This window comes from Choloepus didactylus, chromosome 23 (genome assembly GCF_015220235.1).
Source record: "Choloepus didactylus isolate mChoDid1 chromosome 23, mChoDid1.pri, whole genome shotgun sequence".
NCBI classification, from domain to species: Eukaryota; Metazoa; Chordata; class Mammalia; order Pilosa; family Megalonychidae; genus Choloepus; species Choloepus didactylus.
This window is the reverse complement of record NC_051329.1, coordinates 19,773,709-19,917,887: the sequence shown is the minus strand read 5'-3', so window position 1 is coordinate 19,917,887 and position 144,179 is coordinate 19,773,709. Positions and strand designations below refer to the sequence as shown.

Sequence of the window (144,179 nt, the reverse complement as noted above, 5' to 3'; positions counted from 1 at the left end):
GGTATTTCCCTCTAGTCATTCCAACACACTAAAAACTAAAAAGTGATATCTATATAGAGCATAAGAACAACCTCCAGAGTGACCTCTTGACTCCATTTGAAATCTCTCAGCCACTGGAACCTTATTTTGTTTCACCTTTCTTCCCCCTTTTGGTCAAGAAGATCCTCTCAATCCAGTGCTGGGTCCAGGCTCATCTCCAGGAGTCATTTCCTGCATTGCCAGGGGGATTTACACCCCTGGGTGCCATGTCCCATGCACACCTGCTGATTGGGCTTAGAGAAGGGGCCACATCTGAGCAACAAAGAGGCTCTCTGAGGGGGACTCCTAGGCACAATTATAAGCAGGCTTAGCCTCTCCCTTGCAGCAACTAGCTTCACAAGGGAAAGCCCTCAGATCAAGGGCTCGCCCACTCAGTTGGCAGTCCTCAATGTCTGCAGGAAAATCAGCAATAACCCAGGTGGGGAAGTCCAACATTTCCACATTTCTCCCAAGTTCCTCAGGGGGCCCTGCAAATACACTTTTACTCTCTGCCCATATCACTCTGGGATATATCAGGATTTCACCGCAGCCTGTTGATCGTACAAATTAAATTATCTAGTGTGCTACAGAAAATATAGATCCTTCACCAAATAAACATCTCCCTTGGTCTCATAGAAAAGTTGTAGTTTTAAAACCCAGTCAGTAACGTCCTTTACCCTTGGCCCAATTTGTCTTAAGTCTTAACCAGATCCTCTTCGTTCATACCTCTAATTGAAGTCTGAATTCTTTTTCAGTTCTTTCAACAGTTGATATATGGGGTAGTACTGACATTGATAGCTGCCAAGCTCTAGCTCCAAGTCTCAGATGTCATACAGATCTACCCAAAGTTCCAGAGACCAACCAGGTTACACACAAGGAGTTCAGCATCTCAGGATTTAGAGAAAACCATTACAATTCAGGAAAAGATGTGACTGCTGTAAGAGCTTATCCTCTGATAAGCTGTGCCCTAACATTCGTTCTCAGAGTTTACAGATTATCATTAGTCCATATTATGAAGCATTATAATGTTTGTCCTCTCGTTTCTGGCATGCTTCACTCAAAATGCTGTACTCAAGATTCACTGACTTAGTTGCGTGTCTCACAGCTTCATTCCTTCTTATAGCCACTCAATATTCTATTGGATGCATACACCACAGTTCACCATTCTGTTCATCAATGTATCTTAGGCCACCTCCATCCACTGCAAATAGTGAATACCGCTGCCATATATACTGGTGCATAAATGTCCATTTATGTCCCTGCTCTCCGATCTGAAGGCATTATCTTGTCACTGTGTTTCTTCTAGTTTACGTTTCATTTATCAAGTGATTTCCCCTGTTGTTTTTTTTCCCTTTTTTAAATTTTTTTCTGAGCTCGGACCCTCAAATTTTAAGGTTTCCTTATCTGGTTTATGGCACACTTTTGTATCTTGTTTCATATTCTTAATGCTTTTACCTTATGTTTGAAAATGTTCATTACAGTATATACAACAGAGCAAGATAAAAAGCATTAATTTATTTGTAATGGTGTTATGCTACACTTATTCCTTTTTCCTCTATTTATTACTGTATGAGAATTGGCATGAATATTTTTCCTATACATCATTTTATATGAAATTTTTTCTTGGTATTGTAGATGGTTGAAAGACTTGCCTTCACAGTAATAACAATGAATGTGAATGGATTAAACTCCCCAATCAAAAGAAAAAGCACTCCCACTCCTGGTATATATCCACGTGGCCTGAATGAGGCATGAATGCTATGTCCACCAGAGGCCTGTAAAGACCCATTCACAGCAGTGTCGTTCGGAGGACCCCCTCCTGGGAAACAATACACTATATAAAATGAAAAGGATAAACTTATTGTGCTATATCCTTACAGTGCTATATACTTACATGACATTCCAAATAACAAACTTTTGATTCTCCCACAGGAATGCACTGGTGAAAACACAGTAATTGTTTTCTTAACTGCTCAGTGAACAGTCAGCCTTTGACAGATCTCCAGGATCTGCCTCTCCAGTAACAATTGCTAAATTTTTGCATATCCTTCAAGATTCATTAATTGAACATTATTTTAGCATTGACACTGCACCACCATTTTCTAAGGGCTTTCCCTGTATTTTCTCATTTATTCTTCATTTATATGTTACTATTCGGAGGAAGCACCAGGGAGTGAAGTTCTCTGCTTTATTCCAAGTGTTGCCTAAAAATGGGGAATGTGAACTGTGTTCATAACAGAGTCTTTTGAATGGTACTCCTCCAATGGAAGAAGATATAAGAAACATTTTTCTTACATGTTTCCTAATCCTTCTTCATTGTTCTTCCAAGTGCATTCAAAAGTATGACGTGTTTTCTACTGTTGTTCTTCTCAATCTATATTCTTATTTTTCTATCAAACTGGGGCTATTAAAAATTCTACCTTTAGGACATGAGAGTACGATCTGTTTCCCAGCCCCTTACGCAAAAACTCTCCTCATTTGGGTAAGCAGATAATATGGCATCATTTATATTAGGTAGTTATGTACCTCATCAACATCCTATATGATTTATTAGCTGAAAATTGGGGGTGAATCAGCAGTGATGGACATTTGTAGGGCAGCATCCCATTACCACGAAGGGTACTGTATTTGTTTTCTAGAACTGCCATATGAAGTATCAAAATCTTGGCCACTTAAAAAATAACATAAAGAAAAATATCCAGAAATGTATTCTCTTAGAGTTCTGGAGCTTAGGGGACTGAAGTCAAGATGTCACAAGTCCAGACTCTCTCTGAAGGCTCTAGGGGAAGCGTTTTCCTTTGACTTTCCCTAGCTTCTGGGGGGGAATGGCAATCTTTGGTGACCCATGGCTTGTAGCTGCATGAGTCCAGTTTCTGTCTCCACCTTCACATGGCCTTCTCCCCTTTGGGTTTCTTTCTGTGTCCCTTCTGTTTTTATAAGGAACAGCAGTTATATGAGATTAGGGAACCTGGGAATCAAACACCTATTTCTCCATTAGTGAGCTGTTCTAGCTAAGAAAAGGTTTTATATTTCTGGAGAGGTCTAATTTTATTTCCTTTCCCCTACTGAGTTTCTGAAAACTTCATTATGAATGTTTTGATTTTTTCCATGATTTTTCCTCGTTATTGTTGTTTCCTTCTTCAAATTCAGTCAAAGGGATGGAACTTTGTGAGAAACACTTATTGAGTCATGTTTTATAAGAAAATTGTTTTTCAGTTGTTTCTGGCATTATTTGATAATTACCCATTTAATAAATGCTTAAATCTTGCTTTCAGTCATCCTGGAGCCTACTTTACAGGACCAAACCCTGATAAAATATCGGTCACGTTCATTCTTCTTCTCTCTCTGCTAAACAGTCCCCTCCCAACTACCTCTCCGTTTCCCCATGCGTTGCTGGTTGGAATATAAAATGGAGATATCCCTTCACAGCCCTGGAACCAACAGCTTCCTTGAGGGAATTCGGGATTCAGCGGGCTTGTGACAGCATCCACTCTTCCTACAAGGAAGCCTATGCTGTGCACAATCTAAGGCAAGGGCGCCGCACGGAAGTGCCAGGAGTCCTCCCCCAATCCCACAGACTCTTGTGAGCACTGCAGACAGGAACTGTGGGGCATTTTAGCTGGAAGGTGAGACGTGCTGCTCTGCAGCCCCAGAGAACTCCACCCACAGACCCAGGAATGGCTGGGACCACTGTGTCCTGGAGCGGACTACCTGCCAAACTGTGCAAGGTATGCCCCCCAACCCACAGGGCTGGCAGTCTCCAGTGCACATGGAAAACTGATGCAGTGATTGGACTTCAACATGGCTTGCACCCCCTTCTCAGTGCAGAGATGAAGTTGGGGGTGAACTGGCTTGAGGGGAAGAGATGGTTCAAGAGTGCCATCTGCTAGTAGGTCATGGAAAAGTGCACTCCAACAAGCTGTAGCTCTGCCAAATTATAGATTAATGTTCAAATAATCCTGCATATCCTAAAAGAACCCTATCAAGATAACCAAATGCCAAGAGGCCAAAAACAACATAAAATTATAAAGCATATGAAGAAACCAGAAGATACGGATAACCCAAATATCCAAATTTAAAAGCCAGGAGAGACACAGAACTTGGAGCAATTAATCAAAGAAGTACACGCAAACTTCAATATCATGGCTCAGGATATAAAGGACATGAAGAAGACCCCAGAAGAGCATAAAGAAGAATTTGCAAGAGTAAATTGAAAAAAAAAATAGCAGATCCTATGGAAATAAAAGATACTGTTGATCAAATTTAAAATATTCTTGAGGGACATAACAGCAGATCTGAAGAGGTAGAGGAATGAATTAGAGACCGCGAAGACAGGACAATGGAATACAAAAGCACAAAAGAATGAATGGTGAAAAAATAAAAAAATATGAAATGGATCTCAGGGAAATGATGAACAACATGAAGTGCAGAAACATAGGAATCATTGGTATTCCCGAAGGTGAAGAGAAAAGGGCTAGGAAGAGAATTCGAAGACATTGTTGGGGAAAACTTTCCAACCCTTCTGAAAGACATAAATATGCAAATCAAAGATGCCCAATGAACTCCAAATAGAATAAATCCAAATACACCAAACGGTCAGAAGGAGTGGTAGGAATCTGTGATTGAACAAAGCATTTATTTTCATACCATTTGTTGAGTGTTTCATGTTCCCTGGGATGTCTTTAGCTACAAAGCCAAGGACTGTCTTCCCTCCTCTCCTCAGCATCTAACTCGATGCTTGTTAAATACCCACCTCCATATTACTCTCATCTCTTGTCCAAGACAAGCAAAGCTTCATGAGTAATCCAGGAACAACATCCTCAATGTACTATTACTTTGTGTCTTCCAAGCTCCCCATGAGGGCCTATTGGAGAGCTCTTGAGTGCCAGCACAGTGGAGAAGACTCCATCTTTACTCCAAGGTATGGTCACTTTTGCCTGAGAGAACCATTGCTTTCTTGGATTCCTTCTTTATCAATCCAATTCAGATATAAAAATATGAATATGCACATTATGTTGAGGAAATGTACACATTCTTGGAGGGACAGAGTTAAGTGGACATCTATTACTGGCTGATCCCTCTTTAAAGAGGGCAATCACAAATTGTACCATCACATTATACACTATATGGCAGGAGGTCTTTCCTCAGCAGCAATATTTTCTCCTTGGATGAGAGATGCATTATCCAGGACAGGTTCATGCCTGTTCCAGAGGTGTCTCCTCACATGCTTTTGGATTTCCTTGACAGCTCTTCCCCATTCTGTATTCTAAAGTCACCTGGAGGACAAAAGCCTTCTGCTAGCACTGTACAGTAAATTCTGATCCTTATTTTCTTCTCTGTAAATGCAGTTAGCCCCAAGAGCAAGCAGCAACGGTAGGTATTCTGGAATCACACATAGAAAAAGTGAACTGAGGAAATATCAAGATGATAAGAAAGGTGGGTCTTCCATGTTGGTTTAATCTAAAGAGACCCCTGATTCATATTCCTGCTTGGAATGAAGATTTGGGTATGGTGAAGGAAATGGCTATTCCAGGTAAGAACAAGAGTTGTGTTCCTTGAGTAGTTGGGTTCTCTTTAGGTGGCATGGGTTTATGAGCATATGAGTGATGTGTGTTTATGTGTATGTTTGTGATGTGATTCTCAGTACATATATTGAGAAACAATATATACATGATTCTCAATGTGCATTTGTGAGACTGTCTGTGTGTTTTCCTAGATTTCATTCACACTAAACAGCACAACAGCACAACTAAACAGCACAACTGCTAGTGCCAGCTTTCTGTGTAAACAATTCCATGATCATTTCTTCATGGATGTATCTTTATGTTAATATTACCAAATTATATAACTAAATAAGTGTGGTTTATGGTATGTCAAGAATAACTCAATAAACCTGTAAAATATCCCATCACTACTGTGCTGGTTTGAAGCTATTCTGTACCCCAGAAAAGGCCATGTTCTTTTAATCCATTTATGTGGGTGCAGAGCTGTTGTGGGTGGGACCTTTGTTTAGGTTATTTCAAGTTGAGATGTGACCCACCCCATTCAAGGTGGGTCTTAACCCTTTTACTGGAGTCCTTTATAAGAGGATAAAAGATAGAAAAAGCAGAGAGAGCTTAGAGAGAAAAAGCCCCAGAGAAGCTAAGAGAGGACCCACAGAGGAAGCCCTTGGAACTAGAAGCTGAAAGCCAAGAAACTGGGAGCAAAGGACCAGCAGATGCCGACCATGTGCCTTCCTATGTGACAGAGGTGTTCCAGATGCCAGCAGCCAGCCTTCAGAGTCCAGGTATCATCCTACTGATGCCTTAATTGGCACATTTTCATAGCCTAAGAACTTTAAATTGTAAGTTAATAAATTCCCAATGTAAAACCCAATCAATTTCTGGTATATTGCATTCTGGCAGCTTTAACAAACTGAAACAACCACCAGAAAAAACATTCATACGGTTCTACATGGATAAAAATGTGTTATAGGATCCCTCTTACTAGGATATCATAATAAGTCTTGGTAATCTCACTTCTATGTCAACCTTTACTTGATGCCTCATGGCATTTTCATAAGTCATGGTAAACATATCTGTTTATTAACATATGAGACAGTGGAGGATCGAGAAGGTGAATGAGATTTTTTGAACAGCACATCTACCAAATACAGACCCAGGCGCTTGAGATATTAGGTGCTTTGATCCCTAATCCCCTGCATTTTTTTTTTTCATGCCTCTTCTGCCTGGCAGTGTCTCTAACCCTCAAATATTAATTCAGCAATATTTGTGGTTGCAATTCTTGTTTCTGAGCACCAAACAGCCAGGGCCTCTGTAGCACATTCTAGTTGTAGCAATTTTCAAAATCCCAACAGCCATTTCAGCAGGTACATGTGGTAAGGGCAATGCTTAGAAAAATATTTCCATCAGCACCTGGGTAGGTGCTCGCAATGGGTCTGTTCACCGAACTCATTTAACAAAGAGTGTCCATAACAGTCAGAATTCCAGGGTCATAACAGTGGGGGCGAGTAGTGTAATGTTCCAGCTAAATGAGGGAGTGAGAAATTTAGAGGGGCTTCTTTCAACTCCTTTCTCATTTGCAAACTGTCTGCAATGTCGTATTGAAGGCCTCTGCCTCCACAGAGCCCAGGGAAGGTCTTGGAATCCAGGGGGAAAAGCTGGGTTTTCCTTTGACAGCCAACATGGCCTCAAGTGCAGAAGAGAGGGATGGGTGTGCCACTCTCTCCAATGATGTTCCTACAGATGTTTCCACTCCAAAAGATTGGCTTGCAGATCGGAGGTATGACTCCATCAGCAGTGATGATGACAATCCAGGTAGGAAACAATTCTCAGGGATGGATCCAATGGACCAATTCCCCAGGAGTAGTCAAGGTATACCCACTGCCTTGGAGACTGTAGAAGGGGGAGTGAAATCGGAAAGCAAAGGAATTATTTATGGAGGTCTGCTTCATTCTTTTCATATTTTAAGAACATAATAGAAAAAGGTATGATGACCATGGGTTTTGTGTGTGCTGTGTTTGAGATCATCTTTTCTCGACTTGCCATTTAAGTTTAGCAGCCCGCAGATAAGCTCTTTCATGCCTTTTCTGCTGCCAAACATCAAACCTCCAGTTTTCTGAAAACTGGTTAGCATCCCATTAGACTCAATACAAGGGATTGTGGTTTGGCTTTTGGTGCTGAACTATGATGGAGGGAGTCTGGTGGGACACAATCTCTCCCAGGCTCTTACCTGAATTTGGGATGAAGTTCTTCTAGTAAGTGCAACAATATGGTTGAGAAGTAGAGCCTCTTCCTGTGTACTTACAGGTCTGGTTGCACTTCATTCACGTTGTATCCTTTCTGTAGACTCTTGATTTAAATTCAGCTCGGGGAGGATGTGTTAAAGAACATTTGCTCTGGTCTTAGAACACACATACCTGTGACCTTGAGATGTGTAGCTGAAACACATTCTTGAACTCACTTCTATTTTTCATTTCCAACCCAAATCCAAAATTCTTAATTAGGAATTAAACCCAAATTTCCATACATTTGAAGAAGGTTTGATTCCAGCTACCCCTCAAAAGCTCCCCAAACTTGGCAAGTTTAATTGAGGACTCATGGGAAAGGACTGCCAGCTTGCTTCACATACTGGCTCTCAGAGGCCACCTGATCCTGTGTCCTGGAATTGACCAGGTCCAGGTCAGAGCCTCTGGGCAGTAGGGCCAGGGCATCCCTCCTGCTCTCTGAAATCAGTGCTATAGCCAGACAGCTAAGTCCAGCCCCCACACTCCAGTCATGCCCCTCCCTGAACCTTTCCTTGGGCTTGTCTAAGCACGCATCCATCCCAGTACTTCAAAGTCTTGATGAAAACCTAGAAGGTTCCATTTATTTAAGTGGCCACACCTTCTGCACAACCATATTGTCTCACTTGCAGGGTAAAGGATAATGGAACCATTCTTTTACCTCTAATCTCACGTTCATCCTCTCTAAAGGACAAGGAAACCTGTGGGGATGTTGAGAGGATGACATTTCTGCTGCATGCCTAAGGTCATACCAGGCACACAGCAATCACTTGATTTGTGGGGTTGGTAGGCACTCTCTTCCACTGGACCCGATTCAAACTCAGGCCTCTGAGAGCTGCTCCTTGAGGTTGAATTGGTATTTGACTCATCTACTGATTGGAGAGGGTGGTAGCATACCCTTGATCATTCTTCCAATGTTCTTGCATGAGAGAACAATGTGACTGGTGGAGACTGATGAGAAGAAAGCAAATCGGCAGTAATTAGGAGAGAGAAGAGGCAGGGAGGTAGTAAGGGAGGGAAAATGGGAAAGATGTCAACATCATGCTTAGCAAGCCATGGAGAGAGTGAATGTCTTCTTAGGGGACAAGGAGGACACAGGCATTCTTCCCTAAAATTATCATATGTGAGGACTGGAGCAGGGACCCTGGAGATCCTAGACCAACCTCATACAGCAAAGGTGAAGAGATAAAGACCCAAGGAAAGAAACAGAGTGATGATGACAGAATTGGGTCCCAGGATCAGGTCACTTTCTGACAATGAACAACAGGAGCTTGAACTCTCCCCTCAACCGTAACTTTCCCCTTTCCTTTTGCAAGACCGTCCCATCACAGCTACTGCCTGAATGTGGGACATTCAGAAGCATTCTTCACAGATTCAAGGTTCAGATAGAGAGGATGGCAATCTGCATATAATTTATTTCCTCTGCCATTTTTTAATCTGTCAGTTTCTTATTTGTAACCTTCTCTTTGTGCTCTTCTCTATTCCCCTCTTTTAGTGATTCTCATCTTGAAGGACCTGGCCTCCTCCAAGAAATTGAGGTCATGGGAACGTAATGTTTTAAAAACATTTCTTGACCTTCCTTACCTACATTTTATAACACTGCCCGATTTCCAAATCTACTATGCACCTGAATCAACTCATGTAACCCTGAATGGCCCAGGCAGGGAGTCAGGCTGGAAGTCAGAATCCTTGGGCCACACCATGTGGAGAGGGGCACCTATGCAATTGGTTCTGGGCCAGGCTCTCCCTTATCAGGTGTGTCCCTGCACATGGTGGCTCCGGACATGCAAATTTGTTCTCTTTCCTACAGTTCTTCACACTGTTTCAGGAAAAGGAGTCTCCCCTATAAATAATCCATTAATGGAAGGAAACCAGATTGTAAAAAGTGATGAAAACAAGGAAGAGGAAATATGAGTGTGGTGTGAGTAGGATGAAGAGGGGAAGGGAATCAAGTTCACATGCATTCCATTGCTTCCTAACTTTCTTTTTGGCATGTAAAGAAATTGAGTGTGACTGAGGCGCTCACTGGACTGTCTGCAATTGTGTATGAACAAGGAGGTGGAGACAAAAACTGGTTGATCAAAATAAGGTTAGGCAAGTGAAGGATGTCCTAAAAACATCTCCTCAGGGCCCAGAAATCCATTCCATAAACCCCTAAGATTGCTCAGCCACACCCTCCAATGGCTCCTTAATTCGGAGGAGAGGGCTCTGGCCCTCTTCAAGACCAAAGTTTGCCCTCTCAATCCACTTCAGGTCAACAAATACCCTCCCCTCTTTATTACTAGGCATGGCAAACAGTGATGTGACCTCAAGTGGCCCCAACTGAGGTCTCCTGCAGAAAAGGTGTGTTAGACTTAGTTTGCCAGGCCTGCTTTAACCAATACCAGTGACTAGCTGGCTTAAACAAATGAACTGATTGTCTCACAGTTTGGTAAGTCAGAAGTCCAAAGTCATAGTGCTGGCTTGACTGTGCTTTCTGTGAAGGTGGTGACAGCTTACCAGCAATCCAAAATGCAACTTCCTCCTCCATCACCTTGTCATCTGCCTACTTCTGTCTCCTGCTCCTGCCCATGAATTTGTCTAACCCTCTCTCTGTAAGGATGAATTTGTCTAACCTTCCCTCTCTTTGTAAGGATGAATTTGTCTAACCTTCCCTCTCTTTGTAAGGATTCCAGTCATACCAGATTAAGGCCCACCATGCTTCTGGTTGGCCTCACATTCACTGATACGATCTTTGATGATCCTATTCATAGATGTTCATGTACATTGTAGCGGAGGTTAGGATGAGAACATTAATTTATGGGGACTCGACTCAATCCATAATAAGGACAGTGGCACTCTGGGTTCCCTCCCATGCAAGTAGGGTAGCTACTGTGGCCCTGTTTTCTATCTCAGTGGGACCTTAGGAGGCCTGACTCTCAGCTGTCCAAGCCCTGAGCCTCTGTGGAACCCTATCCGGGTGTTTGCTGGAGAATTCAAACACACACAAAACCTGAAGGAAATTTCAAAGCACAGCTCACTTGGGATGAGCGAAATGGGTAGGATTACAAGTTACTTACGTTCCCGTATTTTGTAATATCTTAACTAATAAAAATAACATTATATTTTTAAGGCGTGTCTTTGGTAATACTTACATGTTGGAATATACTAATGTAAAAAAATTCATGTTTGAGGAGGGTGGGGCTGAGAAGAAGGTGGTCTCCCCAATGTGTGAATATGTTGGAGCACTCAATCCCAACATTTGGAGATAAAAGGGCTGCCATGTAAGCCTTTGGAAAGGGTTGGTCTCCCACTCTCTCAAGTCCCAAGGATAAAACGTCATTCCAGAAATGACTCTTAGACTTTGAAATCTAATGGAGTTTACCCTGCAGGTTTTAGGAACTGTTTTGGTCCCTTAAATCCTGCTTTCCTTATTGTTTCTCTTTACGGCAATGGGAATGTTTATCCTATGAATGTCCCTCCTTTGCATACTGGAAGCAGATAACTTGTTCTAAGTTTCATGGATCCACAGGTCAGAGGGGAATTTTGCTTTAGGACAAACCACGCCTGTAATTGACTTTGATGGAATCTTGTTCTTACCTATTGTTACTGAAAAGATTTAAGCTTCTGTGATACTGTGATGGAATATCTTGTATATGGAAAGATGATGTCATTTTGGGGTCCAGGGGGTGGAACATGGCAGTTTGGATGTACTACATCTCCCAAAACACCATTATCTTTGATGCAATCTTGTGGGGACAGGCTTATTAGTGTTGATTAGGTTGAAACCTATTGGTTCAGTGTTTCCATGGAGATGTGACTCAATCAACTATGGGTGAGGCCTTTCATCAGATTATTTCCATGGAGGTTTTGCCCCACCCATTCAGGGTGGGTCTTTATTGGATCACTGTAGTACTTTAAAAAGAGCCACACACTAAACCTGCTTATAATTGTGACTAAGAGTCTTCCCCTGAGTGCCTCTTTGTTGCTCAGATGTGGCCCTCTCTCTCTAACTAAGCCACCTTGACAGGTGATCTCACTGCCCTCCCCACTACATGGGACCTGACTCCCAGGGGTGTAAATCTCCCTAGCAATGCAGGATACGACTCCTGGGGATGAATCTGGACCTGGCATCGTGGGATTGAGTACATTTTCTTGACCAAAAGGAGGATACAAAATGAAACAAAATAAAGCTTCAGTGACAGAGATTTCAAATGGAGTCAAGAGGTCACTCTGGTGGGCATTCTTAGGCACTACATAGATAACACTTTTTAGGTTCTAATGTATTGGAATAACTAGAAATAAATAGCTGAAACTACCAAACTCCAACCCAGAAGCCTTGACTCTTGAAGGCGATTATGTAACAATGTAGATTACAAGGGGTGACAGGGCAATTGTGAAAATCTTGTGGATTGCACTCCCTTTATACTGTGTATAGATGGATGAGTAGGAAAATGGGGACAAAAACTAAATGAAAAATGGGGAGTATGGGGGGGGAGTGATTTGAGTGTTCTTTTTTATTTTTATTTTTTATTCTTATTCTGATTCTTTCTGGTATAGGAAAATGTTCAAAAATAGATTGGAGTGATAAATGCACAAATATAAGATGGTACTGTGAACAATTGACTGTACACCATGGATGACTGTATGGTATGTGAATATATCTCAATAAAACTGAATTAAAAAAAATAGATTGGGGTGATGAATGTACAACTACATGATGGTACTGTGAACAGCTGATTGTACACCATGGATGACTGTATGGTAAGTGAATGTATCTCAATAAAACTGAATTTTAAAAAAAAAGCCACACAGGCCCAGACGCAGAGCAGCTGTGAGTGACATCTTGGAGAGCAACTGAAAGTGACATTTTGAAGAGGAGCAGCTGAGAGGACAAAATGCCCCAAGAGCAACATTTTGGAGAATGCCATTTTGAAATGCAACCTGGGAGCATGCAGACACCAGCCATGTGCCTTCCCAGCTAACAGAGGTTTTCCTGACACCAATGGCCTTTCTCCAGCGAAGGTACCCTTTCTTGTTGCCTTACTTGGACATTGTATGGCCTTAAGACTGTAACTTTGTAACCAAATAAACCCCCTTTATAAAAGTCAATCCATTTCCGGTGTCTTGCAAAAGGGCAGCATTAGCAAACCAGAACAGTATCACAGCATAACTTTTTTTAAAAATGAAAACTACAGCTCTGGTATTTGTTTTAGGATGAAAATGTTAACGAGGGAGGAAAAAGGAAGAGCTCCAGGAATCTTTTATTTTTTTAATGTGAAGATGTCATGACTGGACTCTGTTGAGGGTAAGGATGGAGAAGGCAGGGTTATCACTTCCGTGCCTGTTCCTTGAGAGCTGCTGCTCCTCACATGGCCCATGTATGTGGGACTCTTGCCTTTTCTTCCTTGAGTCCTAGAGCCCACCCACTCCTCTGCATCAGAGACACTCTTCAGGGGTCAGTCACCTGGAGATTGCCCAGCCTAGCAAACAGGTTAAATCCCTTCAGTTGGAAATTCATTCACGTTCTTTGTTATAGACAACAACCCTACACAGACAGTAGCAATAGGAATTCAGTACTCTCTGGATCTGGCTCCTGGGGATATCAGGGACCCAAGATCACCTCTTCAGGGTATGAGGTACCTTCTGGGTCCTGCAACCCACCCCATCAAAACCCTTCCTCCATCCATCTCTGTGCTTCCCTGTGAGTCCAGATTCTGTGTTTGTGTTCTAGATCCCACCACTGACAGCTGCAAAGACCTTGAGCTGGAAGCTTCAGTCCTAGCCTCAGAGGAGCTGGAGATCATGCTCCTCAGTGTTCATTCCCTTCTACCCCTTCCAGAATGAGCCAATTTAGTGACAGTTTAGTTGTTAGTATGGAAGATTTAGAGTGAGTTTTAGAAGTAGGTTTTATTCGTAATGTTAGAAATTATTATATTAAACAATACTTATACTGTAATAGTTGTGTTTAATATTTATCAAATAAACAAATAAATACATAGAAAAGCATCCAAAACAAAGTTGGAGGTACATGAATTATAAGATTTGGTTTCCTTTCTTGGTCTCCCTTTTTAAGTATGCAACAACACTTAAAAATAGGCAAAACAGTTGAATATTTCACCAAAGAAGATACAGGCTAGCTATTAAAGGCACAAAAAGATGTTCAATATCGTTCATCATTACGGAAATACAAATTAAAATCTGTGATTGAGTTACCACAACACACTAGAATGGCTATAATCAAAATAGATATTACCAATTGATGATGAAGGTGTAGATAACTGGAACCTGGATACATTTCTGGTCAGAACGCAAAATGAATGGTGCAGCCACTCTGGAAAACTGTTTCTCTGTTCCTAAAAAACTTACTTATAAACTTACCATATTCCCCGCCAAATGCACTCTATCCAAGAGATATGAAACTGTATGTCCACACAATGAGTTGTATCGGGATGTTCATAGCAGTCATATTCATAGCAGCCAAAATTGGAAAAAAAATTCAAATGTCTATCAACTGGTGAATGGATAAGAAGAGGCAGTAAATAGAATACTACTCCACAATAGTTAGGAACAGATTACTGTTACATAATGCAACATGGGTGAATCTCAAAAACATACTAAGTACAAGAAACCATACATAAAAGACAACACATTGTACGATTCTATTTACATATAATATCTTGAATATCCAACTCCATAGACACAGAATACAGATCCATGATTGCTTAGGCCTGGAAGTGGGAGCAAGAATTGACTTCAAACTGCTACTGGCGGGAGCAACTATATGCTAACAAACTAGACAACTTAGATGAAATGGACAACTTCCTAGAAAAGCATAAATAACCAACATTAACTCAAGAAGAAATAGATGACCTCAACAAACCAATCACAAGTAAAGAGATTGAGTCAGTCATCAAAAAGCTCCCAAAAAGGAAAAGCCCAGGACCAGATGGTTTCACAAGTGAATTCTACCAAGCATTCAAGAATGAATTAGTACCAATCCTGCTCAATCTCTTCAAAAAAATTGAAGAAGAGGGAAACCTACCTAACTCTTTCTATGAAGCCATCATCACCCTAATACCAAAACCAGGCAAAGATACTACAAAAAAAGAAAATTATAGACCAATTTCTTTAATGAATATAGATGCAAAAATCCTCAACAAAATACTCGCAAATCGAATCCAGCAGCACATTAAAAGAATTATACACCATGACCAGGTGGGATTTATTCCAGGTATGCAAGGCTGGTTCAACACAAGAAAATCAATTAATGTAATACACCACATCAATAAATCAAAGCAGAAGAACCACATGATCATCTCGATTGATGCAGAAAAGGCATTTGACAAAATTCAACATCCTTTCCTGATGAAAACACTTCAAAGGATAGGAATAGAAGGGAACTTTTTCAATATGATAAAGGCAATATATGAAAAACCCACAGCTAACATCACACTCAATGGGGAGAGACTGAAAGCTTTTCCTCTAAGATCAGGAACAAGACAGGGATGCCCACTATCACCATTGCTATTCAACATTGTGCTGGAAGTTCTAGCTAGAGCAATTAGGCAAGAAAAAGAAATAAAAGGCATCCAAATTGGAGAGGAAGAAGTAAAACTTTCACTATTTGCAGATGACATGATTCTATATGTAGGAAATCCAGAAAAATCTACAGCAAAGCTACTAGAACTAGTCAATGAATACAGCAAAGTAGCAGGCTACAAGATCAACACGCAAAAATCTGTAGTGTTCCTATACACAAGTAATGTGCAACAAGAGGAGGAAATCAAGAAAAAAATCCCATTTACAATAGCAACCAAAAGAATCAAGTATTTAGGAATAAACTTAACCAAGGACACAAAAGACCTTTACATAGAAAACTATAAGAAACTGCTAAAAGAAATTGAACAAGACCTGAAAAAATGGAAGAACATACCATGTTCATGGATTGGAAGATTAAATATAGTTAAGATGGCAATTTTACCTAAACTGATTTACAGATTCAATGCAATACCAATTCAAATCCCAACAACTTACTTTACAGAAATAGAAAAACCAATAACTAAATTTATTTGGAAGGGCAAGGTGCCCCGAATAGCCAAAAATGTCTTGAGAAAGAGGAGTGAAGTGGGAGGTCTCACACTACCTGACTTTGAAGCATATTACAAAGCTACAGTGCTCAAAACAGCATGGTACTGGCATAAGGACAGATATACTGATCAATGGAATCAAACTGAGTGTTCAGAAGTAGACCCTCACATCTATGGACAACTGATCTTTGATAAGGCAGTGAAGCCGAAGCAACTGGGAAAGAGCAGCCTGTTCAATAAATGGTGTTTGGAGAATTGGATATCCATTTCCAAAAGAATGAAAGAGGATGTCCATCTCACACCTTATACCAAAATTAACTCAAAGTGGATCAAAGACCTAAACATTAGCACCAAGACCATAAAACTCTTAGAAGAAAATGTAGGGCAATATCTTAAAGATCTTGTGAAAGGAGGTGGTTTCTTAGACCTCACACCCAAGGCACGAGCAACCAAAGAAGAAATAGACAAATGGGATTTCCTCAAAATTAAACACTTTTGTACATCAAAGGACTTTGTCAGAAAAGTAAAAAGGCAACCTACACAATGGGAGATGATATTTGGAAACCACATATCAGATAAGGGTTTAATATCCCAAATATATAAAGGAATCCTGCATCTCAGTAACAGAAAGACAAACAATCCAATTTAAAAATGGGCAAAAGACATGAACAGACATTTTTCTGAAGAGGAAATACAAATGGCTCAAAAGCATATGAAAAAATGCTCAACTTCACTGGCTATTAAGGAAATGCAAATCAAAACCACAATGAGATATCACCTCACACCTACCAGAATGGCCATTATCCAAAAAACAGAAAATGACAAGTGCTGGAGAGGATGGGGAGAAAGAGGCACACTTATTCATTGTTGGTGGGAATGTAGAATGGTGCAACCACTCTGGAAGACAGTATGGAGGTTCCTCAGGAAGCTAAATATAGATTTGCCATATGACCCAGCTATTCCATTGCTGGGTATATACTCAGAGGAACTGAAACTTAAGACACAAACAGACATTTGTAAACCAATGTTTATTGCAGCATTATTCACAATTGCCAAGAGATGGAAACAGCCCAAATGTCCATCAAAGGATGAGTGGATAAACAAACTGTGGTATATAAACATGATGGAATATTATGCAGCTGTAAGACAGAACAAAGACATGGATCATGTAATAATGTGCATGAACCTTGAGGACATTATGTTGAGTGAAGTTAGCCAGAAACAAAAGGACAGATTCTGTATGGTCTCACTAATATGAAAAGACATTAATGAACAAACTTTGGGAGTTAAAAGCTGACAACACAGGCGACCAGGAGATAGAAAGAGGGCAGAGATCAGCCATTTGATGCTGAAGGTCTACAGAATGTTTAGGATTGATTGCATAGATCCAGAAATAGATAGGATAATACTGTGTGATGGTAGCACGGTATTGTAAGTACACTGAACAAAGATGTCTGTGAGTAAAGCTGAAAGAGGTGGGATAGGAGAATGTATGACACCAGAGGTAAAGACAGATGATAAAAACTGGGACTGTACAACGTGGCAAAAACTGGAGTGGCCAATGACTGTTACTAAATATACAAATAGAAAAATGTTTTTGCATGTGGGAAAGCAAATGAATGTTAACCATGTAGAAATTTGAAAAAGGGATGGTATTCAGGAAAAAAACATAATCAAAGCAAACTGGAGTCTATGGTCAACAGTAACATTGTAATATACCTCCATTAAATGTAACAAAGGCAATATGCCAATGCTAAATGTATATGAGAAGGGGATATAGGGGAGTAATATGGGATTCTTGGTAGTGGTGTTATTTGCTGTCCTTAGTAGTATATTGTATTGTATGACATGTTATTTTTCTTTTTATCATTTTTTCTTATTGCTAAAAAAAAAAACAATTTTTCTTTTAGTAATCAGTATGTTCAAATGCTGATTGTGGTGATAAATGTACAACTTTATGATGATACCGTGAACAACTGATTGTACACTGTGGATAAATGTATGGTATGTGAATATAACTCCATAAAATTGTAGGAAAATATATATAGGAGTAAAAGTGTTGGAGAAAACATGGTGAGAGGGATGATGCCTCACCAATATGGACTAACTACAATGTGTAAACTCAGAATTGAATCTTAGAACATAGCCTAACGTGGACACAATAATTGTAATAGTCCCTAGACTGTAAGCTCTTACAGCAGTTAACTCTATCCCTGAATTGCAAGGTCTATCTCTAAACTTTGAGATACTGATCCCCTAGCGTATGTTGTCACAAACATTGGAACTGGTGGTTTGATGTGCTGAGCCTTCGAGCATGGGACTTGCCCTTATGAAGCTCATTACCACAAAGGAGAGTCTGAAGTTGTATGTAATGGTGCCTAAGAGTCTCCCCCTGAGTGCCTCTTTGTTGCTCAGATGTGGCCCTCTCTCTCTCTAACTGAGCCATCTCGACAGGTGAACTCGCTGCTCTCCCCCCTACGTGGGACCCAACTCTCAGGGGTGTAAATCTCCCTGGCAACACAGAGTATGACTCCCGCGGATGAATGTGGACCCGGCATCGTGGGACTGAGAGTATCTTCTAGACCAAAAGGGGGATGCAAAATGAGACAAAATGGTTTCAGTGGCTGAGAGATTCCAAATGGAGTCAAGAGGTCACTCTGGTGGACATTCTTATGCACTATATAGATAACACCTCTGAGGCTTTAATGTATTGGAATAGCTAGAAGTAAATACCTGAAACTACCAAACTCCAACCCAGCAGTCTGGACTCCTGAAGACAATTATATAATAATGTAGATTACAAGGGGTGACAGTGTGATTGTGAAGACCTTGTGGATCACACCCCCTTTATCTAGTGTATGGATGAGTGGAGGAATGGGTATAAAAACTAAAGGACAAATGGGGTGGGACGGGGGGACGATTTGGGTGTTTTTTTTCACTTTTATTTTTTATTCTTGCTCTGGTTCTTTCTGATGTAAGGAAAATGTTCAGAGATAGATTGTGGTGATGAACGCATAACTATGTTATCATACTGTGGACAGTGGATTGTATATCATGGATGATTGTATGGTGTGTGAATGTATTTCAATAAAACTGAATTTAATTAAAAAAAAAAAAAAAAACTGCTACTGGGGAACTTGTTGGCCTGATACAAATGTCCAAGAATTGGATTGCACTGATACACAACTTTTGAATTTACTAAACATCACTGAATTTTGTACTGAGAATGGGTGAATTTTATGTTGTGTAAACTATATCTCAATAAAGCTCTCAAAAATCACCAGTAATAGGTAGAGGGTTGGGAGTTATGGTAAAACAAAATTGGCAATATATTGGTAACTGCTGAAGTTGGATGATGGGAAATGTTAGTTCATAACATGATACTCTCCACTTTAGTATATATTTGAAATTTCTCAAAAATCTTTTTAAAGGAGGCTGTGCTAGGTATTCTGTAGTTTGAAAAAAAAGTGCAGGATACAAGGCTAGATTTGCTCTCTGGCAAATGACAAATTTTTTAGGAAGGACTGGATTCATACAAAATAATTCTAGCATAAGGTAGAAAAGTCAAGTGAAAGGACTTTGGAAAGAGAAAGAATGGAGAATGAGAAAAGCATTCATGGAGGAGACGGCATTTGATTCCCTCTTAGTGAGACCATGTCCTTAATGTCAGCTTGGGGTGGAGGTTGATGTGGAAGGACAGAGGCAAAAGTAGAAGGGAGACTAGTTAGGAGACTATTACAGTAATTCAGGCAAGATATGATGGAGGTTCAGGACCAGAGTGGTTGCAGTAGCAATGGTGAGAAGGGTTCCGACACTTTAGTTTGGATGCTGTACGTGGGATGAGAGAGACTCACTGCAGGATGACTGCAAGGCTTCTGTCCTGACTGAAAGATGGATTTGCTAGGAACAGAGATGCAAAGAATGCAGGTGGGTACTTTCGGGCAGGAAGGTCGGGAGTTCAGCTTTGAAAATGTTAAGACTGAATTGTCTGTTTGAAAGCTACATGGAGATGGTGAATGAGATTGTGGAACCTGGGGTGGAGCTGTGGGCTGAGAGAGCAATTTTCAGAGCTGACAGTGTTTGAAGGCATTTAAAGCCTTCATACTGCATGACAGCACCAAGGATGTGTGTGTATACATATAAAGAGAAGAGGACCAAGAATTGTGCCCTGGGATCCTCCAACATGGAGAGGTCACAGACACCGGAGCCACCTGCAAAGGGACAGAGAGGGAGTGGCTAAGGAGGTAGAAGGGAACCAGGAAAGTAGGTGCCCTGGAAGCCAGTGAAGAGGGAGTGTCAAAGAGAGAGTGAACCACTGAATCAATGCTCCCAACTGCACAGGGAGAGGCCTGAGACTTGACCACAGTACTGAACCCCAAGGAGGTCATTGGGAGCTTTACAAGAGCACTTTCAGTGGAATTGGGAAGTTAAAGCCTAATTTGCCTGAGTTTAAGGGACAATGTGATGAGATGAATTAGAGCCGACATACACAGACAGCTCTTTGAGAACTTTTACTGTTAAATGGGTAACAGGGAATTGAGGTGATAGCTAGAGTGAAAGGAAAGGACATTCCCTTTATCCAGTGTACGGACAGATGAGTAAGAATATGAAATCGATAAATAAATAAATAATAGGGGGGGATAAGGGGTATGGGATTGTTGGATGTTCTTTTTAATTTTTATTCTTATTATTTTTTGGGTTAATGAAAATGTTCAAAAACTGACTGTGGTGATGAATGCACAACTATATAATGATACCAAGAACCCCTGATTGTATACTGTGGATGATTATCTGGTATGTCAATATATCTCAATAAAATTGCATTTTTAAAAAAAGGTCCCAATGACAGTAAGTTTACACCTACAGGAATAAATTAGCTTTAAGAATATGATTTTCTGGGTCCATCCACCTTCAAACCATCACAGAGAAATTAAGACATTTTCAGATAAACAGAAGTTGAGAGAATTCATTAACCACAGACCTGATCTACAAATGCTAGATGGAGTCCTACTGGGAATCCTTTAGGCTGGAAAGAAAGGACACTAGACAGTAACTAGAAGCCATAAGAAGAAATATAGAACACTGGCAAAGGTAACTTCATAGGTTAATATAAAAGTCAGTATTATATGTATTTTTGGTTTGTAATGCCTCTTTTTTTCCTATGTGATTTAAAAGGCAAATGCAAAAATCAGTAATTATAAATCTATGTAAATGGGCACATGATGTATAAAAGGGGGAGTGTGTATACTATAGGAGCAGAATGTTTATATACTATTCAAACCAAGCTGCTATTATTCAACTAGATTATTTTAAGTATAAGATGCTAAATTCAATCTCCAAGGTAACCAGTAAAAAGATAATTAAAACATCTATAGAAAAGGAAAGGAGAAGTTGAAATGCCACATAACAAAAAAATCAACTATTTTTTAAAACGTAATAATAGAGGAATTGAGAAACAAAAAATACATGACATACAGGTAACAAACAGCTAAACAGCAGAAGAATATCCTTCCTTAGTAAATTACTTTATATGGGACTTGATTAAACTCTCCAATTAAAAGGTAGGGATTGGCAGAATGGATAAAAAGAGCATCATCAATATTCTGTCTACAAGAGACTCACTTTAGATACAAAGACACAAAGTAGAGCCTATATTTTCCCCGGGGAAAAATGAACAACAAACACAGTAAGTAGATACTCCAATATATTAGAAGGTGGTAATGCTATGCAGGCAAAAACAGTATTTGGGCAATTGATGGTGGTAGCAAGCAGCTTCCATCTCAATTTAAACAGGATAGACAGGGTAGGCCTGTTTGGAAGATGGGATATGAGCAAATGCTTGAAGGATGTGATAGAGCCATGGAAATATCTGAGTGCAGAGAATTCTGGGCACAGGAGTAGCTACATGCAAAGCCACAGGATGCCTGGTGTCTTCAGAATAATTAGAACGCTCTTGTAACTGGAATGGAGACAGCAATTGGGGGTGCAGGAGATGAGAAAAGAGGGCAACTTGGGACACACATTGTGGACATCCTTGTATTCCAGTATAAGAACTTTGGATTTTACTGTAACTTGGGAATGGATGTGGGATTTTCTGACTTAGGTTTTAACAGAAGCATTCTGACTGATGGATAAGAAGACTGCACTGCCAAGCAAGTTAGTAAGCACACTTATTAGGAAGCTATTGCAGTAGTCCAGGCGAGATTTGATGGTAGCTTAGACAGAGTGGTAACAGTGGAGGGAAGTAAGGTGGTCAGGTTTTACAAATATTTGAAGTAGTTGTTGCTGGACTGAATGTGAGGTAAGAATATGAAAGAGAGGAAGAGGAATCAATGGATTTGTTAGGCTAGGTAAGAGAAAGATTTTGCTATCAGGCATATTTGATATACAAAACCAGATTCTTAAGGGAGATTATAGAGACTCAGATTTATCTAAAACAAAAATGATAAATTCATCTCCACCAAAATGTAAAACTAATGATCTACCAAAGACCATTAACATCATGGGAAAACAAACCACAGACAGGAAAAATATTTGCAAACCTCGTATATGATGAAGAATTGATATCTGAAATACATGTATGTATATAACATATAGAACTCAACAGTAAAAAAAAATCCAATTAGAAAATAGGCAAAATATATACACAAACATTTCACCAAAACAGACAGATGGATGAGAGATAAGTACATGAAGAGATGTTCGCTATCATTAAACATCCAGGAAATGCAAATTAGACCACTATAAGATATAAAACAAGTAAAATAAAAAATAATGACAATACCCAAAACTGGTGAGAATGCAGAGAAACTGATTGAGGGAATGTAAAATGGTACAGTCTTTCTGGATACTAGTTGGCAGTTTCTTATAAATCTAATATACACTTACCATACAACCCTGCTGGTTAATCACTTAGAAATGAAAACTTAATGACCAAAAACATCAGTTTGTTCTTTGAAAAGATTAACCAAACTGATAAAACTCTAGATAGGCTAACCAAACATAAAATATAGAAGATACAAATTACCAAAATCAGGAACGGAAGAGGGGTCATCAACACTGGTCCACGGACATTAAAGATAATGCCCCAAAATTTCATAACTTAGATGAAATGACCCAATTCCATAAGAGACACAAACTATCAAAACTCACAAAAGAACAAATAGATAACAAAAATAGCCCTATAGCCATTAAAATTTTGAATCAATAATTAATAACATTCCAAAAAAGCACCAAGTTCAGAAGGTTTTACTGGTAAATTCTACCAAACATTTAAGGAAGAAATGATACCAATTCTCCACAGTCTCTTTCAGAAAATAGAGGGAACACTTTACAACTCATTCTATTAGGCTAACATTATTCTAATATCAAAACCACAAAAAGATATTACAAGAAAGGAAAATTATGCACCAATATATCTCATGAATGTAAATCCAAAATTTTGTCCCATTGGTTGGGAATGTCCAGCTGAGAAGGAACCTTCTGGGAGGCAAGATTCACATAACAGGCCATACTTCAAACTTCTGTCGAGATCCCGCCCCATAATCTTTAGTATTATTAATGTATATTTCAGGAAAAAGTAATATGTTCATTTTAATAAAAAAGAAATCAAATGTTGAAATAGGTGCACAATTCAAGGTGAGCCTCTCTCCTCCAGCCCCTGTTCCCTCAGTTCTACCCCCTCCCAGACATCCACTTTTCTATTTCTTCCATCTCCTGCATGGACAGGCCATCCAAGCACAAGTATGTATGTCTGTGTGCGATTGTACAGCCTATTTTTTGTACATTATTAATTTTTTAACTTATTCCATCACTAAATTAAACTTCTTTGAGAAGTTTCCATGTTAGACCTAATAAGCATGACCATACAACATAAAGTCCATACCAGGATACACTTGAGTGAAAGGGGCTGACACTGAAAGGCAGAACAACAAACATGAACCAGGACTGCCCTGGTCAAAGGGGAACATACAGGGATCCTGGAGCTAATCAATCCTTTTTCCATGGACTGGATTACAATACAGCTGTTAAAATACAGCTGTATTGTAATCCAGTCCATGGAAAAATGATAATTTATTCAATAGTGATCTGGAGTTCCCTTTGGGGTCCACTGCAGACAAACCCACTGCGACCCACGCCAGTGTGAAACACGAGGAGGTTCAGCACATTAAAGGATAAGAAACTCAGCAGAAGGGTCTGTTCCCTCCTGAGTGCACACGGCTAAAACCTACCAAACATCCCTAGGGCGCACAGAGCTCACCGCGGCCTAGCGTCTGAGGAGCCGCAACCATCACTAAAGTCCTGGCTGCAACTGGCAGTGAGGCGCCAAAGGCCAATGAAGGTCCAACGGCCGGTGAGGCTCCAACCGCCAGTGAGGACACAACCGCCAGCGATGCTCAACTGCCAATGCCTCCAACCAGGAACTGAGCATCATGGGAGTGAGAAGTAGGCAGTTTCCGGCCCCACCCACACGTAGGCACCGCCCCCAAACCCTCGTGCCCTACCAGAACCTCATGGCTGGGTAGCCCCGCCCACTTCCTGAAGGGGCGGCCCTTCTCCTATCCTAAGACGCAGACTCCCAGCGCCATCTCTAGTGGAACCCAGGAATGCAGGTTGGCCACCGAGGAAGGCGATGCCTGAGCACAGGAACCACCTACCTGACAACTTACTGACACATCCAAAGGGAGGGGCCTCCGAGCCACGCCCACTGCCCCACAAAACCTTAGGCCAGGTTCTCAAAGCTCTGGCCACTAATCCTCCAGGCCCTGGGGAATTTGAATATTTGGGGATTGAATTATAAAATAGGAAGTTGAAACTCTAAAGACAAATTTTCCTGATATTGAAATTTTTATAAGAGGTTGCAGAAATAGAATTTTACCCTACACAGGAACACTTTCAACCCTGTACTCTAAAACTCAATGTAACTGAGAACCAAGTTCACATCTCTGAGTGGGAACAATAAAAACAATCCTACAAAGAGCCCAGTGCAGTCCTCACGTGGCCCAGAAAGCCCTGTCAGTCACAACCAGAGGAGGAGGGACCCAAAGAGACATTTCCAGCCTAAGCTGTGAAAACCCTGAACTGCATCTTGGTGCCCACCACCCACTTCTCAAAGTCACCCTTTAATGAGGACTTGAAAGTCTAGGAGCGTTTTACAGAAACCTGGGAAAGCAACTCTAGAGTTACTTAATATCTATTGGCAGCAACTAAGTAAATCCACATTAGTCCTGCTATTAATCAATCTAAAGCAACACAGATGAGAATCTTGGCATATTTCTCCAGACTGGATGTGCTTAAACCATTTGTTAATGTAAAACTTTTACAAAATTTAAGATATAACTAGAGAATGGAGAACCAAACAATTCAGCACTTAATTTATAAGTGAGGCTTTCATCCTGATTGCAGGGATAGGTGCTCTGCAGAATTGTTGAGTGCTTCTTTTAAATTAATAAATTCTTTTAGTTGCAGCGATTCAATGTTGACCTATTGCATATGGCAGTTCATTCTAGGGGTAGAGCCCGGAGAAGCTGGTGAAATACATGCATGTTTAACATCCATCAATAATATCTCCTACTATAACTTCCTTGTGGCCAGAGACCAGAAAATAGGGTGGAAAATTCTACTATACTAGGGCTATAAACTGTATAGGCTGTACAAACTTCCCTTCAACTCCCTTCCCAAGAGGACCAAACAGTTGCGGTGTGAACCCACTTGGAGTCCTTTATGCACGGCAGTGGTGGGAGCCATTGGCAAACGTTTGCTGCTGAATCCAAAGGTTGGGGCTTCAGAAAGCGGTTGGAGGGTGGGAAGCTGGTCACCAGAGTAATTTTAGTCACTCCCACCCCCACTTCTTTCTTCCAGAACAATTTCCGAATTGTTCCCCATTTGACTCCTGAATGTTAAACAAACAAACAAACAACAAAAAACCCCACAAAGCCCTCATTGCAAGAATACAACCTATAGAACCCATGGCACAATCCTTCCTTACACCTAGTCCAGGCATTTGGGATTGTGTGGTGGCTCTGTACAAGACTTGGGGGAGATCTGGATCCCACCTTCAAGGTAACAGTGGAGAGGACACATAAGACACTGTCCTTAGAATGTGTCAATCTCATTCATCTCCGAATTCTCTGATCCTTGCCTAGAGCCCAGTACACAGTAGGCTCTCAATCAATAGCAACTGCTCTGGCTGGTGGGACAGTGTGTGGTTATGTCTCCAGCACTGGACGGAGGGAAACCTGGGTGGAATCCCAGCTCGCCCACTTATGTGCTGAGTGACTCAGCAGGTTACACCATCTCTCTGAGACTCACTTCCCTCAGAGATGTGTTGCTATCACAGTGTCTTGTGGGGATTAAAGGAGCTAATCCCTGAACAGAGCCTGAAGCACACTAAATGCTCAGCGAGTTCCAGCTGCTGGAATTAATATCACTGCCATGATGGGACGGAGCCCTGGTGAACACTCTGGTCTCCTTTCCACCTGCTGCAGAATGAGAAGGACTGACCAGATCATTTCTGTCTTCCACACTACGATCCTAGGAATTAGAAATGGTGGTTTTCTAAGGTGGGCACAGATCATCCCCTAGTGGAGAAGAAGGAAAATTGATTAAATGTCTAAGTGAATTTTGAAAGAGAAAGTGTTTAATAGCTGGCAAAAGGGTTTGGAGAGATGCCAAGAAGTTGACGTCAGAGTACTGGGACTCCCCAACAGGTGAGGTCAGACAAAGACCCCTTAACAGTAACCAGGACTCCCATGTGCCTGAACCTCCACAAGCTAATGGAGTAGGAGGCCCCTCCCTTCACCCCAGGCCCCCCGGGTGAAGGGTCTCTGGGTCCTGTCTCTGGGCTCAGAGGCACATCTTTTGTGTTCTGCTCCATCTGCTTCTGTGTCTAGCAAAGGACTCTGCCTTCCACTGTCCCCAGACACCCAGGGCTCAGGACGCCAGGGCAGTAGTGGGCTCCGTGCCGGCTTGGCCAAAGTGTCCCCTTGGCTCTGAGCCATTTAACAGCATCCAGACCCACATGTCCCCCTGACATCAAGTCTGCAGGAGGCCCTCAAAGTTTTCAGGCCCTAATTTCTGGATGTTTAAATGTTCCCTTCTTTAGAAAAAGGTTCTTTGTTGATGTGATCCCATTAAGGATTTGTGATGAGGTGATTATCCTGGATTATCTAACTGAGTCCTAATGCCCAGGCACCTTTGAGTGCACCTATATGAGAGAGGCAGAGGAGATGTGCCACAGAAACACAGAAGGGAAGAAGATGTGATGACAGAGCACAGGGAGATTTGAAGATGCTGGCCCTTAAATTCAGAGCAATGCAGACACAAGCCAAGGAATGTCAGCAGCCACCAGAAGGTTGAAGAGACAAGGAACAGATCCTCTTCTAGAGCCTCAGGGGGAGCACAGCCTGCCAACACCCTGAACATGGTCCAAAGAAAGTGATTTCAGATTCCTAGCTCCTGACTGTGCAAGAATATGTTTTTGTTGTTTTAAGTCACCAAGCTTTTGCTAATTTGTTAAAGCAGCCATAAGAAACCAAATCAAGGGCCTGCTCTTTCTGGTTCTGCCCCTGTCTGTCCCAATCAGGTGGCTCAGCAGGACAGGTACCATGTCCCCCTGTCTCCTCTTTTCCATACTCCTGCATCTCCTCATGCCCTGGGTCACAAGCTCTCCTCCCTCTTCCTTCTTCCAAAAGAATTCAGAGAAAAACAGCCCTTTCCCTCTATTGGTCTACAATAGAGATTCTTATAGAACCACCTCATAGCATTGTGAGGGTTTAGTGAGAGAAGATGTGTAAAGCACAGAGAAGAGTCACAGGCACATAATAAGTGCTCAAGAAATGGAAGCTATTGTCACCACCACCATCACTATCACCATCATGAAAGCATTTGTCACCACCACCATCATCATCACTCATCATCATGGAAGCTACTGTCAACACCAGCACCACCATCATCATTGATGACAGAAGACAACATTAATGTTACAATGTTGAAAACCTTACTTCAGAAATAAATCAAGTAAAATAGATTAACTTTAATCCAGAGATATTTCCTTGAGAACCTTCTATGGAAGGAATTATGCAAGGCTCATAATGGGGTACATATATATTCATCTACTTTTATACTCATCATTTAGAAGTCATATTAAGGACATAAATAGTTGCAATACTGGTTTCAGATGGGAAATTTATTTCTATGCCTTTATTTAAATTCTGACGAACAAAAATAAATCCTCTTCTCATCAGGAAATACTGTGTAACAAAACTTTCAAGTATATATTTTACTGCTATACTAGTTTAAAAGGACTGAGAGCAGAGAATGGAAGTGATATTTATTGAGTATCTACTATTACCAAGAGCTTATTACACCTAGTCACTCTTCAATCACCACTAAAACCCTATAATGCAGTGATTATTAGTCCCACTGTGGGAGACAGAGGCTCAGAGAGGAGAAATGACTTGTCCAGGGACACACTGTTAGGACACACTGCTAGGGAGAGAGCCAGAACTTAACTCCTGGTCTGTCTGAGTTCTGTCCTCACTTCACCATGCGGCCTCCCTTTCTTAAAAAGAAAATAAATAAAATAATTCACTACTAGTCTGGGGAACCATTTGCAGGAGCAAACCAGGTCCCAGGATTAGAGGAGATTGCATTCCCAGGAAAAGTTTCAAACATCTTGTACACCCCTAGATGGCTTCCTAAGGTGTTGTGTGTGTATCTGTCTCTCTTCATCCATGTCTGTCTCTCCCTCCCTCTTCCTCTCCCTCCTTTCTTCCCTCAACCTCTCTTATCTTTCCCTCCCTCGATTTCTCTTTCTTACAGTATCTCCTTCTCTTTCTCTGCCTGCAGTGCTCTCCCACTTTCTCCCATCCTGCTTCTCTCTATGCTTGTTCCTGTCTCTGCCAACCACCCCCTCCAGTGCCCAACACAGGGGATGCTCCTTCTCACCTCCCCAGTGCACACATCCTTAGTTCAAGTGTCCAGCACAGACAGATCAGACCCGTGAAGGCTAAGTCTAGTCCCTGGGAGAGGCTCCAGTGGGCCCAGTAGGGGTCACTGTAGGACAGCAAATATGGCTACCTGGGTTTGAGGGCTACCTGGCCTGATGTGCAGACTCCCTAGAACCTCCTCCTCCCCCACCACCCTCCAAAGAGCTCTAAGACCTATGAGAGGTGAAGGCAGGTCAGGAACCCAAGATGTACCCAGACCTTGAAGACAGGGCAGGACCCAGATCAGAGGATGAGCCAGACCACCTGGGCTGAGTTTGTTCTCTGTCTGGACTGCTCCCCAACCCCCTAGGCCGGCAGTAGCAAGACCGCAGCTGGGCAATGGAGTGGTTAGCTGGGGAGGTGATCCTCCACAGCCAGACAGCAGGGAGTTCCCATGAGGAAACCCGTCAATGGGCAGCATCTGTTCTCCCCCCACAGAAGTCTGGATGTCAGGGGGGTGCAATGGCAAGAAGCGGGGAAGGGAAAGGAGCCCCTCCCACACCCAAGAATCGCAGTTGGACAGAGCAGGCAGGCAGGGCCCACATTGCATCTGTAGGGTGCCCTTGCGTGGACTCCCTGCCTACCAGCTCAGGGCCCACATCAAAGCCCCCAGTGCACACGGAGACCCAGTGCACTGATTGGTTCCCCACCCAGTTTGGACCCCGCCTTCCACACAGGAAGTCAGAGGAAGACCTACTTGAGAGGCCACCTTCTGGTAGGTTAGAGAAACTCCACTCCAGCAAGCTGTACCTCCACAGCACCATCTACTGTTAGGATTGAGAAACTGAACTACAGCAAGGTATAGCTTTACCAAATTGTATATAAATATTCAAATAATTCTGAATTTCCAAAAATAACCCGATCAAGACAAGCAAATGCCCCAAAGCCAAAAGAAAATTACACAAGCACTTGCAGAATCTAGACGATATGGATAAACCCAAAAAAAAAAAAAACAAATCAAAAAGCCGGAAGAGACACAATATTTGAAGCAATTGGAGAAGTACAAACAAATCTCCAAAACAACTTCAACGACATGGGCTAAAGACATAAAGGAAATCAAGAAGACTCTACAAGAGCATAAAGAAGAATTTGAAATAGTAAATTAAAAAACTAGCAGACCTTATGAAATTAAAACACACTGTGGATCAAATTAAAAATATATTAGGGACACACAATAGCAGATTTGAAGAGCAGAAGAAAGGATAAGTGAACTTGAGGACACAGATATTGAACACGAGCATACAAAAGAACAAATGGGGGAAAAATCAAAGATTTTGAAATGAATCTCAGAGAAATGTGGACAACATGAGGCAAACAAATGTAAGAATCACTGGTGCCCTAGAAGGAGAAGAGAAGGGCAAACGGCTAGGAAGGGTGTTTCAAGACATAGTTGAGGAAAACTTCCCAAACCTACTAAATGACATAAATATGCAAATCAAAATGCCCAATAAATGCCAAATAGAATAAATCCAAAAACCCTACTCTGAGACATATACTGATTAGACTGTTAAATGATGAAGAGAAGGAGAAACTTCTGAAAGCAACAAGAGAGAAGCAATTCACCACATACAAGGGAAACAACATAAGACTAAGTACTGACTACTCAGTGGGCACCATGCAGATGAGAAGGCAGAGGTATGACATATTTAAGATTCTGAAAGAGAAAAATTGCCAGCCAAGAATTCTTTACCAGTGAAACTCTCCTTCAAAATTAAAGAAGAGCTTAAAATTTTCACAGACAAACAAATGCTGAGAGAATTTGTTAACAAGAGACCTGCCCTGCAAGAAATACTAAGGGGAGCTCTACCAGCTTAAAAAAAAAAAAAAAAGAAAGAAAAGAGAGAGAAGTCTGGAAACGAGCACAGAACTGAAGAGTATTAGTAAGGGTAACATAAAGGAAAAAAAGACAGAGTGGGAAAAAAATAGTTCTAACAACTGAAAACCAAAGGATAAGATGGCTGGGTCAATAACTCCCTTCATGGTAATAATTTTGAATGTGAATGGATTAAACCCTCCAATTAAAAGATACAGACTGGTAGAATGGATAAAAAGTATGACCCATTGATATGCTGTTTACAAAAGACTCATCTTAGACCCTTTGACAAAAGGAGACTGAAAGTGAAAGGATGGAAAAAAGTATTCTATGCAAACTGCAAACAAAAGGAAGCTGGGGTAGCTATACTAATATCAGACAAAATAGACTTTAAATGTAAAAATGTCATGCGAAACAAAGAAAGACACTATATATTTTAATAAAAGGGGTAATTCGCCAAGAAGAAATAACAATCATAAATGTTTACGCACCCAATCAAGGAGCTCCAAAATACATGAGACAAACATTGGCTAAACTGAAGAGAGCAATAGATGCATTTACCAAAACAGTGGGAGACTTCAATTCAACACTCTCTTCTATAGATAGAACAATTAGACAGAGGACCAATAAGGAAGTTGAGAACCTAAACTATATGATAAATGAATTAGACTTAATAGAAATATATAGATCATTACATCCCAAAGTGCCAGGATATACACTATTCTCTAGTGCCCATGGAACGTTCTCCAGAATAGATCATATGCTGGGGCACAAAACAAGTCTTAATAAATTTTAAAAGACTGAGATTATTCAAAGCACATTCTTTGACCACAGTGGAATGCAACTAGAAATCAACACCCACCAAAAAACCAGATCATTCGCAAATATATGGAGGTTAAACAACACACTCCTAAACAACCAGTGGGTCAAAGAAGAAATTGCAAGAGAAATTGGCAATTATCTAGAGACAAATGAAAACAAGAATACAACATATCAAAACCTGTGGGATGCAGCAAAGGCGGCGCTGAAAGGGAAATTTATAGCCCTAAATGCATACATGAAAAAGCAAGAAAAAACTAAAACCAAAGACCTATCTGAACAGCTGAAGAGGCTAGAGAATGATCAGCAAACTAACCCTAAAGCAAGTAGGCAAAAAGAAATAAGACTAAAGCAGAAATAAATGAGCTGGAGAACAAAAAAACAATAGAGAGAATAAATAAAACCAAAAGTTGGTTCTTTGAGAAGATCAACAAGATTTACAAACCGTTAGCTAGACTGACAAAGTCAAAAAGAGAGAAGACACAAACAGAACCAGAAATGAGAAGGGGATAATTACTACAGATCCTGAAGAAATAAAAAGAATAAAAAATTTAGAGGATACTATGAACAACTATGCCAACAAGCTAGACAATTTAGAGGAAATGGACAATTTTCCGGAAACACATGAACAACACAGACTGACCAAAGAAGAAATAGAAGACCTCAACAAACCAATCACAAGCAAAGAGATCCAATCAGTCATCAAAAACCTTCCTACAAATAAAAGCCCAGCCAGATGGCTTTACAGGGGAATTTTACCAAACTTTCCAGAAAGAATTGACACCATTCCTGCTCAAACTCTTTCAAAAAATTGAAGAAAAAAGAACAATACCTAATTCATTTCATGAAGGTAATATCACTGTGATACCCAAACCAGATAAAGATACTACAAAAAAGGAAAACTATAGGCCAATCTCCCTAATGAACATAGATGCAAAAATCTTAAACAAAATACTTGCAAATGAAATCCAAAGGCACATTAAAAGAATATCTACACCATGACCAAGTGGGGTTCATTACTGACACGCAAGGGTGGTTCAATATAAGAAAATCAATTAATGTAACTCAACACATTAGCAAATCAAAAGGGAAAAATAAAATGATCATCTCAATAGATGCTGAAAAAGCATCTGACAAAATTCAATACCCCTTTTTGATAAAAACACTTCAAAAGGTAGAAATTGAGGGAACCTTTCTCAATATGATAATGGGCATGTATGAAAAACCCACAGCCAGAATAGCACTCCACAGTGAGAGGATGAAAGCCTTCCCCCTAAGATCAGGAATGAGACAAAAATGCCCACTGTCACCTCTATTATTCAACATGGTACTAGAAGTTCTAGCCAAAGCAATTTCCCAAGACAAAGATAAAAAAGGCATCCAAATTGGAAAGGAAGAAGCAAAAATGTTATTATTTGCAGATGATATGATCTTATATTTGGAAAATCCTGAGAATTTGACCAAAAAGCTACATGAGCTAATAAACAAATTCAGCAGAGCTGCAGGATATAAGATTAATGCACATAAATCAGCAATGTTCCTATACACTAGTAATGACCTAACTGAAGAGGCAATCAAAAAAAAAAAAATTCCATTCACAATAGCAACTAAAAAAAATCAAGTACCTAGGAATAAATTTAACAAAGGACATAAAAGACCTACCCAGAAAATTACCAAATTTTACTAAAAGAAATAAAAAAGGACCTAAATAGGTGGAAAAATATCCTGTTCTCGTACATAGGAAGAATAAACATTGTTAAGATGTCAGTTCTACCCAAACTGATCTACAGATTCAATGCAATTCCAATCAAAATTCCAACAACCTACTTTGTAAACTTTGGAAACCATATATATAATAAGAGACTGATATCCTGCATATATAAAGAAATCCTACAACTCAACTACAGTAGTACAAACAGCCCAATTATAAAATGGGCAAAAGAAATGAAAAGGTATTTTTCCAAAGAGGAAATACAAATGGCTAAAAAACACATGCAAAAATGTTCATCTTCACTAGCTATTAAGGAAATGCAAATCAAAACCACAATGAGATACCATCTCACACCAATAAGAATGGCTGCAATTAAACAGACAGGAAATAATAAATGCTAGAGAGGATGTAGAGAAATTGGAGCTCCTATTCATTGCGATGGAAATGTAAAATTGAACAGCCACTGTGGAAGACAGTTTGGCAGTTCCTCAGAAAATGAGATACTGAATTACCCTACGATCTGGCAATTCCATTTCTCAGTATATACCCAGAAGATTTGAAAGCAGTGACACAATCAGACATTTGTACACCAATGTTCATAGCAGCACTGTTTACAATTGCCAAGAAATGGAAACAATCCAAGTGTCTTTCAACAGATGAGTGGATAAACAAAATGTGGTATATACATACGATAGAATGCTATGCAGCAGTAAGAAAGAACAAGGTTCTGAAACATGCCAACATGGATGAACCTTGAAGATATAATTCTGAGTGGAGTGGGTCAGGCATAGAAGGAGCGATATTATATGTTACCACTTCTGTGAACTCTCTGAACAATGTAAAATCAATGTCTTATAATACAAAATATTGTGGACCTAGTGATGGACAAAAGCTAGTGTGGGGGAATGATAATCTAACATGTTCAGATATGTTAATGATGGTGAATTCAAAGCATGATAATGGATAGGGGTGACAACTGTTTGTTAATGGGATTGTAAGTATCAGTGCTGTATTGAAGGTGAATAGGATTGAAAGGAGTTATTTAAAGGCATGTTTCCTACAGATCAGCACCACAAATATAGACAGGGGCTTGGATGACATACTTCAAAGGTATGACACTAGCACAGAGAATTGACAACAGAAGGGTATATGGGAAAAATCTACATATTGCATACTAGGGACTATAATTAATAGGAATACCATACTAGTACTACACAAATACTAGAGACAAATAATTTAGGGCTGAGAAGAGCTATGAGATGTTTTGGGTCATGAGAATTGTTTAAAATGGAGAGTGATGAGGATTGTATAACTAAGTGATGATAATGTGAGATATGGCTGGATTATCGTGAACATAACATATACCATGTGAACTTAGGAACCCCCAGCTTTGTAAGTCAAGCCCTCGATCTTGAGGCTTGCTTGGGTGAAACTCATGGTTGTAAAGGGGAGGCTAAGCCCACGTATAATTGTGCCTAGGAGTCACCTCCAGAGAACCACTTTTGTTGCTAAAATGTGGACTTTCTCTGAGCTCAACTTTGCAAATAAATTCATCACCCTCCCCACAATGTAGGACAGGATCCCCCAAATGAATGAGTCTTCATGGCAACATGGGACATGGATACCATGAATGAGCCTAACACTGGCATCGAGGTATTGAGAATACCTTTTTGACCAAAAGGGGGAAAAGAAAGGCAACAAAATAAGGTTTCAGTGACTAAGAGAATTCAAATAGAGTTAAGAGGCTGTCCTGTAGGTTATTCCTATGCAAGCTTCACCTAGATATGCCAAATGACCACAGTATAATAAACCCAAGTCAACAGTGGTCCCGAAAACTTTAAAGAATACCTGGATTCCTATCTGAGACTCTACAAAAGTTTCACTCATTACACTTATTCTTCAGAAACTTAAATTCTTCAGAGAACTACTATGCCAGCTAAGTCCCCAAACCCAGAGGCAATATCCTCTTCAGGAACATCTACTAGCTATGTCCCCTTCTCTCATAAACTTGACACCCTTTTTAACATGAACAACTTAGGGTGGTCACTGTCTAGACATCCCTGAAGATTGGGAAAGTGATTAAACTAGAGGAAGGGGTAGCAACAAGATGGAATTTAACAAAGGATTATGAATACTGAATCTTTATATAATTTTCTTTTTCTTAGTTGCTGGGGTATTAGAACAGCTAGAAGGAAAGAATTGAAGTGGTGGACATAGCATCTTTTGAAATTTGTTCTATAGCTACTTGTTAAATTGTAATTTGAAACCTATCACCTTTTTGAATACATCTTATATTTCACAATAAGGGAATAAGTGAAACTATGGTAGTATAACTCATAACAACTTTGGAAATTTCCTATGTAACTATTTGTTAAAGATACTTTGAAAGATATTACCTGGTCACTTCCTAGACTTTACACACAAAGCACAAGCAACAAGAGAAAAAAATAGATAAGTGGGAACTCCTCAAGCTTAGATGTTTCTGTACCTCAAAGGAATTTGTCAAAAAGATAAAGAGGCAGCCAACTCAATGGGAAAAAATTTTTGGAAACCATGTATCTGACAAAAGACTGATATCTTGCATATATAAAGAAATCCTACAACTCAATGACAATAGTATAGACAGCACAATTATAAAATGGGCAAAAGATATGAAAAGACAGTTCTCTGAAAAGGAAATACAAATGGCCAAGAAACGCATGAAAAAATGTTCAGTTTCAATAGCTATTAGAGAGATGCAAATTAAGACCACAATGAGATACCATCTCACACCAATTAGAATGGCTGCCATTAAACAAACAGGAAACTACAAATGCTGGAGAGGATGTGGAGAAATTGGAACTCTTATTGATTGTTGGTGGGACTGTATAATGGTTCACCCACTCTGGAAGTCAGTATGGCAGTCCCTTAGAAAACTAGATATAGAGTTACCCTTTGTTCCAGCGATTGCACTTCTCGGTATATACTTGGAAGATCTGAAAGCAGTGACACGAACAGATATCTGCATGCCAACGTTCATAGCAGCATTATTTACAATTGCCAAGAGATAGAAACAACCCAAATATCCTTCAGCAGATGAGTGGATAAATAAAATGTGGTATATACACATCATGGAACACTACGTGGCAGTAAGAAGGAATGACGTCATGAAACATATGACAACATGGATGAACCTTGAAGACATAATGCTGAGTGAAATAAGCCAGGCACAAAAAGAGAAATATTATATGCTACCACTAATGTGAACACAGAAAAAAGTAAAACGAATGGTTTATAATGTAGAACATAGGGGAACTAGTGATAGAGAGCAATTAAGGAAGGGGGAATGATAATCCAATAAGAACAGATAAGCTATCATGGATAAATTTAATATTCTGGGAATGCCTAGGAATGACTATGGTCTGTTAATTTCTGATGGATATAGTAGGAACAAGTTCACAGAAATGCTGCTATTTTAGGTTACTTTCTTGGGGTAAAGTAGGAACATGTTGGAAGTAAAGTAGTTATCTTAGGTTAGTTGTCTTTTTCTTACTCCCTTGTTACGGTCTGTTTGAAATGTCCTTTTATTGTATGTTTTTTTAAATTTTTTATATAGTTGATTTAAAAAAAAAAAGAGTTAATAAAAAAAAAAAAGAACAAGGAAAAATAATATGCAGAGCCCCATTGAAGAGCTAGTGGAGAATGCAGGGGTATTGGGCTGCCCCACCTCGATGGTTGCTAATGTGCTCACAGACATAGGGGACTGGTGGTTTGATGGGTTGAGCCCTCTACCACAGGACTTGCCCTTGGGAAGACTGTTACTGCAAAGGAGAGTCTAGACCTCCCTATAATTGTGCCTAAGAGCCTCCTCCCGAATGCCTCTTTGTTGCTCAGATGTGGCCCTCTTTCTAGCTAAGCCAACTTGGCAGGTGAAATCACTGCCCACCCCCCTACGAGGGATCAGACATCCAGGGGAGTGAATCTCCCTGGCAACGTGGAATATGACTCTGGGGAGGAATGTAGACCCGGCATCGTGGGATGGAGAACATCTACTTGACCAAAAGGGGGAAGTGAAAGGAAATGAAATAAGCTTCAGTGGCAGAGAGATTCCAAAAGGAGCCGAGAGGTCACTCTGGTGGACACTCTTACACACAATATAGACAACCCTTTTTAGGTTCTAATGAATTGAGGCAGCTGGCGGTAGATACCTGAAACTATCAAACTACAACCCAGAACCCATGAGTCTTGAAGATGATTGTATAAAAATGCAGCTTACAAATGGAGTCGAGAGGTCATTCTGGAGGTTATTCTTATGCATGATATAGCTATTTCTTTTTAGTTTCGAGTGTATTAGGATAGAAGGAAATACCTAAACTGTTGAAATGTAATGTACTAGCTATGATTCTTGATGATGACTGTATAATTATACAGCATTTATGGGGTGACCATTTCATTGTGAAAACCTTGTGACTGACACTCCCTTTATCCAGTGTATGGACACATGAGTAATAAAATAAAGACAAAAACAAATAAATAAATAATGGGGGGGGATAAGGAGTATGGGATGTTTTGGGTGTTCTTTTTTATTTTTTATTTTCTTGTTTTTTTATTTTTTGGAGTAAAGAAACTGTTCTAAAATTGTGGTGATGACTGCACAACTATATGATGATACTGTGTGTCACTGATTGTATTCTTTGGATGGATTATACAGTGTGTGAACATTTCTCAATAAAATTGCATTAAAAAAAATGCAGCTTATGAGGGGTGACAGTGTGATTGGGAAAGCCATATGGACCACACTCCCCTTTGTCTAGTTTATGGATGGATGAGTAGAAAAATGGGGGAAGGAAAAAAACAAACAAACAAACAAAGGCACCCAGTGTTCTTTTTTACTTTAATTGCCCTTTTTCACTTTATTATTCTTGTTAATTTTGGGTGTGTGGTAATGAAGGTGTCAGGGATGATTTGGGGAATAAGTGCACAACAATGTAATGGTACTGTGAACAATCAAATGTACAATTTGTTCCGTATTACTGCATGGTATGTGAATATATCTCAATAAAATGAATTTAAAAAAAAGAGTAGATGAAATGAAGAGAAATGAAACAAAATAAAGTTTCAGAGGCTAAGAGATTTCAAATGGAATTGCAAAGTCATGAGAGGTCATTCTGGAAGTTAGTCTTATGTGTTATATAGATAAGCCTTTTTAGTGTATTGGAATATCTAGAAGGAAATACCTGAAACTGTTGAACTGCAACCCAGTAGCCTTGATTCTTGAAGATGATTGTATAACTATGTAGCTTACACAGTGTGATTGTGTGATTGTGAAAACCTTGTGGCTCATACTCCCTTTATCCAGTGTATGGACAGATGAGTAGAAAAATGGGGACAAAAATTATATGAATAAGGGGTGGCATGGAGGGAATGGGATATTTTGGGTGTTCTTATATTTTTATTTTTTGGAGTAATGAAAATGTTCAAAAATTGATTCTGGTGATGAACACGCAACTGTATGAGGATACTGTGAACAAGTGATTGTACACTGTGGATGACTGTATGGTATGTGAATATATTTCAATAAAACTGAATTAAAAAAAAGAAAGATATTACCTTTTTGTATATATTTTATATTTCACAACAAGGAAATAACTGAAACTGTGGAACTGTAACCTATAATATTACTTGAAATTTGCTCTCTAACTACTTGTTAAATTTCACTTGGAAAGATATCACTTCTATGTAGATGTTATTTTCTACAATAAAAAATGACTTTAAAAAAAAGGAGATCAAGGAAGACAATCAACAACCCTTTGTCCAATTATTTGATAACTTAGATGTAATGGTCCAATTTCTTGTGAGACACAAACTACCAAAATTCACACAAGAACAAACCGATATTCAGGATAGCCCTACAGCTATTACAGTTTTGCCAATAATTAATAACAGTCCAAAAAAATAAGGCACCAGGCCCAGATTGTTTCACTGGCAAATTCTAACAAATATTTAAGAAGAAATGAAACCAATTCTCCACAATCTCTTTCAGAAAACAATCCAGAGGGAACACTTCCTAACTCATTCTATGAGGTCGACATTATCCTAACACTGAAACCAGCTAAGATATTAAAAGAATGGAAAAGTACATCCCAATATGTCTCATAAACATACATCCAAAATCTTGTCCCATCGTCTGGCAATGTCCAGCTGAGTAGGGACCTTCTGGGAGGCAAGACTCATGTAACAGGCCATACTTCAAACTCCTATCAAGACCCCTCCCCATATCTTTATTATTAATGCGTATTTTCTGAAAAGGCAACGCACATTCATATTAATAAAAAAAAACAAATCAAATGTTGAAAAAGGCACACAATTAAAGGGGAGCCTCTCTCCTCCAGCCCCTGTTCCCTCAGTTCTACCCCCTCCCAGACATCCACTTTTCTATTTCTTCCATCTCCTTTATGGACAGGCCATCTCGGCACAAGCATATTATGTTGTGTCTGATTGTACAGCCTGTTTTTTGTGTGTATTTTTTATTCTCTTAAATTATTAAGTTATCCAATCACTAAATTAAACTTTTTTTGAGAAATTTCCATATTAGACCTAATAGGCGTGACCGTATAACATAAAGTCCATACCAGGATACACTTGAGAGTGAAAAGAGGTGACAATAAAAGGTAAGACAACAGGCATACACAAGGACTGCCCTGATCAAAGGGGAATTGCGGTCATCCCGGAGCTAATCAATTCATTTTTAACAGCTGTATGGTAATCCAGTTCACGGAAGTACGATAATTTATTCAGTAGGTGACCTGGAGTTCCCTTCGGGGTCCACTGCAGACAAACACACTAGAGTGGAGAACGCGGGGGTTTTCAGTGTGTTAAAGGATAAGAAACTCAGCAGAAGGGTCTGTTCCCTCCTGAGTGTACAGGACTAAAACCTACCTCAAACATCCCCAGGGCGCAAAGAGCTCACCGCGGCCTGGCCTAGGGTCTGAGGAACCGGAGCCATCGCCAAAGTCCTGGCAGCAACCGCCACCGACACTCCAAGCACCACTGACGGAGGAACTGCCAACGCCTCCAACCAAGAATTGAGCATCATGGGAGTGAGAAGCAGGCAGTTTCCGGCCCCACCCGCACGTAGGCACCGCCCCCAAGCCCTCCTGCCCTACCAGAACCTCACGGCTGGGGTGGCTCCGCCCACTTCCTGGAGGGGAAACTCGTTTCCTACTCCAAGGCGCAGACCCCTAGCGCCCTCTCTGGTCACTCTTAGGAATGCACGTTTCCCGCGGAACAAGGCGGTGCCCAAGCGCACGCCCCACCCACCTGACTTCTGCATCTCTGCAAGCCAGAGATCAAGGCACTGATTCAGTAGACTCTGGAGAATTTGAATATTAGGAGATCGAATTAGTAAGCAGGAAGGCGAAATTCTAAAGACAAATTTTCCTAACTTCAAAATGTTTACAAGAGACAGCAGAGACAGAATTTTGCCCTACACAGGAACACTTTCAGCCCTGTACTCTGTAAAGCCCAAGGTAAATGAGAAACAAGTCCAGGTCTGTGAATGGGTATCGGAAAGAGAATCTTACAAAGAGCCTCAATTCAGTCCTCACGTGATGGGGAAATCACTGTCAATCATACCTGGAGGAGGAGGGGCCCGCGGAGACACTTCCAGTCAGAGCTGTGAAAACCCTGATTTGGTTCCCGCCACCCACTTCTCAAAATCTCCCTTTAATAAGGAGCTGAAAGTCCTAGAACTCCTTAAGGAGCGTTTTACATAAAGCCGGGAAAGTAACTCTAGAGTTACTCAATATCTATTTGCAGCAGCTAGGTGAATCCACGAGTAAGCTGTTATCAAAAGTAAAGCAACACAGTTTACCCTATCCGGTTATAACAATCCAGGTGTAGCCTGGTGCTAAGAACAAAGAGAGTAGCAGGCCCAGGAGCTCTGAGTTAGGACAGGGCAGCTTCTCTCCTGCCATCTCTTCTCTCCTCTCTAGCTCTGTGTCCTTCTCTCCCCTTCACCCCTCTTCTGCTCTGTCATTCTTTTCCTGTCTCTTTATACGTCTCGTCTTTCTCTAAAGATTTGTGTGTGTGTCTTTCTTTCTCTGTGTCTCCCTCCCTCTCTCACTCAGTCCCATTCTCTTCTCCCCCTACTACTCTACCTCCCTGACTTCCTCTCTCCCTCCCCCCCCATGCAGTGCCCTCCCATCCTACTTCTCTCTCTGCTCATTTCTCTCTTTGCCAACTGCCCTCCCCACTGCCAAGCACAGGGGATGCCCCTTCTCACCTCCCCAGTGCACACACCCTTAGTCCAAGTGTTCAGCATAGACAGATCAGATCCATGGAGGCCAAGTCTAGTCCCTGGGAGAGGCTCCAGTGGGCCAAGGTGGGGTCATTGTAGGACAGCAAATACGACTACCTGGGCTTGAGGGCCACCTCTGGGAGGGTAGGGGCCACCCCTGCTCCCTGGCCTGATGTGCAGACCCCCCAGCACCTTTTCCTCCTCCCTACCACACTCCAATGAGCTCTAAGACCTATGAGAGGTGAAGGAATGTCAGGAACCCAAGTCCTGCCCAGGCCTCAAAGCCTGGTTAGGACCCAGATCAGAGTATGGGTTCAAACCCCACTATAGCAACTTACCAGTTGGGTGACCTAGGACAGCATGTTTGTCCTCTCCATACCTCAGTTTCCCCATTTGTAAAATAGGACAGATAACAGGACCTACTCTACAGAGTTGTTCTGAGGATCAAGTATAAATTAATGTATGTGGAAAGTTTAGAACTGGACTGGCACAAAGTAACACCAGTAAACATGTTTGTGATCATCATCATCATCATCATCACCACATAATAAAAGAGGATCACAGCCCAGATAGTCCCTCAAAGGGGCCAGCCAGTGACCTTCAGCCAGAGGTCACCAGGACACACCTGCAGTTGAACAGTTGGGGTTATTGCTCATTGCAGCGTGGGAAAGCATGCACCATGGGGAAATATGGGGAGTCTCCATAAGAAATGAGTCAGACTGGGCTTTAGTTGAGGGACTTAGGAGAGGGTCTAGGGAAGCTCTGGATTGGATACTGTCAGAAACCAGGGACAATTTATGATTGGATATCAGATACTTCGTATATGGGGGAGAATTGACTAGAGCAAGGAGAAAACTGTAATCAGTAAAAACAAAGCAGCAACTCATTTCTACAAAAGGAGGAGACATCTGGTATCCCAAGGGCTGCAAAGGGTCCTTGTCTAGTCTCTCATAGTCATGGGCACTGTGCGACCTTGTCAGCTGTTGATGTTCCGTGAGATTTTGTCTGGATGGAGAACATCATGGTCTGTATGTTAGTGTCAGGTCTGTTTCCCAATGTCAGGGGCTGTTTTTCTTTCTCAGGCCTCATTATTCACACACATTCATTCAGCAAACATTCAACAAGCCCCGACCGGGTGCCAGGCCCTGCAACAGGCACTGGGCACACAGTGGTGAAAAAGACAGATGTGCCCCTGACTCCCGGAGCTCCCAGCCTAGAGGGGAAGCAGTGACAGGAGGAGAGAAAACAGTAGGGGCAGGTGCTGCTGTCTGAAGGTGAGGAAGGGTTCCCTGAAGAAGAACTTTGGAGCAGACAACAGCCACGTGCCTTCCCAGCTAACAGAGGTTTTCCGGACACCATTGGCCATCCTCCAGTGAAGGTATCCTATTGTTGTTGCCTTACTTCAGACACTTTATGGCCTTAAGACTGTACCTGTGTAACCACATAAACCCCCTTTATAAAAGCCAATCCACTTATGGTGTTTTGCAAAACCAAAAGCATTAGCAAACCAAAACACCATCTTTGGCTCATTTATATAATAATCTATAATAAATAAACTTCCAAAATGGAAAGCACCAGGCCCAGATGGTTTCTCAGATGTATTCTACCAAAAATATACAGTAAATAGTCATAAAAACCAGAATATAGGTTACCAAAGGTAGAATGAGGCTAGAGAATGGAGAGTGGTTGCTTAATATGTACAGAATTTTTAACTAGGTTGAACTTAAACATTTGGAAATAGATAAAGGTGACAGTAGCATGTTAGTGGGAGTATAAGTAAGTGCTGAATTGTCTGTGAATGTGGTTGAAAAGGGTTGTTCAGAGTCACGTATGTCACTAGAAGGAAAGCTAGAGGTTAAAGTATGGGAATGTATAAGACAATAAACCTTGTGGTAGACGATGTCTGTGATTAACAGTACAAATATAAATAAGCTCTTTCATGAACCAGAACAAATGTACCACACTTTTACAAAGAGTTAATAGTAGAGTGGTATATGAGAAAAAATGTACCCACTGCAAACCACGGACTATAGTTAACAGTAATATCTTAATATTCTTTCATCAACAGTAACAAATGTTACTACACCAATACTAGGGGTAAACAATGGGGGGGGGATAAGGGATATGGGGTGTGTTGGGCTTTCTTTTTATGTCTATTTTTTTATTCTTCTTTTTGGAGTAATGAAAACATTCTAAAATTGATTGTGGTGATCGCACAACTATATGATGATACTGTAAGCCACTGATTGTATACTTTGGATGGATTGTACAGTGTGTGAATATATCTCAATAAAATTTGCATTAAAAAAAATATATATATATATGGTAGAATGCACGGAGCCCCGAATAGCCAAAACAATCTTGAAAAAAACTAAGCTGGAATACTCACACTTCCTGATTTCAAAACTTACATAATTAAAACAGTGTGGTACTGGCATAAAGATGGAGATTAGAAAAATGAAATGAAATTGAGAGTCCAGAGTTAAATCCACACATCTATGGCCAATTGATTTTCGACAAGGGTGCCAAGTCCATTCAATGGGGAAAGAATAGTCTCTTACACAAATGGTGCTGGGACAACTGGAAATCCACATGCAAAAGAATGAATATGGACCCCTACCTCTCACCATATACACGAATTAATTCAATATGAATAAAAAACCTAAATATAAGAGCTAATATAAGAGCTAACTCTTATAAGAAAAGATAAGAAGTATCTTTAGGACCTTGTAGTAGGCAATGGATTTTTAGATTTTACATCAAAAGCCAAACAACAAAAGAAACTAATAGATAAAATGGACTTCATCAAAATTAAAAACTTTTGTGCATCAAAGGACATTATCAAGAAAGTGAAAAGACAACCTACAGAATGGGAGAAAACATTTGGAAGCCATATATCTGATAAGGGTTTGATATACAGAATATATAAAGAACCCCTACAACTCAACAACAAAAAGAGAAATCACTCAATTAAAATAGTGGGCCAAAGATTTGAATAGACATTTCTCCAAAGAAGATATTCAAATGGCCAAAAGGTATATGAAGAGATGCTCAATTTCATTAGCCACTAGAGAAATGTAAATTAAAAACTACAATGAGATTTCACTTCATACCTACTATTGGCTATCATTTTTAAAAAAAACTAAAAATAACAAGTGTTGATGAGGATGCAGAGAAGTGGGAACCCTCGTATATTACTGGTGGAATGTAAAATAGTGCAGCCACTGGGGAAAACAGTTCAGCGGATCCTCAGAAAATTAATCGTCGAATTACCATATGACCTGGCAATTCCACCCTTAGGTACATACCCCAAAGAAGTGAAAGCAGGGACTCGGATAGTTATTTATAGTCAAGTTCATCATGGCATTATTAACAATAGCCAAAAATGGAAGCAACCCAAGCATCCAACAACAGATGAATGGATAAATAAAATGTGGTATAGCCATACAATGGAATATTATTCAGCCTTAAAAATAAGTGAAAATGCTGGTATATACTACAACATGGATGAGCCTTGAAGACATCCTGCTGAGTGAAATAACCAGACCCCAAACAACAAATATTGTATGATTTCTCTTATATGAAATGCTTAGAATAAACAAATTTATGGAGACAGAAAGCAGAATGGTGCAGGAATGGCAGGAGAAGGAATGAGGAGTTATTGCTAGATGAGTATGGATTTTGGTTTAGGATAATGAAAATAATCTGGAAATAGATAATGAATGTTTTACAGTATTGTCAAGGGACTTAATATCAAAGAATTGTCCACTGAAAATAATTAAAATATTTATGTTATGTATACTTTACCACAATTAAAAATTATTTAACTATTTTTAACATGTATGGAGTAAATGATACCAACTTTCCACAATATCTGACAAAAAATAACAGTAGAGGGACCCACATCCTAACTCATTCTATATGACCAACATTGTTACCCACGACCAAAACCAGATAAAGACTCTACAACAAATGCAACTACAGAGTAAAATGTCTCATAAACATAGCTGCAAAATTCCTCAACAAAATATAAGCAAATCAAACCCAACAATATATAAAATGAACTATATACAACAACTAAGTGGGATTTATTCCAGGTATACAAGGCTGGTTCAATATTCAAAAAATAAGTAGTGTAATCCACCACTCAATTGGCTGAAGAAGAAAAATCATATGATCATACAACTGATACAGAAAAAGCATTTGACAAAATCCAACACACATGCATGATAACAACTTTCAGCAAACTAGAACTAGACAGGCACTTCCTCAGCTTGGTAAACAGCATTTACAAAAAACTACAGTTACAATCATACTTAATAAAAAACAAAGCATGGGCCAATCCGGAGGCGGGGCAAGATGGCAGACTGGTGAGCTGTATGTTTTAGTTACTCCTCCAGGAAAGCAGGTAGAAAGCCAGGAACTGCGTGGACTGGACACCACAGAGCAATCTGACTTTGGGCATACTTCATACAACACTCATGAAAACGTGGAACTGCTGAGATCAGCGAAATCTGTAAGTTTTTGCGGCCAGGGGACCCGCGCCCCTCCCTGCCAGGCTCAGTCCCGGGGGAGGAGGGGCTGTCAGCTCCGGGAAGGAGAAGGGAGAACTGCAGTGGCAGCCCTTATTGGAAACTCATTCTACTGATTCAAACTCCAACCATAGATAGACTGAGACCAGACACCAGAGAATCTGAGAGCAGCCAGCCCAGCAGAGAGGAGACAGGCATAGAAAAAAAACAACACGAAAAACTCCAAAATAAAAGCGGAGGATTTTTGGAGTTCTGGTGAACATAGAAAGGGGAAGGGCCCTGAGGCGCATATGCAAATCCCGAAGAAAAGCTGATCTCTCTGCCCTGTGGACCTTTCCTTAATGGCCCTGGTTGCTTTGTCTCTTAGCATTTCAATAACCCATTAGATCTCTGAGGAGGGCCCGTTTTTTTTTGTTTGTTTGTTTGTTTTGTTTTGTTTTGTTTTTTTAATCCTTTTTTCTTTTTCTAAAACAATTACTCTAAGAAGCCCAATACAGAAAGCTTCAAAGACTTGCTATTTGGGCAGGTCAAGTCAAGAGCAGAACTAGGAGAGCTCTGAGACAAAATGCAATAATCCAGTGGCTGAGAAAATTCACTAAACACCACAACTTCCCAAGAAAAGGGGGGTGTCCACTCACAGCCATCATCCTGGTGGACAGGAAACACTCCTGCCCATTGCCAGCCCCATAGCCCAGAACTGCCCCAGACAACCCAGTGTGACGGAAGTGCTTCAAATAACAGGCACACACCACAAAACTGGGCGTGGACATTAGCCTTCCCTGCAACCTCAGCTGAATGTCCCAGAGTTGGGAAGGTAGAGCAGTGTGAATTAACAAAGCCCCATTCAGCCATCATTTCAGCAGACTGGGAGCCTCCCTACACAGCCCAGCAGCCCAGAACTGCCCTGGGGGGACGGCACTCACCTGTGACATAGCACAGTCATCCCTCGACAGAGGACCCGGGGTGCACGGCCTGGAAGAGGGGCCCACTTGCAAGTCTCAGGAGCCATACGCCAATACCAAGGACTTGTGGGTCAGTGGCAGAGACAAACTGTGGCAGGACTGAACTGAAGGATTAGACTATTGCAGCAGCTTTAAAACTCTAGGATCACCAGGGAGATTTGATTGTTAGAGCCACCCCCTCTCCCTGACTGCCCAGAAACACGCCCCACATACAGGGCAGGCAACACCAACTACACACGCAAGCTTGGTACACCAATTGGACCCCACAAGACTCACTCCCTCACTCACCAAAAAGGCACAGCAGGGGAGAACTGGCTTGTGGAGAACAGGTGGCTCGTGGACGCCACCTGCTGGTTAGTTAGAGAAAGTGTACTCCATGAAGCTGTAGATCTGATAAATTAGAGATAAGGACTTCAATAAGTCTACAAACCCTAAAAGAACCCTATCAAGTTCAGCAAATGCCACGAGGCCAAAAACAACAGAAAATTATAAAGCATATGAAAAAACCAGACGATATGGATAACCCAAGCCCAAGCACCCAAATCAAAAGACCAGAAGAGACACAGCACCTAGAGCAGCTACTCAAAGAACTAAAGATGAACAATGAGACCATAGTACGGGAGATAAAGGAAATCAAGAAGACCCTAGAAGAGCATAAAGAAGACATTGCAAGACTAAATAAAAAAATGGATGATCTTATGGAAATTAAAGAAACTGTTGACCAAATTAAAAAGATTCTGGACACTCATAGTACAAGACTAGAGGAAGTTGAACAACGAATCAGTGACCTCGAAGATGACAGAATGGAAAATGAAAGCATAAAAGAAAGAATGGGGAAAAAAATTGAAAAAATCGAAATGGACCTCAGGGATATGATAGATAATATGAAACGTCCAAATATAAGACTCATTGGTGTTCCAGAAGGGGAAGAAAAGGGTAAAGGTCTAGGAAGAGTATTCAAAGAAATTGTTGGGGAAAACTTCCCAAATCTTCTAAACAACATAAATACACAAATCATAAATGCTCAGCGAACTCCAAATAGAATAAATCCAAATAAACCCACTCCGAGACATATACTGATCACACTATCAAACACAGAAGAGAAGGAACAAGTTCTGAAAGCAGCAAGAGAAAAGCAATTCACCACATACAAAGGAAACAGCATAAGACTAAGTAGTGACTACTCAGCAGCCACCATGGAGGCAAGAAGGCAGTGGCACCATATATTTAAAATTCTGAGTGAGAAAAATTTCCAGCCAAGAATACTTATCCAGCAAAGCTCTCCTTCAAATTTGAGGGAGAGCTTAAATTTTTCACAGACAAACAAATGCTGAGAGAATTTGCTAACAAGAGACCTGCCCTACTGGAGATACTCAAGGGAGCCCTACAGACAGAGAAACAAAGAAAGGACAGAGAGACTTGGAGAAAGGTTCAGTACTAAAGAGATTCGGTATGGGTACAATAAAGGATATTAATAGACAGAGGGGAAAAATATGACAAACATAAACCAAAGGATAAGATGGCTGATTCAAGAAATGCCTTCACGGTTATAACGTTGAATGTAAATGGATTAAACTCCCCAATTAAAAGATACAGATTCGCAGAATGGATCAAAAAAAATGAACCATCAATATGTTGCATACAAGAGACTCATCTTAGACACAGGGACACAAAGAAACTGAAAGTGAAAGGATGGAAAAAAATATTTCATGCAAGCTACAGCCAAAAGAAAGCAGGTGTAGCAATATTAATCTCAGATAAAATAGACTTCAAATGCAGGGATGTTTTGAGAGACAAAGAAGGCCACTACGTACTAATAAAAGGGGCAATTCAGCAAGAAGAAATAACAATCGTAAATGTCTATGCACCCAACCAAGGTGCCACAAAATACATGAGAGAAACACTGGCAAAACTAAAGGAAGCAATTGATGTTTCCACAATAATTGTGGGAGACTTCAACACATCACTCTCTCCTATAGATAGATCAACCAGACAGAAGACCAATAAGGAAATTGAAAACCTAAACAATCTGATAAATGAATTAGATTTAACAGACATATACAGGACATTACATCCCAAATCACCAGGATACACATACTTTTCTAGTGCTCATGGAACTTTCTCCAGAATAGATCATATGCTGGGACATAAAACAAGCCTCAATAAATTTCAAAAGATTGAAATTATTCAAAGCACATTCTCTGACCACAATGGAATACAATTAGAAGTCAATAACCATCAGAGACTTAGAAAATTCACAAATACCTGGAGGTTAAACAACACACTCCTAAACAATCAGTGGGTTAAAGAAGAAATAGCAAGAGAAATTGCTAAATATATAGAGACGAATGAAAATGAGAACACAACATACCAAAACCTATGGGATGCAGCAAAAGCAGTGCTAAGGGGGAAATTTATAGCACTAAACGCATATATTAAAAAGGAAGAAAGAGCCAAAATCAAAGAACTAATGGATCAACTGAAGAAGCTAGAAAATGAACAGCAAACCAATCCTAAACCAAGGACAAGAAAAGAAATAACAAGGATTAAAGCAGAAATAAATGACATAGAGAACAAAAAAACAATAGAGAGGATAAATATCACCAAAAGTTGGTTCTTTGAGAAGATCAACAAGATTGACAAGCCCCTAGCTAGACTGATAAAATCAAAAAGAGAGAAGACCCATATAAACAAAATAATGAATGAAAAAGGTGACATAACTGCAGATCCTGAAGAAATTAAAAAAATTATAAGAGGATACTATGAACAACTGTATGGCAACAAACTGGATAATGTAGAGGAAATGGACAATTTCCTGGAAACATATGAACAACCTAGACTGACCAGAGAAGAAATAGAAGACCTCAACCAACCCATCACAAGCAAAGAGATCCAATCAGTCATCAAAAATCTTCCCACAAATAAATGCCCAGGGCCAGATGGCTTCACAGGGGAATTCTACCAAACTTTCCAGAAAGAACTGACACCAATCTTACTCAAACTCTTTCAAAACATTGAAGAAAATGGAACACTACCTAACTCATTTTATGAAGCTAACATCAATCTAATACCAAAACCAGGCAAAGATGTTACAAAAAAGGAAAACTACCGGCCAATCTCCCTAATGAATATAGATGCAAAAATCCTCAACAAAATACTTGCAAATCGAATCCAAAGACACATTAAAAAAATCATACACCATGACCAAGTGGGGTTCATTCCAGGCATGCAAGGATGGTTCAACATAAGAAAATCAATGTATTACAACATATTAACAAGTCAAAAGGGAAAAATCAATTGATCATCTCAATAGATGCTGAAAAAGCATTTGACAAAATCCAACATCCCTTTTTGATAAAAACACTTCAAAAGGTAGGAATTGAAGGAAACTTCCTCAACATGATAAAGAGCATATATGAAAAACCCACAGCCAGCATAGTACTCAATGGAGAGAGACTGAAAGCCTTCCCTCTAAGATCAGGAACAAGACAAGGATGCCCGCTATCACCACTGTTATTCAACATTGTGCTGGAAGTGCTAGCCAGGGCAATCCGGCAAGACAAAGAAATAAAAGGCATCCAAATTGGAAAAGAAGAAGTAAAACTGTCATTGTTTGCAGATGATATGATCTTATATCTAGAAAACCCTGAGAAATCGACGATACAGCTACTAGAGCTAATAAACAAATTTAGCAAAGTAGCGGGATACAAGGTTAATGCACATAAGTCAGTAATGTTTCTATATGCTAGAAATGAACAAACTGAAGAGACACTCAAGAAAAAGATACCATTTTCAATAGCAACTAAAAAAATCAAGTACCTAGGAATAAACTTAACCAAAGATGTAAAAGACCTATACAAAGAAAACTACATAACTCTACTAAAAGAAATAGAAGGGGACCTTAAAAGATGGAAAAATATTCCATGTTCATGGATAGGAAGACTAAATGTCATTAAGATGTCAATTCTACCCAAACTCATCTACAGATTCAATGCAATCCCAATCAAAATTCCAACAACCTACTTTGCAGACTTGGAAAAGCTAGTTATCAAATTTATTTGGAAAGGGAAGATGCCTCGAATTGCTAAAGACACTCTAAAAAAGAAAAACGAAGTGGGAGGACTTACACTCCCTGACTTTGAAGCTTATTATAAAGCCACAGTTGCCAAAACAGCATGGTACTGGCACAAAGATAGACATATAGATCAATGGAATCGAATTGAGAATTCGGAGATAGACCCTCAGATCTATGGCCGACTGATCTTTGATAAGGCCCCCAAAGTCACTGAACTGAGTCATAATGGTCTTTTCAACAAATGGGGCTGGGAGAGTTGGATATCCATATCCAAAAGAATGAAAGAGGACCCCTACCTCACCCCCTACACAAAAATTAACTCAAAATGGACCAAAGATCTCAATATAAAAGAAAGTACCATAAAACTCCTAGAAGATAATGTAGCAAAACATCTTCAAGACCTTGTATTAGACGGCCACTTCCTAGACTTTACACCCAAAGCACAAGCAACAAAAGAGAAAATAGATAAATCGGAACTCCTCAAGCTTAGAAGTTTCTGCACCTCAAAGGAATTTCTCAAAAAGGTAAAGAGGCAGCCAACTCAATGGGAAAAAATTTTTGGAAACCATGTATCTGACAAAAGACTGATATCTTTCATATATAAAGAAATCCTACAACTCAATGACAATAGTACAGTCGGCCCAATTATAAAATGGGCAAAAGATATGAAAAGACAGTTCTCTGAAGAGGAAATACAAATGGCCAAGAAACACATGAAAAAATGTTCAGCTTCACTAGCTATTAGAGAGATGCAAATTAAGACCACAATGAGATACCATCTAACACCGGTTAGAATGGCTGCCATTAAACAAACAGGAAACTACAAATGCTGGAGGGGATGTGGAGAAATTGGAACTCTTATTCACTGTTGGTGGGACTGTATAATGGTTCAGCCACTCTGGAAGTCAGTCTGGCAGTTCCTTAGAAAACTAGATATAGAGTTACCATTCGACCCAGCGATTGCACTTCTCGGTATATACCCGGAAGATCGGAAAGCAGTGACACGAACAGATATCTGCACGCCAATGTTCATAGCAGCATTATTCACAATTGCCAAGAGATGGAAACAACCCAAATGTCCTTCAACAGATGAGTGGATAAATAAAATGTGGTATATACACACGATGGAATACTACGTGGCAGTAAGAAGGAACGATCTCGTGAAACATATGACAACATGGATGAACCTTGAAGACATAATGCTAAGCGAAATAAGCCAGGCACAAAAAGAGAAATATTATATGCTACCACTAATGTGAACTTTGAAAAATATAAAACAAATGGCTTATAATGTAGAATGTAGGGGAACTAGCAATAGAGAGCAATTAAGGAAGGGGGAACAATAATCCAAGAAGAACAGATAAGCTATTTAACGTTCTGGGGATGCCCAGGAATGACTATGGTCTGTTAATTTCTGATGGATATAGTAGGAACAAGTTCACAGAAATGTTGCTATATTAGGTAACTTTCTTGGGGTAAAGTAGGAACATGTTAGAAGTTAAGCACTTATCTTAGGTTAGTTGTCTTTTTCTTACTCCCTTGTTATGGTCTCTTTAAAATGTTCTTTTATTGTATGTTTGTTTTCTTTTTAACTTTTTTTTCATACAGTTGATTTAAAAAAGAAGGGAAAGTTAAAAAAAAAAAAAAAAAAAAAACAAGGAAAAAAAAAGATGCAGTGCCCCCTTGAGGAGCCTGTGGAGAATGCAGGGGTATTCGCCTACCCCACCTCCATGGTTGCTAACATGACCACAGACATAGGGGACTGGTGGTTTGATGGGTTGAGCCCTCTACCACAGGTTTTACCCTTGGGAAGACGGTTGCTGCAAAGGAGAGGCTAGGCCTCCCTATGGTTGTGCCTAAGAGCCTCCTCCCGAATGCCTCTTTGTTGCTCAGATGTGGCCCTGTCTCTCTAGCTAAGCCAACTTGAAAGGTGAAATCACTGCCCTCCCCCCTACGTGGGATCAGACACCCAGGGGAGTGAATCTCCCTGGCAACGTAGAATATGACTCCCGGGGAGGAATGTAGATCCGGCATCGTGGGACAGAGAACATCTTCTTGACCAAAAGGGGGATGTGAAAGGAAATGAAATAAGCTTCAGTGGCAGAGAGATTCCAAAACGAGCCAAGAGGTCACTCTGGAGGGCACTCTTACGCACACTTTACACAACCCTTTTTAGGTTCTAAAGAATTGGGGTAGCTGGTGGTGGAGACCTGAAACTATCAAACTACAACCCAGAACCCATGAATCTCGAAGACAGTTGTATAAAAATGTAGCTTATGAGGGGTGACAAGGGGATTGGGAAAGCCATAAGGACCAAACTCCACTTTGTCTAGTTTATGGATGGATGAGTAGAAAAATAGGAGAAGGAAACAAACAGACAAAGGTACCCAGTGTTCTTTTTTACTTCAATTGCTCTTTTTCACTCTAATTATTATTCTTGTTATTCTTGTGTGTGTGCTAATGAAGGCATCAGGGATTGATTTGGGTGATGAATGTACAACTATGTAATGGTACTGTGAACAATCGAAAGTACGATTTGTTTTGTATGACTGCGTGGTATATGAATATATCTCAATAAAATGAAGATTTAAAAAAAAAAAAAAAAAAGACATAATGCTGAGCAAAATAAGCCAGGCACAAAAAGAGAGATATTGTATGTTACCACTAATGTGAATTCTGTGAAAAATGTACAATGTTTTATACTGTAGAATGTAGGGGACCTAGAGATACCAATTAGTGGAGGGGGAATGATAATCTAATAAGAACAGATAAACTATGGAGGGTAATCTCAATGTTATGGGAATGCTCAGGAATGATTATGGTTTGTAAACTTTCTTGGATATAGTAAGATCATGTTGGAAGCAATAGAGTTATTTTAGGTTTTTTTTTTCTCTTATTCCTTTGTTTTCTTAGGGGTTGTTAATTTTCTTGGGGTATGGTAGGAACATGTTGGAAGCAATGTAGTTATTTTAGATTATTTGTTTTTCTTACTCCTCTGTTTGGACATGGTTTATTAATTTTCTTGGGGTATGGTAGGAACATATTGGAAGCAAAGTAGTTATTTTAGGTTATTTGTTTTCCTTAATCCATTGCTTTGTTTGAAATGTTGTGGGGTTTTTTTGGTTGTTGTTTGCCTGTTTGTTTTTAATTTTTTGATAAACAAAGTTAAAAAATTGAAAAAAAATCAGTAGAAAAATGGGAGTAAAAACTAAATGACAAATAGGGTGGGATGCGGGGATGGTTTGGGTATTCTCTTTTCAGTTTTATTTTTTATTCTTATTCTGATTCTTTCTGATGTAAGGAAAATGTTCAGAAATAGATTGTGGTGATGAACGCATAACTATATGATCATACTGTGAACAGTTGATTATTGTATACCATGGATGACTGTATGGTTTGTGAATATATTTCAATAAAACTGAATTAAAAAAAAAAAAAAACAAAAAAAAACAAAGCATGGATATTCTCTTATCACTCCTATTCAACATCCTACTGGAACTACTAGCTAGTTCAGATGACAAGAAAAGGAAATAAAAACTAGACAAATTTGGAAAGAAGAAATAAAACTGTCTTTAGTCACAGATGACATGATTATCTACATAGAAAATCTCAAGCACTGACCAAAAAAAAACCAAAACCAAAACATGCATCTAATAAGCAAGTATAATAAGGTTGTCAGATACTAGATCCTATATACTACTAATGAAATTTTGGAATTTAAAACACAATATCATTTACAATAGTACCAAACAAATACTTAGCTATAAATCAAACAAAATATCTATAGAATCTATATATGGAAAACTAAAAGCTTCTTATAAAAGAAATTAAAGAAGATCCAAGTAAATTGAGAGATTTCCCATATTCATGGATTAAAACCCTCAATATTGTTAAGATGTAAATTCTTCCTCAATTTGATCTATAGTTTCAAAGCAACCCCAATCAAAATCCCAGCAAGCTACTTTGTAGATACCAACATATTTTTCTAAAGTTTATATGGAAAGGCAAAAAACCTAGATAGCCAATACTATATTGAAGAAGAACAAATTTTGAGAATCGACACTACCTGGTTTCAGGACTTGCTATAAAGTAGCTATAGCTAATATCAAGACAACATGGTATTGTTGAAAAAATAGATACTTAGATCAATGGAACAAAATAGAGAGCCCAGAAATAGACTTACACAAATACAGTCAACTGATCTTTGACAAAGCAAAAGAAATTCAGTGAAGAAAGGACAGTCTTTCACCAAATGACATAGGAACAATTGAATTTCCAGATGCAAAAAAAAACACAAAAAATTATCTATACACAGACCTTACACCTTTCACAAAATCAACTCAAATGGATTCAATGGATACCTAAAAGTTATGAAGTATGTGTGTCCCCCAACCTGTTCTTTACTGTTCAAAAAGTCCTAGAGAGAACGGCCTTCCCTCCATGAAAGACTGTTAAAGAATTTGTATACACGTCTCCTTTCCAATGGGATAATGGGGAGAGAGAAAGTCACCTAGAAATAAGAGTGGAAAGAGGAATACATCTAAATGTAAAAGATGAGAGTTTTTTGGTGACGGGATTATGGGTTGTTTTTATTTTCTCCATTTTGTACATGTGCACTTTCTAATTTTTCTACCATGAAAATGGGTTACTTTTATAAAAAAGAACAAATGAAGCAAAAAACACTTTGCATACCTTTGTTCTTAGAAAACAAAGAGTTCAGTCCATCCCAGGCCCCAGAACCCCTCAGGCTCACCCAAAATTCCCTACCCTTTCATCCCAGGCTACTGCACCCCCTGACCCCAGGAACAGATTCCACGCAGCAAGAAATGGGGAATGGGGAGAGGTCAGCTCCAGAACACTCGGGCAGACTATCGGGCTGAGAGCCTGTGGGGAGGTTCGCATTTCTAGCAGCCTGAAGCAGGATGAGAAAATTCCAGTTCTGCAAATTCAGTTTCAGTTTCTAAACGTCAAGACTGCAGGCAGCAGCAGCCCGGGAAACGAGGAGCCACGTGCTGCCCGGAGCTCCGCCCCCAACGTTAACTCACCCGGAGGAGAAGCGGGCCGATCCCTCCCTGTTGCCGCCGAGTCTTCTTGTTTAGCCTGTTAGAAAGTGCCGCCTTAAAGGGGGTAGGCAGAAGCAGAGATTTATTTCCAGGGGCTGCTTGGTCCTGCAAAGATGGAGCGCTACGAGGACCTGTATGAGACCCCAGCGGACAAGCTGGATGCTTTCGTGGAGCAGAGCCTGCAGCCCGACCGGGAATGGAAGGGCGAATTGCAGGACGCCCAGCAGAGAATCGAGCGGTTCTTACGGGAAGAGTGCTTCTACAATGAGCTGGTTCTGGACCGAGAAGTCCGAGTGCTGAAGGTGGTGAAGGTGAGCACTGAGGGACCGTAGGGTTCGAATCCCAGCGCTGTCTCTTTGAGGCTGTGTGACATTGGGTAGGGGGAGAGAAGAGGGAGATGGGATCACTTATCTCTCTGAGCCTCAGTCTCCTCCTCTTTGAGGCTGTGTGACATTGGGTAGGGGGAGAGAAGAGGGAGATGGGATCACTTATCTCTCTGAGCCTCAGTCTCCTCCTCTTCAACGCTGTTCTGTTAGGAAAAATAAATGGGATAAAGCAAGCTAAAGTGCTTTTAAACAGCAAATTGATCTACAAATCAGAAGGCTGATGGTGATTATTAGTATCATCATTGTTATTTATTAGTTGGGATCCAGCTCTCTGAGAACCAAGGGTCAGGCAAAAACGGAATAGCAGGTCTCTATACGATTTATGTTTTTTGTTTCCTGTTTAAGAAACCCTACTCTACCCTCCATGTCATTTTCTTTTAAAACAGCACTTACTGGTTATATTAGAAACTACCTAGCAATTATTTAATAACATAGGATACTTTATGGGCTAACTGGGTTTTTAAGGGGCTGATGGTAGAATTCAACAGCTAATTATAGCATGGTTTCTACTGGGAACGTTCTAAATTGGAATTCAATTTTTAATAGATCATGCTAAATTAAAGGTGACTTGACCACAAGTTTTGGTTTTGTTCATTTTGCTAGAATGAAAAACATCTAACATTGACGTACATAAATTGGGCTTTGCAGTCACAGTCACCTAGGGAAAGACTGAAAAGAAAGGACACACAGCCTTACAGAATCTTTAAAGACAGGAAGCCAAAGATGAGGGACGTGTCAGCAAGCCATGAGCTTCAAAACAGAAAATCAAGTTCCTGTAGTTGTCTAAACAGATACAACTTTACCTACTAGACTCGGACTTCCCCCATATCTGAACTTGACAAAGCCTTTCCCTGCAGTGTGTTTTCCCACAAAGCATTTTCCAGCAACCATTGCTCTCTAGGTTAGAGCTACATCAATATTTTTTCTTCCTGAAACTGAAACCAAAAAAAAAAAAAAAGGGGGGTCATCACAATCACAACTACAAATGAGAGGCATATTTGCTCAGGGATAAGTTTGAAACTGTTCAAATATTTGACCATACGTTCTAAATAAGCTCTTCTATTGATTCAAATGTCCTGTGTGTTTCACTGAAAGACATGCCATGCATGCCAGTACAAATATTGATAATCTTGAAGTCCCATTCTCACCTTTACATGTATATATGGCAAGTGGAGACTATTTGTCCTTATAAGAAAAAAATGCATTTTACCTTCCTCCTTCCTTCTCAATGTTTTCTATTTCCAGACATTCCCTAGATCAACTACTCCAATTATTATGAGCAGAATAAAAAATGCATACAATCAAGTGTTTATGGAGTTAAAGACCTTCTTTGGACGAACATTGGTAAACAAGCAATAGCAACGAGGGCACGTCAAGTTTTGACTCCTATATTATGAAGTGGGGGATGTATTGCATATATTACACATAATTCAACATTTATCATAATTCAACATTTATTTTCTCTCTGCTTTTCTCGACCTTGTTAAGCACTAGATTTTCTTACAACCTCTCTTCCTGGTTTTGTCCCTATCCATTCTGGGATGACAGTACTGTTTGTTGTTGTTTTGTTTATGAGTTGAATGTGCAGATTCCATTTGATTTCCTACTGTGAGTGCCCCAGAGAGTTTTCTGGGGCCAGGACTAACTCGTACCAGGACATCTCTGGCTGTGCTTAACCACTGCCATGATCTTTTTTCTACTATTCTGTTTCCTCAGGTCAAGGAGCCTAAATTAAGGTTACATAGGAATCTGAAGTCAAAATTGCTTCATGACTTTTCAAATTACACAAGTAACACATTTAGCCATAAAATATAGGAAAATACAGAAAATTACCAAACGAATGCTCTTACTGTTCACAGATAAGCCCTGTTAACATTTAGTGTACTACGATCCAATTTAAAATATTTATAAATAACTACAAAGCATTTTCTCTCATATTTACTCATAAATACATTTATTTTAAAGTGAATGAGACTTCAATGGTATGGACCAAGATGGGGCAAGCCCCCCTACAACCTGTCTCACAGATTCCAATTAAAACTCTGCAGAGTACAAAAAGCAAGTACTCAAGGGCTCTGAAAAGTAAACAATAGCAGGCAGGTGGGGACTGCAGTTAAAATTTAAATAACAACCTGAAACAACAGTGATCATGATTATGGTGGAATGACTTTTAATACACTCAACGTCATGGATGGTTCTCCAGGGCATTAGGCTGAGTGGCAAAAAAAACTTCTAAAGGTCACTTGCTGTATGTAACATTCCTGAAATGGCAAAATTATAGGGATGGAGAATGATTAGTGGTTTCCAGGGTGTAGAGAGGTGGGTGGGACTAAAAAGAAGAGACAGAACTTTGTACTGAATAGGTCTGTATCTTGATTGCAGGGGTGGTTAACGGGAATATACACATGTGATAAAATGCCATAGAACTATACACATTGATCTTCTGGCTTTGATAGTCTAGTATCTTTATTGGGGGGTGTTCTAGTTTGCTAGAGACAGAACTTTGTACTGAATAGGTCTGTATCTTGATTGCAGGGGTGCTTAATGGGAATATACACATGTGATAAAATGCCATAGAACTATATACATTGATCTTCTGGCTTTGATAGTCTAGTATCTTTATTGGGGGGTGTTCTAGTTTGCTAATGCTGCCAGAATGCAAAACACCAGGAATGGACTGGCTTTTATAAAAGGGAGTTTATTTGGTTACACTGGTACAGTCTTAAGGCCATAAAGTGTCCAAGGTAAGGCATCAGCAATTGGGTACCTTCACTGGAGGATGGCCAATGGTGTCTGGAAAACCTCTGTTAGCTGGGAAGACACGTGGCTGGCATCTGCTCCAAAGTTCTGGTTTCAAAATGGTTTTCTCCCAGGACATTCCTCTCTAGGCTGCAGTTCCCAAAAATGTCACTCTTAGTTGCACTTGGGGTATTTGTCCTCTCTTAGCTTCTCTGGAGCAAGAGTCTGCTTTCAACATCCATCGTCAAACTGTCTCATCTGCAGCTCCTGTGCTTTCTTCAAAGTGTCCCTCTTGGCTGTAGCAGCTTGCTCCTTCTGTCTGAGCTTATATAGTGCTCCAGTAATTTAATTCACACCCACCCTGAATGGGTGGGCCAACACCTCCATTCAAATTATCAAATCAGAATCATCACCCACAGTTGGGTGGGGCACATCTCCATGGAAACACTCAAAGAATTACAATTTAATTAACACTGATAGGTCTGCCCTCACAAGATTACATTAAAGATAATGCCGTTTGGGGGGATATAATACATTCAGACTGGCACAGGGAGGAACTGGGTGAAGGCTACACCAGACCACTCTGTACTTTCTTAACAATTTCCTGTGAATCTATAATTATTTCAAAATTAATTTGTTAAAAAATGTACATACTCACCACACACGTATATATTCTTACAAAACATGTATACAAACTACACACACACACACACACACACACACACACACACACACACACACACAGGTTTGTCTGGGCCAGGGCTGTAGTAGAACTTGCTACAATGGGGAAATGTTCTGTATAGATGCTGTCCAATATGGTAGCCATTAGATACATGTGGCTTTTGAGCCCTTGAAATGACTGAGGAACTGAATTTTTTGTTTTGCTTCACTTGAATTAATTTAAATTTAAATAGCCACATGTGGCCTTTGGTTGCCATGTTAGACAGCGAAGTTCTTGGGGGTAGGAAGTTTATGGAATGGTCGATAAGAAGCTGGTAACCTACCTGGTTGCCTCTGGAGAGAGACTGAGTTCCTGGGGTGGGATGGAGTTTGACATTCATTTATATCCTCCGAATTGTTTGGCAGGGATTTCTTTTTCTCTAATCAATAAAAAAACATGTAGTAATTACCCACGGCAAAGGTCACCGTGTATGATGGGGGCCAAGGGCTCTGTTGGGACCTGTGTCAACAGCCAACCTGAGCACCTCTGGCTTCACCCCCAACCCCAAGACGCCAGGCCTCAGGGGAGGTGAAGCTCAAGGTTGTCATCTTCCACAGGGCGGCTCCTCAGGGAAGGGGACGACGCTCAACCACAGCTCCGACTTGGACCTAGTCTTGTTCCTGGACTGCTTCACCAGCTTCTGCCACCAGGCAAATCTCCGAGGATTCATCATCAGCTTCATCGAGGGAAAACTGTCTCACTGTAGTAGGAGCCTGGCCTACAATATCACCATGGACGAACCCAGAGAAGGGGACAGTGCCCCTCGCTCCCTGTCCTTCAGGGTCCAGTCCCGGAGGAGCAGTACAGTGATTCAGGTGGACGTGCTCCCAGCTTTCGATGCCCTAGGTAAAAACAGTGACGGATCAGGTCCAGAGAAACCAGTCAGGGCCCCTTCACCACCCTGGCCTCTGGGGGAGATCTGGGAAAGTGGAAACTGACAGGGAAAGAGTAGAGTTAGCTTCTTTCTTGTGGGGTTGGAACTGGAGCTTTACCTTGAAGATAAAGTCCTCCCATAAATGCAGGTGTTGTCCTGTGTACAACTCACTGGCATTTAGTGCACTCATATCCTTGCACAACTACCACCTATATGGTGTTCCAGAACGTTTTCATCACTGTTGCATGGGAAGAGGGAATTTCTCCCAAATAATAGCTTCCCACCCAGTTCAAGGAGGAGATTTCTTGCTCTGTGGGAAACAGCAGGTTGAGCAATCACTTCAGGGTTTTTGGAGTCGGACAGAAATGGATTGGAAGAATTTTTTAAATAAGGCTCCCACCTTGAAAACAATATGCTAAGTGAAAGAAGCCAGACAAAAGGTCACATACTGTAGGATTCCATTTATGTGAAATGTCCAGAATGGGTAAATCCAGAGAGCAAATTAGTGGCTCCTAGGAGCTGGGAGGAAGGGGGAATGGAAAATGGCTGTGTAACGGGTACTGGGTTCTTTGGGGGTGATGAAAATGTTTTGGAACGCCATATAGGTGGTAGCGCAAGGATATGAATGCGCTAAATGCAAGTGAGTTGTACGCTTTAAAATGGTTAGTTCATGTTATGTGAATTTCCCCTCAGTGATTTTTAAATAACTTAAAAAAACAGGACTCTTAATGTCTTCAAATTTTGGCTCCAAGACTTACCAATTGTGTAACCTTGGGCAAGCTATTTAAACTCCCCAAGACTCAGCACTCCAACCTGATAAATAGGATAATAATATCAGGTTGAATCTCAGAAAACTGATACATGACCACGTTTGACCTACAAAAATAGCAATTTCCTATGAGCTTAGCTCAGTGCCTGACACATGGTTAAGTGTTTGGACAATGTGAGTGATTTATAGTCTATGTGACTTTTGGGTGTTTTACCAAGCCATCTGGGCCTTCACTTCCTTAGCTGTAAAATGGGAAGAATAATATTGCTGTGGTGAGGACTGAAAGAGATCATTTGTGCACACTGTATGCACACAAGTCCTTTTCCCATCCTTGTCTCAAAGGGTACATCTTCCTGACCAGCTACTTTTCCCCTCCCAGGACCCTCTTCCCCAGACTGGAAACCATCACCAGAAATCTACAAAAACTTAATATCCAGCGTCGGCAGCCCCGGGGAGTTCACGCCAAGCTTCACGGAGTTGCAGAAGCACTTTGTGAAAAGACGCCCCGCTAAGCTAAAGAGCCTCCTGCGGCTGGTGAAGCACTGGTATCTGAAGGTGAGGGATGGGGGTCTGCAGGACTGGGGTGTGCGGGGCCAAGGGGGAGAGAGGGCACATCACTGCCTTTCCTGAGTACAAAAAAAGTGAAAACAACCTAACCATCCAAGAATGGGGGGCAGGTTAAAAACTGCAAGTGAAATAGTATAATTGGAAGCTATTTGTAAACTCGAGAGCACTGGACAGTGTTAGGGTTAGCTATTATTGGTTGTGGTGGTTGTTACACAGTTGTCTCCCGAGGAGCAGTGTCCTGGTTATAGCCTCCTGGTTCCAATGACATCCCTCAAGGGCTGTAAATAGTTCCCACTGAGCACAGACGTGATTTTCAACAAACTTCAGACCTTGGGCATTTGCAATAATAATAACATAACCAACATCAATAATAATAAAGCTACCATTTAACAAGTGTCAATGATGTCCCATGATCTATGCCCAGTGCTCTACCTACTTTTTCTTGTTTGGTCTTTGCAACAGCTCTATGAAGTGTGCGTTACTCATTCTCTCCATTTTAAAGACGAGAAAACCGAGGCTCAAAGGCTGGAGTGGAGCTGAGATTTGGACACAAGAGTATCTGGCTCTAGAACCTTTGCTCTTAATCCCAACACTGAATATTTTTTATTTTAAAAATTGATTTTTTGATTATTTGAATCTTACATTGGGGTCATTAGAAAAAATTCAAACAGTGCATAAAAGCATAAGAAGGACTATAAACCTCACATGAAACCCCTGAGATAATACCAACAACATTTTTGGTGACCGTTCTTTCATGCCTCTTTATATCTATATTCCCACAGCTCACACAGTTTACCTAAATGGAGTCATAACCTGCAAACTGTTATTGTAGTCTGCCTTTAAAAAAAAAAAAAAATACATTTGTTTATTGGCCTTTGGATTTAAACTTTTAGGAATTGCCTAATGACATATTTGTGCATTTTTCTATTGGGTTGTCTTTTTCTTATCAGTTGTAAGACCTCATTATAAATTGCAGCTATTTCTCATATATATTGCAAGTACTTTTACCAATATATCACTTGTCTATTGGCCTTAATTATAGTGTCATTGACAACATAATGATTTCTAATTTTTACATAGAAAAATGTCTGATTTTATAGATTATAGGTTTCTTCTCTTAACCCCTATATTATATATGACTTCTCTTAAATTTTCTCCTAATATGTTTAATATTTACTTTAGTTCCATCTATAACTTATTTTGATATGACATTAGGATCATCTTCATTTTCTTCCACATGAGTATCAAGTTGTGCCAGCATTATTTATTGAGTTATATACATCCTTTTACCACCAAATTGAAATAGCACTTTTGTAAATTATTAAATTCTTATATCTACTGGGAACTAATTCTGAGCTCTCTGTTCTGTTATGCTTGACTATTGTTTATTCCTATGTCAAAAGTATACTGTTTCTGTTACAACTGCTTTATATGATATATCTGGGAAGGTAAATATCAACATCTCTACTTCTCTCTTCATAATTATCTTGGCTTTTCCTAGGCATTTATTCTTCTATATGAATCTTAAGATTATTTTATCCCAATTAAAAACCCCACTTGGATTCTAATTGGGATTACGATAAATCTGTAAACTAATTTGAGAAGCATTGAAGATTTCACATTATTACTCTTTCCCCTCCACTATTCAATTTGTTCCGATCTTGTTTTATATTCTTCATTGCATGTGCATATGTTACTTTCTTCAATTATATACCCTATATTCACTATATGATAATTGCCTTTCAGATTCTAACAGAATAACATGGATTGATAAAAGCCCAGAAGGCCCACAAGACGTTTCAGCTTCCTCTTTGATTGAAATCCTGATGGCTCCAGGACCTAGTTTTATCTATACTCCATGCCACTGGGTCTTATGTAAAATTTCTTGGATATGCTACATAATTTAGATGTACAATAAGGTTCATGAAGTATCACTGGGACCCTGGAAAAATAGAATTTCCAGGTAATGGCAATCTCTCTCTTTCTCTCTCAACAGCATTTGAAAGCTAAATATCGAAAAGCATCATTGCCTGCAAAATATGCACTGGAGATACTGACCATCTATGCCTGGGAAATGGGTACAAACGAAAGTGAGAACTTCTGCATGGATGAAGGGCTTGTAGCTGTGATGGAACTCCTCAGAGATCACGGAGACATCTGCATATACTGGACCGAGTACTATGATTTTCAAAATGAGATTGTCCGAAACTTTATCAAGGAACAGTTGAAGGAAAGCAGGTGAGTATTTTGGTTGCGTTACTTGTAGCTGCCAGGATAGAAAATTCAACTCAAAGAGTACAGAAAATAAAGGGAATTGATTGACTTTTGCAACAGAAAAGTCCAAAGATAAATGAAGCTTCAGGTGTGGTACAATCGAGGTGTGCACTATGTCACCAGGGCCCTGTTCTGTGAATAGCTCAACTCTGCCCTTCCCAGGGTTTCTCTTTTGACTTCATGCAAATTTGTTCATGGCAGCATTAGCTCCATGTCTCCTATCTGGACACATACCTTCCATTACACCTATGCCCTAGCATTCTAAGCAAAATCCCCGTGATTCACTTTGATTGGTCCAGCTTGGGTTACATCCCCAATCCTGAACCAAGAGCTTCGGTCTGCAGGGAGCTCTCACTACACAGAGGCATGCATGATCCTATACAGTGTGAGTTCCAGAGTTCAGAGAACTGAGTGCGGCTGAAACTCGCCACTTTCTGTTTCTCAGGCCTGTCATCCTGGACCCAGCTGACCCGACCAACAACCTGGGAAGAGGGAAGAGATGGGACCTGGTGGCCAAAGAGGCTGTTCACTGCCTGCGTCAGGTCTGCTGCCAGATTGAAGACACCAGCCAGGGCTGGCATGTCCAGGTATGGCCCCACCTCACCCCACCCCACAGACTCGACTCAGTGCTCGTCTCACTTCAACCCCACATGAATCCCTCCCAACTCCTGTCACAGCTCCTATAAGTCGAGCGACAGGGAACACCTCCCCTGGAGAAGCCTCAGCCAACCTGTGTGCAGTTCTTCCCCTTACCCTGAAAGTGTCTGGGCCTCCATTCTTTCCCCTGTAAAATGTGCACAACAATTCCTGCCCTGCTCTGTAGCCATCTGAGGGATCCAGTCAAAGAATTTATTCACAGATATTCATCCTTTGGGGTAATGTTTCCCTTATTATGGGTTTTCAAAAGCTCAATTTTTTGCTATTAAAATGAGAAATTTATATAATAGATATATCCCAAAATGATACAAGAGGAACTTAGGGTCCCCCTCACAGCACCCCAGCTGTGTGGCCTCCTTGTGTGTGGCTTTTCCCACAAGGATCACGGGGGGCCTGGGTGTGAATGCCACATAGGAATCCAGGGTTCAGAGACCACAGCTGTGCTCAGGAGCTTCCAGAGAGACCCTGACTCCCCCCAACCTGTTCCTCCTAGAAAAAGCTTTTCCCCAGTTGGGCATTTCAGATACTGCAGAGAATTCTGAATCTGCCTTTTCAAAAGCAGCCCAGATGACAATGCATCATGTTGCTATTATTTCCCATTTTGTGAAAAGGTAATGCATATTCATAGCAAAAAAAAAAAAAATCCAATTAAATTGGAAAGGGTACACAGTTGAAAGTAAATCTCCCTTTCATCCCAGTCCCCGTTCCCTCAGTTCTGCCCCTTCCAGACATCCATGTATTTTCTGAACTGTTTGAGTTGAATTTTCTATTCCTTGCAGCTGAAAGTAACGCAACCAAAATACTCACCTGCTTTCATTCAACTGTTCCTTGATAAAGTTTCAGACGGTCTCCTTCCAAGGCCAGACCATCTACACAAGCATAAGCCTGTGTCTCATTGTAGGTCCTGTTTGGGGGGCATTTCTACTTTTTTATTTAAATTAAGTTATTCCATTACTAAATTAAACTTACTTAGAGACAATTCCGTATCCACACATACAGACCCAACAGGCATAACAATGTAACATAAGATTCACATCAGGACACTTTTGAGAGTGAAAGGGGGTAATATTAAAAGCCAGAACAATGACATAAACCAGGACTACTCTAGACAAATGGGAATATATGGTTATCTTGGAGTGAATCAATCTTTTTAACAGCTGTATCCTAATCCAATTCATGAAAGTATCTTAATTTATATAACCGGTGCCCTGTTGGTAGATTTTTAGGGTGCTTGCAGTTTTGCTATTGCAATGAATCTCCTTGAACTGGGTCTTTGCCCCCTGTTCCCAGTACCTGACATAGGCTAAATCACAACCTCACCACAGCCCTACGATATACCCCTACTGTAGATGCTAATATTCTCCCCATGTGACAGGTGAGAACTTTGAATAGTTCCAAATATGAAGACAGATGTTAAGAGGTGTTGCCAGTTGTAACTGTGGTTGGGTTGAGTTGGAGGACAGAGGATGACCCAAAATGTTCCACTTTGTCTGGGACGGTCCTGGTTTCTGGCTGTTGTCTCAGATAATTATTGATAACACCTCCTTTTACTTTAAAAAGTGTCTCAGTAGGCGATACATTATAATAGTCAGTTTCCAGAAGGGGGAGGATTTGGAGACAACAGACAGACATGACCACCCAGCTACCTTCACCAGCCCCCTCCTCCCTTCCAGCGAGCAAGGGATGTCCAGGTGGTGGTGAGACAGCCCAGGATGAAGGCCTGGACACTCCAGGTGAACCCCTACAGTCCCATCAGGAGGATGAAAACGGAGATCAAGAGGACATGTAACCTCATCGGGCAGCTGCGTCTCTCCTTCCAGAAGCCAGACGGGGAGCGGCAACCACTCAGCAACAGGGAGAGCCTGGCGGATTATGGGATCTTCTCTAAGGTGAGCATCCAGGTGCTGGAAACCTTCCCGCCTGAGATCCAGGTCTTTGTGAAGGACTGCAACAGCCAAAGCAAGCCTTACGCCATTGACCCTGCTAACTCCATCCGTGACTTGAAAAAGAAGATTGAGGAGGCTGGAGGGCCTTACGTGGAGGATCAGAAACTGATCTTCCAGGGTCGGCGCCTGTGGGATCGTCGCAGCCTCAGAGACCTGCAGATCAAGGACGGCGACACCATCGAGCTCGATAGGAAAGTGCCTGCAAGTCCCCAGAGGGAGGCCATGGCCAGGCTGCCCCTGCTCCAGCCTCTTACGTTCCTGTGTTCCTATCCTCCCCCCTTCTACCCAAACTACTGAGATCTTTCTGAAGCATAAATATGAACTTACCCCTCTTGTCGTAGTTTCCTGGTTGCTAAAACAAATAGCATCCAATGGGTTGGCTTAAAAACAGGAAAATTGGCTCATGGTTTCAGATGCTAGAAGGCTTGCTTCCTCCCAGAAGCCCTCAGAGAGAGAGAAGCTGTGGATTGCTGTTACTCCTGCCCTTTTCTCCATCACCCCCCCCCCCCCAGATCTTCTCATCAAAGTAAACTGAGTAAGCTGCCATTCACTGAGTGAGTCAGAGTGGACAGCTTTTCTGTTCCAATAGCCTTGACTAAGATTTGCTTCAGTGGCTCAGTAAAATTGTATTTTCTGTTCATTAGTAAGTTAATAATGCTGTATACGTATATGGCATTTACACCAAAAGTCTTCATAGACGTGATGTCATTTGATTGTTATCCTCACAGCTGCCCTGGAAGTTAGATAAACAAGTAGAATTAATACTCCCGACCCTTTTGACAGATAAGAATACTGAGGCTTAGCAATAGGGAATGATGTTCAGAGGGAATCTTTGGTGGAAGATGAACCGTGACAACCTCAGCAGGGACATCTGGAGTTCTCAAACATCATTTGGAAGGAAAACCTTCCCTGGGCTTCTCCCATAGTCTCATTCCCTGAACTCCTCCTGACAGCCTTCTCCAGTCCCTTCAACGATATTGCCACATCAGATAACGTCACCCTTTTGGCCACAGCTGATTGGATCAGGGATGGTCACCTGACCCTGGAGAGAATTATCTGTTGTCTGTCCAATCAAGTTTGGGAGATTGGGAACTATTCGTTCTTGAGAATTTTCTATGTGCCACGTCTAGCACAGCGCAGTGGCATCCCTTTTATTCTCACAACAAGCTGAGATTGATAATCTTTGCCCCCATTTTACAGATGAGGAAACTGAAGCTCAGACAGGTAATTGTTGGTCAAGGTCACATTACTAGTAAGTAGCAGAGTTGAGATTCAAGCTAGTGTCTGTCTGACCAGAGACTCTGCGCTTAACCACTATGTCATGCTGTCTCCTTTAGTGGGCCCCACTTCTCCATCCCTCACCCCAATACTCTACACTCCAATACTCACCTCTCTAATGAACAGCCTTCAGTGCCCCAAATGTATCACACTGATGCCCATCTCTGAGCCCTTGCCTGTGTTTTCCTTCTACCATTCATGCCCACCCTGGATCTGCTACTTCCCAGCAGAGGGTCCTTGAGCAAGTTATTCAGTTCCGTTGACCTCGACTTCCTCATGGTCAGAATGGGAAACTGGTTGTAATGCACACCTCAAGCTTATTGTGGGAATCAGAATGCTAACCTTACCACTTGTCACTTCCTTGGCTTGCCTCTGTCCTCACGACAATGTCAGAGCCCATTCACCTGGCATTTGACCCAGTGGATCATTTCTTCTTCCTTAAAATGACATCTTCACTTGGCTTCCTTAACACCATTCCTAGTTTCTTTTCTATGTCATTAGCTACTCCTTCTCATTCTTTGTTAGACCCCTGCAACTCTCCAGACTCTTAATATTATGTGCCTCAGACTCAACTCTTGGTCCTTTTCTCTTTTTGCTCTACATTTACTGCATTGATAATCTCATCTGGTCTCAAGGCTTTCGATAGCTCTCTGCTGATGACTCCCAAATTTTCATCCTAGACCCTTCTCCTGAAATCCAGACTCACAGAGCCCACTCCACCTCTCCACTCAGATTGCTAATAGATTCCTCAAACTTCATGATTCCAAAACCAAGCTCCTGAACTACATGCCCCAAATGCGCCCCTTCCCCAGTCTTTCCCATCAGTCCCTCCCATCCTCCCAGTGGCTAAGGCTTTGACGCTCTCTTTTCTCTCACACCATACTCTATTAGCAAGACCTCTCAGCTTCACATTCAAAATGTATCCTCAAGGGAAATGAGAAGATGTCTGGGATTTGCTTCAAAATAATACAGGAGGGGAAATGTGGGTAGGGGTATAACAGAAACAAGATTGTCTGCAGGGTAAGAAGGAACGATGTCATGAAACATATGACAACATGGATGAACCTTGAAGACGTAATGCTGAGTGAGATAAGCCAGGCACAAAAAGAGAAATATTATATGCTACCACTAATGTGAACATTGAAAAATGTAAAATAAATGGTTTATAATGTAGAATGTAGGGGAATTAGCGATAGAGAGCAATTAATGAAGGGGGAACGATAACCCAATAAGAACAGATAAGCTATCGTGGGTAAATTTAACATTTTGGGAATGCCCAGGAATGACTATGGTTTGTTAATTTCTGGTGGGTATGGTAGGAACAAGTTCACAGAAATGTTGCTATATTAGGTTATTTTCTTGGGGTAGAGAAGGAACATGTTGGAAGTAAAGTAGTTATTTTAAGTTAGTTGTCTTTTTCTTACTCCCTTGTTATGGTTTATTTGAAATGGTTTTTTATTGTTTTTTTTTATTTTTTTATATAGCTAATAGTTAATTTTTTTTTTTTTAAAGAGTTAACTAAAAAAAAAACAATGAAAAAAATATGCAGAGGCCTCCTGAGGAGCTGGTGGAGAATGCAGGGGTGTTTGGCTTCCCCACCTCGATAGTTGCTGATGTGCTCACAGACGTAGGGGACTGATGGTTTGATGGGCTGAGCCCTCTACCACGGGACTTGTCCTTGAGAAGACTGTTGCTGCAAGGGAGAGGCTAGGCCATCCTATAGTTGTGCCTGAGAGTTCTCCTGAATGCCTCTTTGTTGCTCAGATGTGGCCCTCTCTCTCTCTAGCTAAGCCAACTTGGCAGGTGAAATCACTGCCCTCTCCCCTATGTGGGATCTGACACCCAGGGGAGTAAATCTCCCTGGCAACGTGGAATATGGTACCCTGGGAGGAATCTAGACCTGGCATCATGGGATGGAGAACATTTTCTTTACCAAAAGGGGGGTGTCAAAGGAAATGAAATAAGTTTCAGTGGCTGAGATTCCAAAAGGAGCCTAGAGGTCACTCTTGTGGGCACTCTTACACACAATATAGACAACCCTTTTTAGGTTCTAATGACTTGGAATAGCTAGCAGTAAATACCTGAAACTATCAAACAACCCAGAACCCTTGAATCTTGAAGATGATTGTATAACAATGTAGCTTATGAGGGGTGACAATGTGATTGGGAGAGCCATGTGGATCACACTCCCCTTTGTCTAGTGTATGGATGGATGAGTAGAAAAATGGGGGCAAAAAAAAAAAAGCAGCCAGTGTTTTTACTTTAATTGTTCTTTTTTTACTTTAATTTTTATTCTTATTATTTTTGTGTATGTGGTAATGAAAATGTTCAAAAATTAATTTTGGTGATGAATGCACAACTACATAATGGTACTGTGAACAACTGATCATACACTTTGTATGACTGCATGGTATGTGAATATATCCCAATAAAATTGAATTGTAAAAAAAGATTGTCTGCAGGTTGATAATTGTTGAAGCTAGGCGGTGGCACATAGAGTTATTATATTATTCTCTGTTTATGTTTGAAATTTTTCATAATAAAGGACTCATATCATACTACTTCTCACCACCTTCACTGCTGTCACTGATTCAAGCCACCGTATCTCTCGCCTGAACTGTTACATTAGCTTTCTAACTGAGCTCGGGCTTCCCCTCTCACTCCTGGCTCCCGCTGCTTTCAATCTAATCTCCTCCCAGAAGCCAGTGTTATTGATTGCTGTCAAAACAAAAGGCAGCTCATGTCCCTCCTCTGCTCAAAACTCTCCAATGGCTCCCCATTTCATTCAGAGTAAAAACCAAGTCCTGACAATGGTCTACAAGATCCTACACCATCTGAAGCCCACCCTGTACCATTTAAACTTCATCTCCCTCCACTCTCCCCCTTGATAATTCCATTCCAGCCACGCTGCTGTTACTCAAACCCACGGGAACTTTGCACCTGCCATTCCTTCTCCTTGAATGATCTTCCCCTTATTTTATAGGTGGATAACTCCAGCTGCCAGCTCCTTCGTGTCTTTGCTCAGAAGTGTCCTTTTCAGTTAGGCCTTCCCTAATCACCTTATTTAAGACTGAACACCTAAGCACACCACACACACACACACACAACCTCTTAACCCCTTTCCCTGCTTTATTTTTCTCCTCGGCACTTATCATCATCTTATTTAGTATAATTTTACTTATTTGTCCTATTTGTGGTCTGTCCCCAATACGAGAATATAAATTCCCTGCAGGCAAACATTTTTGTCTGCCTTATTTACTGCTGCCTCCCCAGCACCTGCCTGGAACATAACAGACACTCAATAAGTAGTTATTGAATGAATGGATGAATGAGTGAATGGCACTCCAAGATCTGACCCCTGCCCGCCTGTCCAGGTGCCTCTCTGACCTCTCCCCTCCCCACCCTCCGTGTTCAAGCCATACTTGGCCGCCAGGTCCCTGGCAAGCACCAGGATTGTGCATGCTTCCAGGCTTTTGCCCGGGCCATGCCCCACTCCTGGCAGAGCCCCATGCATTAAGGCTCACCTTAAGCAGGTGAGCACTGACATCACGTGTGACCACAGGAAACTCATCTGCCCGGTTTTCCACCAGGCACCTTTTTTCCAAGCACACATCACACTGGACTCTGAGAGTCTCTTTCCTTGTCTGTCTTCCCCACTGCTCTGGGAACTCCTTGGGGCAGGATATTTGTCTTCCCAGCACAAAGCCTGGCAGCTAACAGGCACTCAATAAAGATGTGGTGAATAAATAATATTTGCATTTACAGAGGGTTTTCCCTGTTCAGTGTTCTACTTGCCTTATCATGCTTACTCTGCAAAACAACCCTATGGGAGATACTATTATTAAACCCATTTTATGGCTAAAAAACTTGAAGGTCAGAGAGGCTGAGAAGATAGTAAAAGGCAGACCGAAATCAAGTCTGTTCTGTCTTGACTCTTGAGATCGCACTTCTTACTCCATCCCCGAGAAATTCCCTTCTCTTTCTGAGCCTCGGTTTCCTTTCAAGGTCGGGAGGTTGGAATAACTGAGGCCATCCAACTTTGACCTGCTGGGACAGCTGCCTCCTCTGAGGTCCAATGCAAGCCAATTTCAGTTTCCTGACGTCATGGAAGGGAAACTCTGAAAGTGGAGAATCGAAACCAATAGCAAAAGGCCTGGCTTGGAGCCAAGTCCCTTAAGGTGGCCCCAAGCCAGTCACCCTCAGCCCAGTGTCCCTCAGCACCCCCTGCCACAGCGCAGGGGCTCCAAGAAGAGGAGCCCCGGGTCAGCCCAGCCAGCCCTGGCTTCCTCTCCCGTCTGATCCTCTCTCCCACTGGGTGCTGGAGGTCAGCTGAGGAGGGTCCCCTTAAAGAGGTGGGTGTGTGCACCAGGAGCCAGGCAGCTACGTGGCTATATCTGCTCAGCAGTGGTACTCTCGGGCAGAGATGGCACTGGCCCAGGAGCTCTACAGCACCCCTGCTTCCAGGCTGGACTCCTTCGTGGCTCGCTGGCTGCAGCCCAGCCGGGAGTGGAAGGAAGAAGTGCTGGAGGCTGTGGGAACCGTGGAGCAGTTCCTGAGAAATGAGCGCATCCAAGGCAAGCATGGGATAGATCAGGAAGTGCTGGTGCTGAAGGTGGTCAAGGTAAGACTTGTCCCCTCCATCCTCGGGCCAGGACAGGGTAAAATCCAACGTGAGGATCCAAATCCCTGGGGATGCTTCCAGCATCTCAAAATACCCCTCCTTGCTGCCTGTACCCCAAAACACTGCTACCTTGAGCAGAACAAGACCAGTAAAAGAACTAATAATAACGGCTCACATTTTGGGGTGCATTGGCCTGACCCCTTAACATATCTCTAGTTCTTGCATCCTGTAAGGGAGATACTCTTCTTGCCCATTTTACAGAGGAGCAAAACAGAGGCTTGGAGACTTAAGAGTCATAACGATCAACTATAACACAAGGTCTTTGATTGCATCCTGGTTTGGGCAGGCTGTAAAATACAGTTTGGGAACAATTGGGAAAATTCTAACATGGCCTGTATTATATAATATAGGGGAATCACTGTTGATTTTGTTAGGTGGGATAGGAGTTCTGTGGTTATGGGAGAGAATGTTCTTTTTTTCTGGAGATGCATACAGAAGTATTTGGAGATAAAGTGCCTTGATGTCTGTAATCTACTTTAAAGTGATTTAGATAAAGCAAATGTGCCATGGAGTTTAGACTTGAACTAACTGGTTGGGTGTATGACTATTTATTGCATTATTCTGTATGTTTTAAATTTTTGATAATAAAATGATTTTTTAAATGGAGGCTCAGAGAGGTGAGATGACTTGCCCAAGATCACACAGCTAGTGGTGAAACTGGAATTTGAATCAGGGTCTATCTGATTCCTCAAGCCCTTCTTCCAGCTGCCCCCACCTCCTGTCCTAGATAGGATCAAAATTCAAAAGGTCAGAGCTAGAAAGACCCTGGAGAATCCGAGAGGTTCGGGAAAACCCTCCTTTAACCATTAATGAAATTGAGGCCCAGAGGGTGAGAGATATCCCAAGATCACACAGCAAGTTGGTGGCAAAGGTAAGACTAGAACTGGGATTCCTGGGTCCCAGCCCAGGGCTCTAGTTTCCTCTCGAGGGGGAATACCCCAGGGAAGGCTATAGAAGCCTCAGGCACCCATCCCCAGCATCTGGGACCTACTGCCATGTGATTAGAGGTGAGAAACCAGAGGTGCTGACATCAGAGAGCTTTGCCCACCAGCTGTGTGGCCTTGTGCTCACTGTCTTCTCTCTCAAAACCTCAGCCGAATCATCTGTAACTGAGGCATCATCATCATCATAGTATCTCCCTCATCAGGCAAATGGGGCAATGCAGGTGAAATGATTAGCACACGGCAAATGCTCAAAAAACAGATGCCTTGTTATAATTCTTACCCAAGCTTTCTTCTGGGCCTGGGCTCCAGTCCAACTCAGACCTTCCCAGCCCCTTGCTGACAACCCTGAGGATGAAGTGGATGGAATGGGGAAAGACTGGGGAGAGGAGGAGGCTAAAAACATAATGAATTTTGATGGCAGGAAATGGCATTTGCCCAGCCTTCAAATTTGGCTTGCAGACATAGTCACTTCTCCCCTCCAGACTGCTAAACGATAAGAGTGGCCCAGAGAGCAATGGCTGATGAGAAATGACCCTTTATCTGGACTCTATACCCTAGCACAGAAAATCTGGTGATCTGGGTCGGTCCACATAAGTGAATGCTCGTCTTAGGGTGTCAGGCTTAAATGGATTTTAACCCAAGCAAGTCAGGAGCCTGTTCTGGTTTGTTCTTTCCTCTCTGCCTAGATCTTCCCACTGGGACAAGTGGGAAGGGCAGTCTAGACACGACCCTCAGGGGGACGTGCCCTCCACCCACACACAGGCTGCCATCCCCGACCTGCTCATGTGGGGCACAAATGCTGCCATCTGATGCAACTGGAAAAAGAGAATGAAAAAGGAAGGGGAAAAAGAGGGTGGGATTTCTCCCCATCAGAAACACAGCCTGACTCCAAAACTTGAGTCACAGGCAAGAAAGAGGTAGAGGAGACACACCCTGTGTCCCCGTCTTCACCTGAGTCCACCGCCTCCTGGCTAGGAGATGCTGGTGAAAGTTGATTAACCTCGCACTCCCTGTTTTCGTATCTGTAAACCAGAAATAATTGTGACAGTGCCTCTCTTCAATAGATAAATGTGAGGATAATATGCGTAAAGGACTTTCAGCGGTGCCTGATACAGGGAGGGCTCAGCCGGTGAGAGCTGGATTATAACTAACCCCACCCACCGGAAGAGGTGGTTGCCCAGAGCCCCAGAGTCTGATGCATCCTTAGCAATCCCACTTCCGGCCCAGAGGGAGAAAATGGGGAGGTCAGAGGATGCGGGGCCTTGTATCCCATAGGCAACTGGGACTGGAGAAGAAGTTTAGAATCGCAAAATATCCAAAAGGCCCCTTCAAAACCATCCAGCTCAGGCTCCTTCCATTGCAGGTGGGGAAACTGAGGCCCAGGCAGCAGAAGGGACTGCCCAAGTCACCGAGCAAGCTGATGACAAAGGCTAGACTAGATAAAGAAGTGGAAGAAAAATACATGCTGACTTCCTGTGTGCCCTGCACCATACCAAGCACTTGGCTTACATCACCTCATCTAATCCTCCCTGGAACCCGATGACTCAGTTTCCACCCTCGTTTTACAGATGAGGGACTCAGGGCTCAGAACAGTCGCACAGGTAAAAAAATCAAGGGCCAGGAATGAACCCCACTTGTCCGTGATGTATAATTCTTTTAATGTGCCTTTGGATTCAATTTGCAAGTATTTTGTTTAGGATTTTTGCACCTATATTCATTAGGGAGATTGGCCTATAATTTTCCTTTTTTGTAGTATCTTTATCCAGTTTGGGTATCAGAGTGGTATTAGCTTCACAGAATGAGTTAGGTCGTGTTCAGTTTTCTTCCATTTTTTGAAAGAGTGAGCAGGAATGGTGTCAATTCTTTTTGAAAAGCTTGGTAAAATTCCCCTGTGAAACCATCTGGCCCTGGGTTTTTATTTGTAGGTAGTTTTTGATGACTAATTGGATCTCTTTACTTGTGATTGGTTTTTTGAGGTCTTATGTTTCTTCTTTGGTCAGTCTAGGTTGTTCATGTATTTCTAGGAAATTGTCCATTCCCTCTAAATTGTCTGGTTGTTGGCATACAGTTGTTCAGAGTATCCTCTTATGATTTTTTTTTTTTTAAATTTCTTCGGGATCTGTAGTAATTATCCCCTTCTCATTTCTGATTCTGTTTATTTGGGTCTTCTCTCTTTTTGACTTTGTCAGTCTAGCTAAGAGTCTGTCAGTCTTGGTTATTGTTCCAGTTTGCTAATGCTGCCCATTATGCAAAATACCAGAAATGAATTGGCTTTTATAAAGGGGGGTTTATTTGGTTACACAGTTACAGTCTTAAGGCCATAAAGTGTCCAAGGTAACACATCAGCAATCGGGTACCTTCACTGGAGGATGGCCAATGCATGCGTCCGGAAAACCTCTGTTAGCTGGGAAGGCACGTGGCTGGCGTCTGCTCCAAAGTTCTGGTTTCAAAATGGCTTTCTCCCAGGATGTTCCTCTCCAGGCTGCAGCAGTTCTCCAAAATGTCACTCTTAGCTGCTCTCAGGTTGTGTTTCAAAATGGTGTTCTCCAAAATGTCTCTGTGTCAGCTTCTTGGGACAAACTCTTGGCTAGTACCTCCAAAGCATCAAAAAAACTCTGCTTTCAATGGCCATCTTCAAAATGTCTCTGTAAGTTGCAGCTCTTCTCCAAAATGTCACTCTCAGTTGCTCTGAGGTCCTTCTGTCTGTGAATTCCTTTATACAACTCCAGTGATCCAATTAATACCCACCCTGAATGGGTGGGGTAACACCTCCATGGAAATTATCCAATCAAACATTTCACTCACAGTTGACTGAGCCACTTCTCCATGGAAACACTCAAAGGATTCCAATCTAATCAACACTAATACATCTGCCCCCACAAGACTGCATCAAAGAATATTGCTTTTGGCAGGAAATAATACATCCAAACTAGCACAGTTATCTTCTCAAAGAACCAACTTTTGGTTTTATTTATTCTCTCTATTGTTTTTTTTTTGTTCTCCAGGTCACTTATTTCTGCTTTAATCTGTTATTCCTTTTTGTCTACTTGCTTTAGAGTTAGTTTGCTGATCATTCTCTAGCCTCTTCAGTTGTTCAGTTAGGTCTTTGGTTTTAGCTCTTTCTTGCTTTTTGATATATGCATTTAGAGCTATACATTTCCCTCTCAGCACTGCCTTTGCCGCATCCCACAAGTTTTGGTATGTTGATTCTCATCTTCATTCGCCTCTAGATATTTACCAATTTCTCTTGCAATTTCTTTTTTTGACCCACTAGCTGTTTAGGAGTTTTACAGCTGAGGGACTCAGGGCTCAGAATAGTCACAAAGCTAAAAAAATCAAGGGCAGGAGTTGAAGTCAAACTCAGGCTTCCCTATTCCACACCCCATGGCTCTTATCCAACAAGAAAAACCCTGCTTCCCTTTTTTAATTTCACCAAATAGCCAAGAACCCCCAGAATCCTCATAATGATCCTGTGAAAGTAGACATAACTATTCCCACTTTGCAGATAAGAAGACTGAGTCTCAGAAGCAGTAGCGTGAAGTAGGCTGGAAGCATGCGGCTCTGGAGTCAGGCTGCCCAGGTCAAACCTGGCTTCTACTACTATGGGCAAAGGACTTACCCTCTCAATGTCTCAGTTTTCTCACCTGTAGAGTGGGCATTTTAGTACTACCCATCCCTCCCTGAGCTATGGTGAGCAGTACATGGGATGATGCATGTGAAGCGCTGAAGGGACTGCCTGGCCCACGGACGTGAGCTGCGGGTGATGGGCTCTGTGTTCTTCAGGTGGGCTCCTTCGGGAACGGCACGGTGCTCAGAGACACTGCAGAAGTGGAGCTGGTGGTGTTCCTGAGCTGCTTCCACAGCTTTCAGGAGGAGGCCAAGTACCACCAAGCCATTCTGAGCCTGATCCGGAAAAGACTGTGGCGCTGCCAGGACCTGCTGGACCTTGGGCTCAAGGACCTGTGGGTGGTCCAGGGAGTCCCGGATGCCCTCGTCTTCACCATTCAGACCAGGCAGACCGTGGAGCCCATCACTGTCACCATCGTGCCTGCCTACAGAGCCTTGGGTAAGGGGAGAGGAAGGCCACTCGTCTACACACCTGCCCTCTCCCTGGGGGGTCCTGCAGCTCCCTCAGCCTTCAGGCATGACTCATCCATTCATTCGTTCATTCATTCCTTCAACTCCTGTGCTGCGGTTAGGGATACCGCGGCACACAGAACTGACCCAGCCCTGGCTGTTGTGGAACTGAGCTGGGGATACAGATTTATCAAAGAACCACCCAGACAGATACATGATTATGCATGGTGGTACATGCCTGGAGGAGAACAGGGTGCCCAGGGTGAAGAAAGAAAGGGTGGTCAGGAGGGGCCTCTCTGTGGAAAGGACATTCCAGGGCAGCAGAGACCAAGGGAGGGGAAGCAGCAAAGGCAGGTGGTTCTGTAGGACGGGGCCTTTGATTTGTTTGGGTTGTCCCAGAAGCAGACCCTGAGATAAGGATTTGAGGGGTCATCCTGGAAAACACTGATAGAGAAGTGAGGAATTCAGACAGGGAAAGGAAGAAGCCAAGAAAGCATGCATTATCCACAAGTCCCCTCTCTGAACAACTGGGCTTCCTGCCCCAGGGGAAACTCCAGGTAACAGAATAGAGTACGCCCTCACATTGTTTATCCCCACTTGTTTATCCACTGACTCTCCATCAGTCATTGGCTTGAGGGCTGCTACCTGGGGCTGCCACCTGGGGCATCACATCTCTGGCATTAGGTGTTTGAAGTCAACAGCTCTGCTACAAGCCCAGTCGAGAAACAGGTTTCATCTCAGGCACCAGCTTCTGTTAACTGGAGTGGCTGCCTGGAGTTGCCATGTAGAGATGGTATGGGAAATGGCATTCAATATTAGAAAGAAAGAGTACCAGGAGGGATTAGCTACGTGTGCCGGAAGCACGCCCTTCAGCAAATGCTCTCTCTGAGCCAAGCTCCCTTACCCAAAACTGGTTCTCCCCTACAGGTGTTAAAAGGGTCCACCAAATCACAGAGAAAGAAATACAAAATAGACATTAAAAGAAGCTAGGGGTGTTGAGGACATGGAGGGAAGGCAACAATCCACAAGTGGCCTAAGGAATGGAAAGCCCAATTTTGGTTCTCCAGAGTAAGAATCTCAAAAGAAGGACAATCAAGCAGGGCAAATATTTGGTCTCTGAAGTCTTGGGTTTCCCTGGAGATAACTCCAGTGAATTAGCAGGTCTTCCCCCTACAAGGACTACTTATTATCCCGGGATTTCTTAAACCCCCAATCTCCCTGTGCTTCTACTCTTTTCAGGGCCTTCTGTTCCCAACTCTCAGCCACCCCCTGAGATCTATGAGAGTCTGATTGAAGCCAATGGTTACCCAGGAAATTTCTCCCCATCCTTCAGCGAGCTACAGAGAACCTTCGTGAAACATCGACCGACTAAGTTGAAGAGCTTCCTGCGGTTGATAAAACACTGGTACCTGCAGGTGAGAGGGCTGTGGGGATGGGGAGGCAGGAGGGAGAGATGGAAGGTGGAAGGGGAAGGAAAGACAGCGGACAGGTGCATCATCTCAAGAAACTGCAACAAGGAGAAATGGAAGGGAGAAGGAGAGGGAGGGAATGTTAGGCTTTTGAACTATAAAGTGAAGCAATTGATGAAGATGGAGGAGGTGTGGGTGGAGGTGGAAAAGAGAGAGGAGAAAGAGACATGGAGAAGGAAGGAGAAAAATAAAGTGTAGCACTTCGGTAAGCAAGTGCCTGGAATGCTCTGGTTACAATCTGGTCACATTTTGGGAATTCTCACAATATTTCAACGTTTTCATTATTATGGTGTTTATTATGGTGATCTATGATCAGTGATCTTTGACGTCACTATTGTAATTGTTTTGGGGTGGCCCATCCATGCCCATATAGGACAGCAAACTTAATTGATAAAGGTTGTGTGTGTTCTGACTGCTCCCCATCTCTCTCCCTGCCCTTGGGACTCCCTATTCCCTGAGACACAGTAAAACTGAATTTAGGCCAATTAATAAATCCTACAATGGCCTCTAAGTGTTCAAGTGAAAGGAAGAGTGGCATGTCTGTCACTTTAAATCAAAAGCTAGAAATGATTAAGCTTAGTAAGGAAGCCATGTCGTGTTAAAAGCCGAGACAGGCTGAAAGCTAGGCCTCCTGTGCCAAAAAGTAGCCAAGTTGTGAATGCGAAGGAAAAGTTCTTGAAGGAAACTAAAAGTGCTACTCCAGTGAACACACAAATGATAAGAAAGCTAAGCAGCCTTACTGCTGATAGGAAGAAAGTTTTAATGGTCTGGGTAGAAGACCAAATCAGCTACAACATTCCCTTAAGCCAAAGCCCAATCCAGAGCAAAGTCCTAACTCTCTTCAATTCTGTGAAGGCTGAGAGAGGTGAGGAAGCTGCAGAGGAAAAGTTGGAAGCTAGCAGAGGTTGGTTCATGGGGTTTAAGGAAAGAAGCCATCTCCAAGACCTGAAAGTGCAAGGTGAAGCAGCAAGTGCTAATGTAGAAGCTGCAGCAAGTTATCCAGAAGATCTAGCTAGGATCGTTGTTGAAGGTGGCTCTACAAAACAACAGATTTTCAATGTAGACAAAACAGGCTTATACGTAGATGTCATCTAGGACTTTCCTAGCTAGAAAGGAGAAGTCAGTGCCTGGCTTCAAAGCTTCAAAGGACAGGCTGACTATCTTGTTAGGGGCTAATGCAGCTGGTGACTTTAAATTGAAGCCAATGCTCATTTACCATTCCGAAAATCCTAGGGCCCTTAAGAATTATGCTAAATCTACTCTCTCTGTGCTCTACAAATGGAACAGCAATGCCTGGGTGACAGCACATCTGTTTACAACATGGTTTGCTGAATATTTTAATTTGACGTTTTATTTACAGAAGTGTTACAAGATGTGTTGATAAAGACACAAAGAGCTTGTATCATATCGTGAACACAACTAGAGTCCTGTGACTCCAGTCCTAGAAAGAGTGACGGTTTATTTTTGCCTGGAAGCTTTGTACAGTCCCTGGGGTGGTAATTTACTCTTTGGGTCAGAAGTATTTTGTTGTTCTTTTCAGTTCAGCTCTCTCCTGTGGTCAGGAACCAAGGAACATCCAATTTACCTCCTCTGGGTTTTGTCTTTAGAATCTGAACTGTAAGGATGTTCTGTTTCTCAGTAATTCCCAACTTTGTTACTGCTTCTGGCCTGCCAAAAAGAGTTATTTTTACTGTCTATAATTCTGAGCTTTCAAAAACCTCAAAGCAAGTATGAGGCTGGTTTTCATGAAGGCCTTCATAAGCAACATTTCCACGTATGAAAAGCTGTCCTTGATTCTTAATCACAATTAAATGAATGAGATTTATGGCAGAGATGCAAATTTGATTTATCCGATTATATTCTGACAGGAAAGAGGGCACATTTTTATTGAACTCATGTAGATCCTACACAGTCATGAAAAGTAAAGGAGCTTGACCGATGTCGTGACACTTTGGGGGAAGAAGCTGGTATTCCACCAGGCACTGGTGCTGAAGACATGGTCTGGGTGATCCCTGGACCCTTCCCACTTACCCCCTGCCTGCCTTTTCCCTCCCTCTTCTGACGGGATGAGGCGTGCAGGTTTGAGGTTTGAAGTTCCAGGGGTTCCTAAAGTGGGGCCAAGCCGGGGGTGGGGACACAGGAGGAAATTGGACTGGTCTTATGTCACTGGCTTCTGGGCTAGAAATTGGGATGTGTGGCGGGGACTTCTGGAGGACTTGTCAATTGGAAACACACCATTTGTTGCAGATCAGAGGGTTTTCATTAAGTTTGACTCAGACCCAGTTTAGATGATAGGTCTGAGAGAGTTGTGGAGTAAAAGAGGAAGGGTAGCTACAGGCACCAACTCAATAGCCAGGGGTAGGGTACATGCAGGTGCCAACTCTACAGACAAGATTCTGGTTGTAGATCTAATTATTGCAGAAGGAAAGGCTTATCCAATACAAAATGTAATAGTTATTTAAAGAAAAAGCACTGCCATGATTACCATGTTTACAGTTAGTTTCTGTTCCTGGTGGAAAAACAGCAATGTTCTTACATGTTTATTTTATCTACAAAAGTCATGACATATCTTCAGAGAGCAATATCGCAAATGTCAGAGTACCCAAAACAGGAAAAAATGACAGCATCACTGAACATCAGAACTGGAAGGGAACATAGATCTTTCATTCCAGTTTGTTTTTTTTGTCCCACTAAATAACTTATCAAAAATCCTAAAAGAAATTAAGAGCTCATTTCCCTTGGTTTACATTTATGATTATACACATTCTGCATTTTATTTATCATCTAGGTTTTAAGAATTTAAAATTTAAGAATGTTATATTGCTATGGGTTTATATTCATAACAAAATTATAATCTTATTATTTAAGATTTACAGTTTTGAGTGTGAAGTATGAATTCACAAAAGTTACAAAACAAATTCATTAATACATTTGAATTCATTAAAAAAAATTTTAACCTCTGGGATAAGTTGTTCTAGTTAGTAAGTCAGTGACTTATAGGAAAGGCTCAAGGTTTCATTTATCTTGAGACCTAGAGCTTGACAAGATGATCCTGTTTTTTCCCATTTGTTTCAATTTCTTTCTGTCCCTGTGTCTAAGATGAGTCTCTTGTATGCCACATATTCATGGTTCACATTTTTTGATCCATTCTGCCAATCTGTATCTTTTAATTGGGGAGTTTAATCCATTTACATTCAACTTTATTACTGTGAAGGCATTTCTTGAATCAGCCATCCTATCCTTTGGTTTATGTTTGTCAGATATATTTTTTCCCTCTCTTATTGTCCTTTAATGAACCAATATTGAATCTCTTTAGTACTGAACCTTTCTCCATATCTCTCTCTCCTTTCTTTGTTTCTCTGTCGGTAGGGCTCCCTTTAGTATCTGAAGTAGGGCAGGTCTTTTATTAGCAAAATCTCTCAGCATTTGTTTGTCTGTGAAAAATGTAAGCTCTCCCTCAAATTTGAAGGAGAGCTTTGCTGGATAAAGTATTCTTGGTTGGAAATTATTCTCTCTCAGAATTTTAAATACGTCATGCCACTGCCTTCTCTCCTCCATGGTGGCCGCTGAGTAGTCACTACTTAGTCTTACGTTGTTTCCTTTGTATGTGGTGAATTGCTTTTCTCTTGCTGCTTTCAGAACTTGCTCCTTCTCTTCAGTATTTGAGAGTCTGATCAGAATATGTCTTGGAGTGGGTTTATTTGGATTTATTCTATTTGGAGTTCAGTGGCATTTATGCTTTGTGTATTTATATTGTGTAGAAGGTTTGGGAAGTTTTCCCCAACAATTTCTTTGAATACACTTTCTAGACCTTTACCCTTCTCTTCCCCTTCTGGGACACCAGTGAGTCTTATATTTGGATGTTTTATTTTATCTATCATATCCCTGAGGTCCATTTCAATTTTTTTCGATTTTTTTCCCCATTCTTTCTTTTGTTCTTTCATTTTCTGTTCTGTGGCCCTCGAGGTCGCTGATTCATTGTTCAGCTTCTTCTAGTCTTGTACTGTGAGTATCCAGAATCTTTTTAATTTGCTCAACAGTTTCTTTTATTTCCATAAGATCATCTATTTTTTTTTATTTACTCTTGCAATTTCTTCTTTATGCTCTTCTAGGGTATTCTTCATGTCCATTATATCCTGTGCCATGCTCGTCTTCATGTCCTTTATATTCTGTGCCATGCTCTCATTGTTTGTCTTCAGTTCTTTGATTAATTGCTCCAAGTACTGTGTCTCCTCTGATCTTTTGATTTGGATGTTTGGGTTTGGGTTATCCATATCATCTGGTTTTTTCATATGCTTTAAAATTTTCTGTTGTTTTTGGCCTCTTGGCATTTGCTTTACTTGATAGGGTTCTTTTAGGATATGTAGGATTATTCAAAGACTAATCTCTAATTTGTCAGATCTACAGCTTGGTGGCATACACTTTCTCTAACTAACCAGCAGATGGCATCCACAAGTCACCTATTTCCCTCAAGTCAGTTCTCCCAAACTTTGTCTTTGTGGTGTGTGGGGGTCTGATTCTTGTGGGGTCCAACTGGTGCACCAAATTTGGGTGTGTTTTTGGTGCTGTCTACCCTGAATGTGGGGTGTGTGTCTGAGCAGTTAGGGAGGGAGGGCAGCTTTAATAATCAAACCTCCCAGGTGTTCCTGGAGATTTAAGGCTGTTGCAAGAGCCTAAACCTTCATTTCAGTCTCGCCACAGATTGTCTTTGCTACTGACCCACAAGTCCTTGGCATTGGTGTATGGTCCCTACAATTTCCGAATGGGTCCCTCTTCCAAGCTGTCCCCTTCTAGGGCCTCTGCTGAGGGAAGGTTGTGCTATGTCACAAGTGTGCACCGGCTCTGAAGGGAAGTTCTGGGCCGTCAGGCCATGTAGGTGCATTCCCAGCCTCCTGTGAGGGTGGCTGAATGGGACGGTTTAATTTCCCCCTTTTTGCACAGCTCCGCCTTTTCAGCTCCGGTACAATTAGCTGTGGGTGCGTGAAAGGCTATTGTCCACGCCCTGATATTGGGGCGTGTGCGCGTGTTGCTGGAAACACTTCCCGTCACACTGGGTTTTTTGGTGCAGCTCTGGGCTGTGGCTCCAGTGCCAGGCAGGAGCGTTGCCAGCCCACTGGGAAGATGCCTGCAAGGGGCATGGTTATTTTCCGCTTTTGGCTGACCTCTGCCTTCTTCACTCTGAGACAATTAGCAGTGGATGCATGAAAGGCTATCTTCCATGCCAGATACTGAGGCGTTCGCAAAGCCCGTTCCTGCCATGCTTCACTGTGCAGTTCTTGCTGCCGCATCTGCAGCTGCTTTTGCGTTTTTTAAAAAAGAACTAGTCTGCCTCCAAACACCAACCCATGGTTTCCTCACACTGCAGCATGGCTGCTGGATATTCAGCAGGCTTACTCACTCGTTTCAGAATGCAGACTCCAGGTTTCACCAAGTGCACGGTCCCTGTGGATTTAGCAGGCCTTGTGCAGCTGGTGCATCGCTGGAAGTAGTGTTCTGGGTCACTTTCTGGCTTTTATCTAGTATTTTTCTCTGAGGTGTTTTTTTGCCCTGTCTCTCCTAGCCACCATCTTAGTTTCTCCTCCCATTTGTTTCAAAGCGTTTTGTTTTTTCTTCTGACTATGGGATGTGATGTAACTCTTGTTTATAATGGCCACAGGACAAGATAACAATTTTGCTTCCACAAAACAAATATCTAGATGTTTGACAGAAATTCTCACTTTCTGGATGAATATTGGAGAAGTTCTTAAGACAGGAAGTGACCTGTGTTAGTTAAGGTGCTTTCTTTTGCAGTTAAGAGAAAAACAGAAAAACCAACTCAACAATACACTTCAACAATAAAGAGAATTCTCAGCTCATGTCTGAAAACCCTTAACAGTAGAGATGGGGCTTCAGGCACTTTTTGACAAAGACTCAAACTCCATTTCTCTATAATTCTCTCGGTTTCTCTCTTTTAATTGTCAACTTGGTCCTCAGGCTGTTTTCCCTCATAGTGGCAAAATGGCTACATTTGTTCCTGCCCTCACATCCGCACACAAGAGAAAACTTCTCTTCTTCAACCACTGAACAAAAGAACTGGGCTTTATTCTAACCAAACCAACTTTGAACACTGCCTGCTCTTGAACCAATCATTTGGCAAGGGGAATAGGTTTATGCTGATGGACTGTGCCAATCAGGGATAGCTCTGGAACTGAGGATGGCACGGGTCCCATCCAAACAGCACGGCTACTGCACCATGAAGAAGGAAGGAATGCCTGCTGGAGAGGCAGCCCGAATATTCTCCACTAGATCTCAGCTGGTGCCTAATCCTGCAGTTTCCATGTTTTCCCTTTAGCTAAGCCCTTTCCTTAAAGGAAAACTTTCTCAGAAACACAACGCATTAAAACAGATAGAAATGGAGCTGTTTAGGCTGGGATGATGAAGCACCTCTTTCTAGCTCCACTCTGGGAGTTATGACTGTCAAACACAGCGAGAAATTCATGGGACTAACCCAGAGTGTTAATTATAAAATGGGGAAACCAAGGCCCAGAGAAGAAAAGTGACTTGACCAAGGTCACTCAGCCAGTTGGTGGCAGAACTGGGACTAGAACTTGGATTTTCTGGCTTCTAGTCCAGTGCCATCCATCCTTACATGGATTCTTGGGATCTCTCTCTCTCTCTCTCTCTCTCAATCTCTCTTTCTCTCTTGATCAACTTTGGCAGTATGTGAAAGCCAAGAGCCCGAAGGCCACTCTGCCCCCACTCTATGCCATCGAGCTACTGACCATCTATGCCTGGGAAATGGGTACACAGGAGAATGAGAATTTCAGTTTGGATGAAGGCCTTGCCACCATGATGGGACTGCTCCAAGAGTACAAATTCATCTGCATCTACTGGACCAAGTACTACACATTCCAGAACCCCATCATCGGGAACTTCATCAGAAAACAGCTCAAAAAAGAGAGGTACTGGGCTACTTCTTGGCCACCACATCTCATAGAGAAAAGAAAGAGAATTGAGGGAAAGGTGATATAGTTTTTTGGGTGGGCTTTATTCAACAGTGAAGCTGCCATATTAGGTGAGCCCTGAAATCGCACATGGATCCAGGATTCCTATATGTCAAGTTGACTGCCTTTCAAAATCATAAGGGTCCTGGGGGATATAAGCCTTTTCCTTTTTCCTCAAGCTACTCCCTCCATCTTATCTTAGCCCTCTCACCCTAAGAAGACCATTTCAGTGCATTTCAGGGACAGCATGATAAAGTTGAAAGAATCATGGAGACCCAAGTTTAAATCCCAGCTCTGCCATTTTCTTGCTTCTGTGAGCCTCAGTTCCTCATCCATAAAACAAGAGTAAACTGGCACCTATAATGCTGGACTTTGTGAGGGCTGGAGAAAATATATGTAAAGGAGCCACACTACGTTCACAATTGTAGCAGATGCTGCAGTGCCCTACCCCTGTCTCCTTGTCTTTTACCATTTTGGTGAAGCCTGGCTCAGTCTCGAACTGTCAACATCTGCATCCCTTTGCCTGGAATTTTCCTCTCACCAGCAGCCCTTAGGCAATGACTGGTGGGAACTGGCAGATAAATACCCCAGCTCCCTCGCGTTAGGGATGGGAAGGCTCTAGGTCACATGTTCTACACTGTCTCCCAGAGATCCCCCTTGGGACTAACCTCCAGTTGCCCACAGAGGGCTTACTTGGATACACACCTCAATTGGCTTCCTTCTCTTCCCAGTCTCACACCCCCACTCCCTTATTCCTGCTTCCTGGGATCTCCTTCCAAATAAACCACTTGCACTCAAATCCTTATCTCAGGGTCTGCTTCTGGAGGAACCCAGCTTAGAACAACTCTATATGAGAAGCTCTAGACCAGTGCAAGCAACATCACACAAATGTTTATTGTACCTTATGCAAGTGTTGGGTCTTTTTCTTTTTCTTTTTTTGCAAGGAAGAAAAATCAGTCAGGTCTTCCTTATGAAAAGAGGATTGATTATAAGGTCGCCCAGAAAATACGGGTGGAAAACTGCCAGGACCTGAGGCAGACTTGGAAGATTCCATCTCTCTGTTGCTTTCTCTCACTGCCCACACACTCTTTCCCCTCACTGTCTCTGCTTCTCTCTCCACACCTGCCCTGAGCCCTTCTTACTTCAAGCTGCTGAGGGCCTGCCATCACCCCTGATCCAAATCCCAGAAGGAACTGGTCTGAGCACTGGGCAGAGGCCCTGAGTGTTGGGTCACTTTGTGGGTCACCAGCCAGCCACTTTTGATTAGGTTACCCCATCCCAAAGGACAACCTTGCAGTGCTCCCCTATTTCGGGCAGGACTATTTCAGAGAGCAAGGGATGTTGGGAGTAGCAAGCAGGGAGCTTAAATTGCTTAATCCACTCCATTAGCCTGCTATCACATTCCATCACCCTAGTCACAGCCCCCTCCTGAACAAAAAGCCCCTGGAGTGCAAGTGCCAGTTCTTCAGTTGGGAGTTGGCAATAAACACACGTGGTCATCCCAAGACAGCCCAATCAGGCTATGAGACTCCCTTCAAGCCAATGTTCTTTAAAATATTCATTCAACATGTATATAGAGGAGAGAAAAGCTCTCCTCTATTGAGGCAGTAGATGGATAAGAATCTCACCTGCTGACTCTAAGAACTTACGGAGATCTGTGCCCAGTTTCCTCATCTGTAAAATGAGGGGACAATAATAGTCCCTACCTCATAGAATTATTGTGAGAATTAAAAATAGGTTAATGCACATAGGGTTTGGCCCAGTGCATCAATAAATATCAAATAAATAAATAGTTGTTGGTGGTGTTATTATCCAAAGCAATTCAGCCCTTCTATCCTCAAAATTATGTCGACTGATTAGAAAAACTAAAGCTCTGAAATTAAGAAGCCCACCTGAGTGGGCATCTGTTATTGCTCCAGCATGCCTTTGGGGGGCCTCATTCCCCACCCCAAAAATTCCTGGCAAACATCTAGAGTACTCTCCCATAGAAGAATTCTTGGAAATATAATCACCTCCATCCTATTAGTTTCCACTAATGTTTTGGGGCCCCCTTGGACTGACCCCCGTAGGCTCTACCCCTGGATGTAGCAGATGCTCAGTGGCATGAATAAATGATTGCTGAGGTTTCTTTCTGGCTTGTGGGCTTCCAAACCAGAAGGAGCCTGGGACCCTCTCTCTGTGTTGCAGGCCCATCATCCTGGATCCAGTTGACCCCACCCACAATGTGGCAGAAGGGTACAGATGGGACATAGTTGCTCAGAGGGCCTGCCAGTGTTTGAAACAGGACTGTTGCTATGACAATGAGGACAACCCAATCCCCAGCTGGAATGTGAAGGTAATGGCTCCTCTCCAGGCTGTCGGGGGCTTGAAGCTCAGGATGAGACAATTGCAGGGCACTTACTTATTTATCTCTATGTCGATGGAGCCAACCGGGCTTTACAGTCAGACTGAGCCTAAGACCTGGCCACCCCACTCGCTCGCTCTGTGAACCTGGGAAAATTATTTGACCGTCTGAGCTCCAAGTTCCTTATCTTTAAATCCTTTTCTCTTTTTCTTTTTCTCCTTCCCTTAGCCTACCCAGGAAACAGTTTCAGGCTCCCAATCGTTCATTGCATGAGCTGAGTCCAGCCAAGCCACCTCAATCAGTTGCTTTATGCCAGCACTAGGCTTGGGGCTAGTGGAGGGTGGGGGCAAGAGGGCAACAGTGGTACAGAAAGAGACATGGCCCCTTTCCTCAAGGAACTCATCATATTTTGTTAGAAAGCAAGTCTATGGAACAAATAGCATAGAACAGCTAGAAGGAAATACCAGAGAGGACAAGCTACTCAAGTGAACAAAACATGCTAAACAGTATTATAATGTGATGCCAAAATCACTACATTCACATTTACTTTACAGTATGCAAAATGCTTGCCCAAGGGACTATCTCAGTTGATCCTCACAGCAAATCTGTAAAGTAGGAAGGCCAAGTATTATCGTCATCATCATCATCATCCCCATTTTAAAGATGAGGAAACTGAGGCTCAGAGAGGTTAAGTTAATTAGCCAGGGTCATAATGCTAAGAGGCAGCAGAGCTAGGATTCACGCCCAGGTCTTTGGGGGCTCTGGAAATGGAGAACTGCTATCTGAAGTCACCAGAGAAAATTCCATGAGGAAGTTAGGACTTAAGCTGGGCCTGAAAGGCTGGGGAGGGCCATAGAAGCTCAGAGCAAAGGGCACTCCAAATAAAAGGGCTGACTGGGGGAAGGTGGCAACGTGTGTGCAGGAACAGTTTGACCTACTTGGAGCAGAAAGCAGACGCTTAATCAGAGGCTCTATAATCTGGTGCAGAAATTGCAAACTGAGGGGCCCAACACAGCCCGCGGATGGGCTGAAAATATATATGTATCTGGAATTTTTCTGTATCTAAAAACCATTGTGCAAAGATTTTTCTCTTGAAAAATCTGAAGACACAGCAATGCTAGACCCATACGCCTTCTTGAAAAGGATCAGCTTAGAGGCCGGGCTCTCCCTAATCTCTCCAGATGGCATTTTTCAGCCACCAGGGACTCACAGGCCCTTGAGTGTGACCTCTGGCAATGGTAGGAAGCACAGATATTGGGATCAGACTGACCTTGGTTCAAATCCCTGCTCTGTTCCTTACTATCTTGGTGATGTTTGGTAAATTACTTAACCCCATTGAACCATAATTTCCTCAGCTATAAAACGGGGATAAAAGTAGAACCAACCTCATAGGGCTGCTGTGAGAATCATATGCAGTAGGAAGATGAAAGGCTTCCAGCTCTGGGCCTGGAAAGTGGTGAGCTCTCATTCAATGTTTGCTGCTGCTGTTGAAAAGATGAGGCCAGGTGAAGGGAACTTTTGTCAGTCAGACAGAGAGGCGTGGATTTAACCCAACCCCTCTCCATCTCCCTTGCAGAGGGCACGAGACATCCAGGTGACAGTGGAGCAGTGGGGTTACTCAGATCTGATCCTCCGGACACACCCTTATGAATCCATACGGAAGATTAAGGAGAAAATTCAGCGAAGCCGGGGCTATTCAGGCCTGCAACGTCTGTCCTTCCAGGAGCCCGGTGGCGAGCGGCAACTTCTCAGCAGTCACTGTTCCTTGGCCTATTATGGGGTCTTCTCTGATATCCGCATCTGTCTGCTGGAAACCTTTCCCCCAGAGATCCAGGTCTTTGTGAGGGATCCCCATGGTGGGAGCCATGCCTATGCCATCGACCCTAACAGCTTCATCCTGAACCTGAAACAGCAGATTGCAATCAAGCAAGGGCTGCTCAGCCAGCAGCAGCAGCTCAAGTTCCAAGGCCAAGTCCTGCAGGACTGGTTGGATTTGGGGAGCTATGGCATCCAAGACAGTGACACCCTCATCCTCTCCAAGAAGAAAGCCGAAAGGGCTCCATTTCCACCCAGATAGCTTCCTCTGGGACACCTGTCTGTGCATTTATGCCATCCAATCCTGAACTCATCCCGTCAACCACTCCTCCTGGTTCTTGACCCACAACCACTGCAGCAAAAAGTCCAGGAAGCCAAATGCCAACCTCTACAGCAATCAGCCCCCAAACAGTCAAGACTTCATCAATAACAGCCACCTTCCCGAATTTTGCCCCCACTCCAATTTAGGACCAACCGGAGAAAGCCAAATATGCTCCCCAACCAATCACATAGGATGCTCCAGTTCTAGTTAGCCCACCTCCAGCTTCCCCAAGCCAACAACATCCAATCGGAGCACACTTTCCCTCTTCTCTACTACAAAGCTTTCCCACTCCCCCTGCCTGCCATTGAGTCTCTGCCAAATGTGAGGGTTGGGGCTGACTCCCTTGCTATGGAAATTTGAATAAACAGATTTTGCTTGTTCTCTTTTGGGTGGACTTAATTTATTTCCATAGACGTTAATGCTGTCCTAGCAGTGGCTGCTTAATCATTTGAGCCTCTCAACTCTGGGAAGTGAGGACTGGAGGGAAATGAGATGAAGAGCAGTAAACTGTGGGGGAGAGAGGATGGCCCACTGTCAGATCCCCTCAACTCCTGAAACACACAAACAGTTCACAAGAGTCCGCAGACTTTAGGAAAATAACTGCATCTTCATTATCACTTTTACCCCAACCAACCAATAAAATAATTTCCTTTTCCCTTCCCTTTTGCCCTGCTTTCTGGTGGATTAATCACTTATCATAGCATATAAAATATACTTTATCATATTTTAAATACAACCTCTGCATTTTTCCCACCTTTTTTTGCCTTGAGGGGCAGAAAGAGTGTCTCCTTTCCATGGTCGGCAGGCTAATCCAGCCCACATCTTTGTATCCTTCATAAAACTCAGTCCAGCCCACACTGTAGGTGGTGGGAAAATTCTTTTTTAAAGAGGAATGACTAAGTCTCCTTCTTTTCTTTTAGAAGAGAAAAGCCTGAAGCCAGAGAGCTTATTTTAATACAGTCTTAGACACACTCAGCTTCAAAGATAAAAAATGAAGGAAAAAAAAAGTATTGCAATGACAAATAAAAGTGATTTTGCTCCTCCTCCATTGAGGATTTGCAAACTCTAATTGTGTGTCTTGGAAGGGTCCTGAGAATCAGTATAAATTTTTTAAGTTCCCCAGATGTTTCCAATGTACAGGCAGGAAAGTCCTGGGCTAGAAAAATCCGAAACGCAGCTGTGCATCAGAATCACCCAAGACAGTGTCTCTCAAAGTTCAGTGTGTACACAAGTCATCTGGAGATCTTGTAAAATGCATATTCAGATTCAGAGAGTCTGGGGTGGAGCCCAAGATTCTGCAATTCTAAAAACCTCCAGGATGATATAGATAGTGTTGATTCATGGACTCTACTCCGAGGAGCAAAGCTCTGGGATATTAGAGGAAATACAGATTCCTGGGTCCCACCTTCAAGGTTCTGATTCAGTTACGTTTTTAGTGAGACCCTATTTTAACAAGCTCCCTAAAGGGCTTCTGAGGTCCAACGGGATTTAGGAAATTACTGGAATAATGGATAATGTTGAAACTACATTAGATCAAAAGCTGGGATTCAGTCATGAAGTTCTTGTGTGGCCTTGGGCACTTCCCTTCCCCTCTTAGGTCACGTTCTCCTCCTCTAGAAAAGGGAAGGCATGGACACGAAATGGCGGAAAAGGAAGTTTTACAAATCACTTCCTCCTCCATTAGGAAAATGAAAGAGCTGGGAAAGAGACTAGATTAATGAGGTGGTAACCCTGGAACCAGAAGGGACATTTGGAACAAACATAGCAGTGCCAGAGGAAGCAGGAGGCTGCTGGGAGTTCAGCTGTTGTGCATGAAAGCTCGAAACGGTGACCAGCCCCCTCTGCCCAGCAGCCATGGCAACGAGGCCGGCTTCTGGAAGGGCGCTGGGGCCCGGGCTGGCAAAGGAAACCTCCTCCACTTAAAGTTGAAGTTGAGAATCAAGGTCAGGCTGAGGGATCTATGAGGAACTAGCACAGAAACTGGCCTCAGTTTCCACCCTACGGGCAGCGGCACTTCCAGCCTCCCACCAGCACCCGCCCACCTAGTGGGGTTTTTTGTTGTTGTTTGAGGGTTTTTTTGTTTGTTTGTTTTGACTTCTGTGTGTGGGTGGTTCCTGGTCTGGCAGACACCTGAGGGCACAGCACAGACTCTGCCCTTGGTGTTGGCTCTCTTTGCAGAAAAAGCTTCTGGACTCACACCCCCAGCAGCTACCAGGACTTAAAGACCCAGTGCACTTTTTCGTTGGTTGAGTTTCTTATTTTTCTTTCTCGTATTGTTTGGTCCAGCAGATCCATGCGGGTTCAGCACACATACCAGCCTCACTTTCTTTCAGAAGCAGCATCTTCTGGCCTTATGCCAGCATCTATAAGGACATAAAGAGCCAGTGTACCTCTTTCTCTTTCCTTTTTGTTTGTTTGTTGTTTGTTTGTTTGTTTTTGATGAGAGGGGATGGTTCTTTCTGGTTTTGTTTTTTGTTTTTTTTTTTTTTGGGGGGGGGGGGGTTGGCAGATCCCTGAGGGAGGAGCAGAGATGCTGACCTGGATTTCGGCCTGAAAACAGCAGCTTCTGGCTTCCCACAAATACATAAGAAGAGATTTGCAGAGGCAGGGCACTTCATTATATTTTTTCCTTGTTTTTGCCCCTTGGGATTTTTGTGTGTGTGTGTGTGTGCATGGAGTGTTTTGTCTTTGCTAGTATTTTCTTTTTTTTTCCTTTTCTTTTTTCCTCTCTCTAGTTCTTTCTCTTTTTTTCTTTCTTTAAATAACACCTTTATTGAGATATAAATTACATACCATACAATTCACCCATTTTTAAACTGTGCAATTGAAAGGTAGTCACCACAGAGTTACACAACCATCACAATCACTTTAGAACATTTTCATCACCCTAGAAAGTAACCCTGTACCCATTAGCAGTTGTTCCCCAATTCCCTCCCCTTCTCCTTCTTTCACTTAATATAATGTTTTCAAGATTCACCCATGTTGTAACATATACCAATACTTCATTCCTTTTTATGGCTGAATAATATTCCATTTGTGATGGTTACGTTCATGTGTCAACTTGGCTAGGTTATGGTATCCAGTTGTTTGATCAAGCAAGCAGTGGCCTGATTGTTACTGTGAGGATATTTCATGGATTTAAATCACCAGTAAGTTGACTGCATTTACGGCTGATTACATCCACAATCAACAAAGGAGATTGCGATCAACAATGAAAAAAGTTTCTTCCAATCAGTTGAAGGCCTTAAAAGGAGAAGTGATGATTTCAGCAGTCAGAGGAAGAATGTCCATTTCTACTTCATTCAACCAGCTTCTCCTGGGGAATTCACTGAAAATCTTCATTGGGTGCTCCCAGTTTGCAGCCTGCCCTATGGAATTCAGACTTGCCCATCCCCACAATAATATGAGCCAATTCCTACAATAAATCTCATAATATTTACATTATATCTATATATTCTGTCAGTTGTGTTTCCCTAGAGAATCCTGACTAATACACCATTGTATATTTGGGTTGTTTCCACTTTTTTCATTAATAATTTTTGTTTTGTTAGAGAAGTTGTAGGTTTACAGAAATATCATACATAAAATACATAAAATACAGAGTTCCCACATGCCACCCTAGTATTAAAACCTTGCATTAGTGAGGTATATTTCTTATAATTCATGTAAGAACATTTTTAGAATTATACTATTAACTATAGCCCATTGTTTACAATAGGGTTCATTGTGCTGTACAGTCTTACATTCTAGCTTTTAATTTTAATACTAGTAACACATATACAACCTAAAATTTCCCCTTTTAACTGCATTCACAGATATAATTCAGTGCTGTTAACTGCATTCTCAGTGTTGTGCTACCATCACCACCATCCATTACCAAAACATTACAATCAACCTAAATAGAAATTCTGTACATTTTAAGCATTGAGAAATAAGAGAAATAAGAAACTCAACCAATGAAAAAGAGCACTGGGTCTTTAAGTCCTGGTAGATGCTGGCGTGAGTCCAGATTTGACTCCATGAGTTTGCTTATTCTATTTACTGTTTCATATCAGTGAGATCATACAATATTTTTCCTTTTGTGTCTGGCTTATTTCACTCAACATGATATCTTTAAGGTTTATCCATATTGCCACATGAATCAGAACTTCATCCCTTTTTAATGCTGAATAATATTTCATTGTATGTACACACCAAATTTTGTTTATTCATTCATTGGTTCGTGTGACACTTGGGTTGCTTCCATCTTTTGGCAATTGTGACTAATGCCACCATGAACATCGATGTGTAAATATCTGTTTGATTCTCTCCATTCAATTCTTTTGAATATATATCTGGGTAGTGGGATTGCCAGGTCATAGGTAATTCTATACTTAACTTTCTGAGGAACTGCCAAACCGTCTTCCACAACAGCTGCACCATTTCTATATTTCTTTCTTTACTTCCTTTTTTTTTCTTCTGTTTCTTAGTCTGGCTAACTGAAGAGTGGGAGAACTGGATTTTCAGAATGACTGCAACATAATACTCAGAATGTCCAGTTCTCAACAAAAAAAATTACAAAACAGGAAAGGATGACCCAGTTACAGGAAAAAAAAATAATTCAACAGAAAGTATTCCAGAGGAAATGCAGTCTCTGGAATTACTAATCAAAGATCTTAGACCAACTCTCATAAACCAGATCAATGAATGAAAGGAAAACATGAACAAAGAATTAAAGGAAATCAGCAAAACACTATATGAACAAAATGAGAATTTCAATAATGAGATAAAAATTATAAAGAAGAAACAAACGGAAATTCTGATACTCAAAAGTACAACAACTGAAGTGAAAAATTCAATAGAGGGGTACAAGAGCCAATTGGAGAAGGCAGAAGAAAATACCGATGAACTCGAAGAACAAACAATTGAAATTTTTCGGATTGAGGAGCAGATAGAAAAAAGAATGAAAAAGAAAATGAACAGAGCCTGAGGAACCCATGACAATACACACATCATAGGAGTCCCAGAAGGAGAAGCAAGAGATAAAGGGCCAGAAAAAAAATTTCTGGAGAAAAAATAGCAGAAAACTTCCCAAATCTGATGAAAGATAGAAATATACAAATCCAAGATGCTCCATGTACTCCAAGCATGAAGAACCCAAACAGATCTACACTGAGACATGTTATGATCAAACTGTCTAATGCCAAGGACAAAGACAGAATCTTAAACACAGCAGTAAAGGCAGTGCTCAGAGGGAAAGATATAGCCATGAATGTCTATATTTTAAAAAAAAAAGATTTCAAATGAATAACCTAACCTAGAAAAACAAGAGAAAAGTAAACTCAAAGTTAGCAGAATAAAGGAAATACTTAATATTGGAGTTGAGATAAATGAACCGGAGAACACAAAACAATTGAGAAAATAAAACAAAACTTGGTTCTTTGAAATATCAATAAAATTGACAAACTTTTAGCTAGACTGACAAAGAAAAAAAGAGAAAAGATGCAAATAACTAAAATCAGAAAGGAAAATGGTGGTATCACTGCTGATCTTACAGAAATAAAAAGGATTGTTGGAGAATATTATGAATAATCATATGCCAACTGTGCCATTTTGAAACTGTTATGGGCCCCAGAAGAGCCATGATTTTTTAATCCAATCTTATTGGATGGAACATTTGATTGAGTGTCTCCATGGAGATGTGACTCACCCAACTGTGGGTGAGACCTTTGATTAAATTATTTTTATGGAGATGTGATCCTGCCCATTCTGGGAGGGTCTTAATTAGATCACTGAAATCCTTTAAGAGAGCTCACAGAAACAAGGAGCTAAGAGAAGCTGAGAGAGACATTTTGGAAAGAAGCTAAGATATATAACCCAGTATTTCCCCTGGGGAGAAGCTAAGAGCCAACACAAACCCAGATGCTTGGACATGCTGGGAGATGCAGACAGAAGGACATTTGGAGATGCTCAGCTAAGAGATGAAGCCCAGAGTTTGCCCCAGAGAAACTAAGAGAAGACCTCTAGATGCTTAGAGAGAAATACCCCAGAAAAACCAAGCAGAGAGCTGAGAGATGCTGAGAGACAGAAGCCCAGAGACATTTTGAAGAAAGCCATTTTGAAACACAACCCAGGAGCAAAGGACCAGCAGATGCCAGCCACGTGCCTTCCCAGCTGACAGAGGTGTTCCTGACACCATTGGCCTTTCTTTAGTGAAGGTATCCTCTTGTTGATGCCTTAGTTTGGACACTTTTATGGCCTTGGAACTATAAATTTGTAACCAAATAAATCCCCTTTATAAAAGCCAATCCATTTCTGTATAATGGCAGCTTTAAGCAAATCAGAACACCAACAAACTAGATAATTCTAGAAGAAATTGAAAAATTCCTAAAAATACATCAATTACCCAAATTGATACAAGAATAAATAGAAAACATCAACGAATCTATAGCAAGTCCAGAGTTTGAATCAATAATAAAAAAAACCTTCCACCAAAGAAAATCCCAGGACAAGATGGCTTCACTGGTGAATTCTATTAAACATTTAAAGAGGAATTAATACCAATCCTTCCCATACTTTTCCAAAGAATTCAGAAGAGGAACACTTCCTGATTCACAACTCTGATATCAAACCCTGGTAAAGACATCAAAAGAAATGAAAATTACAGACCAATTTCCCTTATGAATATATATGCAAAAATACCTAACAAAATACCAGCAAGCTGAATCCAATGACACATTAAAAAAAATTACACACCATGAGCAAGTGGGATTCATCCCAGGAATGCAAGTGTGGTTCAACATATGAAAATCAATCTATTGAATAAAGTACGTAAATAGAATGAAGGAAAAAAAACATGATTATTTCAATAGATGCAGAAAAGGCATTTGACAAAATCCAACAACCTTTCTGATAAAACACTCAGAAAAGTAGGAATAGAAGAGAACTTTCTCAACATGATAAAGGCCAATTACGAAAAACCCACAGCTAACGTCATACTCAAGGGTGAAAGACTTAAAGCTTTCCCCCTAAAATCAATGAGACAAGGATGCCTACTTTCACCACTACTATTCAATATTACACTACAAGTTCTTGCCAGAACAATCTCACAAAGAAAAGAAATAAAAGGTATCCACAATTGTAAAGGAAGAAGCAAAACCATCTCTATTTGCAGAAAACATGATCTTTATGTAAAAAAAATACCCAAAGGAATCCACAAGAAAAGTATAAGAGCTAACAAATGAATACAGCAAAATGGCAGCATACAAGCTCAAGACACACACTACACACAAAATTGTGTTCCTACATATTAGCAATAAAGAATGAGAAGAGGAAATTAAGGAAACTATTCTATTTACAATAGGATCTAAAAGAATAAAATGTCTAGGAAAAAATTTAACTAAGGATACCAAAGGCTTGTATGCTGAATCTACAAATCACTGCTGGAAGAAATTAAAGAAGACCTAAGTAAACGGCTAGAAATCATAGATTGGAAGAGTTAACATTGTTAATATGTCAATATTACCCAAAGCAATATACAAATTCAATGCATTCCCTATTAAAATTCCAGCAGTCTTTGCCAATTTAGTGGGCCGAGCCCTCGATCTGGGGGCCTTCCCCTGTGAGGCTAGTTGCTGCAAAGGAGAGGCTAAGCCCACTTATGACTGTGCCTAGGAATCACCCCCAGAGAGCCTCTTTGATGCTCAGATGTGGCCCTCTCTCTCTCTAAGCCCACTCAGCAGGTGAACTCACTGCCCTCCCTACTACATGGGACATGACTCCCAGGGTGTGAATCCCCCTGGCAATGTGGGAAATGACTCTGAGAGATGAGACTGGACCCAGCACTGTGGGATTGAGAGGATCTTCTTGACCAAAAGGGGGAAGAGAGATGAAACAAAATAAGGTTCCAGTGGCTGAGAGATTTCAAATGGAGTTGAGAGGTCACTCTGGAGGGTATTCTTACATATTCTTATATAGATACCACCTTTCAGTCTTTAGTGTGCTGAAATGGCTAGAGAGAAATATCTGAAGCTGTCAAACTGCAACCCAGTGACCGTGATTCTTGAAGATGATTGTATGACTATGTAGACTGCAAAGTGTGACTGTGAAAACCTTGTGGCTTTCACTCCCTTTATCCAGTGTATGGACAGATAAGTGGAAAAATGGGGACAAAAATTAGAAGAAGAATAGGGTGAGATGAGGGGACAGAAAGATTTAGATGTTCTTTTTGGCTTTTATTTTTATTTTGGAGTAAGGAAAAGGTTCAAAAATTTATTCTGGTGATGAATGCACAACTATATGATGGTGCTGTGAATGACTGTACACTGTGGATGACTGTAGGGTGTGTGAATATATCTCAATTAAACTATATTTTAAAAAAGTAAATGAACAATGAGGGGAGGAGGGGAATGGGATCTTTTGGATGTTCTTTTTTATTGTAATTTTAATTTTATTTTTTGAAGTAATGAAAATGTTCAAAGTTTGATTGTGGTGATGAAAGTACAACTATATGATGACACTGTGAACAACTGATTGTACACTTTGAATGACTGGATGGTATGTGATTCTATCTCAATAAAATTGCAGTAAAAAAACACATATGTTAGAATGAAAAAAAAATTCCAGCAGTCTTCTCTGTAGAAATGGAGAAACGAATCTCCTCAATTTTTTTAGGAACTGCAAGCGGCCCTTAAAAGCCAAAACAATCTTTAAAAAGAAAAACAGGGTTGGAGGACTCACAATTCCTGATTTCAAATTGTATTACAAAGCAACAATAATCAAGAGTGTGGTACTGGCACAGAGATGGGCAAAAAGATTAGTGGAGCAGAATTCAAAATCCAGAAATAGACACATACATCTATCGCCAACTGATTTTTTTCAATGCAATTTTACTGAGATATACTCACACACCAGATAATCCATCTAAAGTATACAATCAGTGGCACACGGTATCATCATATGGTTGTGCACGCATCACCACAATCAATTTTCAAGCATTTTCATTACTCCAAAATAAAGAAAAAAATTTTTTATTTAAAAAGGAGAAAAATAAATAAAAAAAAACAACCAAACAATCCCATACCCCTTATTCCTCCTATTATTTATATATTTTTGTCATTATTTTATTACTCATCTGCCCATACACTGGCTAAAGGGAGTGTCAGGCACCAGATTTTCATTATCACATGGTCACACGACAAAAGCCATATAGTTATATGATTATCATCAAGAATCAAGTCTACTGGATTACCGTTCAACATATTCAGGTATTTCCTTTTAGCTATTCTAAGACACTAGAAACTGAAAAGGAATATCTATATAATGCATAAGAATAACCTTCAGATTGACCTCTTGACTTTGAGATCTCTCAGTCACTGAAACTGTATTTTGTTTCATTTCTTTTCCCCCTTTTGGTCAAGACGGCATTCTCAATCTCAAGATGCCAGGGCCAGGCTCATCCCTGGGAGTCATGTCCCTCATTGCCAGGGAGACTTACACCCCTTGGAGTTATGTCCCACGTAGCGGGGAGGTTACTGAGTTTATTTGCATGGCCAATTGATTTTTGTCAAAGGTGCTAAGCATATGTAGTGGGAGAAAATAGTCTGTTCTATAAATGGTGTTGGGAAAACTGGATATTCACATGCAGAAGAATGAAGTTAGGCCTTACCTCACATCATATAAAAAATTCAACTCAAAAGAAATCAATACCTAGATATAAAAGCTAAAATTATAAAACTCTTAAAAGATAAATTGGGAAAAATCTTCATGATCTTGGATTTGGAAATGGATTCTTAGAAGTGACACCAAAAGTGTTAAGCTCGGAGCCGTTCAAGAATCCACACAATGCAGCGAGTCAAAGTTTAAGTATAAAGTTTAAGATTTATTAGAGAAAGAAAGCAAGTGGGGGCCAGCAGAAAAGAAGAAAAAAGATAATGGCTCCCGCTCTCTATCTGAAAGCAGCATTTTTTAACGAAAAAAGGAACCCACGTTGGGTAGGGTGTCTGCTGTGATGTTCTGTGCCTCGATTGGGTGAATGCTTATCTAGTTTTGAGCTGATTGGTTGGTAGGATTCTGAGACAATATTCTTTTTAGCAAAGCAGCTGCATTATCTAACTAGGGAGAGCAGGCCTTTTTGGTTGTTTATTTTATGGGCATCTCTGACCTTGCCTTACTCGCCTTTCAGGGGCCACTGTGGCTGGAACAGCCTTGAACAGCTTTGAACAGTCTTTATTCTTTAGTTTATGGGGCACCTGTTTTCTGTGAGATAAGCTGTGGGGCCCCTGGGTTAGAAACTCCTTCTACATATTAGTTTCTTCTTCTGGGATCTAACATTCCTGCTTTTTGCTTTTAATAAAATTGGCACAAGTCTGGGCTGTATTAGGGTTAAGGCTTTAACTTAGCTCAAGGCAACTTTTTGCAGGGGGCTGGGGCATCGTTTTTTCTCTTTGACTGCTTCTGGCTGGGCAGGGTCGTAGTTGGGGATAGTTGCCTTGAACTAAGCTTTAGCATTATTAAATTGATGTCTGGATATCTTTTGCTGGAACCGGCTGGTAGCAAGGCCCTCCCTGCGGCAGGAGCAGACCTTCAAATCTTTGTTGTAGCAGGAGCATGTTTTCCGAATTTTGCTGGTAAGTTACGGCTGCTATTGACCTATTCATAAATTTAATTAGACATTGTAAGAGGCAAGGAGCAAAAAGAAAAATTAATATAAGGTTAATTAATGGCCCAATAAGGGGGAGTAGAATAGCTCGTACAGGCGTGGAGAAGAATGAAAGAAAATTTGATAGAAAGTTTTTTAACTAGGTAGAAGAGAGAAAGCTGTTTGGTTAGCATTCTCTTGTTATTTTTAGTTTTTTTCTTATTTAGGCTTGCTTTTTAAGGTTTTGATTATGAGACTATATGGTTATATCCCTCATATTTTACCATTGGCAATGCTGGGAAAGTTCTTGGGAGTAGAGAATAAGTTTTTGTTGTTGAGATTAGAGCAACAGCAAGTTATGTTAACAAGGGCCTTTTATGGTTAGAATAATAAAGCTGCTTGAGTGAAGTAATTTTAATAAACAGTTTTTTCTTTTTCTCTATTGGCTATTGAGGACTATATTAGCCATTTTCTAGCTACAGAATTATATTGAATACTTTGTATTTATTTAGCTTTTAAATTTTCCTTTTTTATGAGACTTTTTATTATTTTTAAGAAACAGTATCTTGTGAGCATCTCTTATAAAAGGGAAAGTAGGCGGAGGTTTTTTTCTTGTAACTGCTTTTTGCTGAGCAAGGGTGAAGAGGTTTTTATATTAATTTGGAAGATGTTTTGGACATAAACTCACAGATACAATATAGGCAATAATAAGATAAGCAAATGACAAACACAATAAAAACTATGGTAAAAAGTACAAGCAACAATAGAAGAACAGATAAATTTGATTTCATAAAAATTAAAAACTTTTGTGCATTGGAGGAAATTATCAAGAAAGTGAAAAGACAGCTTACAGAATGGGAGAAAACAGTCTCACACCATATATCAGATAAGGGCTTAATATCCAGAATATATAAAGAATGCCTACAACTCAACAAAATGACAACAACCCAATTTAAGAATGGGCAAAGGACTCAAATAGACATTTTTCCAAAGAAGATATACAAATGGCCAATAAACACAGGAAAAGATGCTCAACATCATTAGCCATTGAGGAAATGCATATTAAAACTGCAATGAGATACCACTTCACATCCATGAGGATGGCTTTATTTTTTTAAAAAAATGGAAAATAACAAGTATTGGAGAGTATGTGGAAGAATTGGAGCTCTGGTGCACTGTTGGTGGAAATGTAAAATGGTGCAGCCACTGTGGAAAGCAATATGGTGGTTCTTTTAAAAGTCAGGTATATACCCAAAGAGAATGAAAACAGGGTCACAAACAGATACTAATACACCAATGTTTACAGAAGCATTATTCACAATGACTGCAAGCTGGAAACAACCCAGTTATTCACAATGGCCGAAAGCTGGAAACAACCCAATAAAATTTGTTCATTTGCCATCAACAAATGAATGGATAAACAAAATGTGCTACATACATACCAAAACAGACTATTATTTGGCCATAAGAATGAAGTTATGAGTCTTGCTGCAACATGGAAGAAGCTTGAAAACATTATTCCCAGTGAAACAAGTAAAAAAATATATGGACAAAAATCATATGATACCACTTTTAAAAGATGACTACAAATTGCAAATTTGCCAAGATAGAAAGCAGATTAGAGATTACAGGTGGGAGGGGCGGAGAGGAGAAGTGTTTGTCCAAATTTTTTTTTTTAATTAAAAGAAAAAAGGAATAAATAAAATAGAAAAAAAAAAAAAACGGTAATGACCTCAATTTCCATCAGTAGAGGAATGGCTGTATAAATTATGGTACATTTATACCATGGAATACTTAGTCGGTATTAGAAAGAATAAGTAGAGGTACATGTTCTACCATAGAAAAATGTTTCAGGTACAGTGTTAGACATAAAAGCAAGGTGTGTAATGATTTTGTAATATCATCTCATTTCCTTAAAGACATAAAAGATAAATAGCATTTGTCAATATGCAAGAAAAATTCCAAAAGGGTACATAAGAATTTAACAGTAATTGCTTCTGGAGAGTGGAAACAGGAGGTAAGGAGACAATTTGGAGGAACTTAACTTTTCGCTTTATGCCCTTCGCTATTGTTTACATATTTTACATCTAAATGTACTGACATAGAAAAATTTCCACTATATTTTCTTTAGTGAAAAAAAACAAATTTCAGCGTAATATCTACACTACTGATCCGTTTATGAAAACAAATTATATGTATGTGTATGCATGCATATGAAAAAGAAAAGGATGGAGAAGTTAATCTCTTAGGCCCTTTTACCTCTCACGTTTGAAGACCCCCAATTCAATTCACGGCAGTGGCGACCCGTGTCTGGGAACTACCATCCCCACAACTCCCAATACGGAGTCCTCCGGTCTCACGTGGAGTCGTAAAAGAGCGTATTTCATGGCGTGGCTCCCCACAATCCTTTACGGTGGCTCAAGATGGCGGCGCCCAGTGGCTCCATGAGCGATTCAGAAAGCAGCAGCAGCAGTGGCGAAGAGGAGGAGTTGGCGCGTTGCCGCGAAGCGTCGATGCCGGCTTGGGGCTTGGAGCAGAGACCCAGGGGGCTGGAGTTGCCAAAAGCCGGTAGGAGGCTGTGCTCAGGGAGGGTGGCCAAGGGGCATGGGCGTTCCTCCAAGAGAGCTTAAGGGACTGACTGGACTTCAAATTTAAAGCGCTGGCAGGTACAGCTGCGAGTGTTGTTCCACTGTCCTAGTCGTGGAGACTGAGGCGTCTAAATGTTTCTTGAATCTGCTTCCTTCGCTCCATCCTCACTGCCATCACCTCGCTGCGACATCTCCCTCCCTGGACTCTCGCATCCAGGTTTTCCCCGCCTCCAACACTTTTTCCACTTCCTGGGACGGACAGTGAGCTATTTCTGACCGGCAGCTCTCTCACCATGCTATTCCTCGGCTTGAAACCCTTCCGTGATTCCCTGTTGCCCTGGGAATAAACCCAAAGCCCCTAAACATAGCAGTGCTTAAACGTCAGTGAATTTGGAAAGAAAAAAAAAAATTGCATCTTTTTACTTTCAATAATCTCTAATTGATATTTGGCATTGCCTTCCACCTTTTATGTGCACAACAAACCACAGTAGTTTTGGGAAAACCTGTTCCTTTGTCCCAACATAGGCGACAGATTTTTCGTATCTCATTATAGTCGTGGCATATTATCAAAATATTTTAATCAGACAAAAATGGGAAAAATTATTTACACTCTTCTCTGCTTTGACATTACAGTAGTTTTTTTAGAACTGCCTTTAAATCTTATTGAACACATTAATACAAAATCACATATATTAATGTCACAAATTTTGCTTACTGTTATAATGATACACCTGAATTTCAGTATCATTGGCTTCTTTGAAATGCTATATGTTTTATTTTATGCACTTTAAGAAATTATTCTGAGAAGGGATCCAGGCTTTGGAATGCCCAAGGAGGCCATGGCAAAGCAAGGTTAAGAATACCTGCATTTGTTTAAAGGATTTACAAGCCTAAGCTTCTTGGTGATCCATTCCCTGCCTGACTCTCCCTTCCTGCTCTCCTGCCACACTATGCCTTCACTTCTAGGCACCATAACTCTGCAGTGTTCTCTGCAGTCTCTGGATATAGACTGGCCTTTCCATCGCCATCACTCACTGGCAATGAGAACTTGGACAACGTACTTAAATCTCTCTGTACCTAAGTTTCCCCATCTGTAAAGTGAAGATAGCGGTAGTACCTATTCCATAGATTGAGAAGTAACTGAGATGATGCATCTACAGTGCTTGATACATATTAAAGGCCAAATAAATGGTGTCAGTTATGTGATTGGTCTCTCTGTGAAGACTGCTTTCCCCCTCCCACCCATCTCCCACTCATCCTTTAATTCAGCTCAGACACCATCTCTTGTGAAGCTTTCTCAGTCCTCCAAGTCTGGGTTAGATACCTTCTCTGTGCCACCATCATACTTTGTGTGATTCCCTTCATAGATAGCACTTTTCTCTTGTCTTGTTTCTCTTTTTCCCTTTCATCCCTGCATCTTCAAAACCTTGAGTCAACCCTGGCCCATGCTGACTCCACAGATATTTATTGAGGAAGCCTTCATGAAGGCTGGGATCTTCCCTGTCCCTTCACTGTGGTCTCCCAGGGCCTTAGCACAGTGCTCAGGAAATAATTTTTTGAATGAATGAACTCATCTGAAAGGCACCTTTCTAATGAGTGAGGGGGTTGGGACTCCAGCCAGACTCCCAGTTCAGTGCTTTGACAGAATGGATTCCTACATGGCAGCAGAAGGAGGACTTCCCTTGAAGTGCCAGCTCTGATGCTGGTCCCGGACAAGTAATATAACTCCTCATTTGTAAGATTTTTCCTCATCTGTAAAATGTCTGACTTCTAAGGTTTTTGTGAGGCTCAAAGATGGACATACTTTGAGCAACATATGAAGAGATGTACACTTGATAAATGGCACCCAATGTACCAGCTTTACAAGTCATTTTTTACTGATATCAGAAATCCCCTTCTGATCAAAGTAGATGCAGCTGCTGATAATAAGTGCTGTCACCTCTGGAGCTCCTATTGTGTGCCAGGCAAAATGCTGGACACTGGATCTACGTCCTTGGATAATTCTAATCATAACCAACACCATCAACTGAGTGCCATGTACCTATTCTAAATACTTTGCATTCATTGTCTGGTTGAATTTTTCCAGCAATATCACAAAGAAGGAATTATTAGCCCCATTTTACACATAGGAAAGCTAATGCTTATAACAGTGAGTTGAGTTGGCCAAGGTGCCCTGGTTTGTTAGTGACAGAACCAGGTGTATATCCAGATCTACCTGACTCCAGGCTCATCCTGTAAATTGGTGCTGCAGCAGTCCCAGTCACAGATAGGTGACTTTTGTTGGCAAAGCTCCCACCCTTTTGTCCAAGACAGAGTGGGAATGTTGATTACTGTTACCTCTAGATACAGCTCTTAAATCCGGCAATGAGGAACTGGTCACCGAGACCCCAAAACCACTTGTTCTTTCATCTAAGGGCAGCAATACAGTTTGGTTCATTTGTGCAACATTTATTTCACACCAAGACATTATGCCAGGAGCTAAGGATGCAAAGATGAAAGAGGCAGACCATGTACTCAAGTAGCTTACAAATCCAGTTAGGAGATGAACATGCATACAGAGTGTTCACAACAATATAAAACTTTATTAAGTCCTCACAATAACTCTGGAAGGTTTGTAATCTTATGCCCATTTTACAGATGAGGAAAACAAAGGCTCATGGAGGTACAATGACTTGCCCAAGGTCAAACTGCTTATTGGTGGCAGAGCCAGGACTCAGATGAGCTCTGTCTTCCTCTTGGATCTAAGACTGTTTCTGTACCAGGACAGTACCTCAAATCCATTGTTCTGTGATCATGACAGAGGAGGTACTCTTCTTCCACATGTGATTATGTGCTCAAGAAGAAGAACCAGGTGTTATCCAATTCCAGGGACAATGGGCACTTTGCATTCTGTTACTGTTATCCACAGCACATTGACATAGAACACAGTGTGAACAGTGCCCCCTGGAATTGGGCTTAGAGTTACCAAGCATCCATTTTGTTCAGTTGGCCCCTTATATGCACAGGTACATTTTGCCCAGTTACTCAAGTCCAAAACCTCGGAGCCATCTTTCATTCATCTCTCTACCCTCCATCCAGTCCCTCAGCAAATCCCATTGACTCCATCTTCAAAATACATATATCCAGAGTCCAACCACTTTTTACTGCCTGCATTATTGCAGGGGTCTCCCTGCTTCTGGCCTTGCCCTGCTGCAATCTATCGCCATGCAGCAGCCAGAGGGATTCTGTAAAAACTGAAGTCAGCTTATGTTCCTCCTCTGCTCAGAATCCTCATCTTCAAAGTCCAAGTCCTTGCATTGGTCTACCAGGCCCTTCATGATTTAGCTGCCATGAGTTCTCCATCTCAGCTGCTGCCCCAGCGCTCCAGCCACGCCATTCTCATTGCTGATCCTAAAATATACCAGACAGGCTCCTGCCTCAGGACCTTTGCAGGGTCTTTTCTCTGCCTAGAATGCTCTTCCCCAGATATCCACTTGACTCACGCATTCACCGCCCTCAAATCTCTGTTCAAATGTTATCAGCAAAGCACTCCCTGCCCACTCTTATAAAATGATACTCCACACAGCACTCCCCACTTCTTCCTCCTGGTTCCCCCCCCCCCGTGGATAATTATCATTATCTAATTTTTTATTTTACTTCTGTGTGTTTATCTATCTTCACCAACTAGATTGAATGGAAGCTCCAGGAGGGCAGGGATGTTTGTCTAGTTTGTTCAGCAACCAAAACAACACTGGGTAATATTAGGCATTCAGTATTTTGTTGAGTGAATGACCACCAGGTCAAGTGTCCCCAACATTTTGGTTTGAAATGTGTGATTGATATAACTGAACTACCTTCTCTCTCATCCACAGCACTTAGCACACAACCAGGCACATAGTAGGCACTCAATAAATTCTGGAATCAAATTACAGTTAGAAACTTGATACCTGTACTTCTTTTTTTTTTTTTAATTTTATTTTGAAATAAATTCAGACTTACAGGAACAGTTGCAAAAACAATACAAACCCCATACACAGAACTCCAACATACCCTGACCCCCCTCCCCTGCTACCCTGATCCACCAACTTTAACATCCTGTCACACCGTTTCTTTCTTTCCCTCCTTCCCTCCCTCCCTCTATCATCTATTGTTCTGTCTTCTGAACATATGAGAGCAAGCTGCACACATCCTTGAACAAACAGTATAATTCACATATACATTGCCCATGAACAAGAACATTCTTTTATGCATTCCCATTAAGCGCAGCTAAGAAGTTCAAGAAATTCAACATTGATACAAAGCTTACATTCTATATTTCCTTTTTTTCCTTTCTTATGTCCCAAGTGTGTCCCTTTGAGACCCCTCTCCTCCATCCTCAGATCTCTTCCAGGATCATCCTTGGCATTTGTCATTATCTATTTAGACAGTCTTTTTTTTTTTTTTCCAATTGTGGAAACACACATACAGCCTAAATCTTCCCATTCCAACCCGTCCTTAGCATTCCGTTAGTGGGATTAATTACATTTAGAATGTTGCAATGCTATTACCTTCCCACCATCCATTATTAGAAATTTCCCTTCACCCTGAACAGAAACCCTACACTCATTTCTTAACTCCCCATTGCCCCTTCCCCCACTTCTCGTAACCCATACTCTACTTTTCATCTCTATGGTCATATTCTCTGATACTTTCTTTGTGTTTACCATGGGGCTTAAATTTAACCTCTTAAATCTATAACAATCTTGTTTTTCTTTGATACCAACTTAACTTCAATAGGACACATAAACTATGTTCCTATACTCCTCCATTCCCCCACCTTTATGTAGTTCTTGTCAAAAGTTATATATTTTACATTGAGTCCAAAACCATTGATTTATCATTACAGTTTATGTATTTTATATCCTATAGGAAGTAAATAGTGGAGTTACAAATCAAAAATACAGTAATATTGGTATTTATATTTACCATATGATCTTTACTGGAAATCTTTATTTCTTCATGTGGTTTCAGTCAATTGTTTAGTGTCCTTTCCTTTCCACCTGCTCAATTCCCTTTAGCATTTCTTATAGGACTGATCTACTGGTGATGAAGTCCCTCAGCTTTTGATTATCTGGGAATGTTTTCATCTCCCCCTCATTTTTACCCTCCAGGTATTTGTGAATTTTCTAAGTCTCTGATGGTTATTGACTTCTATTTGTATTCCATTGTAGTCAGAGAATGTGCTTTGAATAAATTCAATTTTTTTAAAAATTTATTGAGGCTTGTTTTATGTCCCAGCATATGGTCTAATCTGGAGAAAGATCCGTGATCACTAGAGAAGAATGTGTGTCCTGGTGATTTGGGATGTAATGTTCTATATATGTCTGTTAAATTTCTCTATATCTCTCCCTCCTTTCTTTGTTTCTCTGTCGGTAGGGCTCCTTTAGTATCTGAAGTAGGGCAGGTCTTTTATTAGCAAAATCTCTCAGCATTTGTTTGTCTGTGAAAAATGTAAGCTCTCCCTCAAATTTGAAGGAGAGCTTTGCTGGATAAAGTATTCTTGGTTGGAAATTATTCTCTCTCAGAATTTTAAATATGTCATGCCACTGCCTTTTCTCCTCCATGGTGGCCGCTGAGTAGTCACTACTTAGTCTTACGTTGTTTCCTTTGTATGTGGTGAATTGCTTTTCTCTTGCTGCTTTCAGAACTTGCTCCTTCTCTTCAGTATTTGAGAGTCTGATCAGAATATGTCTTGGAGTGGGTTTATTTGGATTTATTCTATTTGGAGTTCAATGGCATTTATGCTTTGTGTATTTATATTGTGTAGAAGGTTTGGGAAGTTTTCCCAACAATTTCTTTGAATACTCTTTCTAGACCTTCACCCTTCTCTTCCCCTTCTGGGACACCAGTGATTTTTAAATTTGGACGTTTTGTTTTATCTGTCATATCCCTGAGATCCATTTTGATTTTTTTCCCCATTCTTTCTTTTGTTCTTTCATTTTCTGTTCTGTGGTCCTCGAGGAGGCTGAGTCATTGTTCAGCTTCCTCTAATCTTGTATTATGAGTATCCAGAGTCTTTTTAATTTGGTCAACAGTTTCTTTTATTTCCATAAGATCTTCTATTTTTTAATTTACTCTTGCAATGTCTTCTTTGTGCTCTTCTAGGGTCTTCTTTATGTCCTTTATATCCTGTGCCATGCTCTTCTTCATGTCTGTTATATCCTGTGCCATGCTCTCGTTGTTTGTCCTTAATTCTTTGATTAATTGTGCCAAGTACTGTGTCTCTTCTGATCTTTTGATTCGGGTGTTTTGGTTTGGGTTCTCCATATCATCTGGTTTTATCATATGCTTTAAGATTTTCTGTTGTTTTTGGCCTCTTGGCATTTGCTTTACTTCATAGGGTTCTTTCTGGATATAAAAAATACCGATCTCTAATTTGTCAAATCTACAGCTTGGTGGCATACACTTTCTCTAACTAACCAGCACATGGCGACTGCAAGTCTCCTATTCCCCTCGTCAGTTCTCCCCAACTTTGTCTTTGTGGTGTGTCTTTGTGGTCTGATTCTTGTGGGGTTCAATTGGTGCAATAAGTTTGGGTGTGTTGTTGGTGCTGTCCGCCCTGAATGTGGGGTGTGTGTCTGAGCGGTTAGGGAGGCAGGGCAGCTTTAATAATCAAACCTCCCAGGTGTTCCTGGAGGTTTAAGGCTGTTGCAAGAGTCTAAGCCTTCATTTCAGTCTTGCCACAGATTGTCTCTGCCGCTGACCCACAAGTCCCTGGCATTTGCGTAAGGTTCCTGGGATTTCCGAGTGGGTCCCCCCCTCAGCCTTGCTTTTCCAGGACCTCTGCTGAGGGAAGGCTGTGCCCCGTCACAAGTGCGCGCCGGCCCTCCAGGGAAGCCCTGGGCTGCCAGGCCGTGCAGGGATGCTCCCAGCCCACGGCAAAGATGGCTGAATGGGCGTGTTAATCTCTCCCTCCTCGCACAGCTCCGCCTTCCCAGCTCTGGGACAACCAGCTGCGGGTGCCCCAAAGGCCACTGTCCATGGCTGATATTGTGGCGTGTGCGTGGTGCTGCGGGAAAAACTTCCCGTCACACTGGGTTTCTTGGTGCAGCTCTGGGCTGTGGATCAGGCCCAGGCAGGAGCGTCCCCCGCCCGCCGGGGAGATGGCTGTGAGGGGCGCAGTTTTTTCCTCCTTTTGGCTCCCCTCTGCCCCCCTGGCCCTAAGACAATCAGCAGTGGGCTATCCTCCACGCCAGACACCAAGACATTGGCACAGTCTGCTCCTGCTGTGCTTCACTGCATGGTTCTCACCGTCTTAACCACAACATCTCCCAGGTTTGTTTTTTTTTTAAAGGAACTAGTCTGTCTCCAAATGCCAACCAACAGTTTCCCCACACTGCAGCATGGCCGCCGGACTTTCAGTGAGCGAGCTCACTTGTTTCAGAATGCAGGCTCCCGGTTTCACCAAGTGCACGGTCCCTGTGGATTTAGCAGACCTTGTCTGGCTGGTGCATTGCTGGAACTGGTGTTCTGGGTCACTTTCTGGCTTTTATCTAGTATTTTTCACAGACGAGTTTTTTTGCCTTGTCTCACCTAGCCGCCATCTTAGGTTCTCTCTTGATACCTGTATTTAATGTAGTTACATAAATGAATATCCTTGTTCTTAGGAAATACTTGGAAGTATTAAATCTTCAAGGAACATGATATGTGCAACCTACTCTGAAATGTTTAGAAAATGATAGATAGAAGGAAAGAATGATAGAACAAATGTGGCAAAATGTTAAAAGTTGGTAAATCTGGGTATCTGAGCAGGGAGTATATTAAGAGTTCTCTGTACTGATTTTGTATTATTTTTGCAACTGTCCTATAAGTCTGAAATTATTTCAAAACTGTTATTTTTTTAAATTACAGTTAGACTTGCCTGTTCAACATGGTGATAAAGAGGGGGGCTCCTTGTCCCAAGTCTTCCACTAAGTTGCTGTTGGACTCTGCCCAAGTTATTTTACATTTCCTTGCCTCTGTTTTCTCTCTCATGGGTTGTTGGGAAGTTTCAATGAGTCGTATGTGTGAATCGCTTGAGCCTGGCACCCATCAGACGTTGTTTTTGCCGTCGTTTTCTATGTAAATGCCCTGATTTTCATTATTCCCACAGGTGCTGTAAATAACCAGTTGCCAACCATCCAGCCAAGCCTCAGGTACTGTGCACCTTGGGTTCCAGTTTCATTTATCCATTCAGCAAATATTGATCCCCTGCTATGTGCCAGGGGCTAGATTAGTCCGTGGTCTCCTGGGGGTAGCCTGTGAGCTGGCAGGAAGTGAGGTCCTTTTGTATGCATTGTAGGTGTAAGGTGGATGAGCACGAACAAGATGGGAATGAGCTACAGACCACCCCTGAATTCCGAGCCCACGTAGCCAAGAAGCTGGGCGCCCTGCTGGACAGGTAACCAAAAATATCTCTTCTCTTGCCCTGCCCTTGGTAATATGAACAGTAAAGGCACACGTTGGCTGCCAGCTCATGGTGTGCCAGCAGGTAATGACGGGCACTTGGCCTACCTTATCTCACTGTGTTCATAAATCACCCCATCAGGTAGGTCCTATTATTATCCTGCTTCTCCATTTGGGGAAACAAGGGGAAATACTCGGCAAGGGGAAATACTTGCCTGAAGTTACAAAGAAGTAAGGGGCAAAGCTGGGATTCTAACCCAAGTGTGTCTGACCACAAAGCCCATACTCCTAGCCTCTGTGTTATCTTGCTACCATGAGAATAAGAGAGGAACCTTGAGGGCTCATTCTCTCAAAGAGAGGGCAAGAATTATTTTTTCTTGAGTATTTCCTGTGTGCTAGGTACTTGTGCCAGTTACCTTTTTCATAGTTCCAGCACACGTTGAAAATACAGTGTAAAGATTGAAGTCAACATTCTTAACATAGGCATCAAAGAATTCTAACCCAAAGAGGGTCCAATAGCAAAGCAGTTTGAGAAATACTAGTCCTACATGCCCCATATGTCCTTGGAGGTTTAAACTTGTAATAGTATATTCAGGTGCTGAGAATTCCTGCAGCATTTTCCAAACTCATTTGGCCAAAGTGCCTTTGTTTCATAGAAGATGGGTCGGCATACCACAGAACATTCTGGTCTAGCTCCCTTCCTGATTGGCAGGGCCCTAGCAGGTTTTAAAACAGAGATGAGGATGGCAAGGCCACAGTCCCACAATGTGAAGTAGACCTCTCAAAGGACAAACAACACTCCCACAGTATAAACCAAGCGCTCCCCTGAGACAGACTGTTGGGCAGACCCGGTAGGCGTTAGTGGCAGTCCCTCAATCTGACCTGCAGGAGTGTAGTCTTTCCTTCATGACTTTGGCCTCAAGGTGAACAAGGTCTGTTTGGCATTGCAGTGAGCCTCCTCAGGATATTTCCCCAGGTGGACAGCAGAATGCTGGGCCGCCAGGGTCGGGCTGTTACCTGCAGTCTTTCCATATCTCTCTCCAGAAGCCTAAATGACACCCCACTTGGTCCATTGCATTAGAGCAGGGTGTCTACCCCAGCACTGCTGACATTTGGGACTGGATGATTCTTAGTGGTGGAGCCGTCCTGTGTATTGGAGGATGTTTAACAGCATCCCTGGCCTCTACCCACTTCCTGACACCCCTTCCCGACAAGCTGTGACAACCCAAAATGTTTTCAGACTTGCTGCATGTCCCCTGAGGGATAGCAGCATCCTGGGTTGAAAACCACTGAGTTGTTCTTTACTCTCTTCCCCTAGTTTGCTTTTCCTGAACAAGCTTTAAGGGATACCCTTGGCATGTACGGAAGGAGTTTGGAGAAAGCACCCAAGGCATTGTTGTGTTTATAGCAAGGACAATGTCAAGAACATTGGTCTGTGCACTGCACAGTAATGTCTCCATCAGTGTTCACATGAGACATGCTCCTGGTCTCAGCATGTCTCCTGGGTCCTTCTCTGCTTTAAGTGAGACATTATTTATTTTAATGTTAGAGGTCCTGTGAAGCTTGTTCCTGATCTCGACAACAGTAATCATCTTGATAACAGTAATAAATGTCACCCATTTATTAAGCAACTGCTTGTGGCCAGGCTCTGTGCTAAGTGCTTGATATCCATTATCTCATTTAATCTTCATGACAACCATAAGAGGTAGGGACCATTAACATGCCCATTGTATGGATGAGAAGTAGAGGCTCAGAGAAGTAGAGTCACTTGCCAAAGGGGACACAGCTAGTAAGTGACAAAGCCAGGATTCAAACCCAGGGCTCTGATATCTGATGAAGGTCAATGGATTGTATCAATGTCAGTTTTCTGATTGTGGTATTGCACTATAGTTATACACAATGTTACCATTGGGAGAAACTGGGTGAAAGATATAAGGGATCTCTGCATGTCAATCTATAATTATCTCAAATTTTTTTTAAAAATTGGAAACTTAAAAAACAGCCAACCAAAAACATAGGTCTTTTCAATTAGTGATATGAATGAAGCAGGTCTGGTTAAGACCAGGGCAAGCCAGACCAAAGAATAAAGGTTGAAACTGATTGTGTTTTAAAACTTCAACTTTCATATGAGACTGTGCCGGTTTGAATGTATTATGTCCCCCAGAAAAAGCCATATTCTTTGGTGCAATCTTGTGGGGCAGACAGAATAGTGGGGATTAGGTTGGAGTGTTTGGATTAGGTTGTTTGCATGGAGATGTGCCCCACCCAGCTGTGGGAGGTGACTCTGGTGGGATACTCCCATGGAGGTGTGGCCCCACCCATTCAGGGTGGGCCTTGATCAGGGGAGCCATATAAATATGCTGACTCAAAGAGACTGAATGGAGTGCAGCTGTGAGTGATGTTATTTGAAGAGGAGCAAGCTTGCTAGAGAGGAATGTCCTGGGAGAAGCCATTTTGAAACCAGAACTTTGGAGCAGACGCCAGCCACGTGCCTTCCCAGCTAACAGAGGTTTTCCGGACGCCATTTGCCATCCTCCAGTGAAGGTACCTGATTACTGATGTGTTACCTTGGACACTTTATGGCCTTAAGACTGTAACTGTATAGCCAAATAAACCTCCTTTTTATAAAAGCCAGTCCATCTCTGGTGTTTTGCATTCCTCAGCATTAGCAAACTAAAACAGAGACCAAGGGAATAGGTATCTATTTGGTACAGGATCTAAATTTTCTAAACGGTACAACTCTACAGTCGATTTGTTCAAACACCACAATTGCATGGGACTTTGAATAGGAAGTGAGATACGGTAGGTTAGTATAGGCTGGAGTAAAATAGTGACACATCCTAGAGTAATTTGGGCAGATAATAAAAAATATATTTACAGCCTCCCCCTCCCCAGCCCCAAGGATCTGGGGGAAGGTGCGGATGTGTTGGACTCCTCACCTGGACTGGTGTTGATGTTGTCACAAACACTGGGACTGGCAGTTTGATGTGCTTAGCCCTCGAGCATGGGACTTGCCCTTATGAAGCTCATTACCACAAAGGAGAGTCTAAAGTTGTATGTAGTTGTGCCTAAGAGTCTCCCCCTGAGTACCTCTTTGTTGCTCAGATGTGGCCCTCTCTCTCTCTAACTGAGCCATCTCGACAGGTGAACTCGCTGCCCTCTCCCCTACGTGGGACCCGACTCCCAGGGGTGTAAATCTCCCTGGCAACGCAGAGTATGACTCCCAGGGATGAATGTGGACCCGGCATCGTGGGACTGAGAGTATCTTCTTGACCAAAAGGGGGATGCAAAATGAGATGAAATAGTTTCAGTGGCTGAGAGATTCCAAATGGAGTCGAGAGGTCACTCTGGTGGACATTCTTATGCACTATATAGATAACACCTCTTAGGCTTTAATGTATTGGAATAGCTAGAAGTAAATACCTGAAGCTACCAAACTCCAACCCAGCAGTCTGGACTCCTGAAGACAATTATATAATAATGTAGATTACAAGGGGTGACAGTGTGATTGTGAAGACCTTGTGGATCACACCCCCTTTAGCTAGTGTATGGATGAGTGGAGGAATGGGGATAAAAACTAAAGGACAAATGGGGTGGGATGGGGGGATGATTTGGGTGTTCTTTTTTCACTTCTATTTTTTATTCTTGTTCTGGTTCTTTCTGATGTAAGGAAAATGTTCAGAGATAGATTGTGGTGATGAACGCATAACTATGTTATCATACTGTGGACAGTGGATTGTATATCATGGATGATTGTATGGTGTGTGAATGTATTTCAATAAAACTGAATTTAATAAAAAAACAAACAAACAAACAAACAAACAAAAAAAACATAGGTCTTCCCCACTCTGGAAGCCGAACTCTGAATCACTCTCTAGACATGTTTCTCTTTTCATGCTTGCCACTAGGAAGCTCAGAGGAAAATGTGTGCGTGCTCTCTAGCAAGTGTCTAGGACTTCCTGATGACATTTCTGACTCTTTCTGTCCGTCCTGCCCTTGTTTTCTCTTTGTCCTATTTTAGGTTGTATTCACTTTGTTGTACTATGAATATCTTTAAAACTTCTTTCAATTCTTTCTGGAATACAGTGGAGTTTGAACAAATGAAACACCGCAGTTTGAGCTGGGAGGAGCTCTTCAGCATGTTATAGCTGTAGGGATTAGCATTCATATCAGGACAGTGATATGTGATAAGTGCACTTATCACATGCCTCATCCCCTCCACCTGATTTATTTTTTTTTAATTAAGAATTTTTGTTGTTGGTTACCCAAAGTCTCATCTTAAATCAACATCTCCTCTCTCCTTAGCTCCATTACCATCTCAGAAGTAGACAAGGAACCAACAAAGGCTAAGGTACAGGAAGCTCTCTCAGAGGATGATGGTGAGTAGTTACACTCTTCATAACCACTGTTGTTGGTTAAACGCTTATCATGTGCCTGGAGCTGGGCCATACAGTTTTGTAATATTATCTTTTTCATCCACTTTGCTCCTGCTCTAAGGCCGGTTTTACGATGATACCCCAAATTAGAAACAGGGAAACTGAGGCTCTGAGAAATGAAGTTGCTTGCTGGAGTTAACTTCATCTGTTTAATCCTGAACAGGAACTCTTGACCACCACACCCCACAGCCTTACCCGTCTTGAGTCTTTCTGTCCAACACCTGAGTCATTTGCCACATTGGGAGCTGCCTTGGGTAGGGGGCTCAACTGCTAACTTCTGTAACCCTGACTTCCGGAATCCTCTGGTCACTTCATTGACCAAATTTGGCAGCCGAAGCCCCTCAAACGCCTCATCCTCTGGTTCCAACAGGCATTACTGTGCCTCTGGTCATGCAGTGCATCACTTTGTAGTCAGACAACAATGATTGCTGGGTTGTTGCTGCTAAACTAGGTGCTCCTTGAGTGCAGAGACCGGACAGCTTCAGTACTTGGGTGAAAGATTGGCATGGAGGGGTGATGACTGTGACCCCTTGAATTTTAGGCTTCCGCCTCTTCTTCACATCCATCCCCAAAGGCTCTGAAAAGGAAGCTTCTCCCCAGCCCCGCGGAAAGCGACTGCCCTCCAGCTCCAGGTGAGATTTCACACCCTGTCCTCACATTCCCCCCTTTTAGCTCCTCTGTCCCAGCTGGTCCCCGAGAGCAGCCAAGCAGACTCCAGACAGGTCCAGGCCAACGAAGGGTCCATATTCAGTAGCTGGATAAGTACTGCATTCATTCCGGGGGACGAAGAGGTTCTGTTGGGGTCTGGGTTTGCGTGTTGGCTGCTTTTTGAGCACCCAGCTTGTGCCAAACACCTCACTCAGCACTCCATCATATTTGCCTCCTAGGACATCCCTCTGAGGCCTGGGCTTTGTTAAGATCCCCTTTTTGTAGACACAGAGGCTCAGAGAGGTTAAGTCACTTAATGAGGTCACACAGCTGGTAAGGAGGGAAGCCAGTATTTGAACTCCGGTCTGCCTCACTCACAAGCCTGAGCTCTTTCACTACCTCCTTCTGTGTCCTCTTTCTGCGGGCTTGGACAAGGGGAGGGCTATGAGAGGCTGTGGGCCCCAGCTTGGGACCCTGTCCTGACTGCAGCTGACCCAGACTGCCACCCCCTTGCAGCAGTGAAGATAGTGACGAGGAGTGGAAGCGGTGCCGGGAGGCAGCTGTGTCAGCGTCCGACATTCTCCGAGAGTCAGCCATCCACAGCACTGTCAAAGTGGTTAAAAAGGAAAAAAGGGAGAAAAAGAAACAGAGAAAGAAAGCCAAGAAGGAGGCCAGTGTCACATCAGCTACAGCCACCACCATCATAGGCAGGGCCACGGTCCAGGAGCAGGAAAAGGAGACGGCTGAGCTCAATGGGGACCAGATGTCACTTGGGACCAAAAAGAAGAAAAGGAAGAAAAAAACAAAGAGGACCAGTGAAGCTTCTCCATCACTGTCAGCAAAGAGTGCAGGAGCCGTGCCTGTAAACTGACCCCAGCCTGAGGTGCTCATTGTGGGCAAGACATTTCCTGCCTCTCTGAGTTCAGGGGCTTGGCTGGCAAGTCCAGACTCTGCCCAGGAGACCCTGATGATGATGGGGGCTTTGCCCAAGGGACAGGGAAATGCTGTGATTGCTGGGAGAGAAGCCTAAGCAATCCTGCCCCTGTCTGCTCCCACTGCAGGCTGGGGCAGGCCTATGGTACTAGAACTTTCCGTGACCTTGGGAAGAAGGAGGCTTAAAGTTATTCAAGGCTGATTGTCAAGTGGTAAAGCTCCCATCTCCCCCGCAGCACACTCCTGAGAGTGCTCTCTGTGGTGGGCAGGTAAAGGAAGACCTTTCTCCTTCCCCTTCATCTCCTCAGCCCCAGTGTGAAAACCAATCTTTAGAAAATGAAGGAAGCAGTCCCTGAGATGCCAATGCCCAGCGAGAGTTTTGTACTTCTCCCCCAGGCCATGTAGACTTGATATAATACTGTCTGAAAAAGGACAGAGAGATTTTTTTCCTCCCTAGCTTTCCAGAATTTTCTTTCTCCACATTTATGAATGTACCACACACAATCATGTCACTGAGCCAACCAGCTTGTCAAAAATAAATTGTGGTACCCAAAACTTAACAAAGTGATTTGGGTACTGCCTCTCCATCAATTTTGAGTCTCAATGAGGTCTTTTACGTGAGTATCGACATTTGTGGGATCCTGCCTGCCTGCACCCCCAAATACGGTGTTTCACTTCAGAGCTTCAAGACTTCAGGAAGCGTGGTGCTTGTGGCCTGGGTTTCATAACAACAGGCATGGTCTACAAGAAGGAGCGGAAGCTCAAGGTTAAGGTGAGATTCTGGCCTCGTCACCTTGCCCCAGTGATTCAGCAGAAGAGGGAAAACAAATTCAGGTTGTGAGAGTGTGTGCGCCGGAGCCCATGTCCTCAGACCCCTGTCCCACTGCAGGCTCCCTCTCTGCCTGCCCAGCCCCTCTCAGAGTGATTTGTGGACAAACAAGAAATTTCCAATACATTTCTCACTAGCTTTACTAAAAGTTAAATAAATGCACAGGCTCGCCCTGAGCTGGTCACAGGCTGCAGAAGCTGCTGGTTCTCCCCAGGCCCCTTCCTCAATCCCAGGGTGCACTTGGTCCACTGAGGACCAAGTTATCTGCATGTGCCCTAGGTTAGCAGCTGCTTTGTCTCTCCAGTGGTGCTCAGCACCTCAGGCTCCTCAGGGTGACCGGTGGACTGCCTGGGCCTCTCCCCAGCCCTCAGCCAGCTGGGCTCCCAGGTTCCTATCCACACAGACAGCTCCTCTTGCTGGGTTCACCTCTCTTCCTTCTGGACACTTCAGCTCTGTCCGCTGCCCAAGCCTTGCCACCTTCCTTAGCAGCTTCTCCCCTAAACAAGGGAACGGTCTGCAGGGCCCCGGGGCTGCTGCCCAGGGACCTGAACTCATCACCCGCCATGAAGGCCCCCACGGGAGCAAGGTGGACTTCCTAGCCCAGAGGCGTTCTTCAGTCGCAGCAAGATGCCAGGCTGGTATCAGAAGATGTGATGCTCAGGGGAACGAATGTCCGAGAAAACTGGAGGTGATGGGAGTCACAGGAAGTTGGTCGCTCAGGACAAGGGAAGCTGGGAGAGTCCTGCATACGTTCCCCCTCAACAATAGCTCCTCGATGGCCTGGCCATCCGAGCCCCAGGACTGGCCAGAGAAGCTACTCAGGAAATACTTGCATGAGTGAGTGAGGGTTGGGTAATATGGTCACTTGGCTCACAAACTGGAAGGTGGGGGGCCAGGGCAGGGGTGGAGTGGCCTGGTGGGGGTGGGTGACAGAACAAAACCCCGTTGCATTCATCCCAAGTGCAGGTGATCTAGGATCTCTTGGAGCTCCATAAGTCACCACTACAGAGGAGAGTGACTGCCAGAGTTCCTTTCAGGGTCCCGGGGCTCTCCACAGGCCCCAGGCTGGGGTCATAGTGTCCAGAAGCTGCCCCCTTGTGCCCCAAGGGACAAGATTTTAGCCTGAGCAGTCGAAATAGTCCTTCCCTTGTCCTGCCAGAAACAAGCTCTGCTTCCCAGCTCTCCATGGCCCCCTCTTGTTGTCTGGTGACTGAAGTAGTCCTCCTTGGTTGGGGCGCCTCAGAACCCCCCCTTTCTGACACTGGCAGAGCAGGGTGGGGGCCGAGGCAGTTTTCCCTGTAGCAGTGGAAGTTTGGCAGCTCAGATGTCCCTAAGGCAGCCGCCCTCATCGCCCCCCAAGCAGGCGATGCAGGCTCCAGGGCCCAACCCCTGGGAGGCGGCTGCCTTGGTTACTGGGAGGAAGAGGCCATCTGCGAGGAGATGAAGGTCTCGATGACGCTGTGGTTGGACGGCAGCAGGTGGCTGTGGCCATTGGTGGAGTCAGAGCTCTGGTACAACACCAAGCTGCTAGAGGACACTGTGGGGGGCAAGTGGGGCTGCTGGTTGCCTGGCCAAGTCCACCCTCAACCCGCCCGCTCACCCTTCCCTAGGTGTCCTTAGGAATGGGGAGGCTGGACCCCACCTCCTGAATCACAGCAGATAAATAACCAGAGCCCCAAAGTCAACCTCTGCCCCCTGGAGCCATACAGGGAGTGGCTGCAGCAGGACATCTTAGTGGGAACAATGGAGAAGTCCTGAGGAGATGGTTAAGAGACTGGGTTTTGAGGTCAGAGCCCCAGGGCAAGTCCCTCTCCTTGCAGTGTCGGCTTTCTCATCTGTCAACTGTGGATAATAACAGGCACCTCACGGGCCTGTGGTGAGATCTGTGGGGTACAGCCTGGAGCCTCCTGGAAGGGAGAAGGCCCTCACACCAGTGCTGGGTGGAGGGAGCTGAGGGTCCCAGGGGAAGCCCCTTGCCTAAGCCACGTGGTTAGCAAGTGGCTGCACCAGCCCCCCAGGCCTGGCAGCCCAGCTCTCAAGTGCCCACTCTTAGGGCCGCACAGAAGGGGCCAAACTCAGGCACCTCCGGGACCCAGGAATGGGAACGAGTAGAAGGGGTGGGTTGAGTGGGCCGTGGAGGGTGGGAGTGCCCACGTGCCACTGTTGCTATGTGGGAATGGGAGTCCTTCCAATTTTCCAAGAGCAGCCAGAAATCCAGATTTCTCCGTGAAAGCTCCTGGTTTTTAAATGCTGGCAACTTATTCAAAGACTTTTAAACCTTGAGCCAAACCAAACATCCCTGACGCTTCTCGCCTTCATGGCAGTGTTACCCCCCAGTGCCTCTTCCGATAACTTAATTCTTTCTTCAGCCGAGTCCAGGGAGCTGTTTCTCGCAGGTCGGCCCTGCTTTTCCTGTGGTTCTCACCCACCCCAATCTGGCACACTCCCTGGGAACCCAGGCTGGGGTTTGAGAGGCAGACGGTGCCTTCCAGTGCCCGGCTCACCCTCTCCTCCCACCGGCCCCCTATTTGAGCTTCCCCCTGGCTGTGAGGACAGCAACGCAGAAGGGCAGGGAAAGGGTCGCTCACCCGTGGGGCTGGCGCTGAGCCGGTGGGCAGGCTGCAGGTGCTGGATGCTGGCAGGGTCCTGGCTGGGGATGGGGATGGTGGTGGCCTGGGAGGCCGGCGTGTGAAGCCCAGACTCACTGGAGGCCTCGGTGTCTGAGGTGAAGACCTGGGGGAACAGAGCAGCCCCGTGAGCCCCCAGGGGGGTGGGGTGGGGCACCAGGGAGGGGCCGGGACAGGGCAGGGCTTACCTGCTTGGTGGGCGTGAGGCTGGCGAGCGCGCTCAGGTTGGTGTCGGTGATGAGCATGGTCTGGGGCAGCAGGCCCGTGTGTGTGTACTGGGCCACCTCGGGCTTGTGGCTGTAGAGCGCTGGCCAGAGGCAAGACGGAGGGCGCATGAGGCAGATGTGCCACCCTGGGCCCCTCCCTGGAGGGCCTCGAGGCTGGCTGCTCCGGGGGAAGTGGGGCGGTAGGAGACCCTGGCTGGGTAATGGCCCGGCAGCAGTGGCAGGGCAGGCTGCCTGGGATCCAAGCTGATTTCCAAAAGTGGAAGCTCCAGATGGGAGAGTTGGACCGTCCCCCATGCTAAAGGGGCCTGCTCAGCCTGGGATTAGTGGAGAGGAGCCTGGGGGCAGGCTAGGCACCCAAACCCCACTCCTGTCGCCGAGACAGCAGGTGTGAAAGGACCTGGAGACACAGGTGTGGGGGCGACTGTACCAGGTACAGGCCTCAGAAGGAAAGGAGGGTGGCCCTCGCCTGGGGGGTGAGCAGGGCAGACTGCAGCAGTCTCTCCAGCTCCCGGACACCTCTCCAAATTGTAACCCAATTTTGCACCTACATCCCGCCCTCCCCAACCCCAAACACAGACAGTACAGAGAGCGCACATAAACCAAACCACATATTCTCACAATGTCTCAGATAATTACATAATGACCCACAAGCAGACAGAAGTACGTGTACTTTCAAGCGTGAACACAGGCAGCTATATATAGGTCCACAGTCGCTTCTCCCCACTCCCGAAACCCAATGCTGAAAACCAAGAGATTTTCCTAAAGTTGGCAGCAGAGCTCATTTGGTGTCAAAACCAGACCTAACCTGCTCTGAGGTTATATGACTCTTTATTGAACCTGACTCATGGAATTCATACTTTCTGCTACAGAAATAGCAGTGTTTTGATGACAGAGTGTTGGCCCAAACCTGCTGGAACTGTTATGTAATACACTCACCATATTGCCTTTCCAAAATCTGAAGGATAATGAATTCCGAAATACATATGGTCCCAAGGGTTTCTGAGAAAGGATTGGGACCTGTACTGCCACACGTGGGCATGCACGCATCCAGGCGTGCGGTGCATCCACTCACACAGACGCACGTGCACACACATGCAGCTAATCGTAGACACACACTGCAACACAGTCGGGGCCTCAGACACTCGTCTGAGTTCCCCACACATCCCCTCAATCCCAGGAGCACTCCCTGGTACCAGGCACACACGGAGACTGTGGCACCTGCAGAGCTGCCCCAGTGCCTGGTGGAGGGTTGGGGGCTGGGGGGCGCTCACCATGGGGGCTCTGCAGCTGGGCCATGGTGGCCATGAAGGGGCTCTGGGCCACGTGGCTCTGCACGGGGGGCATGAGTGGCTGCTGGTAGGATGGGTGCAGTGGCTGGGAGAACTGCACCGGCTGCAGGGTGGTGAGGCTGCTGCCCATGCTGTTGATGACGGGCACACTCTGGGCCTGAGTGGAGGCCAGACCTGGAGAGGGAGGGACTGGGGTCAGCCTGGCCTCCCCCCCACACCTCCACTGCCTCCCCAGAGCCCCTGGGGGGCACCATCCCTGCCTCCCGAGCCCATGGGTTGGGGGAGCGGCAGTCAAGAAAGAACCCTGCACTAGAAAGCAGGCCCAGCTTGAACCAGCTCACCACTAACTTATTAACTGACCCTGGCAAGTCCCTCCCCATCTCCAAATTTCTAGCTCCTTATCTGGTGGCGGGAGGGTGGGGGGATGGGAGAGTTGGGCAGTGACTAGCTCAGAGGTTGTCAATCTGGGTTCCCTGGAGCCTTGGGGTTCCACAGGCTGAGCTCCCTGCTTCCCTCTCCCAGCAGTGCCCTGTCTTAAATATTGAGCATCTGAATAAGTTCCCACACAAACAGGCTTTTGGACCTTTCAAATAAAGACTAAGAAACTTTAATCCCCCTTAAGCTCCTCTATTTTTCCCATAGACTTTTTCCCTTGAAGGTACTATATAATTGATATCTTACATGCACTTGGGTCATCGCTCTCTGAGAGCTGAGGTTTAGGTCTGTTTTGTTTCCTTTTTATTCCCTGGCGTTATCACTGAGGTGGTACAGTGCCCGGCACTAAGGAGGCACTCAATCAACACATGTTGTAGGAATGAATGAACGAGGCCCAGTGGCTCTTCCAGCTCTGGGAGCCCCGGGAGCTGCCCCACCCCCACCCTGTGTCCAGCCCATCCCCACCGGCTTACCAATGACCAGGGTGGAGGCCCCCGTGTTGGTGAACGTGGAGCCCAGGGTGGCAGGCTCACCAGGCCCGATGGCCATGACCCCGGGAAGCGAGGCCATAATGAGGTTCTGGGGCTGCTGGTTGAGGCCTGGGGACGTCTGCTCCAGGCTGTGCAGTGCTGTCAGGGTGCTGACAGGGGGCAGGGGGCCCCCAGTTGCTGAGACCTTGTGGGTGGGGAATGCCAAGGTGAGTCAGGGTGCACCCCCATACTGCCTCCCCGGGGATCCCTCCGGGATCTGCCTGCCAAGAGAGGATGGGGGTAGAGGGTTTTCCCCACAGATGGGGGACACTCACCAGCTTGGCTTCAGTACTGAGCAGGCTGTGGCTGGGCTCCAGGCCCGTGGGGGACACTTGGTGCAGGGGTGCGGACACTGTCACCAAGGGACCGCCACTGCTCGAGGGCGCCTCTGCCCCCTCACTCGTTGCAGGCTGTCCATAGCGCACACCTGGAATGGGGTTCGTTGTCCAGCCTCAACACCCCACTTCCCTTCCCTCCCCCACCTCCATGGCCCTTGTCTCTCCAAACAACATCAGTTTGCCTGGGCCAGGTGCCCCATCTTTCTTTTTGCAACCAGCACCCTTGTCTGACTGGCCACTTGTGCCAGGGCCTGTTCTGGCTGCTTCCAAATCCTTGAAGGTAAGTGCTGCATTTCATTAGCTCCGTGTCCCCCACTGCCTAGTGCTATACCTGACACGCAGTAGGTGTCCAACAAAAGACAACCCAACTAGACTGAACCGCAGCTAATAAAATCAGACGGAAGTGGACTGAGTTGAATAGAATGAACCGAAATTAGTTGAACTGAACGGAATCCAACTGATTTGAACTTGAAATGAACAGAGCTAGACTGAGTTCAACTGAGTTGAATGGAATGAAATCAAATCAAATGGATTGAATTGAACCAAGCGCTACAAAATTTAAATTAACTGAATTTAATGGAGTTACATTTAGTTAGACTGAACCAATTGATTGGTAATTGGATTCATATAAGCTACCAAATTTAAATGAAATAAGTTGGATTATGTTGAGTTGAACTCAATATAACTGACTTGAGTTGAACTGAAATGAATTGAATTGATTTTACCTGGAATGAATGAATTGAATTGAAGTAACCCGAATCAAGTAAGGTAGAATTGAGTGAAGTGGAGTGGAGGGAGTGGATGGGGTGCAGTGGAGTAGATGATGGGGTGTAGTGGCATAGTGTGGAGTGGATGGAGAGGATTGGAAGAAACGCTAAGAGCTTCCGACAGCTACTGCTACTTGGGCAGACCACCCCACCTCCCCAGCCTACCCCCATATGCCCTGTACCCAGCCCCAATCCCCCTGCCCTCATAGCACTCACCATGGACCTTACTGGGGGAGAGGGCAGGTGGGGGCAGGCCAGGGGAGCTGTGGGAAGGCAGTGCAGACCCCGGGCCTGGCCCCGGCGGAGGCCCACTGTATGTGTCCATGGCCAGCTTGTGCCGAAAGGCTTCTTCCTTGCGCCGGTTGGCAAACCAGTTGTAGACACGCACCTCCGTGACCAGGTTGGAGCCCAGCCCCTGTGCCTGTGATGGTGACACCCCCCTCTGGATGCACTCCGCCCTGCGAAATGGCCACCCATGAGCCTCCCAGGCCAGGCTCAGAAGAACCCTCTTCTCCGGGTCGGGTTGGGTTCTGAAAAGTCAGGCTCTACCTGAGTGTTTGAGGCTGGCAGATCTGGATTCCAATCCCAGTTCTGCTGTGTGACCTTGAGAAAGTGACTTTGCCTCTCTGACCTCAGTCTCTTCATTAATAAAGTGAACAAAATAGCCATAGGGTTGTAGTGGGGATGAAATGAGATGAGCAGCCACCCAAGGGGTTGCTTGGGTGGGTTGAGGAGTGGGTGCTAGGAATAGAGAACCCCCAACTCTCTGGACCAGGCTAAGTCAACAGCAGAAACTCTCAGGGACTAGGGAGCCTCCCTTGGGACCTAGAGCCACCCTCCCCCTCCCCAGCCTTGCCCCAGCCCAGACCAAACGAGTGCCGCTAACCCACCAGCCATTCTACCTATTGCACTCCTCCACCAACGCTTCTCGCTCCTCCTTGCTGGGGTTCTTCTGCCTCTCGTAGGCCTGGAACAGGATCTGCTGGGATGCTGGACCCCACTTGAATCTGTTCCTCCGCCCCTTCTTGGTTGGCAGCTCATCACCTGTGGGCTCTTCAATCAGCCCACCCTGTCCTGCATGGGTGAACTCTGTAGACACAGAGAGCCATGAGCAGGGCTCTGGCCACTCCCACCTTCCCATATCAGTTCACCAGACCACCATGCCCCTGAGTTGTACTCATTCCCAGGGTGCAGAACCAGAGGAGCTGACGGCTAGAACTGAGAAATCATCCAATCCAGTGATGACAAACACAGCACATGGCCCATTACTCCCTTAACCTGTGTCCAGGGCAGACATCATTAATCAATCCCGGTCCGCTCTACCACTGAGCCAAGATTTAATCTCATAATCCTTCTCAGTACAATTGTTCAGATTGGGCACATTTGCTATCCCCATTTTACTGGGAGGTTGCAGGAAGTTGAGGCTCAAGGAGGTTAAATATTTTTCCAGGGTCACCCAGTAGAGCAAAAACTTGAACCGTATCTCCTGAGTAGATTCAGAGCTATTTTCAGCTGTCCAGCCTTGGAAGTCAGGCTTAAAAATGCAAGTGTTTTTTGACCAAAAGGGGGAAGTGAAAGGAAATGAAATAAGCTTCAGTGGCAGAGAGATTCCAAAAGGAGCTGAGAGGTCACTCTGGTGGGCACTCTTACGCACAATATAGACAACCCTTTTTAGGTTCTAATGAATTGGAATAACTAGCAGTAAATATCTGAAACTATCAAACTACAACCCAGAACCCATGAATCTTGTAGACGATTGTATAAAAATGTAGCTTATGAGGGGTGACAATGTGATTGGGAAAGCCATATGGACCACACTCCCCTTTGTCCAGTTTATGGATGGATGAGGAGAAATATGGGGGAAGGAAAAAACAAACAAACAAACAAAGGCACCCAGTGTTCTTTTTTACTTTAATTGCTCTTTTTCACTTTAATTATTCTTCTTGTTATTTGTGTGTGTGTGGTAATGAAGGTGTCAGGGATTGATTTTGGTAATGAATGCACAACTATGTAATGGTACTGTGAACAATCAAATGTACAATTTGTTTTGTATGACTGCATGGTATGTGAATATATCTCAATAAAATGAACTAAAAAAAAAAATGCACGTGTTAGCCAGGAGTGAAGTGCCCCAGTCTGCAGCATCAATTGGACCCACTCCACTGGTAACTAGTCTACCAGACCATCCGTGAGCAGGGCACTCAGGGAATAGGACAGGCAAGTGTCAGGACATTTTTATGAGTGGAGGAAGGAACAATGAGTCAGAGATACAGCAGCAGAAGTGTCCTCACCATCTGACTGCCAAGCAGGAACCAGTGCTCCCGGAAGAGGCTAGATAAGACCCTTGCCAGCCACTAGAAGCCTGCTTGGTCCAGAGTCCGACTTTCTCAGCAGCCACTGTCACTGGCAGCCTGCCGTCTTGCCTTTCTAGCCACACCCTCGGCCTGGCCACAGACTGGCAGGGGGCAGGACCAAGATATGGGGTATAAGACACTATAACTTGGACTAAAAAATAAAGTAGTTCAGCTTTAAAAAATTACCCTGTCAAGACCATGAAATACAAGGAAAGCCCAAGAAATTGTCACAACCAAGAGGAGCCTAGAAAGACGTGATGAGATGTAATGCGTCTACAACTGGATGGGATCCTGGAAAAGAAAAAGAACTTTAGAGAGAGACAGGAAATATGAATAAAGTATGGACCTTATCAATATTGGTTTATTACTTGTGATAAATATACTATACTAATGTTACTAAGACAAGAAACTGGGTGTAGAGTATATGAGAACTCTTTGTATTATCTCCCCAATATTTCCATAAATCTAAATCTATTCTAAAATTTATTTAAAAGTACCAAGAAACCTGTAAAGCAGATATTCTTACCCCATTGTAGATTTGATGGGGGGTGAGGGGAGAGATGGGAGAGTGAATTCAAAGAACATCTGGTGGGAAAACCACACGTGGTAACAGCTAACACTTCTGCTTTCTATAATGCCAGGCACTTCTGCACATTTCATCTTCAGGACAGCCCTATATTATAGGTGGCTATTTTTATCCCCATTATATAGATGGGAAAACAGAGCCCACAGGAAGGCTGAACAACCTGCCCAAGGTCACACACTTGCCAAGTGGCAGAGCCGGGATTTGAACTGAGGCAGTCCAGCTCCAGAGCCTTACACTCGGCAGCTAATCCAGGCTGCCATGTTGGACTTGGGCCTGTTTAGCACACTTGCTCCCTCTCTGGGAGGGCCCCAGTCATTCAGTCAACTATCTGTTCATTCTCTGAAAATTCATCTGTGGCAGGCACCTGCTTTGCCTGCGTAGTATTGTTTCCTCCTTCTTCAGGAAATACCATCCTGATCCTCCTTGGGGGTCCTCCTCAATCCTCTTTATCCCATCTGGGTGAGGTGCAGTGACCTCATTCTGGCCAATGAGAACACCACATCCCCCTTGCCACCATGATTGGTTGATGGGTGGGCCCATGGTCAAAGCCCACCAAGACAGAGTCTTCTTTCAAGAAATGATGTGAGGCAGTCAATTAATTACAGAAGAGAGAAAAATGAACCCTGGGCACCCATATCTCCATCTTGCAAGCTGAGAAGAATAATAAAGGCTGAAACAACTTGTGAAGAAAAATGAATCCTGACTCTATTCCTCATGCCATACACAAAATTCAGTTCCAGATAGATTACAGCTTTAAAGGTGAATATTGAAATGAAACTGTTAGAAAAAAATATAGAAGAATATGTTCATGACTTTGGGTAAGACAAAGATTTCTTAAACAGGATACAAAAAGCACTAGCCTTAAAGAAAAAAGTTAAGAACTTCTTTCAGCAAAAGACATCACTTAGAGATTACAAGGCAAACCACAGAGTAGTTTTGCAGTATCTATATTTGAAAAAGGACTTGTGGCCAGAATATATTTTTTAAAACTCCTACACATCAATAGGAAAAAAAAAAAAAAAAAAAAAAAAAAAAAAACAGGCAATCAAATAAAATAAAAAAAAAAAAAAAAAACAGATAAACTCCTTGAAGAAGATTTTCTTAAAGAAAATTGCATTAATTCCGGTAAGCATATGAAAAGTTACTCAACATAAGTAGTCATCAGGGCAATGAAAATTAAAACCACAATGAATACTGCCATGTATCCGCCATTACCGAAATGACAAAGACTGACATCAACAAGTGTTGGCAAAGACGTAGAGCACCTGGAGTGCTCAGACATTGCTGGTGGGAATATAAGTTGGTAATTATCTGGTGGTATCCACTAAAGTTGAACATGAGCAGATCTACTCAGCAATTCCATACCCAACCAAAATGTATATACACATTCAGCAAAAGACAGGTACTGGAATTTCATAGCAGTACTGTTCAAAACAGCAACAAATTGGAAGCAATCCAAATGTTCATCAAAGAAGAAAGAGTAAATCCTTTGTATTCACACAATGAATGTTTATACACCGCAAGGAGAATGGCTAATCTATGACAGCATGGAACCCGATGGATGAATAACAGAATATAATGTTGAGTGAAAGAAGCCACTGTACTGTATAATTCAATTTATATAAACTCCAGAGACAGCCATCATTAGCCTATGGTGATAGAATTCAGGATTGTTATTAATCTTGCTAGGGGGGAAAGGGCTTGTAGGAAGCTATAAATGTTCTATTTTTAAAAATCTGGTTGGTAGTTAAAATGGTGTGTTCACTTTGTAAAAATTTTCTGAGCTGAACACTTAGGATTTGTGCACTTTTTTGTTAGCCTTCATTTAAAGGTTTATCTTATTTTAAATGATTAAAGAGTCATTCAGCTGGAAGTAGCTGAAAAGAGGTACTCTTTTCCCTCTGAAGTTGCTAAGCTGGTAGGATGGCAGCCAGAGCTTCTAGGGTCCAACTCAGCCTATGTAGGAGAGCCTAGCTAGGAATAATACAATACAAAATAAAAGACAGCCAAGAGATGCTGTGCTTATGACTTTATTTGAGCCCCTGGAGCTAGCCATGCCTGAAGCTGTCCTGGCCTCAGTCATGTCTATGAACCAATAAATTCTCTTTTTTACTTAAGTCAGTTTGAGTCAGGATTCTGTCTCTTACTAACAGAAGAGTCCAAATACATCAGTCGTATCTTGAATGCTCTGCATCTCAAATTCTCTACGCTGAATTCCTTAATTACATTTCTAACATTTCTTTTAGTAATGCATATGCATTTCATTTAATATTGTAAAATTCATTCCAGTAATGGTTTGGGGAAAAGACATCCAGATCCCCTCAGAAGCTAAACTTTCTTCTAACAGACTTATAAAAAAAATCCTGATTAGTTCTTCTCATACAAATTAGAACAGTACAAAATGTACTATCTTCTGTTTTGCCAAGTGTGCATCACAATATAGTAAACACCCCAATAAATGGGGTGAGGACTAGACCTGGAATAAGGATAAGGGATGTCTATTGAATACATTATTTTTTCAACAGTGATGTTTACTATTTTTGCAAGTATAAATTTGTACCTCCTCTTTGGAAGGGACTATGGCAGTATCTCTCAAAGATTTTAGTCACTCTATGACCTTAGTGTCCCACTTCTAGGAATTTATCCTACAGACACACATGGGAGCACAAGCATGTACAAATAAGAATGTGCTTGGCAGCAGTAGGTTGTAATAGCAAAACATCGGAAAAACCCTAGACGTCCTTCAGTAGGGGACAAGTTCAACAAATAATAGCACCTGCAAATAACAGAATAGCAGCGAATAGCCAGCAGCCATTAAAAAAAAAAAAAAAAAAAAAAAAGATCTCTTGGTGCTGATGTGAAAAGGTGTACAGGTTTATTGCTAAAAGAAAAGCAAGATGCCAAAAAGTGGTGTAGTACACTACCATTAAGCAGAAAAAGAGCAGGGGGGGATAAAGTATAGATGCATAAAATATCTCCAGAAGGACACCCAAGACTAAGAATTCTCTCTGCTGAATTCCTTAATTACATTTCTAACATTTCTTTTAGTAATGCATATGCATTTCATTTAATATTGTAAAATTCATTCTGGTAATAGTTTGGGGAGAAGACATCCAGATCCCCTCAGAAGCTAAACTTTCTTCTAACAGACTTTTCAAAAAATTGTTTTCTTAAGGGAAGGACACTTATTTTATTGTATCCTTTATTTTTATTCTAATTATTTTTTTTTTTTGCCAAGCGTGTATTGCCTTTTTTTTTTTTAACCTGGACGATGAGTAAAAGAAATGTCTAATAATTACATACACATAGACAAATGGAGGCTCCAAAATGTGAACATGCACTCAGATTTTGGTGGAGTGTAGAGGGACCGGATGAGGACACTCACCCGGTCTTGCAGGGTTTGCAGTGGAGGATTTCCTGAGTGCATACCTTGCCTCTGAGCTTTACCGATGCTGTTCCTTCTGCCTGGAACACTCTTCCCTGCATCTCTGTGGGTCAAAATTCGACTCACCCTTTACGATCGAGTTTAAAGGTCATGCTTATAGCATGAAACTTCCTGATTCCCTGCCTCTCTAAGAAATAACAGATTGCCCTCTTCCCTGCAGCCTGCTCAGCATTTTGAAATTCTGTATGTAACCCTCTGCACTGGGTCTAGCACAGTGAATGCTGGATAAACAGTAGCTCTTATTATTGTTTTCTTATATTGTATAACACATGTTTCACTGTATCACAATGACCTTTTCTCCTGCTTCCCCACTAAACAGTGAGCTCTTATAGGGCAGGAACACAGTTCATTCATCTTTGGATGCCCAGCACCAACCCTACTCCTTTCACCTAGCACAGAATAAATGCTGCTTGGGCCCCACAGACCTCCTCGCAGACTGTCTGTCTGTGTAAGGGGCATGGTGACACTTCCCGCCCCCACCCACAAGCTGCAGTGAGTCCCCGGGCCCAGCCAGGGCAGACACGGGCAGGCCACGGTCATTACTTACGCTGGGCCACCTCTCGCTGCTTGCGGACGTACCAGGTGTACAGGGCAGCTCGCTTCTGCGTCTTCATGGGGGTGCCCTTGTTGAGGTGCTGGGACAGGTGGGACTGGTTGAGGCCAGTGGTGTCGACCACCTCCCGCTGCGGGATGTTGTGCTGCTGCAAGTAGGACTTGACCATCTTCGCCACACGCCATGGATCCTCCCTGGGAGGAAGGCAAGATGGGACCTGCTCAGTGGGGGGTGGGGCTGGGGGCTTGCAGACCAGGATGGGGGTCCTGAGTGCTAGGAGGGGATGGGGATTGTGGATGAAAGTAGGCAAGTAGGTGTGGAACCCAGGGACTGCACCCTGATCAGGGACAGGGAGTTATGGGCCCCCATGCGAGGACACAGGGACATGGGGACAGGTTCCTGTGAGGATGCACACACACATGGCAGACACATCAACACAGGCTCATGGACACACAGACATGGGAACAGACGAAGGCTTAGAAACATGGAGACATAGACACATGGACACAGAGGTAGACAGGAAGAAACTCCCGCAGGAAGCTACACATGCCAGGCGGGCCTCCTTGAAAGTACTTCCCTGCATTCTACTTGGAATTGTTATTTGTGGCTATGTCTTAGGCACTATGAGACCTGGTTTTCAGCATCCAAAATAGGCCTGACAAAGGGTGGATGGATGGATGGGTGGATGGATGGATGGGTGGATGCATGGATGGGTGCGAGGATGGATGAGTAGGTGGGTAGGTAGATGGATGGATGGATGGATGGATGGGTGGGTGGGTGGATGGATGGATGGATGGATGAGTATCTGGGTGGGTGAATGGATGGATGAGTGGGAGGATGGATGAGTAGGTGGATGGATAGATGGATGATGGATGGATGGATGGATGGATGGATGAGTACCTGGGTGGGTGGGTGGATGAGTAGGTGGGTAGGTGGATGGATGGATGGATGGATGGATGGATGAGTAGCTGGGTGGGAGGGTGGATGAGTAGGTGGGTAGGTGGGTGGATGGATGGATGGATGAGTAGCTGGGTGGGAGGGTGGATGAGTAGGTGGGTAGGTGGGTGGATGGATGGATGGATGGATGGATGAATAGCTGGGTGGGTGAATGGATGGATGAGTGGGAGGATGGATGGATGGGTGCAAGGATGGATGAGTAGGTGGGTAGGTAGATGGATGGATGGATGGGTGGGTGGGTGGATGGATGGATGGATGGATGAGTAGCTGGGTGGGTGAATGGATGGATGAGTGGGAGGATGGATGAGTAGGTGGATGGATAGATGGATGATGGATGGATGGATGGATGGATGGATGGATGAGTACCTGGGTGGGTGGGTGGATGAGTAGGTGGGTAGGTGGATGGATGGATGGATGGATGGATGGATGGATGAGTAGCTGGGTGGGAGGGTGGATGAGTAGGTGGGTAGGTGGGTGGATGGATGGATGGATGGATGGATGAATAGCTGGGTGGGTGAATGGATGGATGAGTGGGACGATGGATGAGTAGGTGGATGGATAGATGATGGATGGATGAATGGATGAGTAGCTGGGTGGGTGAAGGATGGATAGATGGATGGATGAAGGAGACCTACTGGAAAAAGAAAAAACATTGGCTCTGAAATAAAGATAGAAGCACGGATTCTCACATTTTACAGCCAGGGCTACCAAGGCCCAGAGCTCTTGTGTTACCTGTCCGAGGTCTCATGGCTGCCCCAGCAGAGTCCCATCCACTGAAGGGATTCTGTATGTCAGCTTATCAGGCAAAACTCACACAGGGTCAAAAAATACCTCATGAAAACCTCTGCACTAAACCCTAAGTGGTGGCACATCCAGTTTCCCCTCAGCACTGGGGCAAGTGGCTGGTTCTTAACTGAGTCTCAAGTGAAGGGATTATGAGCTAGCATTCAGAGGCCTTGGCCAAAAAAAAAAAAAAAAATTATATATTTGAACACCAGAATCCCACTCTGTGGGCTGAGATTCTCTCACTAGGGAGACTCAAGGGACCCAAGGCCACCTACAATCCATGTCCTTTTCCTTGTCCTCTGCTTTCTGTGGGTGGGGCCTTTGTAGGAATGGAAGGGGTTGGAATGAGCCACACTATGTAAATTCTCTTTTTCCCTCTGCCTCTCCTTCCGTCTCAATACCCTTCCCTTTCTATCTTCCCCTCTTCAGCTTACATAACAAATGTGTGTGGATCAATGCAGCTCAATACAATAAAGCCAAAGCAGGCAGAACTGGGATTCGAACCCAGGTCTGTGTGTCTAAAGCTGCACTCTCACCCCCTGGACTCAGTAGTTCTGCTTCTGAGGCATCTGATGTTTGCATGCAGAAGGTGATTCATTGCCAGGTTACCTGCCCTACCAAAAGATTGGAAACAACCTAAATGTCCAGGAAAAGGCCACTGATGAACTATATTGTGGTGTACCTGTTTAATGCAATCTCAAATCATAGAAATGTTCTTTCATGCTTTCAAATGCACCACATTAATGCAAGGTGTTAATACTAGGATAGTATATGAGAACTCTGTGTTATAGTCATGACTTTTCTGTAACCTTCTCCAAAAAAGATAAAAAAAAAAAAAAAAAAAAACTCTATGTGCAACCAGGTGGAACAATTTGTCTGGTATGTCTGCTGGGCTGCTGTCTGTGTAAAATAAAAAGTGGGGTATAGAATATTTGTACATACTTCCTTGAATAAGCATGAAATAAATATGCATGCAACTGGCTACGCTGGCTGCCTCCAGAGGGGAAGAGAGTGCTGTGGGTTGGGATGAGAGAGAGAATTTTCTGTTTCTTTTTTATACTTTTAAAATGATGTAACATTCTAATATTTTATATCATATATGCTTTATCATATATAATCATATATAGTAATTTATATAATGTCACTATTGTGTAAAATATCGAGTTTCATGTTAAAAATTGAATTGTAAAAGCAAAAAGCAAATACTCCCCCTGGGGGGCACTGAAGCCCACCCACACACTGCCTTGTCTCCTAGCCCATCTCTCCTTCCTTAAAGCAGCAGCCTGGCCTTGACCCCTTGGCAGTGACCTTCCCAGATGTCAAGGCACAGAACTGTTCTCCATAAGCTTTGGCTCTCTGACGTCCTCTTTTTTTTTTTTTTTTTTTTTTTATCAGCGGATCCCAGACAGGCAGGGAGGAAAGGGGACGTGGGAACAGATAAATTTAAATTGGTCAGCAGTAGTGACAGCTGTTAGGTCCAGAGCCGTTCAAGAATCCACACAATGCAGAGAGTCATGGTTTAAGTAGAGAGTTTAAGGTTTATTAGAGGAAGAAAGCAGAAGAAAGCAGGTGGGAGCCATCAGAAAAGAAATAAAGGAAAAAATGTCTCCGGCCCTCTTTCCGAGAGCAGCATTTTTTAAAGGAAAAACCCACGTTGGGTGTTGGGGGGGAGGGTCCTGCTGAGTGTGTTCTGGGCCTCGATTGGGTGAGCGCTTGTCAGTTTCTGCTGACTGGTTACTAGGGTTCTAACACACTACTCTTCTTTGATGTGCACTGTATCATCTACGTGGAGGAAGTAGGCCTTTTGGTTTATGGCCTTTCATCTTATAGGCATATCTGATCTTGCCTTGTCGGCCCCCTGGGGTCTAGGCACCACTGTGACTGGGATTTCTAAAACAGCCTTCAACCCTTAGTTTATGGTGCACCTGGTATCTATGAGATAAGCAGCAGGGCCCCTGGATCAGACATTCCTTCTATATGTTAGACTCTTTTTTCTGAGTCAAAAAAAAATGAGTCAAAGCTCATTCACATAAAAAGGCCAGTGATGAGAATTAACGTTCTTCGAGTATTTATTATAAGCCAGGCCCTGTGCTAAAGGGCTAGTCATTGAAATCGTATACTAAGCCAAGGAAGTGGGTACTTCCGTTACGCCCATTTCACAGATGAGGAAACTGAGGCTCAGCAAGGTGAAATCGCTTGTTCAAGGGTCTCCAGCGTATTTCATACTGCCCTGACTCCCCCCTCAGACCTCTTCCCCAGCCCCTCTCCCTCCCAGCTTTCAGGGTTGTTACCCACCCCCAAGGATCCTCTTATCTTCCCTCTCTCCCCACCTGCAGGTGCCAGGCAGAGCTGGGAGGCCAAAGTAGCACAAAGTCCAGCCTCGTGCTTCGTGGCAAACACAGCTATATGATCTCCGGGGCTGAGCTGCCTGCCGGCCGCCCCCTCCCCCATCTCAACCATGACCCTCCTGCATTCTGCCCCCTCCCTGCTTCCCCTCCTCACCGAGAGAGTGGGGGTCGGGCTCCCTCACCCGCCCCTCTGGGCGCAATCTAAAGACTCCCCACCCACCACTGTCCGTTAGATTCCATGTGCTTCTTTGTGTGTTTGTGTGTCTCGGGCTCTCTTCTCTCCTTCCTTTCCCTCTCTCGGTGTGTCTTTTCTGTTAGATTCTCCACCCCCTTTCAGATTCCATAGCCCCCCTACCTCCCACCCCCCACCCCAGGTCACATTCAAGCTGAACTTGAAAATAAAACAAAAGCCAGCCACATTGCACAAGTAAGTAGGCAGTGCTTGTAGACAGAGGACAGGTATTTGAAAATGGGAACCAAACACGTTCCAGAGAGCTAATGCGGGCTTTCAAGTCTTAAATAATTCCTCGAAGAGTTGGACAACAAATTCACAACAGCAAAAAAAAGTCAATTTAAAATGCCAGTCAGAAGACAGGGCCCAGAGAGCCTGTTGTTGGCTTTCTGGGAGAAGTCAGCTTTTTTCTAGAACCCACTGTGAGTCTGTCTTTGTTTCTCTCTTCTACCTGTGCCTTTTTGTCTCCCTCTGTCTGTCTCTCGCTCTCTCTTAGTTTCTTTCTCCCACCCACTCCCTCCCCTCCCCCTGCTCTCCCACCCACTCTCCAAGGACCTTTTATCAGGGCAGTTTCCCCAACTCCCCCCACTCACAACCAAGAGGCCAGGTTTGTAAGCATCTCCTGCTTTGACTTGGAGGGGTTTGGGAGTCAAGCCAACCTGGGTTCAAATCCCACCACGGCCACTTATCACAGGACCCACAGCCCTTCTGGAGCATGGGATAAATCCACACCTACCTCACAGCGCTGTAGGGAGAATTAAACACGTTCAAAATAGGGGTGAAGCGTTTAGGACAGGGCCTGGCCCACAGGAAGTGCTCAATAGGTGGGACAGAATTGTTATCATCCTCATTAAGGAGAATGTCTGCCCACAACCCGGTCTGCTCGCCTCCTCCCACTTCTAGGGTCAATCAGATGTCCGAGGCTTTGGGCCTTTTCCTCTCGGCCCCTGGGGTTCCAGTGCATCCAAGCTCCTGGCGCTGGGAGACCAGCCTGAGGGCCACTCACCCGAACGGGGAGATGAGAACTCAGCGCGGGGCCCTGCAGACCTGGGTTCGAATCCCAGCTCTGCCACTCACTATCTGTGTGGCCTTGAGAAACTTCCTTAACTTCCTGTGCCTCAGTTTCCTCATCTGTGTTATGGGGCTAATAACATTTCCTATTTCTGAGGGTTCTCGGGAGGAGGAAGCAAGTTGATGCATTTGTAAGCCCTTCGTGAGCTCTAATGAGGGGAAGTTGAACAGGAACAAAGCCAGGGGAGGGAGGGAGATGAGGTGCAGTTAGCTAGGAAAGGCGTGGAACCTCAAGGGCACCGGGAAGGGTGTCGGAGTAAGGGGACCCAGGTCTGAGCCCTGGTGTTTCCACTTCATAAGGGTTACCTTGGGCAAGTCATTTTGCCTCTCTGAGCCTTAATTTGCTCATCTGTAAAAAATGGGCCACTAATGAAAGCTGCCATTGAGTGTACTTATTATGCATGTACTCTACAATTATTACACTATTTACACCTGTGGGTAAGTGTATTATCATCTCCACCTTGCAGAAGAAACTGAGGCTCAGAAAGGTGAACTGACCAGCCCGGACTAGAAAGGGGCAAAGCTGGGATTTGAACCCAGGCAGAGTGGCTGCAGTCAGGGATGTCAGATCCTTTGTCCCACCTTGGCCACTGGCTTCCTGGGTCTCAGGCCCTACTGTGAGCCCTGGCGCTGCCCAATGCAGAGGATTAGAGAGCTTCAGAGTTGGGGTTTGAGATGCTCGGGGACAGGAGGGGCCTGGGAAGACACCCAGGAAGGAGGAGCCCCGGGTACAGATCCCTTTCTTGGGCTGGACCCTGGCCAATGGCGCAGCAGATGTCCACAGGGCCTCAGAGTCCTCGTCCCCCCATTCATTCATGTTTTTTGTCAGCCACTGGGCTGGAGCTAGGATGTCTGCGCGTGAACAAGGCAACACAGACCCTCAGCTTAAAGAGCTTCTGTGTTCGTGGCAGGAGATGGGAAACAGATACAGTAAGATAATCATAGGTATAGTAAGTGATGGGAGAAAGTAAATGAGAGTAGTAGGAAAGAGAGGGACAGGGATAGGGCCCACCTTTGGATGGGGTGGTCAAGGGGGGCCTTCCGCAAGCAGGTGATGTTTGAGTTGAAGGAGAAGGAGAAGGAATCCGCCATGGTAAGATCTGGAAAGAGGGCTCCAGGCAGAAGGGAGAGCATGTGCCAAGGCCCTGAGGTGGGAATCAGCTTGATGTCTTAAGGGACAACAATGTCAGTGTAACTGGAGCAAAGTGAGGGACGGATAACGAGGTTGGAGAAGAGGCTGGGGAGGTTGGCAGTGGGACCAGGACAGGGAGTTTGGATTTCATTTGTTATCCAGGTGGGGAAACTGAGGCAGAAGGCAGGAAAGAGACTTGCTCAAGGTCATGCAGTAAACTAAGAGTGGAGACCTAGGGGAAGAGCTCAGGGTCCTGCTGTGAGCTTAGACACAGGGCACCCCAAAGAAAGCCTGGGACACAGCACCTGCCCCTGCCTTCTCCCAGACATCTGTTCTCTCCAGAGAAAGAGCTTCCACTGAAAGTCCTGCCCCTGCACCATCTCCTCCAACCTCGACCTCCCCCATCACCCAGGCCTCCATCGGGGGTCCCCCACCTCTCCCTCTGGCTCCTTCTCCTGCCCCCAAGGCTAGAAGGCCCCACTTTTTTTCCCTGGGGCGTTTTCAGCTCCCCTTTGTTACCTGAACAATAAGTAACCCAGGTAGTTAGTTATAAACTCCGCAGGAACAAGGAGCTGGTTGATAATTTATAGCAACATCTCAAATTTAAATGGAAAGTAAATAGCATGCTGTTAGCATTAAAGAAAACCCAATCGGGGCGGGCGGGGGAAGCACTCCAGCCTCCTCTCAGCTTGGGGCGCCTCGCTCCCTTCCCAGCCCCTTCAACCGGCTGGGCCTGGGTCCCTCTCCCCTCCGGGTCTCCTTCGCTTTGTCCCTGCTCTACCTCTCCAGGCTGCTCTCTCCATCTCCCCCGATGTCCTCTCTCTGCCCCCTGCCTCCCCTCTCTCCCTCAGCTTCCTGGAAGGCCCCGGGTCCCCGCTGGTCCCCAGGCAGCACTTTGACCTCTGTTCCTTCCTCCAGAGCTGGGGCTCAGGCCTCCCCCCACCATCTCACCAAAGGGGTTGCTGATCAAGAGGCCCCACCCAGCCAGGTAAGAAAGGCCCTTGGCACCCCCGGCCCCCACTCCCACCCCAGAGCCCCCCAGTGCCATCTGGGGCCTTCAGCAGGTCTGGCCCGGCCCCACCCTGCCTGGGTTGTCCTCGCCCTGGGCCCTGGCGATGCCTGGCTCTTCCGCTCCTCCCTGCTTTGCAGCCGCCCTTTGCCCTCCTCTTCCTGCCAACCCAGGGGGCCCTGACTCTCCTCCTGCCCCCGGCCCAGGCCCGCGGGAGTCTTGGCAGACCCTGAGGGTTACGTGAGGTTACTGGGAAGGCCCGGATCCACCACCCTCCCCTACCCCAAGCTAGGATCAGGACCTTGGACAGAAAAGAAGCAATTCCCTGCATTGAGTCTTGGGGGCTGGTCCTTAGACTCCCCAGCCACCTCCCCAGCCTGTCCCGGGTCCCCGGTCAGAGGGATCCAAAGCACCAGACAGCCTGGGGTCTGAAGTCCCAACTGGGTGTCCTTAATCAAGCTTCTTCTCTCTGAGCCTCAGTTTCCCCATCTGAGTTATCAGTAGCTTCCTTAGGGGGTTGAGCTCAACATTAATTATAAATGTGAGATCTCAGCTCGGTGCTTGGGGAGTAGTAACCCTCAGCTCCCAGGTGGATGCTAGGACGGAGGTGACAGAGTCTTCCCACTCCACGCTCCCCCATCCCCACCCCCTTTTGAGTGGTGGTGGTGGGGTGGTTGGCCCAGGCCTCTGCAGGCCACCATCCCTACAAGTTAATGATCACAGGCCTTATCAGAGCCTTTTGCTGTTTATAAATTTATAAAACAAAAGAGAAATAACAAAGCCTGTGGGTAATTAGTAACCAGGTCAGCTCTGCTGAGGAGAGGGGAGGCATTGAGCACAGGACCCACCCAGTTCTCCAGGAGATGGGGAGCCAGCCAGTAGATAGGGGTACAGAACCGGGAGGCCGCTAATGGCGCCTGCTGGCAAGGTGGGGGCCTGTGGCCGAGCAGGAGTCTCCCGCAGGTAAGAAAGACTTGGTCTTTCCTGGCTGAGATCTTGAGTCCCAGGGCAGCCAGGGAAGCCCCTGAAACCCTAGCCTCAGCCCTTCTCCCCCACCACGCTTCCTGGCCCCTGAGTCTACACTCTGGGGACTTGGCATGGAGGTTAGCATTTGGAGAATTGAAATGGCCATGGTGGCTAGAAATTTCTACCACCCTGTGGTTTTCTAGGCTTTTGGATTGTGGGCCCTGCTGCTTCTTCCCCTCTCCGAGCTCTCCTGGGGCATGTCCCCGTGTCCCAAGCACTAGGCTGAAGGCCCTGGTTCAGGGGGACATGGGATTCTGCAGAGGGGCTGTTCAAGGGCTGGGGGCTCCCGTCCCCAGGCAAGGACCCCTCTGAGCTCTTATGGCTCCCATCCGTCTTCCGGATAACTCGGCTAAAGGCCACAGCTCATGGGGACTCTGAACCCAGTCAGGAGCTGGGGGGTGGGTCCCTCTGGGTTCCTGCTTGGGAGCTGGGGGCAGGGGAGGGGTCCTTACTGCAGAAGAGTCTCCACCACGGCTTTCTGGTGGGCCGCCTCCTCGGGGCTGAGGTTCTCCAGCTCTTTGAGGATGGGCGGCGTGAAGTCTTCCCCGTCGTCGTCGGTCTCGTCCTCGGAGCCCCTTGTCTCCCCCAGCCCATTGGGCAGCTCGACCAGCTCCCCTCGGCCACTGCTACAGGCCTCCCCCTTGTCCAGGGGGACGTCCCCTCCGGCCAGCAGGTAGGGCCCCGGCTCGCCCAACGCCTGGATCAGCGCCTCCTTGCTCAGGCCCGACTCAAGCAGAGCCGTCAGGAGCTCTGTCTGCAGCGGGCTCAGTTTGGAAACCATGGCCCCACGCTGCCCGGGCCACGCGGCCGGCTCTGCAAGCTCACGGCCTCCCCCACCACGTGGGCCGTCCACCTGCCGGCCACCCGGTGGGCCCAGACCAGGCTTCCTGCACCCCCAAACCCCGCTGGGCCGAGCCCTGTGGGCACCCCCAACCCCCAACCCTGGCCCCGGCGGCCAGTGAATCAGGGCCCCTGCCCGCTCTGTTTACATTGGAGCTGGGGAAATTCTCCAAGGTTCATATTTATCCGTGTGCTTAGCGAAGGGACTGAACTTTGGACTTCAGCCCTGCCGCGCGCAGGGTGCAGGCCTCACGGCAGGCAGTGCCGAGGGCCGGGGCGCCGGGGCCTTCCATGGGAGTGAGCAGAGCGCAGGGTGGGGGAGGAGAGGGTGGCGGGCCCAGGCCGCTGGGAAGGAAGGTGCTAGAAGCCAGGGAGGCCTTTGGGTGAGCAGTGCTGGGCCCACCCATAGGACCTTGTAGGGGTCAGACTGAGGCAGGAGAGCAAAAAAAAAAAAAAAGTTCCGTTTGGAAATACAAGCAGCAAGGAGTTGAGCCAGCTCTCCTCCAGGGTAGGCCTAAGTCACATCCATTTTGTGGGCCCACTCAGCCTCAACTCCAGACCTACCCATAGGCAAAACGTGTTGACTTGAGCCTACCGTGTCCGAGGGCTGCTGCTGGCCTGTAATGTGCACCATCCCTTCATTGCGTCTGCCTAACGACTGTGAGAAGGTAAACGGTTATTCCCATTTTAGAGAAGAGGAAACTGAGGCTCCGAGGTTAAGCAACTTGCGCAAAGTCACGCAGCCAGCCAAGGGACAAGGCTTGCAGAGCTGGGACTGGGGTGAGGCGATTGAGACACAAAATGTAAGGGGGCACCAAAAAACTCAGTAACTAAAATAAGTATTTCGATGCAGTGTCTTAAAAAATGCAAGATGAATGCAAAGCCCGAGAGAATGAAGAACACGTCCACACAAAAACTTGTATACGAAAGTTCATAGCATTTTCTTTTCCTTAGTTGTGAGGGTATTAGAATAGTTAGAAGAATTGAAATGGTAGAACTGTAACCCATAGCATCCTTTGAAATTTGTTCTGTAGCTACTTGTTAAATTGTAATTTGAAAGCTGTACCTTTTTGTATATATGTTAGATTTCACAATAAGGAAATAACTGAAACTATGGTACTATAACTCATAACACCTTTGGAAATTTCCTATTTATCTGCTTGTTAAATCGTACTTTGAAAGAGATTACCTTTTTGTATATATGTTATATTTCATAATAAGGAAATAACTGAAACTGTGGAATTGTAACCTATAAGATTCTTTGAAATTTGCTCTCTAACTGCTTGTTAAATTATACTTGGAAAGTTATCACTTTTATGTGTATATGTTATATTCTACAATAAAAAAATGATTTAAAAAAGTTCATAGTGGAATTACTCATAATAGGAGGAAATAACTCAAATGTCCCTTAGCTGATGAATGGGTGAATAAAAAAGTAATGAAGTACAGATCCACGTGGATGAATCTAGAAACATTATGCTAAGTGAAATAAGCTAGTCACAAAAGGCCACATGTTTTATCATTCCATTTATATGAAATGGCCAGAATAGGCAAATCTATAAAGACAGAAAGTAGAATAGTGGTTGCCAGGGGCAGGGGGGATACAGAGAGAAGGGGGGCAGCTACTAATGGCTACAGGCTTTCTTTACAGATGATGAAAATGTTCTCAAATTGATTGTGGTGATGGTTGTACAAATTCTCAATACACTAAAAGCCACTTCCAAAGGATGAATTTTATGGTATGTGAATTATAGCATTGATAAAAAATATTTTTTACATGAATGCAAAAAAAAATCCATGATGAACAAAATGTAAACATTTTAAATAAAGCCAGGACCTGGCCCCGCACCTGCACAACCTGCGTCCCTCCGCTCATCCTGATCCCAGCCCTGGGTGAGAACTCGGCCTTTACACACCCCACCCAGCCCTTCCCTCTTTCAGCCAGAGCCTTGGCAGTGTTCCGAAGTGTGTCTCCTAGGGCGGCCCTACACCCCCAGAATGAGGGGGGCACACCCTTTCCTGGAGTAGGCAGGTGGTGCTGAGGGGCCGCCCCCAAGCCGGGGCATTTCCAGAGAGCCCCTGTGCACCTTGCAAGTGTCTGCAGAGTCAGGGTGATGTTTGGCAAAGAAAGGAGAAAGAAAGAACCATGGGCCCTGGCACCTGCCCTGTGGGCCAGGCCAGCAGAGCAAAAAGGGGACCAGTTAACAATTGGTG

General features: G+C 43.2%; 3 protein-coding genes across 4 annotated transcripts; 2 read left to right on the top strand and 1 right to left on the bottom strand.

Annotated features, from left to right (window-relative positions):
• The first annotated feature begins 56,076 nt into the window (after nt 1-56,076).
• On the top strand, nt 56,077-91,344 carry OASL (2'-5'-oligoadenylate synthetase like). The gene is made up of 12 exons (XM_037816870.1): nt 56,077-56,423; nt 60,516-60,804; nt 61,981-62,156; nt 64,165-64,406; nt 64,888-65,029; nt 66,773-67,335; nt 72,674-72,944; nt 77,732-78,014; nt 79,265-79,440; nt 86,194-86,435; nt 88,665-88,812; nt 90,398-91,344. Exons 1-12 carry the CDS (start codon nt 56,226-56,228, stop codon nt 90,896-90,898), a joined length of 3,231 nt encoding a protein of 1,076 aa, XP_037672798.1. The 5' UTR covers nt 56,077-56,225; the 3' UTR covers nt 90,899-91,344.
• Nucleotides 91,345-103,995: 12,651 nt separating this feature from the next.
• On the top strand, nt 103,996-119,175 carry C23H12orf43 (chromosome 23 C12orf43 homolog). Of its 2 annotated transcripts, none has more exons than XM_037816626.1 (6): nt 103,996-104,144; nt 112,275-112,317; nt 112,464-112,562; nt 116,873-116,946; nt 117,545-117,635; nt 118,171-119,175. In XM_037816626.1, the coding sequence occupies exons 1-6, from the start codon at nt 104,000-104,002 to the stop codon at nt 118,520-118,522; spliced, it is 804 nt and encodes a 267-aa protein (XP_037672554.1). In that variant the 5' UTR covers nt 103,996-103,999; the 3' UTR covers nt 118,523-119,175. The 2 variants fall into 2 exon arrangements, with proteins under 2 accessions (XP_037672554.1, XP_037672553.1); XM_037816625.1 differs by having other exon boundaries at nt 118,168-119,175.
• A 1,647-nt stretch (nt 119,176-120,822) lies between these two features.
• On the bottom strand, nt 120,823-141,906 carry HNF1A (HNF1 homeobox A). Its single transcript, XM_037816623.1, has 10 exons — nt 141,578-141,906; nt 132,559-132,758; nt 126,529-126,715; nt 125,843-126,084; nt 124,797-124,948; nt 124,465-124,666; nt 123,539-123,730; nt 122,229-122,347; nt 122,002-122,146; nt 120,823-120,950 (listed from the first exon to the last, which is right to left on the bottom strand). The coding sequence occupies exons 1-10, from the start codon at nt 141,904-141,906 to the stop codon at nt 120,823-120,825; spliced, it is 1,896 nt and encodes a 631-aa protein (XP_037672551.1).
• Between the last annotated feature and the right edge of the window lie 2,273 nt (nt 141,907-144,179).

Coding starts and splice junctions, on each gene's coding strand:
- OASL (XM_037816870.1), top strand. CDS start 56,226: ATGGAGCGCTACGAGGACCTGTATGAGACCCCAGCGGACAAGCTGGAT. Junction 62,157..64,164: donor TGAAGCACTGGTATCTGAAG/GTGAGGGATGGG, acceptor CTCTCTCAACAG/CATTTGAAAGCTAAATATCG. Junction 78,015..79,264: donor GCCTGCCTACAGAGCCTTGG/GTAAGGGGAGAG, acceptor TACTCTTTTCAG/GGCCTTCTGTTCCCAACTCT.
- C23H12orf43 (XM_037816625.1), top strand. CDS start 104,000: ATGGCGGCGCCCAGTGGCTCCATGAGCGATTCAGAAAGCAGCAGCAGC. Junction 112,318..112,463: donor ACCATCCAGCCAAGCCTCAG/GTACTGTGCACC, acceptor TATGCATTGTAG/GTGTAAGGTGGATGAGCACG. Junction 112,563..116,872: donor CTGGGCGCCCTGCTGGACAG/GTAACCAAAAAT, acceptor CTCTCTCCTTAG/CTCCATTACCATCTCAGAAG.
- HNF1A (XM_037816623.1), bottom strand. CDS start 141,906: ATGGTTTCCAAACTGAGCCCGCTGCAGACAGAGCTCCTGACGGCTCTG. Junction 132,759..141,577: donor GTGGTGGAGACTCTTCTGCA/GTAAGGACCCCT, acceptor CCTTCCTCCCAG/GGAGGATCCATGGCGTGTGG. Junction 124,667..124,796: donor TCAGTACTGAAGCCAAGCTG/GTGAGTGTCCCC, acceptor CCCACCCACAAG/GTCTCAGCAACTGGGGGCCC.